At 46.9% G+C, this 144,179-nt stretch overlaps 1 protein-coding gene across 1 annotated transcript in view; it reads right to left on the reverse strand.

Moving 5' to 3' along the window:
- Positions 1 to 143,994: 143,994 nt before the first annotated feature.
- The window catches only part of LOC119455551 (homeotic protein antennapedia-like), a 312,907-nt gene continuing 312,722 nt past the window's right edge, over positions 143,995 to 144,179 (reverse strand). Inside the window, exon 7 of the mRNA XM_049668865.1 lies at positions 143,995 to 144,179. This exon is cut by the window's right edge and continues 4,993 nt beyond it. The gene's annotated coding sequence lies outside the window, so the exon portion shown is untranslated.

The raw sequence follows: 144,179 nt of genomic DNA on the forward strand, positions 1-144,179 counted from the left end.
GACAGTGTAAGGCAGCGCGTCGTGCCGTCTTCCCCGACAGGCCAGCATCGACCACCAGAGCGTGTTGTTTCGTCTCACCAGAAAAGGAGTGGCGCGTATGTATATTCAGACGAGAGGACATGTTTTTCGGCTATTCGAGTGGCCCCCCGAACGCAGTTACACGGCGCGGAACGCCGGCCAGATCCGTTTCTCTGGCCGACCGCGTGGTAGCGCCGTCAACGCTCGGCCTTTCTCTCCCGGCCCTCCTGCGGACGCACGGCGCATCCCTCGCAGACCCAGCCGGCGCCGATGTTTTCTTTCCGTGTTCTGCCAGCACCGAACAAGCTCTCGGCGCTGCTTCGCCCCGGTGCACCGAAAGAGAGAGAGAGAGAGGGCGAGGCGCAGGAATGGGAAAGGAGAGAGAGAGAGTGAAAAGATAATTAAAGATGAGGAGACCGCGGCGGCGGCGGCGGCGGCAGGCGGCGTTGCCCGGCGGCTCTGCGGCGGCGCGGAGACCTCAGCCCTCCGGGACAAGACCACGCCCACTTGCGAGTTCGATGTGCGCAGACGTCAGCCGACCAATGGCGGTCGCCGGTGCCCGGCAAAAGGCGCCCTGCCGCGAGGCTAGAAAATGGCGATGGAGAGGGTGAACGTGTCTTTCTCTCCCCTTCACATGGAAGGGTAGAAAGAAATCAAAGAGGGAGAGGAAAAAAAAAAAAAAACGAAGATTCTTGGAGGGAGCCGGAGGACTGCTCGGAGGGACGGAGGAGAAGCGTCGTAAAGAAATAAGTAAAAAGAAAAGTCGGCATGCACAGACACACACACAAAACGCACCACCGCGCAGAAGATGGAAGAGTGGGCAGGAAAAATGGCTCTTTCCCCTCGCTAAGCCTAGGCGAGACGCGTGAGAAGAGGGAGGAAAAGAGAAGAGAAAGAAGCGCGCATCGAGCGCAGAAACAAAAGAAATGCGAGCCGGCCGATGAGAAGTAAGAAAAAGATTGAGGAAGAAACTTTCGTCTTTCCCTCACGTTCGCCGTGTGCCTTGCACTTAAAGCAGGCTATTTGTTACTACTCGGGAAAGCCGGGCCAAAGTCTTCTCGACGGCCACTTTTTTTTTTTTTTTTCGCTTCTTTCACTCTTCAAGTCTTGCGTGCGATTTTTATTTCTTTATATTGGCTTGCCTATAGCTGCCGACTTTATTTACTTATTTATTCCCTCGGTATTCCTCAGGGCTATCGACTTCTTTTCCGCGCTGTGCACCAGTCGCTCGCTCTTCGAATTTCTTTCTTCCAACTTGGTTCGTAGCGAAGGCCTTCTGTCGTTCGCAACTCTTTCTTTATCGGTGCCTCCAGAATCCTCCAGCTCCCAAGTTTCCATTCACCCCCCCCCCCCCCCTCCCCTTCTATTTTCACGTTGTTCGTCAGGGTTCGTTCGGCTTCTGCGCATGTTGTTTCCCGGCCCTGCCTGGTGGTGAAGTGAACTTTACCTCTTTTCAAGCTGCAAGTCATGCCCTTTTTTCTTTCCTCTCAACTTCTTCTGCCGACGCACTGCTTTCGATTGGGACTTGGAACAGCTAGTGTCGTTATTTTCGCTTAGTTCCATCTTAGTCAACACTCCCCCACCACCTCCCTTTCCTTTGATTCGGCGCTGCCGTTATTCGGTCTGCTTATCCTATCCACGAAGTTTCCTCTCATCAGTCCTAGCTTCACAAAAGGTGGAGAAAGAAAAAAAAAGAAAGAAAGAAAGAAAGCGCCGGAATGACCTTTACGCGCCCCCAAGGCGGCAGGGCGGGCGCCAAGAACAAGAAACAAACGCAATGAATGCCCGCCATAGCAAGAGTATATTGCGAACGACGATGAATGAATCTCGGAGACAGCGAATAAAAGCGGTGTTGTGTGCGGTGCGGAATCCAGATTCGAAATCGCGTCGTGTGGATACGGCGCCGACGGGGTTCATTAATTGTTCGAGGCGTGTCAATTATTTCCGACGTCCAATATATTGGCCGTTTTCATCGCCTCAGACAGCCTGCCTGAAAAGAGACCCCCCCCCTTTGGTAGGAAAGGCAGAAAAGAGTTGCAAGAAACGCAAAACATCCGCACAGAGTGTCGAGGTTACACTCTGCGTTGGTTAAGAAAGATGCCCGGATTATATAATAGACTCGAAGAGAACGCGAGTAATGCCAAAAGGATCGTGTCATCGCCTACCTATAGTTGGAAATAAATAGTGTCTCTCTTGCATTAGTTGATGCCAAGGTACAAGTAATAAACAGGAGCAAAACGAAGTTCCCTTTATCTCACGATGACGTATGTCTAAGACATGACTTATTCCTGTTCGTTGCAGAGTATGGGTGTTTGAGGAGTCATGAGCAAAGCACCTTCTCTATTAATATGGTAGTGAAGAGGACGAAAAGGTCATGTTATGCTGGAAAGCTATTATTCTGTGTAAACTATATGCATTAAAACAAAATTGAATTCAGGGTTTTTGCGTGCCAAGAACACGATCTGATTGTGAGGCACGCCGTAGTGGGAGACTCCGGATTAATTTAGACAACCTGGGCTTCTTTAACGTGCACCCAATACACGGTACATGGGCGTTTTTGCATCTCACCCCCATCGAATGAAAACAGCATACAGACATCTAACTGACAATAAAGGGTTGATTATTAACAACCGTTTAGAGGCAAACCTTCCCTATATCGAATTAAGCTCGTAAACAATTAAACAGCGCCAGTGACGTCAACGTGACGCTACAGATTTACGGGACCCCGGCCAGACACCGTGAAAATCCATGACGTCAGACGGAGCTGCAGATGTGGGTATCTGAAGGCAGCTTCCCCGTCTGTCTTACACACCCTGGCTAGCCGCACTTGCCCTCCCGCTGAGGGTGATCTATCTGATATTACATAACAGAAGGATTGTAACCTGATTTTCTTCACACTTATCTACGAAAATACTTGGGAACAGTCTGCCCTCGTGTTGTGTAATCTTGATTCTATGAACGGCGCGAAAACATGGGACGGGAAGAAGGCAAAGATGCGCCCAACTTTCCATACTGTTGTCTAATCTTGTACCGTCTCTTCGCGCTGTCCACAAGTATTCTTGTAATACAGACCTTTAATCTACCATTACGGCTTATATCTATTCAGTGTCCCTTTGAACAGCGGTGTATAGACGCGTACGGTTACGTGAAGCATAGCTGATGTGTATATATAGTCTATAGTGTCCACATGGAGTCTCGTCTCTTCTTCCACCTGTGTGTGTGTTGGCTACTGTAACGGTGGCGTTATTTGTAGTAGTTTGTGGTAACGTTGTCATGTCGTGGGCCATTACTGCGAGGAATACACGGTGGACTGGCTATAGGATGCTGTTCGCTGGTGTTTAGTGCTTTCTTGCAAAGTTTTGCGAGTGTTTGCCACCGCTCCATACCATGCATGTTATGCCACATCGGCAGCGCGTTTGTCATGGCTATGTGTGCGATACGGCTGTCTAAAATAGTATCGTCCTGTCCTGGATACACCAAGATTATACACACTCCGCTTAAGTATTCACCCTACCACAAAACCCCCACCCCCCTAGCCCACTGCCCCTTTTATTTATATTTTCACCACCGATTATGCGCAATGCGATGCAGGTTGTTTAGGTTCAAAGCTATCAAACAGCTATAGGATTAGTTGTCTGATAAAGAAGGCTCGAAGTTCATGAGTCCAAAGTCTTTTCAAAGATAACAAAAGGCTATTGAAGACGACTAAATTAGTGCTCGACGCCACCGCTCTCATTTATTCAAAATCTGTAAAAAAAAAGACTAATCTCCATAATCCTAACCAGGCTGAATCAAATCAATCAACTTATTTTCTCTGCCACTACGGACGGAGTATTCCGTTTCGCATGTCCCTTCCACACATCTTCATGTTATCGGTACTGTAAAAGAAAATTGTCCGTTCTGCTCGACACAACCTGTTTCTGAATTTGAAGTCTCAGTGAACATCGTCATGACCCATATTCCAACACTAATAGACGACGATGTAAAGACAAAGGGGATGCTTACATATTAGTGTTTGAATATGTGTTATGGCATATTCATGAATATGTGTCTTGCCTGCGTTGTCGCCGAACATTGTCATTACATCCAATGCGCGACGCGCATAGTGTTGTACTTTCTGGAAGGTATGTGAGCATCAGTGATTACGCTGGAACATTCGACGCGTCACGTATAAAGGTCGACGCGCTTCACGGCTGATCACATTTCGACGATCGACGAGTGTGCTCGGCGCAGTCCTTGTACTGAGTGTTATTTGTTTTGCTGGACACAGGTTCACCCAGTAAACAGTTTAGTAGCTTGCGTTGTGTCCATCTGGTTGCTCACTGCTACTACAACGCGACAATATGTAAAGGAGCCAGTAGTGGGGGATGAGAAAAGTGTCAGCTTAAATACCGTTATATGCTAACGTTCTATAAGATACGGTATATGGCAGCATTAAATGCCGTCGGCGCCTGTAAAGTTCCCAATTGCACATATCGATTCCTGAATTTGGGCGATATCCCAGAGGTCGGTACTTCACATATTCTCGGCTACGCATTGCTCGCTGCCTGGCCAGACTTAGTACTCCGCAGCCACCGGAGTACAAATAATCTTGTATTCGGTTATTTCGAAAAGATGATAATGATGCCTTGGGTTGGATTCTCAATGGCTTTCGCTGAATAAGTAGGCTTTGAGAAGCGAAGTGAGGGCTTTGCTTGTGATTAAACGTTCTCCTTCTCTTTCAAATGGTTGTCATGGGATGCTTTGAGTGTATTTATATGTCAGTTAATTTGGCTACCGAGAACTATACTTACAAATATACGTGGAAGTGCGTGCGTGCATGGGCGTGTGTGTGTGTGTAAGGGAGGAGGGGGGCGGACATCTTGCGTCTAAATATACCAGCACGCAAAGTCACCCATGCAGTTAGTTGATCTGGGAGCTCAGAAAGACATACACCGGGGAGAACAGCGCGCTGAGAGCTGCACTCTCGTGCCCAGTGCACGACGAGTTAAACAACTCCTCGGTAGCGCTAACGAAATATATCGCCAGGCCACGAGTATACTCCTGGCATGTCGGCCGCGTTTATAATCCGCAGTCATAAAACCCGCACGTCTACGTCTCAACCCTCCGCCGGGTGCGCACGTATTTTTCACCGCTCCCCCACGTCCGGACGCTACGACCGAGACAGCGAGTCCCACCCGACCTGCCAGCCCGCCCAGGCGCCACGCGATCGAGTCGCCGAAAGCGGAAACCGAGCGTCCAGTTCCAAACGCGCGCGGCATTCAATTTGGCCACCCTATTTCTCAATGCCCCGCGTATCGCGAAAACTTTTTTTGAGGCATTCGTTTTCACCTCTCTCTCACTCTGTCCGTCTCGCCCTGGCGTGTTCTCTTTCAACGCAGGCGCTGCTGTGAAATCTCCCTTCTCCGTGGACGGCATCTTAGCTGCGGGCCATTATCGTACGTTTCCGCCCGAGGCGGCCAAGGCAGCGGCGGCCAGCAGTGGGCGACCGGGATTCGTTTTCACCACATCTCTCAGCCGTCGCGAAGGGCTGAAGGAAAATTCCCTCGCGAAACTTGAAGAAGCCGGTCGCGCCGGGCTGGCAAACGACCACACCAGGGGCGCGACCAGGCCTTCCACTGCAGCGAAGCGGCGCCGTGGAGCGCGGGGCTGGCGGGGCAAGATCAAGAAGCCGAACCGAGAGGGGCATCAACAAGGCCCGTAGACCGGGCCTGTCGTGAGGAAAGGTGGCTGCCTGTCTTGCTCGCTGGACAGCTCTCGGGGTGGTGCGGGAGAGGGGCTGTTGTGCGTTCGTGTGTGTGTGTCCGCAGAGGTTGCCACGCGTGGACGTCTCGCGAACCGGCACAGAAGAGCAAAATAAAAATAATAAGGAGTAAGACGTGTCAGCTGCAGCGGTAGCAGTGGCAGCAGCGGCAGCAAGCGGGGAGCTATATATATTTATAAAAGCCCACGCCAACCGAACACCGCCGCCCCGACGGAGGAGTTCATTTTTCAGAGCGAACACGAACGCACGCACGCGTATAGTAAGGTGTAAAGAAGGACGCACGGTCGTCATGCGGCGGTATAAGCTGTGTGCGTGCTTCGCCTGTCGGCCCAGCCGAGGCGCACGTCCCCCACCCGCAGCGCTGTCGCGGCCGGCGATCGCGTCGGCCGCAGGAAATGGCGGGATCAAGTAGCGCGTTGACACTCAAGTGGAAGTAAATAGAGCGGCCCACGCGAGGCGCGCCTCCTTGCCTTGGAGAGAAAATGAACGGCACCAGAAAGGAAATAAAACGCAGTTATAAACAAAAGAAACGACGCGCGCGCGCGCGAGCGCGCGTCACCGCTTATGGATAAATCGCGCGAGGAAATCGCAATTTTCTCGCGCGCAATCATTTCTCCGCGCGGTTCCGCCTTCGCTCCCGCCTGAAGACACTCCCCCTCCTTTCTTTCTTTATGTTGTTTATTTTTTCTTCCTTTCTTTCTTATCTTTCACCTCCACCCTTCGCTTTCTCGGACTTTCGCTGCAACAGTGCAGTGCCAAGAATTTTTCTTCTTCTTCTTCTTCTTCTTCTACCGTTACTTTGATTTCGAGAGTCAGCACATCTTTCTCCCGGCCCTCACCCTCTCAGTCGCGCGTCTACACAGCACTGCATGGGCTTGCGTGAGTGTGCAGAGCCGGCAGTATTTCTCTTAGTGAGGCCCCGGGAGCTGCAGTACTCTTGATTGCGCCGCCTCTGTTTGCGGCGCGTTTGTTTTGCGCCCCATGAGCGGCGAGAGAAGTCGGCGCCGCTTTTCCGAACCATCTTTCGTCGTTGCCTGCGGTCCCCGTTGCTTGCCGAGCCAACCCACCCGAGGTTGCGCTTCGCCGCATAACTCACCCGGCCCAAGACGAAGCGAGAATGTCGAGCTGAGCGCGAAGCTCAACAGGGTCTTTGAATGGTATCGAAGGGTCGCGGTTATTTGCCGTCGAGGCCAATGCGTCGCGGCATAACTCAGTCGCGGTGCTCGCATTCAACGAAAGGCCGGCTCAGTGTATACAGCGATGCCAAGGATGACGGTAAACATCATTTTTTAAACCGACTCTCTTGCGCACGGCCTTACAGAAACGTGTACCGCGTGACGTTCTAGTGCTGCGTGGTAGACGTGCTGCATCCCTCGATGTGTTGCAAGGAATCAGGTCTCAAGAAACGAAACACATTCAAGTAGGCGTAGTAAGAAAAAAAAAACATTAACGGAAAACGCAGCTCGCGGTTCACGGAGTGAAATATTAGTTACGACTAGCATGGTTACGCCCTTAAAAGGCAGCTCAGAAAGCTTTAACGTTTTTAAGTCCCTTAACGCTTCTCTTTGATGAAGAGTGTTGAAATAATGTTGCGCAGCCCCGAGATCCATTACGGTCTCATGCTGCGTTAGAGACGAACGACACGGCCAATCTTTCTTACTGTTATAGTCAGACTAGCAGAAGAAACTTTGTGGATCGAGGCGTGCTGGAAATATCGCACCCAGAAAACGTCTATGCGTGGTCTCGTTCTACAGCGGGGTAGCGGTGTCTATAGATCTGCATTTCCTGCAATGTTACGCTTGAGCACTGATGTGAGTACGTTGACTAAGGAACTGCATCCGTGTGAAGTCGGAACCCGCACCTGTCCAGGTTGATTTGGCAGTTGCCTTGTAGAGCTCCTGCAATTTATTTGGAACCGTGCATTGGAAATACAGTAAAGCTTCGCTATAACGATTTCGCTTTATTCAAGATATCACTTCCGATTCGCTAGTTTTCCGTGGTCAATGATGTACCGCAGTGTTTGCATTTAGTACCATTTTCCCATAGCAAAAGTCACTGCGAAGGCCATTCTGCAACGTGGCGGCAGCACTTTGGAACGAGCTGAACCACGTGATGACAAATGACAGGCGAGGAAACTATTCATAGGTGTCAGCGGAATTTCGACACTGCACGTGGCTACTGACGAGCCCGGCTTTGTTAAAATATAGATATTAAAAGCTCCCGTGCTGTGGGAGTGTACATGCCACGTTACTATATGATTCTTTTATAGACCCTGCGCCTTCGACAATACATGCCCCTCATTATGAGGTGAATTTTCTGCCCCAATCACAGTGTTATAACAAGGGTCTGCTGCATATTCGGTCTGGATACGAGTACACTTTATTGTGATCTGATTAATTTGGTTATAGTGTTAGCTAATTTGGCATTGTGGGTGTAATGAAAACTTTTGTCTCTATGTGAATGATTCGTATTCGAGAAAAAACACCATAGTTTTTATCTTTGTGGCCTCAATAGCGTTACAAGTTCCGAAAACACAAATCAAACACACTGGAACAGGCGTTCGTCGTGCAGTGGACATAAATAGGCGGCGGCGCTGTTGCTGCTGATTGTCATGAGAAGCTTGAATGGAAATGTTACAAAGCACATGAAAGATTTACTTCGACACCACTACACCATGTTAAAACGTTCAGCCCGTTGACTGCTTTTTGAGAAACTCCAAAGCAGCACGTCACTTGGACGAAGTGGCGCTGGTGTCATTTTGGAGGATGCAGCGAGATATTGCCGTTACCGCTGCGTTATGTGAGCGAACCAGTCCATCGGCGTTATTGAAGTAATCACGATTCATTCTAAGCGCATAAGCTTTCTCAATTGGAAAACAAAAGATATTTGGGAAGTTTTCTGCCAGAGGTTATCATTTAGAAGGCGGATGAAATGCAAGGAGTCAGCGTAAATACCTGATCGCCGAGCTTAAACGGTGCTAGTACACTATTCATGCTGAATGAGCCTGTCGGCAGGCATCACTCAACCACTAACTAACCAACTTCTTCTTCTTTCTGGGGTTTTACATGCCAAAACCAGTTCTGATTATGAGGCAAACTAACTAATTAACTCACTCACTCAGCTGAGTAAATAACTAATTAATTAACCTACTCCCTCAGCTGACTAACTGACTAATTAATTAACTAAATAACTCGCTCACTCACTCAACTTACTAACTCACTCACTCACTAACTCATCTTTGACCACAATGTGTGCGTGTTTCTCAACACCCTATGAGTGTGCTGCACGCAATAACATTGCGTTTTCTTCTGAGCTGCTGAAATGTCAGCAACATTTTCATTCTTCACGTTAAGTAATAGCTTAAAGCTGCCGTAGTTGGTACGTGCAAGGCGGTAGACGTAGTTGTTGCGGTAATTTTTTAGCAAGCATCGCATCATACCGCAGCACAAGCTAGGCCGGGTTAACGTACCAATTCTACTCCTATACCGTTTCTTTCCGCGCTTGGTCAATGGTTTGAGAGTGGGTCCGCCTACCTTGTCACCAGAATCGGCCAGTCATGAGAAGTGGATGAGAACGGAATAGAATAGAGTGAAATGAATCGTTAGATTGCACCAGCCATAGTTGTTTGCTGCAGACGTGTTGCCTCATTGTAGCAAAGTCGAATCCACGTGTACTGGACCCAGCCATCAACCAAGAACCACCTGTGTTTCCCGTTTGATTGTCTGCCTTCCTATGGTATCTGACCATGCCTTGTGTGCTTACATTGTATTATACGCTGCTGTGCACGACTTGTGCGCCTCTACCGGCTCATTTCACAGTACAGTTATCTTTTGTTTCTGTTTATTCGCAGGCAGCAACAAGCTTATTGAAAGTGGCATCAGCAACACACGAGTTTAATAGATACATTAAGCTATATTAGGCAGCCGAACATATCATCACGAATACAATTTCGCCAGAACGCTACCGTGGTGCGCTGATTTTTACCTATCATGGCACCACAAGAAGCTCTGGGAACACAATATCAATAAAAGTGATGGCCCGTGGTCTTCAGGTGTATGCCAGAACCCTAAGTGATTATTTGCAGGCAAGATTAAGTTTTGCTCAGCAATCTTTAGTCAAGTCAACATTTATTTATATTTTCGAATTCTTTATTCTTCTTCCGATAAAGGCATAGCTTATGGTAAGAACTGTCTTGAAGTTACCATTCCCGATTCTAGTCATTCGGAACAAACGCTAAAGAACAGTGCGAGCCCGTAGCTGATCTCTAAAGAAGATAAGTACGCCAATGTCATTAATCAAACTTGAAAGTCCGAACTCTGAAGCCCAGACTTACCCTGCAGCTTGTAACCAGTCAGCAAGCACATATCTCAAAAGATTGAGATTCATGTAGGCTTGACCAATATGCAAATACTATGTACCCTTTAAGTTGGGCTTCTTTATTTGCGAGAACGTTCAGTGGCGGTGCACCCTTTACAGAAAGGAGAAAATACATCAAAAGAAAAAGGAACGGGGTGAAGAAAAGTACACTTCTCAGGCTAGGAAATAAAGATATTTGTGAAGCGAAAAAAAAAATGTCCTCTTTAAACTAAAAAATTGTTGCCGTTCTGGTTCACAACCTCCTTCACAGTGAAACATCAGTCGACTTCTAGCATCTCTTATTTTAGCGGGTGCTTTATTGGATAGTATGAATTAGCGATAATATGCAATCGCATTTGTTTTCTTTTCAACACGAATTCTACAAAAATTAAAAATAGTTCAGTTCGAACGAAAAGTTCCCATTGCGCTGTGCCTCGCTTTCTTGCAGGCTCAACAGGCGTGGCAACATACACTCCACATAGAGTTCCACCCTCTTCCGTTCTGCCACTTGTTTTTCTACTCCGCAGGCCATATAACACGCCGGCGACAAAGGAAGGGGCGCATTTACTTTCAATAAAGGCCTCATAAAACCTAATGCAACTGAGTCCACCATCCACTACTTGCAGCAGCAACGCTCGAGCTCGGGGGGCGCATGGAGCGATATATTAGCGGCCTATAATCCTAATGGTACTTCCGAGCGGACAGAACGACAAGAGGCAATGGAAAAAGAGGACAGAGACCAGGGGTGCTGGGGGGCGGGGGGCTGTACGGGAGGGGGGGGGGAGGAGGGGAGCGTTGAGGGTATAAAGTGCAACAGGGGGCGACGAACACAGAGAGTGTGAAAGAAAGATTCGAAAGAGTAGCGTACCCTCTTTGCCTTCTCCCAGCGTCTGTCCGTCCGTCCTCCACACTTTGCAGCCGAGAAGAGAGAGTGGAACGCTGAAACGTAGCAAACTGAGAAGAGAGAAGAGAGGGTCTTCCTCAAAAGCGCCGCCATAAACGGTTGCCAGACAGACCATTTCGACAATGACGCGGCGGCCAAGGACGCCGTTTCTCGCCTGGCGATGATGACAGTTTTATGACCAATTTGGCCATTCGCGGTTTCCTGGTGTACGGCAAACCGCTACCGAGGGCTGCGCCCCCCTCCCGGAGGTGTCTCTTCCATCAACCACCCCTCTTCGTCGTCTCCTTCTCACCCCTTCTGAAGCCCCGAAGCACAGACCACGGCACGCGGTTAGCGCGTAGCAAACGCTGATTCCGATGGCTATAGCCCTGAATCTGGAATGATCCGAAAACGGTCCGGCAGTGATGTCTAGTTTAGAGACAAAGAGGACCGGCTCTCCGGGCAATACTTGTAGAGACGCGTATCGAAATGCGGATACGCCCTCTCCCGTCTTTATTCCCCGTCCCGCCTGGCCATTTTCGTAAGAGCTCGCATTCTGAGCACCCGGATGTCATTGGCCAAATTGATACAGCCTTTGTAGGCACCGTGATTGCACATTTGAAACGGGGGCTCGCAAACTGTTCGATTCTGATGCCGGGGCACCGTCGATATGCCGTAAAGGGCATCGCACTTTGGAGTGTTTAGATGACAGTGGTTTGTTACCTATGGGGAATGGAGAGACAAGAGGGGGAGATGTTGAAACGCAATTCACGCGTCAAGTGCAGGTGTTTGTCAGCAGGCGGCGCTTGTCTGTTGAGGGAAACGAGGCCGTCCGCACAAACAAAATGTAGTCTGGATCTTCCGGATCACGAAAAAGCTTGTTACCTAATTGCTGAAATTACTGGCCTTCGATTTATTCACGCAGATGAGAAATTTGAGAGCGCAATGCGATAAGCGTTCGACTTGAACCATGAACCTATAAAACATGTTATTTCATCAGGTCCGAAAATCAAATCGCAACCAAAAGAAGAAAGGAGAATTCGTTAAATCACCTCTGTAACCGAAGGCCACCATGTCTTATCACACCTCAAACTCCAACTTTATCGCAGTGATATCGCCAAAATCTCCTAGCCATCGAGCAACTTTCTTGACAGTTGTGCATGTGGTGGCCACGCTCGTGTCATGCAATGCAAGCAACTTTCGGTTACATTGGGTACATGAGAAATATCAAACATAGCCAATAATTTTACTGGTGATGACATGGATGCGGCATCACATGTCTCTGGTTACTGGCAATGCAATCGCAGTACCGTCATGTCGCGCCTCCAGCAGGACACTGATTGCATATCTTTAGTTTGGATGTAAGAAGACGATCTCGTAGAGCGATTTCTAAAGCATCTCTATAACACGAAAAAAAAAAATACTTTGGCTCTGCCGGTTTAAAGGTTGAATTCCGTCAGAACTCATCTCAGGACGACTGTCGAAGTTAACGCGATTAGCATTGAAGCAACGTAGTGACACACCATATTTCCAGCACCCGACGGCGTCATATATGAGATGCGTATTCAACCGGCTCCTCTAGTGCTTCTCTCTGGACGCGCTGCTCCATCTAGCGGTGCCACCGCGATGTCCACGCGTGGTGCGTGTGTGAATATATATTCAGAAAAGGTTGTCTCAGCTATATGACGAGGAATTGATTCCAACCGTTACCAGATTAATTTTAAAGTTTCCCGCTTTTTTATTATTTTAGTCATGGAAGAGCGGCCCATACCCAGTGACTCAAATTGGCGTGAAAGATGTTGATTGAAAGAGACAGAGAGAAGTCATAAGGGAAAGGCAGGGAGGTTAACCAGGCTGAGCCCGGTAGGCTACCCTGCAGTGTGGAAGGGGGAAAGAGGATTGAAAGAGGAGAAGGAAGAGAGAGGTTAACACGCTTCATAGTTGTACAGTCGAGCGTTCATTGCTGAGGTAGTCACAGATGGTCATACAGGCTTGTGCATTTCAAAAAAAAAAAAAAAAAAAAAAACGCTGCAGCGCCTTTGTAGCCTAGAACATAGAAGACGCACGGACCCAGTATCTTCTTTCCTGTAAAATGTTTGTCGTCTAAGTGCCCCAAAGCTGTCCGAAGGGTACTCCTCTCATCTTCGTATCTAGGGCAGTCACATAAGAGATGTTTGATGGTTTCCTCAGCACCACATGTATTGCAATTGGCACAGTCCGCCATTCCAATTAGGAATCAATAGGCGTTTTTAAAAGAAAATCCTATTCGTAGGCTGGCACAGTAGTGTTTCTTTCCGTGGTTAAAACCCGCTAAAAGTTGTAATTGCATGTGTCGGTCCATGGCATATGGGCGCCTGTTGGTAAACTCCTATGTATTCCATTTTCGTAGAGTTATAATATGGGACAAGACCACTGAGGTGCCGCGCTTCATCCATTCTGGACAATGGTATCGAGATTATTTCACATTCGTCATGTGCCTCACGGCCAGCTTTGTCGGCACGTTCATTGCCAGTGATGTTGCAGTGCCCAGGTAGCCACTGAAATACAATGTCGTGGCCTCTGTCCACCGCTTGATGGTAGCCTAATCGTATCTCTGCTACCAATTGGTCATGTGGGCTGCGGTGCAAAGCAGATAAGAGCGACTGTAGGGCTGCCTTACAGTCACAGAATTTAGCCCATTGATTTGGTGACTGTTGGTGCACATAAAGCACTGCGCTACGGAAGGCGGCAAGTTCAGACCCTGTCGATGTTGTGACGTGGCTGATGTTGAGCTTCTTGCAGAATGATGTCGATGGAATAACTACCGCAGCAGTAGAACAGGTTAGAGTCGAAGAGCCATCTGTATAAATGTGAATTTGATCGGAGTAGGAATCGTGCAGTAGAGGTATAGACCGACTTGATTCAGGGCACAAGTAGGCAAGCTGGATTCCTTTGCAACTCCTGGAATAGAAAGCCGCATTGTGGTTACCGGAGACACAACAAAGAACAAGGTGATTTTGCGGCAGGCGTGAAGTCCGATGGAAGGGAGGATGGGTAGGAGGCAAAAATGCCAGCAAAGGTTGCATCTGGTCTACTTTCAGAGAGAGAAGTAAGGCGTTGAGACTGCAGTCGGGAAATGTGTCGAAGATGATTTCGAAGGGTGTCTTTGGCGACATACGTACTTATGGGTTATTCCCTGGCAATTGGAATTGTGGCGGCTGTTGAAGCGCATCGCGGTAGTCCAAGACAGGTTTAAGCGCTTAAGGTGGCGGTCCCACTCCGGCGGCACGAGCCCTCCGTTTTCAGTACTTTTGGAGCAACCGCAGGGGCTCTTCTACTTGGGATACAAAGTATTGGTATATACCATGAAAAAGCCTAATTCTTGCAGATTTCATCTATATATTATATAAAGAAATTTATGAATGTGATCTAGAAATAAATGTTCAAGAACAAGCATGAAATACATGGTTTTTGCGAACTGTGTCTCAGTTGTGACCATATTAAGGAGGAACTACCGCATGTACTGCATTGCGGCTTGCACTGTAGCTTTAGGAGACATTTATCTATTTCCTAGACGCAGAAAAAGAAGTTTGAATTTTTACTTTTTGGATAATTTGCTTTTGAAGATTGCCAAATATTGCAAACTTCTGTTGTAAACAGCCCGATAACTACACGCTCAAGGAAGCTAAATTTTGGATAAATTAGAGTTCAAGGAATGTCCATTTAGGACGCAAAATTTCATTCATATACCTTCATTAGTTTTAAACCGCAGCTTCGTAGCTTTAGTACCTTCCCGCAAAAATTCCAAATATTGCTTAATTTCGGCCGCATCATCCGAAAAACTAATAAAGGTACATAAATGGACACCTTGCATCCTTTCTCATCGCTCCTGACAAAGGGATGCAAGGTGTCACGTTATTCTATACAGATTTATTATGATAATACAAAAATCAGCCAGGTTTCTTCTCAAAAATTTCTCGGCGTGTGGTTTAATAAAAATCTTTCTTGGTCTGTACATATCTCAAAACTTGCTTCCGAACTGAGTAAAATTGTTGGTCTGCTTTTTAGGATTTCTAAACTCTTGCCTGTTTGGTTAAAGGTGTCAATGTATAACGCACTGTACTTTTCAAAACTATCATATTGTAATCTTGTATGGGGTACGACTACGTCTTCAAACTACCATAAACTACTACTGCTACAAAAAAGAGCCTTGCGGGCTGTTGAGGGCTATTCCGGTCCACCACAAAATTTACGTACACAATCCTTGTTTGTTAAACATCGCATACTACAAGCTGACCAAGTGTACCAAATGGCTACAAGCTGACCAAATGGCTGTTGCAATACATTCATCGAAACCGCTTGTGCTCTGTTACTGACAGGATCATAAATTACAACTTTCGTGAGGTAAACCTACGAGTTCCGCGAACACGCACGTATTATGGTAGACAAAAGCTAAATTTTCAAGTACCCAAAGCCCTCAACAAGTTTCCCTTTACTGATGATTTCTTTTTATCTGAAAATGTGTTTAAGAAAAACACGAAACGACGTTTGATTGAAGGCCAAATTAAAATGTAAAAAAAATGTAATCCACCGTTTTCTTATATGTACGTTTTTCTCTATCTATCTTTGTTGCGGACAAGTACTGCAGTCGCATATTTCGTGTCTTAATTCACCAGTCATGTATGCGTTGTATTTGTACGTGTATGACTTTGTATGCTTGAGTATTACCTTGCACATGATTATCTTTTCCCTAATTAAATTTCACTGTGTGCATTGTAGCATTGTTTTTGACATATTTGTGGCACCTTCTATGTACATTTTCTTTTTTTTTATTACTGCCAACTGTATGGGTACCGGGGCCTCGTCAGGCCTTACCGCCTTTTGTCCCGGTCCCCTCTTTTCTCTAAAAAGAAGAATAAACTTTACTTCACTTCACTTCACACGTGACTGAAGCATAAGGTCAAGTTTAACCATGAAAAGCTCGCGCATATAGGATTCGTTATAGCTTGCTTTCAGTATTGTATAAAATATTCACGAAGATAATTTCCAATAGAAGCAGGGCAACACTTGAATTCAGTCAATCAAGAGAACAGGCTGGCTTCAGGAAGGGATATTCTACGATGGATTATATCCATGTCATCAATCAGGTAATCGAGAACTCTGTGTAGTACAATCAACCTCTCTATATGGCTTTCATAGATTATGAAAAGGCATTTGATTCAGTAGAGATACCAGCAGTCATAGAGGCATTGCGTAATCAGGAAGTACAGGAGGCATACGTGAATATCTTGGCATACATCTACGAGGATTCCACAGCAACCTTGGTTCTCCACAAGAAAAGTAGATAGTTACCTATCAAGAAAGGGGTCTGGCAAGGACACACAATCTCTCCAATGCTATTCACTGCATGTTTAGAAGAATTATTCAAGCTCTTAGACTGGGAAGGCTTAGGAGTGAGGATCAATGGCGATTATCTCAGCAACCTTCAGTTTGCAGATGACTATGTCCTATTCAGCAACAATGGGGACGAATTACAATAAATGATCGAGGACATTACCGAGAAAGTCCTAAGAGTGGGGTTGAAAATTAATATGCAGACGGCAAAGATAATGTTCAATAGCTTGGCAAGCGAACAAGAATTCAGGATCGCCTGTCAACCTCTAGAGTCTGCAAAGGAGTACGTTTACCTAAGCCAATTACTCACGGAGGACCCTGATCACGAGAAGGAACTTTACAGAAGAATAAAATTGAGTTGGAGTGCATACGGCAGGCATTACCAATTCCTGCCTGGGAGCTTACCACTGTCGTTGAAAAGGAAAGTGTACAATCGTTGCATTCTACCGGTGCTAACATATGGGACAGAAACTTGCAGGTTAACAAAGAAGCTCGAGAACAAGTTAAGGACCGTAAAAAGAGCGATGGAACGAACAATGTTATGCCTATAACGTTAAGACAGGAAGAGAGCGGTGTGGATCAGAGAACAAACGGAGATGGCCGATATTTTAGTTGACATTAAGCGGAAGAAATGGAGCTGGCCAGGCCATGTAATGCGTAGGATGGATAACCGGTGGACCATTAGGGTTACAGAATGGATACCAAGAGTAGGGAAGCGCAGTCGGGGACGGCAGAAAACGAGGTGGAGTGATGAAGTTAGGAAATTAGCAGGCGCAAGTTGGAATCAGCTAGCGCAATACAAGGGTAATTGGAGATCGCAGGGAGAGGCCTTCGTCCTGCATTGGACATTAATATAGGCTGATGATGATGATGACAGGATTCATTAATGAGTGATTAAATATTAAAGCCAACCTTTTTCTTCGCGAACCATCCCAGATTTTCGTGACCGTGGCTGCTGGTTTCTGCTACTGTCTTACCGAACAGCTCACGCTTAAAAAAAAAACGAAAATTGAATTACGTGCATCATGATGAGATCGACCACCAGTCCCCCAGCACAGCTGCTCGATGCTCTAGCCATCAGGCCACTATGTTTTCTCTTTATTACCGGTTTCGACAAAACAAAACAGAGTTCTATGGTTAAAAGTTGACTGTACTGATGAAAATTTAATCCTGGCATGTCAGCAAACATTAGGCCACAATCACGCGTATATTTGTATCGTATCCACGCCCACTAGCTAATTTTATATCATTGCCGCGTGTTTCATCTTGCGTAGCACAAGTGCGCGATACCACACACACGCGTGTCAGTTTCCTTTGCGCCAAAGACGCAAGAATGAAATGGCCAAATATATAGGATTTGATTAAACGCTTCACGAAAGGTTCGCTTCACATAGATTGGTGCGTTGGATCCGCATAACTTTTTATGAAACCAATTTGGCGCGTCCGAGCGCTGATGCACGAGTGAGGGGGGCATATACGCCGGCGTATATGCTGCCCGAAGCAAGGCCAATGCGAGGCAATGGCAGTGCTCAAAAGATACCGATTTCTCTGCAACAAAACGGTGGCGCCATCAGATATCGGGCACCAATCTAAAGAAGAGCACCGAGATAACGCCCGAACTTTGCTGCCGAGGTGAGGTAAAGAGTATGGAGAGTCTGCAACATCGCTCACTTCTCGTGAAAAGGGTAAACCTGAAGCTGGCCAGGTGCCTGCATGTCAGGAGATGAAGTAATTTCTGTTGCGTCCGGAAGTCTACGGTAGACCTCGACAGAAACCGCTTCCGCGGTAAAAAGAAAAAAAAAAACTTCTCGTGGGACACGCATTACTGTCACAGCAATCCTGGCACGTTCGTTGACCGCAGTAAGCGAAATGTTCTAGCTGTCTTTATTCCAGACGTTCATTGCGGCGGCTGCAGGTCCTGATATATTTTGTTCTGACAGTGACCTCCGGCTAGCGTAGTGCAGAACATTTGCCTTTTCGTGCTGTACGTACCCTGAACAAATACACAAAACGCTAACGTTTTCCAAGCTATTCAGCCAAAAAAAAAAAAAAGACTGAGGAACATGGCGCCAGATACGATTTTAAGATCTACGGACTTCGGTGGTCGGACCTCTGACGAATGCACATTGTATTTTTTATTATTGTAGCTTGCACCTGTTTTTTAGTTTGTTTGTGTCTTTCGTTGAACAGTTTGGCTAACGTTAGCTGGGACACAATGTATAGTAAACGCGACGCCATGATGTACGTTTATAGTGCAAACATGTCCATTGAGCACGCTACTCTTGAACAAGCAATAAGGTCAGTTTGCCGAGAAACTGAATTCGTCGAAATAAATTGCTGGACCAGGGCTCATATAAGGAACGCACGTTTGAGTTCTGCTTGGTGCATAGTTTAAATGAATTTTAGCGTAACGGCAAGCGATCGCAACACAGACATAGATACACGATGCATCGATTAACCCGTGTCTACGCCTATCATGTGATCGTTTGCTTCATGCTAAGCTCTACGTAGAGGATAAGGGCGCAATAATTAAATGCCACATTTGTTTTAAGCTCTCCTATATAGTTGCATGGATATCCGTCTATAAACCAGCGATTCTCGGCCATCCGTGACTTGTCCCCGGAGGAAGGTGCCAAGTTGGAACCGAAATGTCGGCTAACGCTTTCTTGGTTGTAAACGTATCTTTTAAGTGATTATTTGAACAAGACAGACAATGATATTAAAATGCTTGGCTTCCAGTTTTTCTTTGAATGAAACATGACAACGCCGTGAAACGGCGATTTCTTTCAATAAAACTTCGGGAGGTTAGTTTTTCTGCTATGTCATTTACAAAAGTAGATATATGCCGCAATGAAAACAAGTTAGAAACTCACTGAACGCTCTGAAGTCGCTAGAATCGGCGAAGGCTCTGGAAAAGCACAAAAAGAAAATCTCATGGGAGAGTGATCATTCGTGCAATGCCTTTAATCATAGTCCTGCCGCTACACGCTGCAACGCTATACCCTGCAGTCACTTTTGGAACTTTGCTTTTTAGGGTTATTTCGTGTAATGATTCTAGCTTGAGGCCAGTAAGAAACTTTCGCGCGCACGCCGGAATAAAAGTAACCGAAATCGATAGAAACAGACCCGCACGGGACTGAACAGTGGCTGCACTACCAGCCACTCCCAAATGTGCTTCGAGCCAGGAGAGCCCAGATCATAGCGATAAATAATTCAATTAGGGAGGTTATCAGAATGCTCTCCCACTCTAAATGGGCCGGCCCTTGCCAGCACACTGCTTTATAACTGAGCCCTGGAAGTTGCGAGGCCCACGACGCCCTGAGGTATACAACAGTACGAACGCACGCGGTGTATAGTTAATTGCGAGCGCCACAGCTCTTGGAAGCGCGAGTTGAGCACTGCAGCGCAGGAACCGTGATTAGGACGCCTTGGGACGAAGAAATAAAATGCCCGCACTGAGTTCTCTCCACAAAAAAAAAAAAAAAAAAAAAAAAAACATAAGGCATACATAGCTACCGCGGGATAGCAAAAGAGGCTCGTTTATGCGATTTGCGCGAAAGATTAAAGAAACAGCGATTGCGGCGCGCGCCAGCCGCAAACGTTCCCAGCTGAGAAGCGAGCTTTGAAACGCAGGATGCGGCGGATACCACAGCTCGAAGCTCACGAAACTGCGCGCGCGTTTTGCGCTAGTCTGTTCGCGCACGGCGGCTTCTGCATGCATTCTTAGCAAGCGAGAAAGCAAACAAGAGACCCGTAACGTAATCGTCGAGCGTTCTTCCGCTTATTTACAGTTTGATCAAAACAAAAGCAACCTAGAACACAGGCTGCGTGCGCCGCCTCTAATTGGTCATCAGGGGTAAGGAAAGTTGGTTCTCGAGAAACGGTATCATTTGTGCCAAGTAGCGCGAGCGTTGTGTGGTTGCTCGCTAACAGCGTGTGAAGCTGCAGATTAAAGTGGCCGGTGCGACGAGGCGTTTCGCCATGGAATCGCTCGCGCGTGCCGCGTTGTGCAAGGCCTTTAACACATCCCGTATACCACGGAGAAGTCATTCCGCTAAATTAAACTTTCACTGTTGCGCGGCGCGTCTCGGTGCTGGATTGCTATGCATCCGGCACGCCGTCATATTGAAAAGAGTATATATCTATATAAGTCGCAGCGTCAACTCGAAGACGTCATTTCCCAAGGAATGCCCATCACTTGAAAAGCACGCTCGTCTCTCTGAATTCGGGGCGTGTATCACCCAAGGTGCTATTACCTGTATATCGTCATTCCGAATAATACATGTAACACCAACGTCAGTGAAAGGGTATACGATATGCTCGAGGATATTATATTTTAAAAGGGCTATACGAGCGGGACATTTATTCTCGTTTTGATTCTAACACATTCTAACGCAAAATCTGAGAGAATATTGTTTGTAAGGGCATGTGGTGTAACGTACTGAAATGTTCATATGTAGCTTCCCTGCACCATACGATGATACGCCGCGACCGATGTTATGCCCTGCAATGAAGCGAAATATTTGTCTGAATGCTGCATTTATGCGCTGTCACCGAAAATTAAAAAAAATGTGCTTCAAAGTATCACGTGGGCACAGCTGCCGCGAATAAAGCAGCATACATTTTTGGTTGTTTGCCCTGAGCACACATCTTTTGTGGGATACATACGCACTTTCTTTATGATTATTTACATTTGGACCCAACACATGATGAACAGCAAGCAAGGCACAGCAGAGACTTGGAAGCATGCAATGCAGTGTTTTTAGATCGCAGTGACTTTTTCAGAGACTTTGCTTCTGGCGATTTAGCCGGCTTCAGGAAATTGTTTGAATAAGCTTGCTCGAAGCAAGTAGCCCTCTGTTTAGCTTCTTGAATTGCCCCCCAAAAGACAGCGCAGATACCTTCCCAATTTCTTCAGTATATGTACTTTTTTTCTTCAAGTGTTGCTCGCCCCATCCATCAACGCCTTTAACACATTTTTGCGAACAGAATCCACGTTTCTTAAAAGTTGACGCAGCACGCATAGAATCGAACAATGAGCCCAAATTTGTAAACATTACGACAAATTCGTGAGCGTCAGCAGGTAAGTCAATGCATTCAACATCTCAGCCGTCCGGCCCCGCGCAAGAAAAAAAAAGTTAATAATACAAAATAAGGTTTCCTGCTGTTCCCCTGGTTGCAGTGATTGATAGCGTTTCAGAACGTTATTGGAAAGTATAAAAAGGTCTCCCCTACTTGCTGCCTTCCTAATCCTGCTCAGAATACCGCACGAGCCTTCCAAGTCGCAGTAAATAGGGGATATGCAAAATATTCAAAATAAGCTTTTTGACACTATTAGGTAGCCCTACACAAGATGGCGGAACGCTCGCAGCACCAGTGAGTATGACGGTGTACGCTTGGAAATAGCGATGAAGTAGTCAGGAAAACATTGTGGCAAAGATATATCGGCAACAGCTCGTGCGCTGCTGCCTTAGTTGCACTTTTCTGCACATGACGTCCGCCATCATGTCCAAGTCAAACGAGTTGTGTGGGGAAGTGCACTTTGAGAATTTCTCGCATGTCCTATTGCTCAACTTCTTACAGCACGTAACGAGGAACAGCACCGTAGTCCTGAAATGTGTGCGTAGTTAAGTTTCTCGAATGTTTAGTCAGAAGCCGAAACTCGAGAAGCCACAACGAAGTCCCAATGTTTAGTCCACAAGAAGTTTAAATCGACACTTTGGCAAGTCTATTGAGAACCGTACATTCCACATGCTGTGGGTGCTCTTCACTCTCCGACATTGCACTTGCCGCAGCATTTGCCGCAGCAGTCGCATTCTTGAATGCGGCGATGGCATTCCAAGGCCTAAGATATCAGCTGCACATCATTTTGTCGATTTCTCTGATGCGGCTACAGAGAAAATGGCCTGTCTTAAAATTGCAACATAGATGGTTGGGAACAAAAGGAAAAAGAAAGGGAAAAGAACGAAAGCGGAAAGAAAACAACCCGCTCTGCGTGAATGTTTTTACTTTAATCTTTCATGCTTTAACCCCACCGAAGTGTCACTGAAAACTTTCTCATGTCTTCTATTATCTATATGAAAGGCAAAATGTGCGCCAGGACGTAAGCACGAAGCAGCATAGTTTAACGAGTATTTTGAATAACCCGTGCAAAATGTTGGCATATAACGAACAAACACACTAGGGTCAGAATGGCTATAATATTCTTTTTGCGACTGGTTTACCTCTGTAGATCTGCTTCTAATGCATCACCTTCAAACACTGTCATAAATAGAGCGCTTTGCTTCGTGACCTATACAGCCTTTATGAAATTTTTCATGACTAAATCAAAATTTACTGTAGGAAGTGCTTACGATCACTAGATTCCGATGAACGCGCACGCCAACAGTATCTGTCTAGTGCAGACATTTATTTATTTATATCATTTGTTAAGCCCTGTGCTACCATTATCATGAGGCATCAGTGAGTGTACGTGGGTATCGCGCATTACTGGGTATCGCGCATAACAATGCATGCAGTGGCCCACAAACTGAGTGCACGCGTCAAACTATACTAGACAGTGAACATGCACATTGGGAATGCACGCTATGCCTAAGTGCCCAAAGTGCTTACCCAAAATGCATTGCTTTACCTGATAATCCTGCATGCCTCTTCTCCTCCATCGCACTTAGGTCCGGTTACATAGTTTAGCACGTTAAGAAAGTGTTGCCTTCATGTAGAATGCCAGAATGAGCGAAGGCAGAGAGAAAATGGCACACTCATTACGCGCTCGTAAGTGCTCGGTGTACTCACGCGCTCGACACGGTGACTTACGGCTGGCTGGGATAAGAGGGGGGAGTCCTCGCTAATGCACCAAGCGATTGCTGTGTCACTGCGCGGGCTTGCAGAACTTTCTTGACCAAGGAAGTTGAGATTTTGTTAGAAAGAGCGTGGCAAAGAAGAAAGACTGCAGTGTGCAGAGAAGCTTTCCCAGCAGTCAATCCAGCAATTGGTGCTTAGGAAGCACAAAGAGAGAGTCAGAAGAACGCATCATCTCGTATTCCTGTGTGCTAATGCACCTCTGGATATATCCACCACTCGATGTTGTTCAGATTTTATTAAACTTCATTATTAGCATCAGAGACTGCGCAGCAGGTACCAACAACAAATATGAGAACCATACCTGTAAGACCGGCGACTTCTACTTCATCATCATCATCAGCCTATATTTACGTCCACTGCAGGACAAAGGCCTCTCCCTGCGATCTCCAATTACCCCTGTCTTGCGCTAGCTGGTTCCAACTTGCGCCTGCGAATTTCCTAACTTCATCACTCCACCTAGTTTTCTGCGGTCCTCGACTACGCTTCCCTTCCCTTGGTATCCATTCTGTAACCCTAATGATCCACCGGTTATCCATGCTACGTATTACATGGCCTGCCCAGCTCCACTTTTTCCGCTTAATGTCAACTAGAATATCGGCTAACCCCGTTTGTTCTCTGATCCACACCGCTCTCTTCCTGTATCTTAACGTTAGGCCTAATATTTTTCGTTACATCGCTCTCTTTACGGTCCTTAACTTGTTCTCGAGCTTCGTTGTTAACCTCCAAGTTTCTGCCCCATATGCTAGCACCGGTAGAATGCAATGATTGCACACTTTTCTTTTCAACAACAGTGATAATTTCAAGATTTGGTAATACCTGCCGTATGCACTCCAACTCAATTTTATTCTTCTGTAAATTTCCTACTCATTATCAGGGTCCCCTGTGAGTAATTGACTTAGATAAACGTACTCCTTTGTAAACTATAGAGGCTGACAGGTGATCCTGAATTCTTGTTCACTTGCCAGGCTATTGAACATTATCTTTGTCTTCTCCACAATAATCTTCAACCCCACTCTTACACTTTCTCCGGTTAAGGTCCTCAATCATTTGCTGTAATTCGTCCCCATTGTTGCTGAATGCAACAATGGGGACGAATGCCATCTGCAAACCGATGGTTGCTGAGATATTCGCTGTTGATTCTCACTCCTAAGCCTTTCCAGTCTATGAGCTCGAATATTTTTTCTAAGCTTGCATTGGAGAGATTGTGGCTCCTTGCCTGGCCCCTTTCTTGATAGGTATCCTTTCTACTTTTCTTGTGGAGAACCAAGGTTGCTGTGCAATACTTATAGATATTTGCCAATATATTCTCGTACGCATCCTGTACTCCTTGGTTGCGTAATGCCTCGATGACTGCTGGTATCTCTACTGAATCAAATGCTTTGTCATAATCTATGAAAGCCACATAGAGAGGTTTATTGTACTCCGCAGATTTCTCGATTACCTGGTTGATGACATGTATATGATCCATCGTAGAATATCCCTTCCTGAAGCCAGCCTGTTCTCTTGGTTGGCTGGAGTGTTGCCCTGATTCAATTTGAAATTACCTATTTGAAGTTACTTATGCGCAAGTAAATGTACAGTGAGTGGTGGCAATCATTAGCTTAAAAGAGATAAAAAGTCCTGATTAGCGAAATATGTGTGAGTAACCACTTTGTGACTTTGCAGTGCCTAGGGCTTTGTTTTAGAAACGTAAACGACGCCGAAAACGAGTCCCTACTAAAGCGAAGCTGTTTAGGCGAATATAGGCGAACCCTCCTTGATTTTGCAGATCGTGGCTGCTGTTGCAGCTGTATTGTCGTATCGGTCATGCACGGCACAGGATAACACTCACAAAACAAATCGATTTACACATAGCCCCATGTGCTCTACGCTTAACGATGTGCCCGTGACCAGCTCTGGTCTCTACGCAATCTCGCAGTCAAACAACAAGCGACGGTACTTAAATATTCTCGGTGCCACAAATATACGTCTTTTTTTTTTCAAGCGCCTGTAATTACTTTATTAAGTGGAAGCTGAAGCTTTCCATGCCTTCTTTCCCGTGGTTTGGCCAGCCTGCTCAGTCGTCTTCTTGCTGAGTAAGGTGGACCGGTAGTGGAGATAGTGAAATATAGTCGGCTGATCCCGCGAATGGCGCGAGGAAAAGTGGGCCGATACCGAAGATCGTGTCACCCGCCGTCGCGTGGATGTAGGGGGTCCGATTTTCCACCACTTGCTGATTTTCGGGGCGGGAACGTAATCACTATTTGCTGCAAAACCAGTTGCAGAATCTATGGGAAACGAAGCTTCACGTAAATTACAACGGGAAAGTTCCTTTATAGAAAGGTAGAGAGGTCGCCCTCAGCGTATGCGCTCTGACCAGCTACTCTGCGCTTGGGTATAGAAAATGGTAACGAAATAAGAATGGAGAACTATGATGAGAAAAATAGGGGTGCAGTGAATGCTGGTTAACACAGCAGCACATTTGTATCACAATCTTGAGTCCATTCATGCGCACGCAAGAGAGAGAAAATTAGAAATGAATGGAGTAGGCTTTCACCTTGCACTGGATATAATTTCGGCAAATGGCATTGGATAGGAAGACAACGGCACAGGTATCCGTGCTGCCAGCCATTTTTCCCAAAAAAGGCCCTCTGCAGCCGGAAAAAGAAACCGTATAGTTTGACCCTACGCACAAATTTTCGTCCATATACTTGGCTAATTGACTTCAAATACGGGCAACGGTTTACAATCAATAACAACCGGTAAAAATAAACGACCGAAAACGTAACATGCTTGTCTTAGATCTACGTTTGTTAATTATTGAAATTTTCTACAACTTACATCACGTGCTTTTGCCTATCAGTCCTTTATGGCTAAGAATTGGGCCTTGCGAAAACCCTCTTAGGTTTTTCGTATCAGGGAGATAACTCGAAGCTCAACCTCTGTAACAACAACTGATGGAATGTTCAACGATTGCACTGAAAGCTACGGACGATTACTTCCTACCTTAGTAACAAAGCACAAGACCCAATAAGTGATTATTAGGTAGCTTTTTCGAAAAAGATACTTTATTGCAGGTTCTTACGGACAGATCCCGAAAGCAGAAATATCTGCTAACGCGGTGCTCAATTTCCAGCAAATGAATCTCTTTTCTTGCCTTTCGAAGGACTTTGATGTGCTACGTTTATATTGACATATTTCTTGTCAGTCGCTGAATTTCAAGTCTATATATATATATATATATATAGCGCTTTATTGTTTTGACATCATTCATGCTGGATTTTTTTAACCGCAGCGTTAGAATGCAGTAAAAAATATTAGCAGGGGCAAGACAGACATAGTATTTCTGGACACTTGCGTGACCATCGGAGATTTAATTATCTCCGACCCCGACAGCACTTGCAGACTTCACCCACGTAAACAAATACGAATATATGCAAAACTGGTGCATTCGTATAGATCAACGTCACTGATATCCGTCGCACTTGGTGGCCGAAGTTCTGGAAGAACACTGTATGTCACCATTCTCAAGGGGATTCCTGAATATACGAAAAAAAAATAGGGAAGCTTCACACTAGTGGTGCGAAGACTGGGCAAGCAGCGAAGCTGGCGACCCCACCTAACTTTATCTCGGTTCGGCCAAGTTTTTGCGAGGTTATGCTTCGAGACTCGGCCACGTTTTGCGCAAGATCACCCCGGAATCATCGACAGCCCAATGAGCAACGAAGACTCGGTCATTAAAGTATCTGGACGCTCAAACGCTTCCTGCTCGGTTTCGCGGGCTCGTAACTCCAGGATCTTCTGCGAATCGCCGACTTTTCGCCGCCGCTTCGGCGGCGCGATACTCGGGATCGGGCCGAAGTCGTCCCACTTGTTCTCGAGTAGCTGCGCGGCGGCTTTCGCGCCGCGCTTCCTCTTCTTCGGCAGCCCCATCTTCGCGGCGATGTGCTCGGCGCGGAGACGGCGGGACCTTTGTGTCGCCTGCGGCCGGCGACGCGGAGCTATATATCCCGTGGGTCGGCGCAGTGACGTCAAGGCTTAGCTCCGCATCTGCGCAGCCGCGGCAACCACCCCGCACGGCGCGGTGGCGTCATGGCTCGGCAAAGCTAAGGCGAAGCGATGCGGCGCGCGCGATGACGTCACGGCTCACGCAGCTGTGGCGTGGCTCGGCGCGGTCGGCGGAGCTGAGGCGAAGCGTTGCTAGGCGACGCATGGTGACGTCATCGCCAGGCGGAGGTTTTGCGACGTACACTTGACGGACCATCTTCGAGTTTAAACAGCTTTTAAACAGCAGTTTAAACAGGGGTATGTGCCATTGCGCTTGGACCCTTTCTGCACTACGACCACGATCGGCCCACATTTCGGCGTTACATCTGACAACAAACGCCCAGGTTAAACAGCTTCGCTGTTAATAAAAGAAATATTATTCATTTGAGCTTATCGTATCTTTAGCTTCAACGTGTACGACTGGACAGACTACATTTTTTCAACGTGTACGACTGGACAGACTACAATTTTTATATAAAGTTTTCCCATGGCTTTATTCCGAGTTTTTTCTTTAATGCTACAAATGCAAAAATTGTCAGTTTCCCCGAAAGTGTGAATCACTGACAGCCACATCGAGGTACAGCGTAGCGCTCGAGCCCTTTCGACAGCGTTTTAACAATACGCGGTGGAAATGTAGGCGCGACATTACAAGTATTGGCAACTATTGACGACTATTGCTGCGAAGCGGGAACAGTGCTCTGGCAACTACCAGGCATGCCACAACGCGGCCGTGATGAGGATCGCGGCCAGCGACGTTACAAGAGCCGCAACGATGTTGTGATCGTGCGTCGTGCCTGCAGCCCCAGCTGCTGATGCCCGTCACGGGGCTTCAATTTTGCAGCCTCTCTATGGGACGCACACTGTCACGTTTGGCGCATTAGCCGTACGTAGAGCGGATGCCGGCGTCATTAAAATGATGACATGAACAACATTCTACTGAGCCGACGTGAGCACTTGAAAAGCTGACAAATTCGGCTGTCCTGCAAAAGGTTGCACCTTTGTTCTATCCAAGCGACTTGCCCATGAGGTCACTGTGAAGCCGTCTTTGAAGGCACGTATTGTTCAAGGCGTGGGCTAATTACCGAGAAATTGGTGCGTGTGTGTCGAGAAAAGTGGACCAAGCCTAGCGCTCCGAAAGGTAGCTACAATTAGCAACTCCAACTGCTGTACGTCATGCCAACCCATGAAGCCATTCAGGAAGTCGTGGGTCATTTTGGGAAGCGGCATTCCCTTGGGCGAAATGGTTGCGTCTATTTTTCTTTTGTCGTCACTGGAACAATGTGGCTTGTGTGTCCAGTGTGTGTGTCCCTCTCCACGTTCTTGCTCAGTGACGTTGCGTGTGCTTTGGGCTAATTTTCCCTCCTCAAAGGAAGAGTGCTTCAGGCCCCAGGATTGCCCGAAAGTGACATCAGCCGTCCTCCTAGCGTCTAATAAGCCGAAGATGATGTACCTATATCACCTGTCTATTATATTAGTATTAGTATTACACTCCTGGCATCGGACTGGAGGAAGATGACGTGTGCGGGAAGATGGAAGGGAGATAAAACGAGACGGTCGCTTTATTGAGAGATCGGCAGCTTGAGCTCTAACTGAACTTCTTCTCATCGTCATTCCTATGTTCTTGCAAATAATGTAAATATAGAAATGTTGTGTAGTTATTAATGTTTAGGAAAATAACAGCGCCAGATATAGACAAGGACACAAAGAAGAACACGACACTGGCGCTGTTCTCCTTTGTGTCCTTGTCTATATCCAGCGCTGTTATTTTCCTAAACATGAATTCCCACCAACTCGCCCACGTTTCTCTTCTACTGTAGTTGTGTAGTTAAAAAGTCCTGGACGTTAGGCCAAGGCCCAGGATCTCGACTGCATCATAGTGCATGAACTTCCTCCTCTTCGGACCCGCGGTCGCAACAATGAAATGAGACCAATGGCAAAACATCGACGGTTGTCAACTCCCGATGAAAAGATCCCATAGTTTTAGCAGAATCGTTTAATAACTTTTAAAGGTCCTTTCCATGGTGTCATATTTAGTGTGAGTCCTTCTCAAACCAACGCATGCACCCGACTGCTCAGTATAGGAACTGTAATGTGCGTGCGCACAGAGGTATCGCATGCTATATGTAAGGTAGAACGCTGCCCTGGTTCCGTTGCCGAGCCGATTGAGCGTAGCTCAACGATGCGTCGACTTGATTTCGTCGTTTTTAAACCCACTGCGCGTCGCTCATGTCTCTAAATACCTAACCTGCGCGCATGGACCGCACATGCGCCGTCGATTCCCCGACAGCAGTACAGCGGACAACAGCGGTGGCGGCGGTCATGGCGGTGACGATGACATGAACGTTGCTTGAGTGTTCGTATAATTGATATCGCAATAAAACTGCTTTACACTTTATCAAAGCTTACCGGCTTCCGCTTTCCAGAATGTTCTTAGAAGCGATATTAGGTCATTTTTTTACCTTGACCCTTTTTGGAGGACAGACAGCCACATTCACAAAACTGTACCGTTGTAACCAATCTAGTAAACACTGGTAATAACTACGTACTGTTTTAATAAACAACGAACAACAAAAAAAACTGACGTAGGATCAACATCACTGATATCCGTGGCACTTGGTGGCCGAATCCCGAATCTGCCTATCTGATCAAGCTGCACTACCACAACATGCGAAGTAAGTACTGTTAGTAACCTCACTAGTAACCTACGCTTTTTTATATGCAAACATTGCCCAAAAGCAAACTGGCTTTGACTTTGTTAAAGCTCACGGCTTTCACATGGCAGAATGTTATTGGATATGTGAATGTTTACCGTGACCCTCTTGCGCAATCTGGTTATATGGCATCGGACGTAAGCACTGTTAATACCATCCGTAGTAACCTGGGTACTATTTTGCCTAAACATCAGCAGAGCTTACAGATTTTCACTTCGCAGAATGTTATCAGATGCGATTTGATGTCATTGTTTACTTCGACTCTCATTCTGGAATCTACCTACCTGCTCTCGGAGCTTCACCGACTTACGGTACGTAATCAGGCCAGTTGTGGGTCGAAAACACTGCATTTGTTTTAAATGAATTTTTGGATTTTGATTGTAGTGTTACACTTCAGCATTCCATTTTCAAGTATCAAAAAATCAAGGCACTTTCCTTATCAAAAGACGCCGAAAGAATCTTGAACAAGCAATGGGAGCTGTATGGGCTATTCAATCTTGGTTAGCTAATGAGGCTCAACACTACAAGTTTTGCGCAGATGGTCCGCTTACCTGGCGTAACAACAAGCGAGCACCCACTCTGGCTAAGTCCGCACCAGCTCATTCGCCGCTTTCCACCACTGCTCAGGCGGAGGCTATGCTTCCAACTTATGAGACGCTGACAAGCGAAAAGCTCTTTTCGCTGTATTTCGGGCAAACACCGAAATGCTGCTGAGCCTCTCAACCGCAAGATTTGGTTCAATAACTGTTGTAGAGATGACCACTTCTATGGCGCAAAGGCCGCAATGTTTTGGAGGAAGTTCTACCAAAGATGGTTGTCTTTCCAACTCCGCAGTTGATCACTCTGAGCAACCAGAAAGACCAGAGAAAACCAGAAAAGCATCAAAAGAACCTCTGGAACCCAGACAGCTGAATCTGAATCGTGTGCGTATGAAAGAAACCCCGGCTGGAGGGAGAAGTTCGCAAGCGTTCTTACGGTACCGCCTACAGTGCAGGATAATTTCGAAATATTACACTTTTAAAAATACACCTTTACATTTTGCTGAAATTTTATGCACATTGATTATCTGCAATAGTAACACGCATGTTCAGAAACTTTCAACTTGATTGCTTTCTTTTTCTCATTCTCAAAGTTACGCAGCCTTTACTCCTGCACAAAAGTTATTGCTTTACTCCTTGTGCCCAAAAGTTTACACAATCTCGGCAAATTTTGCATGCACATGCACAGGCATGTGTAGAATGCAACTATGTAGGCTGCATTGTAATTTGCAGCAATTTTGTGGATATACACTTTAAAAAGCCAATCATCAATGTTGTGAGTAACTACAGTCAAGATTGAATGTTTTTTGTTTGTTTAAATTAAGAAGCTAAAAGAAAATAATTTTTGAGCTTGATGGCAATTATTGGTTTATAAGGAGCAATACAGTCTTTTTATAACACTCTCCTATATCTGGTATGAAGCCCGAATCATGCTCAAGTGAGCCTATTTTTACAGTTCCAGCATTCACACAAGAATTCCCAGAGAACATATTGAGAACCTAAATTAATATTAAAAAATAAGCGAATAATCTTCATATTGTGCGTGCATTCCATCCATTTATCTTTATTATTAGGGGAAAATAGATCTCAGAATCTCATTTATTCTTAAGCACTAGTAGTAACTTCCGCAGTAATCAACGTCGTTCATTATGTAAACATCGCCCAGCAAGCTGGTAATCTCATTATGAGAGCTTACGGCTTTCGATATGTATAATGTTGTTATATGGGACGTTATGTCAGTGTTTACCTAGAACATCATAACTGAACCTGGCAATTTGGCCTCATAAGTGCACCGACGTAACCTACATGTAAGGTCATAGCAGCGGCAACTAAAGCATATACACAAGGAAAGAGACACATGGGGACAAGCGCTAACTATATAGAAATTTTACTTAGCAAGGTGAAAGCTTAGGCCAGTTGATTTTGCATCGAAGTCATGTTTTCAAGATCGTTTTTAACAAAAAAACTTACCCATGCTTCTACATTCGAAATAAGCATTTCGTGCTCAGTGATGCTGCCGCAGTTCAAGCGTGTGCTAATAAGGAGAAAGAAGTGCACGCGAATATGAACCAATGCACCACCATTGCCATTTTTATTCCCACTGCCGCCCGATTCATGGCCAATCCCCCCCCCCCCCGTAGTGGGTTGTGCTATTTCTATAGGCACCAAACCGGACCAAACCAATTGCCAAGTCGGCGCAGATTTGTAATCCAGGAGTGTTTTAAAAAGGGGAAGAATACTGATTTTTAACATTCTACGCTTCGCAACTTATCTCCATCGTAAACAAAAAACCTCCACTTTCAAGAACAAAACCTCTTTAATTGCGTGTCGGCTCCTGCTAATAAGCACATACTGGTGTCTTGAGTACTCATACACTGGGAACGTTCACGACGGAAGCGAATGCGGCACGTCGGGAATAGCATTTGAACCCTCGCGTGCTGTGCGCCGCCAACGCCCTATGAGGCAGGCAGGACTGCCCGTGACGGCTGGCACAGATTGCTCTATCACACGAGACGTTCTTCGTATTGAACGGGTGAATAAATGAAGCCGAGTCACGACCGAGCTCACCGCGTTTTAGCCGTAGATAGCCAGGGCTCTGGCACGAAAATTTCTGGACATTTTTTATATTGAAGTGAAAATAAAAGCAAGAAGCAAGGGACGACGACTATATTTCGCAAGGCAGAAATATATATATATATATATATGGGGAAGGCGACTACATTTCGCAAGGCAGAAATATATATATATATATATATATATATATATATATATATATATATATATATATGCGATAAGCAGGTAAACAGATGAACAGATCAGGAATACACACTGATGAAATAATACACGCATGGAGATATGCCAGTCAACAGTGAGTTTCAGCCCAGAATACAAAATAGTATAACACATGATATACAAACGCTTATAAATAAAAATAACGGAAGCAAGTTGTAGTTACATTGTGTGACTATTCAGTGTGGTATCTAGTATTAGGTGAAGATGCCTGTGTCTTCGACAAAATAATTAAAGCGCGTTCAATGCGTTACGCTGTGTTATTTTCGATGGCCAAGGGCCGAGCAATTTTGCGAGTGAGAACGGTCGGTGAGCACCAGTGGAGTGTAGATCTTGTTCTAGCTGCCGTCTATGCATCGCGTGTCTGGGGCATTCGATGAGTAGATAACGAACATCCTCATAATGGATGCCACAGAAGCAAGGCGGGGATGAAGCCCGCCTTATGCGATATAAAAAATTATTTGCGTATGATGTCCCAAGGTGCAGTCGATGAATTAGTGTCTCAGCCCTTTTCGAACGTTCTACACGAAGCTGGTATTTGCGTTGGTCGTCAACTTCGTAAAGGATCGATTCCTTAGCATTTTCGTTAAAGCAGGTTGATATGCACAATTCCTTCTTTCAGACTTTTATTATGCGTCACGTATTCATTGTTAATAAAGGGATCAGTTGAATTTTTCTATCTTTATGGGCCAATTTTGCCAACGCATCCGCTAATTCGTTGCCTGCTGTGCAGTGTGTCCCGAGAGCCAGTGCACTTCATATTTTCTTTCAGTAGCTTGACTTAAATTGTTAAGTACTGCGTACGCAATTCGTGCGTATGGTTGGTTGTCATACATATTTTCAAGACGCTAAAGCCTTAAGAAGTGCGTACAAATTACCCATTTTTTTGGTGTCTCATGTATTTTTATAAAGTATGTGGCTTGGAGAATTGCCACTAATTCAACTATTGTAGGTGACGACGTGCGTCCTACGCGACAAGCGTATTCCAGTTGTAAGGATGGTATAACATAAGCTGTCGCCGCAATTTCTTTGTTAACATAACCGTCTTCGTAGACGTGAATATAATCCTGATATTCGTCAAATAGCTGATCTAACGCTAACGTTTTTCGCTGCTAGTGTGAAAACGTCGCTTTTCCTATTTTTTGGTGGCTGTAGAAGCCATGGTGGGTACAAGAGGTCTGAGTGGCAAAAAATCGATCGTGGAAGTCATTATTTATGCTCTTGAAACATGGCGTGTATCTCTGCTCCCAGACGGTTCACTATCATTGAAATAAGTGGGTGCTCAGAATGGTGATTGGAAAGTCTCAAGAGATGCCGACACGTTTGCAGTCTGCGAATTACGATGGGGCGGAAAAACCGCATTTCGGTGCATATTTATTACTATAATTTCAACACATGACATCAATCTGTATGTGACAGCATTAAACAGATTTCGCTCTGAGCAGAGGTCTCAGACAAAGGCATAGAATCATACACACTTTTGCATAGACACTGGCATGCAGTGGTCGAGAGAGCTGGTCCATTGCAGACTTTATTTTGCCGTAAGCCCAGCGTGTATTCACGGCGCGGTATCGCAGCATGCAAACTGTGAGTGACGCCCAAAATCTCAAACTTATGGTGATGCGTCTTCTGGGTAGTGGAAAACGGACTCGCTGTTCACGCAAGAATGTTGAGGAGTTTCTCCGGAAGCAGCGTCGTGACAAACAACGTCCTATCTTGAAGGTGATGCTCCCTGCGTCACTACCATATTAAAGGTCCCTCGGAGCGGCGAATTTGGCATTATCCAACATCCCTCTACAGCCACTTAGCATGTTATTAAAACAACAGTATAAGCTGCCTAGCGTAGCTGGACCTTCAGCACAACTATTTAATACAGGCAGAAGCAAAAGAACACAGGACCAGCGTATGTCCTGCGTTATTTTGCTTCTGCCTGTATTAAGTGGTACTGTTGAAGATGAATCGTTACAAACTTGCTCAATTTGCAATACTACTAGTGTTTCTGATCTTATCGATACTCGCCAACGCTTATAACACCGTTTTTTCTTTATTCACAATTGTTTCATGGGCGGTACATGTGACCGCAGCTCACGCCTCAGTCTTAAATTTTAAGTCTGTGCACCTGTCGGCCACTAAATGAACTTCACCGAATAGGAAGAATCAAACAGGGATCAAACGTACTATTTTGACGGAAACTATCCCAAAAGAAGCTAAATTTTCCTGTCTCCTTAAGCTGGAAAGAACCACCAACCTTACACGCTGCGAAGGCAGACACAAAGAACAAATAAAAGAAAACAAGCAGCCGCGTAAAATTTGCAAAAAAGAAAATCATGAATGTTCGGGAAAAAAACGTAAAAAGTAGGCCAACAACGAAGACAGCAGACTCGTAGCTATGGAGCAGCCACTTACCTGCAATATGAGGAAGCAATTGAGATGTTTGCAATCGTAAGCAATATTTGCAGGATTAGGAAAATCTTAAGCTGTTTAACAGGTGAGCATATGCTTTGCAAATAGAGAGTAAGCAATGGAGGAGTAGTTTGCTCCTTTGATAATTGTGCGCCAGAACAGATTTGCTGGAATGTTCTTTGTTGCCATTCTGCCTCTCAAGTTTTGCACACGACGTAGGCTCTCTTATCAAGTGAATGGTCTGTATACTAGTGCTTGCTCTATATTACTACTTGCTGTAGAGGTATCTCCGTCACATATGAAGGAAAGAAAGCTTGCTACGCCGAAGTTAGCGGCTTACAAAAGTAAATTTAAATGATACGAATAGTGGGTGGCATTGAAGAGAAATGACGATTAGCTAAATAATATTACTGCTCAGATTTACATCTCCCACAGTAATTTTCGCCATCATTACGAATGTCTAGAATCGTGTCCCCCCAGTCAAATGCCGCAGTGTGATGCGATGATGTTGCTGATAATATTTGTGCATAATATGACTCATATGTATTCACGCCTTAACTATGAACTTTTCGGCAGTTTATCTGAAGTGATTCGCACGCCAGCTTATGTAAACAATACACCAGTCACCTAACTGACGAAAAGGAATGTTCATTGAGCAGACTGAGTTATGTGATTACGCATAAGAAAAAGACAGAAAAAAAAACCCAACAACATTGGAATAGGCACGTCAATAGAGAGAGAGAAAGAATGCATAGAACGGCCGGGAGGTTAACCAGATGTAGTTCCGGTTGGCTACCCTGCACGGGGGGAGGGGGATAAAAAGAGAAGAGAGTGGAAGGGGAGAGAGAGAAAGAGAGACGAGCACAAACAAACTGCGTACGCTATAGAGCGGTAGGGGGCGGCGTTCTTAAAGTCTATCGTGAAGGCCGGTAGACCGCAGGAACCTTAGTAACGCGAGCAAGGCCTTCAGCGCGGATGTTCTGTCGGAAGCACTGGCCTAAAGCTTTTAGTTCCGTTAGTGAACGATTGTCCTATTGGTCCAACATCTGCACATCACTTGTCTTTCGGCATTATAGCTCGGGCAGACACAGATAGTGTGTACGAGCGTCTCATCACTGTTGCACATGTCGCACGCGGGTCAATAGAGGTTTCCTCTCAGCTAGTCGGCGCACGACCACTCCAACGTATGGGGTGATGTGGACAAAACACAAAGCCCTAAGGTAACAAAACAAATGGCTGTCAACTTGCGTCTTCCCGCATGCAATCTCGCTTCCCTAACCGTGCGAGACTTTGGTTAACCTCCATGTCTTTTCTTCTTGCCTTTTTCTATCTATCTTACTATCGTGAGCGCAGTTTTATAGTGTGTGCACATTTCATAGGCATAAAGTTATGTCGAATGCATTGCGTTTAGCTGAGTTAGAACGACGATAAGCTGCCAAGCCATCGGTTAGCAGCCGCTTATTTCTGCAAGCTATGTGACAAAGGCACTGTTAATGTAGCGCACAGACATTGTCGTGGAGAAGCAGGGGAAAAAAAAAAAGGGGGGGGGGTCGAAATCGACCTGAACCATCTGAATGCAAAAACAAATTTATATAAATGTGCTGCGAAGACCGATGTATGTATCTGCTACAGCAATAGCGGTTTCCTAAACTCGGTATGGACCAACTCGTGGCAATATGCGACCCTGGAGAAGTCCCGTATACACTGCTCTCTGGGCCCCTCCACAAAAGAGGGCGCGATTACGTTAGGTCGTCGTACTACCAGTACACCCTGCTTATAGACACTTGATGACCAAAGTTCGCTGACCATTCTATGATGTCGTATAAAAAAGAAATAACTAATGCCGGCGTCTCTTCCACTGAATTACCATTGTACACGCAGATGCCCTCGGTACTGTAGGTTATTATCCTTCGGTTGTGAACCGCCTTTTTTTGCCGAAAAAGAAAATACGGCTCTAAATCTGGAACACCTTAGAAACGAATAATACTACAGCAGTGCTTAGTCGTGATGCCGTATCAAGTTAGATTGTGTTTTCATTACCGTGAGCGCACGATCGCACGAACGGACCCAGCCACCGCTTTAGAGGCCGCACTCAAAGCGAGCCGTCGAAACATCGGCGCCACGTGGTACTCGTGGCGCCATCTGGCAATGAGTTGGCTAACTTCCGTTCCGCCGCTGATGAGGGAGAAGCGCTTGCACGAAAACCCGCAGAAGAACGCGGGTGCTCAAAGTTAGAAGAATAGCAAAGACATAAATGAGTACAGGAGAAAAGCATGGAAGAGTCGTATCGAAGTGCTGCGGAAGCAGTACTACAGTCAGACCCACTTATAATCATACGAGGGAGAACTCACTCGTCTAAGTCTGAGATATGAGTGAGCCTGAATAACTTGACTTCTTGTGGGTTAGCTTGACTGAGTGGAGGTGAGTCCACGTTGGCGCTAGTCATGTATGAGTGAGTCGAGCTTAGCGAAGTGTGTGGGGAAATCAGACGTCTGGGTTAATTGTAGTGATTGGGTGTTTCTGTAAGTATGAGTTTGTTCAAATAAGTGTGAGTCCCGTGTTATTGAACTGTTTTTGAGTCCAGCGAAAGCGCAAGTGAGGCTGAGTTCATATGATCCCGAATGATTATGACTGTGTTAACGAATCGGGCCAAGCGGGACGCATAAACCTGAGCGACGACATGGCAACAAAAGACTCGCATCCATTAAATAAAATTTTACAGATGTAAAGTCCAGAGTTGTGGCAAATTGCATAAGCCCTTTGACGTGTAGAGGCCGTGGCACACATTTACAAAAATATACACTGAAACATGTGTTATTTACAGTATTTAACAGCACGCGCTATCCACCGTTTACAACCACCAATCAGCCCACTCACTCACTCTCTCTCTCTCTCTCACACACACAAAGAGATAGAGAAGTGGGAGAGACAACCACACTTACAGCTGGGGTTTGACGTAGATAATTTAAACCAGATTAATGGTCAACATCGGATCGGCTAACCGGAAGCACATAATTATGTGCGCAATGTGTGAAATCAGGAACCAAATAACCTACCCACTGTACACTGTGATCGTGCTATGCGGTCAGCAGAGTGCAAGAAGCTCAAATCGACAGTTTTTATGACGGTTGTGGTAACGAAGTTGTGGTAACATCGGAATATTTGTTTGTGAACAGAGCCTATTTTCTTCTCTGTTGAGAAATTAACGACCACCCCATACAGTAGTGATCAAAAAAAATATTTCGCATTTGAGCCGTGGGAGGTAAACTACTCGGAATGTTGGTGCTGCGTTATGCCAAACCGTTATGCCACTGACCTCCGCCGTCGTGGACATGACATTGTTCACGTCGATCGCCTTAAGCACTACCGTGAGCCGCTCGTGGTCACTACTACATGTTTGAGTCGCCAGGATCGCTGCTTTTTCTCCCGGGGGTGATTGTGATGAAGAAGACGTACACCGTACTCTGAAGATGATGCACACTACCATAGCAGCATCATGATCGCTCCACGAAAGACGACGCCGAAGTTACGGTTCAGAGTGCTGCCCGACGTAGCTGTTTTGGCCACCCGTTCCGTGCCAGTATATCCGAAGGATCTACATCTACGCCTGTTCCAATAAACCTCATTTCAGCACTAATATATTCCCGATAACCGCCAGCCTAGGGCAATAGTCTCGTGAACCAGCACTGGCATCGTACTTTATTCACACCGCATAGCCCAGTCACTATGTACACAATTACAGTATTCCAAAAATGCACCACAAAAAAACTATAATATCAACCAGTAATAAATATAGCTGCGCGCTCCGGGTGAGATAAATTTTCGTGATAAGTGGGAAGTTTAGCGGAACAAAAGGCCTGGAATGATAATAATGTTTAACATATAACAAGAGATGAAAGGAAGAGATGAAGGAAAAAGAACTCACACGCATCATCTACTCGCACAGAAACTCGGAAAGGGGCAGCAGAGAGCACCATGAAATGAATGAAGTGGAAAGTCGAGCTTTAATTACGGCAGCGCCAATAACAAAAATGTTATCCGTTTCTGTGGTGCAGCCAAAAGGACAGGGAGGGATAACATTTTGTTTATTGGTGGTACCATAAAGCTGTTGGCGGCGCCAATATTCTGAGCTACTGCTCAGAATATTGTATCACAGAATGCAAACACAAAATATCATACATTTTTTTTTCGTTCCACTACTGTACATATGACGTTCTATACCAACTAGACACCGTTTAAAACCTCCCCTTAGCTTCTTGTACGTATATCAAGCAAAATGCAAAGGTTTACGTCTACAATGAAAAGGAATTGAATCGCTAGCGTTTGCTGGGCAGATATATGTGTCGGTTGTGTTCCTTTTACAACTACATTCAGAACACATATAGCATATGAGTGAGAGCATCTGCCGCGATATCATAGAACAAAACCATTCCTTTTTTTTTTTTTTTTTTTTTACTGACAAGTGGTTCTATACGTTAAATAGTCTAGAGCTGAAACAGCGGGTGGCGTTAATGACGTAATTGTTTGCACAGTGTCTCCGCAGATTAGGGCTTCCTCTTCGTAAAAGAACTTCTGGAACGTTGCCAGATTTATATTTCTTGTTTTCTAGAGCGACGGATCTAGTATATCTTAAGAAAGAAATAAGTATAGCTGTGACCGGTCGTTTCTGCAGAGTGTAATATCACAGAAAAGTTCTTTGGCAATCGGAAGGTATGGTCGTTATCGGTCTATCAGTTTTCCGCCTTTTATTAGCAGAACGAACTCTTACGAGTCTGCACAGATCACCTACTGTTGCTTAACCAAGCCATATCGGGCAATAATGAAATCTTTTAGCTGCGGTTTAGATTTCGTACAGTAATAGGAAAAATTCAGAACAAATTTAGTAACAGCCATGCGCTGAAACGCAGAAGAAAACTAAATAAACTGCAGCGACTGATGTGCACGTGTGCATCTGCGTGCGTCTATGTTTGTGCGCGTATACGTGACTGTGCCAGTGTGTTTGATTTGGAGGTATTCGCTGGCTTCTTAGGTTTCTTACTCCGCGGAGAACTAAGTAATGCACACGACACATGATTTATTAAGCCTTCTTTGTCGTGGATGCATCGCTGCAGTGTTCCTTCGTTATCGCTTCCATGCTTCCGGGAATACTCGCCGAAGCGGCCCCGTCGTTAATCAGATGTTATCACGGGTGCATGACAGAAAGGATTTCCATGTGAACGGGCAGGCATACCGGCGCTAGGCGCGAATGCAGATACGAGCCCGAGAGCGGACACTGATCGATGGCGTTTCGATGTCTTCCCGTATACGCTCTCCTCCGCCGCTCAGACTCGTCTTCCGCCGTCCTAATGGCCGATGTGCTCCAATTCCACTAGATTAACGAACGCTCACTGCAAGTTTTACGGTTGCGTAGCTCAGACTACATAGCTATGTAAACGTGTAATCGTGAATATATTGCATATAATTATTTGTCATTTTAGACGTCTGATTACTCTGCTTTAGAACACAATGCTTCAAACTTCAGCATTATAATATAATACTGTGACGCGGTCGAAAATACATCGGGCAAACTGTACTATGCACGATCATTGCACGCAGAGAGCGTCGCAAAAATTGGCAGCAGAAAAATCTGTGGGATTTTTCCCCCCACCCGGGAGATGCAAAACACGTGAGTATGTGTGTCCGCGTACGTCAGTATTCTAAAATGCCAGGGCAAGGACCCATGTGTGTAGAAGATAAAATCCAAGTGACTTATTGTCGAGACATTTGAAATGTTATCAACAGGTGAAGCTCAATGCACAAGCCAACCATTACACCTAACGTGAAGGAAATAAAGGTAAGGTCCCGTACTGAAAAAAAAAGAAAAAAAAAACAATATTGAAATGGGTGCTTGATGTCGTGCGAAGGGTTTCGCTTTGATATGCAGGCGTGTATAGATGTAATCACTGTTTTCCTAAACATCAGGATTAAACATTTATAATATACAAGCAAGTGGCCGCAGTCGCAGTGCTGCTAGAAATAATACTAAGCTGATCTAATGAGCTAAAAACTTGCAAAGTTCTTAGCCATGTCACTTTCTCATGAAAAAAAGTATATGAGATTTGCAGTTGTTTACATCAATAATCACTGAAAGTCCCAAACTAACGAAAGAAGTACGAACACCATGCAGAAAGTATGAACTTCGTCTCGACGGTGAATTACGACGGGCTCTTGCGCCGTCGAAATTGAATTAAATTTTTTCAAGAAAACAAAACAAGCTTCAACATCACTAGTAATTTACCAGGACTGTGTCATACTGCTAAAAAATTCCAGGAATAAATGACTAAATTCATTCCAGATTTGGCAATCGTACAAAATTGGTCAATTTTTCTACAATTATTTGCCAAATCACTGCAATTAACAAGGCCTAACCTCAAGCCATGCTTTCGAAAAGTAGACCACAAATACACTTCGCTGAGAACGAAATCATCGTGAACTGCTACGGTTACCGCGTTCGCGGGACAACGCACATTCTGGCATCATCGCATTATTTGTAATTAAGTATAGCGCACATCACAGGTGCGTAACTTTGCAGTCTCGGGACATGGCAACATTTTGGGCGTTACCATATTACAGCCAGAAGGCAAAGTGCTAATTGCAGCCAAGCAACTGCACTGCCACGCGTTGCGATTAGGGGGAACTTTAATTAAATTAAATTATGGGGTTTTACGTGCCAAAACCACGATCTGATTATGAGACACGCCGTAGTGGGGGACTCCTGAAATTTGGTTAACCTGGGGTTCTTTAACGTGCACCTAAATCTAAGTACACGGGTGCCCCCATCGAAATGCAGCCGCCGTGGTCGGGATTCGATCCCGCGACCTCATGCGCAGCAGCCCAACACCATAGCCACTGAGCACGGGTTAGGGGGAACTTTTCGGTCCCATAAACCACGTAATTGCGACGGAATAGAGGACAAAGAAGAGCTCAGCTAAGTGTTATGCACTAAAGAAATTTCAGACTACTTCGCGCCCCCGTGCCATATAATGAACAGGCGATGGCGAACAGCTTCTATAATATCCCGCGCGCGAGAGAGAGATAGAGTAAATCGAAGAAAATGAAGAGAGGTAAACCAGACGCACGTCTGGTATGCTACCATAGACAGGCAAAAGGGCGTTAAGTGAAGAAAGAAAGAAAGGAAGAAAGAGAGAAAGAAAGAGAGAGAGAGAGAAAGCAGAGAAAATACTGAAGGTGTCGTTTTGTCCGGAGGTACACATCAAAAGTGCCGTAGCTCACTAAAGCTCCCATTCGGCTTTAAATGTGTCTAGATAATTGACCATTTTGATTGTTTTCTAAATGTCCGAGCTTTGATTTTGTGCTCGTACATATTTCTGGACTCATTTGCGCAATACCGCATGCGCTCTATGTGTGCTCAAACGTTATTTTATTGCGACAGCAATAATATGGACACTCCAAGCGGATTTCTGCCATCAGCGTGGTCGTCGCCGTTGCCGTGAGGTTCCGTATGAAGTCCAACGGCGATGAAATCGTCCCCGCGCGCCGTATGCTGTATGTGCGAGTGAAAGAGCGCGAGGGACGCGCGCTTTCACGGGGAGCGAACGCACGGCGGAGAGCAATCGCAACTTCTTCCGTCGCGCGAAAGGCCGTGGGGGGACGGGAGGGAGGGAGGGGAGGCGACGTTTAGCTGCGGCACCAAATACGTATTTATATAAAAACGTTGCGAGGCGAGAAGGTGGTAAAGACTGTCGACGCTGCTCGACGAGTGTCCCGTTCTGATCTCGTCGAAAACCTCCGAGCCGCCGTCAGAGGCACCATCAAGAGTCACCAACGCCACGCGCGTTCGGTGCGAACGCGGGCAAAACGCCGACGGCATCGACAACAGTTCTGCGCGTTGCTGGTGCTGCTGCATGTCCAAGTTAATTTATACAGCTGATAAGACTACTATCCTTACTCCGTATAGCTCTCTACTAATTTGCTATCGCAATTGATGCTTCGCCTTTCGGGTGAACCTGCGACATTTTTTCCCGTTGACCTCAACTTGTCATTCAACGTCGTCGCTGGTGCGCGTGGTACAAAAGACGTCAGGGTTGAGCGTATACGACATGCCCACATCACGGGGCACGCTAACGCATTATTGTTCTTGAAGGATGCAGGTGCGCGATGTCGTGATTGGGCAATCGAATGCGGGTCAACTTCGGTCCCCGCTGACGTTTGTTTATTTTTTCAGAATTGTACTTACCCCTTAATGCTATCATGCGAACGCTTTCGGTTACGCACAGACGTAAGTGCTTCGAAATGTGCAGCCGTTACGTGAATATCAATGGCATTGGCAGGTAGTGTGCTTCTCCTCACAAAGAGTCGTGCTATTGTGAAGCCAGCTTTCAAGGCGTCTGTACGTGTGTAGCAGGAACCTTGAAAGCTGGCTTTTAAACACTAAGGCTCCTGGTGTGGAGAAGCCCGCAGCTCGAAGGACTCAGTGGTATTTGTACAGACATATTCGGAACGTTTCTCGTGGTTCGCATATGCAGACTTTCACGTACAACAAGCAAAAAATGTCCTGTATTTGACAATGCTGCATTTTACTGAACTCGGCGATCATTATTCGCAATTTCCAGCTGTTCTTTACTAAAAGCCTGGTGAACAAGCAGCTAAAGGAGCGAAGGATGGAATCAGAAATCGTGTTCTCAGGCTGCTTCCTTTGTCTAAAGTTTGTGCTTAAAAGCAGGCTGCGTGGCAAAACAAAACAGAGTGCTGCTGTCAAAGAACATATCGCAATCGTAATTATTGGAATGTTGTTAAACAGCAGGGACAGTCTATAGCTATACAAGTCCTTAGAGCTGAAACATCTTTACGAGGAAAGTAAGTGTAATGTTTCAACTTATTTAGCAGCTGGGGTATTTTGTGACAGCTGCGGTATTGATTAGATTGTAGCTACAAATGTGGGCCTATCAGCAGTAGTAGTAATTTCCACATATTAGCTATCTATTACGTGGAATGTCTATACAAGTCTTATCGGACTACCCGCATTTGACGACACAGCTTTCCGGCTCAATAATACAAACGGACATTTTATGAAGAACAAAGGAGAAATCAGAAGGGTCGTATTAATTGGCGACCATTTCCTGCAGAAATGTTTTCACGTTTACAGCCGCAAAGCTCACGAGCCACCACCCTTACTTTCGTGATGATTTCTTGAAATCATGTTATAATTTCTCAATACAGGGATCAAGATTGAAACTGGACAATTTCAATGTTCAGAGCTATATGGCAAATGGTTTATCACTGCTGAAACGGGAAAGAAAAGTTGACGAAAATTCCAGGAATATTGACAGTTTGTCACTAAACTCTCGTTTCTTTCTTCAAATGGTTCTACAATCATAGCGAGGTGTCAATTCAGATTCCGCGGCACACAACGTGCTCAAGCAATAATGTTTAATCGTTTAATGGATTAAATAGTCATTCAGAACTTTGAAATAATGAATAGCCCTCAGGGCATAGGACGTTTTATTAAACCACGCCTTCAGACTCACATCTGCAAGCTTGTTTTGTAACTACCAACATTTCTAGATTTTGTTCAAAATAAGTTAGTTCCTTGCACCTCTAGAACAGTTGGGTGAAACTCTTCGTGCGGTAACTTTGCTTATTTCGTTTCACTTTTTTTCTTGTTGTTTCTTTACTGCGTCGATTGGTTCTATTGATTTTTCACTTAACATGTTTCTGCTATTTATTTTCACCTAACAGATGTGAGGGCTACTGGAACAGACCATTGTGATTTTTGAAAGTATCCAGTGTGATCTATTAGAATGTATTCTGCGTTCAGTGTATGTAGACTGTTTTACGGTGTACATGAATTAAGTCTCGTAAATAGTTTTACGCCTCTTCGGACAGTCAAGCTATTCGTGTAGCTTTCATCCTAAAATTACCATTCAGTGTTTTACTGGAAAACAAGACTTGATTTCATTTGTTTTTCTTTGTTATAAATTTCTTTTTATATAATGGGGCTCAATTACAACACTTCCGCTGGAGAAGGCTATCCCTAAGTGTTTCTTTCACCTGGCAGAAACCCAAAATAAATCATGTAGTCAAAAGTGAAATTGAGAGTGTAGCGGAATCCCGTCGGGTCAGGGTGGAACATGAAGTAAAACAAAACACCGACCACAAAAAGTTAGTAAGGCTAACGTTTCGGCTGGCACACGTGAGTCTTGTTCACAAATAAGGGAGCCTTGTTATCAAATCCAGTAGTCATGCACTCCAAGAAATATCTGCACCGTGCACAGATTCTGGTTGTCAACAGTAAGGTTTGCAATACAACACATTATCCTTAAATATATGCGTGGAGTGCTTCATGAAGAAGCTGCACATGTGGCCTGTCGAACTAATCGTCCATAATTAACTTTTCATAGTCTGTGGGCTAGTCTATACGTATCCCGGTATCTCCATGCATTTCCTTTGTTGTGGCCTTTGTACTTGGACACAGCCGCAGCAGATGTCACGCATCCGCTGCAGACGCGGGAGCCGATCACTTTGGGGATTTCGCAGGACCTTCAAGTCGTGGGCCCTAAAGCCAGGCTACGGAAGGGGTCGCCTCAGCCCGAAGTTTTCACTGCGAGACTTCCTCTACCCAAGGTAAATGTAGAGGCAAGGAGCAGACACGCAGAGCGATTAGAGCACGCCCAACTTGCTTATAGGTACTTATAGAGTATAAATATTTAACTTCAATGGCGCTATTGATCTGTCAGTGGTTAAAGTTCTTCCTGCAGAAATATACGTATGCGGTAGAGAAGATTTCATGGTAGGCATCCGCCCTACTTCGCGTTCTTCCGGGGCGATTATATGAATTTAATCGAAATTAGTAGCTTGTTTAGCTGGTGTTTGAAGAAGCATATATATACCAGAGTTGGTTGAAAAGTTTAGCGCACGCACGCACGCAATGCAGGCTGTAACAGAGGCAAGCGGCTAATGTAGGAATGAGTTTCGAAAGGGCAAGTGGTCTTTCTATCCTTTTATTACAGTTTACCGTAAGGCTCCACTACATCCCAGTACGTCAGCCTTAAAGTGTGTAATAAAGAAACTATTCCCCTACTTAGATTTTAAACCACAAAAACCGAGCATTCATACCCCTTCAGCCTTTTTCATACGGGCAATATTGCGAATATATTTCTTAAGCTTGCCCCGTGGGTGCTAATTTTCCTTCGCCACAGAAGTAGTCTGCATCGTAAGAAAGCATCACGCAACGCACAACTGCATGAATGTGAGGACTCCGCACAAAATGGCGGGATAAGTGTTGGACAGAATAGGTTTCTCATGTAAAGGGTTCTTCCCACCGCGCAATCTCCCATAGTCGCCTCACCATCATAAAAGAGGGAAGTAAATTTAGGCTCCTGGAGGCAGGGGGGAGAGGGGGGTCGGGGGAGGACATGGATATAGTCAACAACCCGAGTGGGTATTCTGAACAAGGTTTAGGTGAGATATTTCCCTGACCTGCTATCTGAAATACATGTTCGCCAACACCTCCTGTGAGTGCAGCACCGCCAAGAAGAGATGCACCGCCACAGGCCGAATGGTCCCATTGATCCCTTCACGTATACGGGTACCAGTCGCAGTCAAGACAAGCTACATCCGCAGGGTTAGATCTTCTAGAACAAGGATGCGTGGTGAAGGTGGTGATGCGTGGTGAAGATGACGCATGGTGAAGGTGTGGACAGAGATTCAGAGGGCAGGGATGGAGAGTGAGAATACTATGAGGTGATTTGCCGGTGCATGTGCACTTGTTCCCTTAAAGGGGCATTTGCTGCTTCATTCTTCACCTGTCACTCACTACAGTGGAATGAGTGAGAGCAATACGGACAACCGAGTGTCTGACTGCCATGGAGGCCTTCAGTGACGTGGCTCATTCTCCCGGGGCTGAAAATGTAAAAAAAAAAAAAATGACGGCAGGATGGCCACCGTGGCAGATTATTGATGAAGCACCGTAAGCATAATGCAGAGCTTATGGGTTCAGCTTCCACCTGCGGCAAGTTGTCTTTTCCTCCATTTTAATATCCCTTTTCATTGTTATCTCCTCGTTTCATTTCAAATGAATAATTCCGCTACCCCTGTACATTGCAATAGACCCTTCTTATAATTCGCAGAGGACGGCAGAAAACCAGATGGGATGATGAAGTTAGGAAATTTGCAGGCGCAAGTTAGAATACGCTAGCGCAAGACAGGGGTAATTGGAGATCGCAGGGAGAGGCCTTCGTCCTGCAGTGGACATAAAATAGGCTGCTGCTGCTGCTGCTGCTGCTGCTGCTGCTGCTGCTGATGATGATGATGATAATTCGCAAGTGAGCTTCTCCACACTGTATATTTGCCAAACCGTTCATCTTTCAACTGAACACAAAGTGTTAGCTGCACATGATTTCGTTATTAGAGTCACGTCTACATTTTCCGTGTCATAATGCAAGCGAACTGTGCTAAAACCTGCTGCTTGCCTAAATGACTACACCGCCATCAGTTGGGCAAATTGCCTCGCAGAATAGCTAGCTTTACAATTATCAAAATGGTCTGTTCTAAAAAATTGGTTCAATGCATAGAGTTTCATACATTAATTACCATACAATAACTACCGTATATGGCAGCTGCAAGCAGGGCGGTTCACCCAGCATGGAAATGATGGTTAGTACATGGATTTGCCTAAACTTCGTCCTTCTGGCTTCAAACGGATTCGGGACTTCGGAAACTAGTCATTTTCAACAAAGTACTGCGTAATAATTAATTAAATAAACATCATTAGAATCGTCCGACGGCAGGACTCGAACACAGTGCCTCGAGCAGAGAAGCTCGATATTGAAACTATTACGCCACGGATGCATGCACAAGCGGCATAGAACGCCTATATGAATTTCTCGCGAGCAAGCCAGCACGTTCAGACGCTTGGCGCGTTTCAGTTCGGGCCCCTCGACAGACGTTGCAATTAGTAGCGATTGTGTGCGTTCGCAGTCTTCTGCCCTTAGAAAAGTATAACTGAATTGTTGGATAATGAAAGCAGATAAAGCGTAATAAAGACGCCTGAATCCACAAGCACGAAGATCAGACCAATCCATGTATTACCCAAGATTCCCATGGTGGCTGGACGACGGCAGTGCCGGAGTTGCCTCTAGTAGTTATTGTAGAAAACTCTATGGTTCAAAGAGTTCAAAGAAGCACGTGGCCTTGAGGGATTTTCGAGTCTAACATTTTCAACACCTTAATCTTCAAAAAAACTTAGCCGTTCAACTGCGGAATAGAATAGTCGGCGAGACCATAAAGTATTCCGTGCTAATGGTCTAAAGCGACTGTGCCGTGCTCTCCCGTGATGTTGCAGGAAATACCTAACCTCCAACTCGCAGATGGGAGGATAAGTTAGCAATATAGGCGTTAAGTTGACGCGGAGGTTAACAAAACAAGAAATGCACTGCGTACAAAAATACAAATAAATATAAAGAAAAAAAGCGGGGGAACGCTGACTAACCAAGATGGACGTCGAGACTGCCAGAAACGAGTTGCTCCAGCAGCTGTGCTCCATAGTACGCTCAGCGTAGGAGGAGGAGGAAAAGGCGGGGGGGGGGGGGGGGAGATGAAGTCGCGGCAGTTTTCATCGGCAGCCAAAACTCGAGACGGAGAGAGAGAGAGAACCGAGCGACGCAGAGCGCAACGTGCCGAGCCATTTAGCCCATTTCTCACCGGGACACGCGTGTTTATTACGCGAAGACGCAAATGAGAGGGGAATTTGGCCGGGAAAAGCGAGGAATAAGACACCGCGGCCCGCGCGCGCCGGGGCCGAGCCCGAAGGCTGTTGCAGCAGGGGGGGCCCACACGGAGGAGTTGCACGGACGGCGTCGGCAGCCGCGGAGCAAAAGTGCGCTCGGCCGTGCAGCCAGCCCTGCAGGGTACGAAGGCCCGCGCGAGCGAGCGCCGAGGCCGACGACTCGGAGAAGCAAGGGTAGGCGAGGCCTCGCCTTGGCGCACGGGGCGCCTCCGAGTCCCTAATGCGCCTGCGGCCAGGGAACCTGAAGCCTGATTACACATACGCAATTACCCCGACAGCGAAAGGGTATATGCAGAGAGGCTGAAGAAGGAATAGGGAATGAAGCAAGACTTCGGTGTAAGCGAGAAGGTGGAGGCGAGAGTCCCGTGTAGTCTCTCTCGTGTTTGCGCACGAACTCCGCCTGGAAGAAGAAGAAAAATTCAGAAAGAAAACGAAATAGACCGTCCAAAAGAGAGAGACTATAGTCCGGAGGGAGAGCTCTGGTGCAGGAACCGACTAGTCGGTGTGGGGCTGTTAGGCTCGTGCCGAGCGACGCTCCATTTCACCTCGCGGCTTGCAGAATTACTTTTGCCAAGTTTCACACGCACGCGCGCGCGCTCACTCGCTTGCTCGCTCTCCTCGGCTGGAGACGACGACGAAGCCGCTGCAAGCGAAGGACGTCGGTCCCTCCGGAGACCTGCAGGCCTGATGTGGAACCGCGAGTGTGCATGCGAGAACGGGAGAAAAAAGAGAGAGGGCACAGTTTTCTTCTTGTTGCCTTCTTCGACAAAGTGGGCCCTGTGTAGCAAGCAGAGCGGGCTCCGGGTGTTCCTTGGAGGAAACACGAGCGATTACTTCCCTTCAATTAGTCCGCGAATCCATCCTTCTTTCTTCTTTTCTGCATTTCTCCCCCAGGCAGGACTCACTTATGCGAAAACACCGCGGCGGCTGCGAACGTCTTTCGTACAGCGAGTCGGCCCGATCGCACGTTCGAATGCCTATAGCGCAAGAAACGGTTCCGATAGTAAGCCGCACCGACACCTCGGATATACGGCGCAAACGCGCGGAAGAAAGCAAATAAGCGAGAAAATGCTGCTCGCCAAACGACACGCGTGCTACACGGTATACCGCTCTTACACGTGTACGGCGTAATGGCTGACGTCCGAAGGCAGCCGTCGGGGCCACCTCCGCGTGTACCGAGGCGCATTATGCGCCGCTATAGAGGCGCGCCCGGGGCTAAATCACGGAATTATTCGGAATTCCCGATGAGCAGAATCGGTGGGCATAAATTTCTCACTTTCTCCGCGCTAAGTTTCTAATCCGCTTCAGCGAGGTCACGCACCGCCGTCTGAGTGAACGGACGCATCCAATGAGGCAAACGCGGTGCGTGCCTGGGATGTATGCAGAGTAATTCCTCGGCGTAATGATCATCGTTTAAATCTATCAGGCCGTTATCCACGGGCTTCGCGTAGTTGCTGCCTGTTGTGCCCTGATATATATAATAAAAAGAAGCAGATAAATTCTTCGCATTTGCATGTCTCGCAAGTTAAATGCAATTCGGTAGTATTAAAGCGTATACTGCAAACTTTTACTTGAGTTCGTTGAAGAAACTTTGGTTGTTTCCAACTTTCTGGCGCTTGATGACCTCTGAACGTATTGCTTTCCTGTTAGGACTATATGTACAACAAGGCAGGCAAAAACGATAAACTGTGGATCAGTGTACCGGCAATTCACTCAATCAGAAACGCATCACTGCTCAACAATTCACACGTCCTCCTCCATGCGTATAAAATGCGGACCCGCAAACATCTCTTATTACGATTATTATTCCGGTGGAACATCATTATAACGAATCCATCTACCAAACAAACAAAATTTATTTCACCAGCATCTTCACTATAACCGTTGTTTTCCATTTTGCCCATTTTGGACTTCGTACAAATCTGTCTATGCACAGTTAATCGATTCCTGTCTAAGAAAACAGGAATGATCTCTGTATGCATTTTTTTTGTTGTGTTACGATCCTTTTTAATACAACTACCTATCTGCCCCATATGAAGGAAAAATACATGGGTGCTTATAAGCCGTAACTTCACCACATGTCGGTTTCCTATAACATGGCTGAATTGTATTTGGTTTGCAGCTGTCACAACAATCACAGACAAGAAAACCAGGGAAGGAGCTTGCCGGCAAAAAGCGTGAGGCCAACGTCACTTGTCTCCTTTTGGAGTGAGAGACAGAGAAAAAGAAGGGAAGGACTAAGCAAAATGAATAGACAAACCGAAGAAGAAAAACGCTTAGTAAGTAGTGTATTCACAAAACTGAATACACTACACGTACTGTATGCAACAACAAGAGATATATATTTTGGGGTAGTGTAGATTGCGTGATAATAATTATCAGCACCGGAATAAATTTTGTGTAAAACTGCAAGTAAATAGACAGCACAACAGCGCGGTACTCATGTCACAAGAGGAGAAGAAATGGGAGGAAAGGTAAGGAGGTCAACCAGACCGGCGAAGCACTGGCAATGCGAACAATCATATCTGCAATTGGTCACTGATGATCTCAATCAAAAGCAGTAATCTGAAGCATACCGATTTCAGAAGCTCCAGTAAAGAAGAGCGCGTGGTGCGCGAAACTAGCGGCAGTCAAAAGTTCACTAGCGAACTGAGATATACAGTCACAACAACTGCCTCGACGCGATGCTCCTTTTCGACTCCTCCAAGTGGATCGATCATCCACTTCTGAAAATCTTAACTGAAGTAGTCATGAGATGCGCTTTCACAATGCTACTTAGTGATTGTTGTACTTTAACTTACATTTACTGGGCCTTTCCCGAGGTTATTCGAAGGGCAACGAATGGGAGCGGTGTTTGATAAATAGTCCAAGAGCGTCACTTAAGCGGTGTGACAAATCCATCGTATAGGAATCCTGTCTTTCTCTTGGCAGAGCCCAGGATGACGTCTGTCAAGAGAGAGCTATGAACTTGTGGTTGGGCACACAGGACGGACTTGGTTGCTGTAAGCGCTGAGTAAACAATACACACATGCAGCCCAAGTCATCGTCGTCAGTGCAATCATCATGAACAACTTCTTTTTTATTTGCGTAACAATACGTAAACCCTGCATACGTAAACCTTGCATCAGCAAAGTCTACAGCGCGTCTGCAAATTTTCTTGCCATTCCATTCAGTTCTCTCTGCACCTTAATTCAACCGCGCTTCCTTCCCTTTGTACCCTATCTATGGCTCTAATTGGTGATAATAAATAGGTAATAGGTGATAAGCGCACTCCGGGCGCAAGCTAGCCACATATCCAGAATTCCTGACCACCATCGTCTCACTCGCCTTCCAGAGAAAAGACCCAAGGCAGTCTTTTCTATATCAGTTGCGGCTAACCTGAACTCATTGTCACTGAGATACTAGGCTGAAACTAGAGTGGTACCTGAAAAAGCTTCTTGTGCACCTTGCCCTTCCAGGAATTGCGAAGAAGGCTTGCCTGTCATCCGCGGCTCTCAAGCAGATCACATTGGAGCTTTTAGATACGTCATACGCTAACGCAATCCATGTTTGCACGGACTCTTCGGTCTCGGAAAGTTCGACGGGAGCCACTGTTATACCATCTCGAGCGGTCGTCACCAAGTTGAAGACGACAATACACAACGTGCAAAAGTGTGATCAAGACTTGTGTGTTCTTTATTTATTTCACTCTCCCAATCCCCTCGCCACGCGTAGGGTAGCAAACTGGAAGAAGTCTAGTTAACCTCCCTGACTTTCCTTCTTTCGTTCTCTCTCTCCCTACGACCATGCCTTATTTGCTCAGTCCATTTGCTTACGTTGCGAACGCATTGCGACTGAGTTACTATAGCTGCTCTCTCTCTCTTATCAATAACACAAATACACTTTAGAAAGTGCAGTTCATTAGAAAGCGTCAATCATATGCGGCCTTCATTTCAAGATAAGTGAGAAGCAAGACGATTTAATTGTTTGGTTGCCGTGTTCGTGATGCTTGCGCATAAGGGGGGATAACGTCTGGGAACGAATTTCGTGCACAGCTGGAAACTTCCCATCTGGGCAAATACCCAGGAGGTGGGTGAGTACCTGAAGGCGACACACTTGAGTGCCCGACTTTAGATATGGTGCATCTGGCTAAGTACGTGCAAAAGTGTGATCAAGACTTGTGTGTTCTTTATTTATTTCACTCTCCCATTCCCCTCGCCACGCGTAGGGTAGCAAACTGGAAGAAGTCTAGTTAACCTCCCTGACTTTCCTTCTTTCGTTCTCTCTCTCCCTCTGTAATAGGTGTTATCCAAAACATGGCGTTTCTGACGTGTTTCCGGCTCAGCAAACACTTCCGGCACATTCAATCAGAAAAAGCGTGGCCTTCGAGATTTGTTTCTGTAATTTGAATGGAGCCGTCGCTAGGGTCGGTTAATCGTTGTACGCATGGCGACTACCACTTTTTCTTCTGGAAATAGTAGTAGCATGACAATTTGGAATTGCCATTTTCTTGCGTTAAATGAACGACTTAATCATCTAAAGGCTAGAATAATTACTGGCAAGTGTCCGACAATGTTGAATACTTCACTATATGACCTGTGGCTCTACAAGCCAGTTTCAGTGTATATATATATATACCCAGGAGGTGGGTGAGTGATGACGTCATTATATGTGGTCCCGTGTAATAATTGCGCTGACCAAGTGCAATCTATCCACAAGTCACCAGCTGACTACCGCCTCCTGGGAAATCTGGAAATTGCTTCATTTAGTAAGCAATAGAATAATGAAAAAACGTGTTTTGAATATAAACTGGATTGGTGTCCTTGTCCACAGGACGACACAAAACAAAGCGACGGTGAGGGAATGAAAGAATGGACGCACACAAATTCCAGGTTCAAATCTTTCACGCTTGGGGCATGTCTCATTTTCCTGCACAGGCTTCCTTTATTTAAGTGATAGGACCACAGTTATCGCTTGTATCCAGCAATAGAAAATACTTGCGTGGTAAGAGTGGGAAGCGTATAGCTTCAGAGGATAAAGTCAGGAAACAGGATAGCCAACGCATATATAATACGTACAAGGAAGCTTTGTGTTGAATGCACACTTTAGTGCCTTTTTTCTTTTCGTCGCATTACCTACTCAAACACAAACGAAAAAAATTTTTTTAAATACACTTAAGTCACGATTGGCTCGTTCTGTTCCTGCGATAGTAGATGCCACACGTGAGCGCAGCTAGGACAAACGCTCGCAGCACCCTTGCTTATTATATTAGCAACACACGCACAGCTAGACTAATTGCTACGTGATGTCAGCAAATTTTCATCTGGCGTAATGACGTCGCGACCATGTACATGACGCCAGCTCGCGCATTCCTAGACAACTTCAGTATCAAATTCAAATATCTCATCCTCGCCACCGAACTTTCACACTAGCTGGGTGGGATCATTTTACAAGCGGGAAGCACGTGGTTCAATCTCAAGAACTTAGAAAATATGTGTCGGTACTGTTGTACCCAACGTTCTTAGACATGCTTATGTCTAAGAACGTTGACTGTTCCGTGTCTCCGCGTGTTTGTTCTCTAAACTAACCCTCACTGCCGCTTTTTTGTCTCTTAACCGTTAGTTTATATTCGAAGAGCCTAAGACATTAGTGCGAGTGATAAAATTTACGCTGGAACACGCCCAATGACATCGCAATAACGTGCGACGAAGTCATTCGTCAGAATGCGCGCGTTCAGATCCATTGGAGTCACAGAGGGTCACAGAGGGGGTATCAGCAGCGTCACTGCACCCGTAAAAGAAGTTAATTAAAACGCACCACGTATTTACACTCGGTCAAAGTGAGCGCACATCAAGCTTTATTGTTTCTCCAGCACAGGAATAAGGACTCCGTGGCCGCAAACCGAGCAAACAATCTCGGTCCTCACTAGCTGAAGGCGGTACTCTAATAAAATTGCAAGCATTAAAATTACTGAGTTATCTTGATTCACTCGGTGCTCCAATGAGCTTCCGCGTACTGCCAACGCATGCATAATCGCTCTTTGTTCATATACTTAACATGACCTGCCATTTGAGTTTCTATATCCCAGGTTTGTATATTCTATGTAAATTAAGAGTTACGCTTCTTCTTTAATATCGTCGTTATATTACATAGGAAATTCAGTGTGCGTCTACTGCAGGGATACAGATAGTTTAGGCAAACTTATTAATTGCATTGGTCGAACCTCATGCCACGCCTTAAAACTGCATTATGTATGCGCTTATTGCTTACCGGTTCCCGCCCATTCTGCTCCATATTTTTCCTTGGCCAGTGTCTGGTTATTTTACTTCGCAAACGATTTGATGGTGTCCGAAAAGCCGCATTACTAAGGCAGCCGCAAATCAGTTTGATAGAATTCACTGTACGCCTAAAAGAGGCTCGTAAGGTTTTTTTTTCTTAGGAACGCAAAACTATACTAAAAAAATTGTTACAATTTCCGTGATCTATACTTGACATATTTTACCGGACGGCTACTGCATGTTAAAGGACCATGTCTTGTTCAGCACACGCTGAGAGGTGCTCCACCAGCCTTCGCATTGTGCTTTGGAAAGCGAAGGGAATAAGCTGCTCTGAGAAGCACGCCCACTTCGCTCGTTCTGCTTGCAAAATACGACCATGCCTTATTTGCTCAGTCGATTTGCTTACGTTGCGAACGCATTGCGACTGAGTTACTATAGCTGCTCTCTCTCTCTTATCAATAACACAAATACACTTTAGAAAGAGCAGTTCATTAGAAAGCGTCAATCAAAAGCGGCCTTCATTTCAAGATAAGTGAGAAGAAAGACGATTTAATTGTTTCGTTGCCGTGTTCGTGATGCTTGCGCATAAGGGGGAATAACGTCTGGGAACGAATTTCGTGCACAGCTGGAAACTTCCCATCTGGGGCAAGGAATGTTTACGTTATCACTAGATAGTACAATATAGAAACAGTAAACAAAAACTGATGTGATATGAAGGCTAAAAAGGCGTTTCCACGTGCTTTGTGAGGAGCACAACGAAGGTTAGAGAACAGACGAAGGTTAAGTACAGACGAAGTGCAGACGAAGGTTAAGAGAACAGACGTTTAAATCGAAGGCACACTTCATGTTGCAACAATACCAACGAGACACTTTCTATGTCCATGATAAAAGCACGTTCTCGCAACGAGAGATTGCTCCGGCGGTTTTCAAGCAGCAGTATGTCGCTTTCTAGTCGAGCACAACCCAGTGGACACGAAAGACATTAAAGAAAGCACTTGGCAGCTCGCGTTCGCGATGCCATTACGAGATGGCGCCACCACCCACAGTACGGGCAACTCCCTAAGTGCCCTTTCGAAGCGGGGGATCACACGCTGCAGGGACTGAGGTTGGGGAACCGCCGGGTCTGCGTTGGAAACGTGCCATACGGGGCTGGCGGCACTTCCCGTCGCAAGCTACCCCGCAAGCTCCCCGATGTCGCCCCGTTCCCTGTATGCGAGAGTTTATACCGCGCTTGAAAGACCATCGGCCCAGCTCGCCGACGCAAATAACTCGGCTGCTGAAGACTTGGGGATGTCTGAGCGGAGTCGCTTCGCCTTTGGGGAAAAAATCGTTCGCCTCTCTCGGCGTAGTTTATAAGGAGCACGACACTGAACGTTGGGTTGAGAACTGGAACGGGCAAGTATAGAGAGCTAAATGAGCCGCGTCTGTCTCGCTAACCACCGCGCCGACTATAGCGAGATGCAACCAGACAGCCTCACGCGTGGCTGCCGGCGTGACTACACTTTTCCAACTATATATACCACCGCCAGACGATCAGTGTGCACGCTCGGCCCACCACTCGTGTTATCATAGTTTGAATGGCATCAAAGAAGACATTAGCAGCGCTGTGGCCGTGAACGAACATGAATATCATGGGGGATAGACAGCCCCGTATGGCGCGTTTCCAATGCAGACCCGGCGGTTCCCCGACCTCAGTCCCTGCCGTGCGACTTGTAATAAATAGAAATTTACAAATAGCTTAAGATAGAGCGAATGCTCAATAATGATTCTTTAGATACAAGCCAAAGGATTGGACAGCTTTGTTGGTATTCAGCTCTTCTGGGTGGAAAGTGAGTTTAGCTTTGTAACAATAAAGCTATTATGAAACATACGGTATATTCTGCTTTAAAATAATTAGGATAAGATACAATGGGATATACAGCTTAGTTTACACGCTGAATCCATGCAGCTGATTGATCAGCTGCATGCAATCACTAGTTCTAGGCTGCGGCCGGCTTTAAGCTTCTTATGTGCTGATCTTCGAGATATTGGCTGGCTTGAAAAAGCTTCAGGAAATGCTATTTATATACATTATAATGGCCGAATTTCATTTTCCCATCACTTTCGCTTTGAATGAAACACCGCGAACATCATTTTACACGTAAATACGAATTCTACCCTTTTCACACCTTCTTTTCTTCCACTCTCTCTCTCTCTCTCAGAGCCTTTCAATCTCTCATCGCTCGCCCGATGCAGAGTAGCATGTAGGCAACTTTACACATGTTCGCAGAATTATGCGTTTCATTAGAGAGCTTTCTCTCGCTCTCTCTCTCCCACTTCATGTGATATTCAGCAGTCCTATACACGTTTAAATAGGTGGTATAGATAAGCTTTCTCAGGTTCCATGCAAATGCACGCAGTTCGTCGAGAGACTTGCGTCGTAGACGTTTGTAATCAAGAAGTCGAGAGTATAATTATTAAGCTGTTTAATTTTTGCTGCAGGAGCAACCTGATTTTGGCAAGTTGATTCTTGGTGAAGGTATATTTATGTCTTGTTGCCTTGTAGGTCTTGTTGCGTATATTTTCTGCTCTCGTCCTATCGGTCTGCTTGAATATACATCCTACATTCTGTTCTCCTTTCATCGATAATGTTCGACACACACATACACACAAAAAAAAAGGTGGCGGGGATGGTGACCTAAGTTCCCAGTGCTGCCATAATTAGCCACGGCATCGCCAGATGTTGTATAAGACCTACAAGAACCAAGTCAAGCCCACCCTTCAACCAGCTTCTAGCACCCTAGGAGAAAGCGTGGCCAGCAGCGGCCGTCTTCGTCGTCTATAAGAGGCGAGAAAACTTGCGCTAAGACTGTAGGGAACAATGAATGTAACAGACATAAGCGTCGTTCGTGCACGCCCTAGCGCTGGTAACGTGTCGACCTGTCTCTCGCAGTACGTGGAGAAAACGCATTTGCTGGTTCCCGGGTTTCCCTTTTTCGAGCTCGCAGCGTAGCACCGCGCCGCCGGGGGCTGTCGAGCCTCGAGGCTCTTACATATCTGGGCAGTACTCGGTCTCAGAGCCACCGAAGCTCTCTCTCTCCTCTTCCGCGTCTTTAATGTGCGTCGAGGAAATATTGAACGCCTCGGGAGCGGAAAACTCGCCGGCCCAAAACAGCAAGGCTGTGGAGGCAGGGGGTTGGGGGAGGAAGGTGGGAGGCAAAGAACCCGGGGAGTGGTTCGGCTGCGTGCAGAGCAGGGCGTGTAGCCGGAGAAGGCTTCGAAGGAAGGGAGGGTGACGGGCGCTGAGGCCGCTGCCACAGCTTGAGCGATCCGTCATTGGCGCAGGTGTTTCGTAGTTAAGTTTGATTGCGATACCCCGAGTTTGTACGAGTTTCCAGAAGGAGGCTGATGATTGGGGGAGGGTCGACGGCGAGGCCCCGGTGCACTGCGCGGCCGGGCCGGCACCCGTCGGGGCGAACAAGAAGAACGACCGATCGGGAAAAGGAAATACCGGCACGCTGTCAGCTTGCGCGGGAGAAGGAGAACGGGGTGGAAAGGGGACGCATTACCCGCGCTGCTGAAACAAGGCGCTCGTAGCTCGCGACCTGCTGCTGCTGCCGCCGCCTGGCAGTGCGAACACCCCTCCCTCTTTCCGCCCACTCCTCCTTTATACCTTCACTGCCTCCCACTCAGAGCACCCTGCGCGGAAACATTGGTGTTGCTGTATTTCCCTCGGGGGTCCAGCTCGCAACGTCTTGGTTCAGAGTCGCCTGCCACCTCTTCGTCTCCCACGCACCCCCGCGACGTCTGTGCCTCCCCCCCCCCCCCCTCCTCCACCCCCGCCCTTGCCTCCCACGCCACTTTCCGTTCCTCAAATCAAAGCCTGAGGAAACAGCGGCGCCTGAGGGATTGAGGCCCGGAGCTGGGCTCAGTGGCTGCGCCAGGACTGCTTGAGCCGCCAGCTGACTGCAAGCCTTCGCTTCTCCAGCTCCCAACGCTGCTGCTTCTTTTGCTTCTGGCGCGCGCCGCGTTGCTTTCGGGACGTCTTCTCTCATTGCTTGCTGGCGTCGATGTCGATATGAAATATGGCGTCCCCGGCTGGCTGGCTCTAGGACGAGTGCAGCAGAAAAGTTTTGGCAGTTTTCCCGAGTCTGGAAACGAGGAAGAAGGCCGGCTGGCTGCCCCGAAGAACGGCGCAGGAAACGGGAGGAGGGTTGTGAACGAGGGTGGAAGGCGAACGCAGAAAAAAAGGACACTGCAGGCCAGGAAAAGCTGTCGCGATCGATTGCCTCTTGCGTCTGCAAGGCGCGTATAGCTTTTGCAGAAAGACGCGCGTCATTTTCTTTTGCTCCTTGGGCCGGAAAGATCTCCCAGGCATTTGTCTTGAAACCAGGGTTGAAGGATTGCCAGAGGGACTATATATATGTGTTTGGGAAAAGGTTTGGTCGCGTTCGGGAAGTGTTCGCGCTGGTTTATTCCGCCAAGTTGAGAAATTGTGTTTGGAAGGGAGAGCTGTTCTTTTTGGGATAACAAATGCAGCAAGCTTTGACCTCTGACGCATTACTCGTTTCGCGTGTGTGAACTCAAACAAACCTCTGCAGAAACTGCGATCTTTTCGCGAGGCGACGCGAGCGATAGCGCTTCGGCAGTGAATACACGAGTACGTGTAATGCCTGGCATGGCTTGTGCGAGCGAAATATATGGTCATGCGCTAGGGCATGTGTGTGATTCGATTACGTTGATAACCATGCAGTTAAACTCGCAGATGATTTGTCGAAAGGATCTGTAAAACATAACGGAGCCTTTTAGAAGGTAAACGGTGGTGTTCTCGTTCTGAACACTGACTTCATACTCCTTTCTTATCATATTAGTTGTGCTGTTTACATTATAAATGTTATATCCTCCTGAGACTCCTTATACAATACATTGCATATTGCTTTCAACGTTTTTTCGTAATTCACTCAAGAAGTGATTACGCCAAATATTAATTCTGGGTATGAAGTACGGTGCATGTGTAACAGTATAAAGAAGTGGTTTACTCCTTTTCTTGTCATCCTCTCTCGAGGAACTTGACACTGAATCAATCTAGACCTCCGTGACGTACCAGACGGCCGAAAGCAACCTTGAGGTGTGTTTGAAAATCACTGAGGTTGAGTGAAAATACCCCACGCGACAGCAGCATGGCAATGTACTACACGTAGTTCCATTTTCATGTCTGCCTTTAAACAATGAAACGTAGTTTTTACCATAGCAAACATGAGGCGATGATTATAATATAATAAATATTATAACAACGATTTAAAGGACCCATCCTGTTTCATCCACCTCATTATATTTCTTCAAGGACCGATCATCGCTTCAAGGTTGGTCTACCGTCTTGTCGCACAAAATTGTGTAATGACTCTTTTGTTCCTAGGACAAGCGTCGCATGGAACCACCTTCCATCCATAATCGCAAGCATAACTGATGATCACGAGTTCAAGATCGCTTTACAAAATGCCTTGTATTATTTTTGTTAGTTGCACGTCTTGTCATTTTTTCCCCACTCCTTTCTGTAGTGCCTTCGGGCCCTGAAATTATGTTCAATAAATAAATAAATAAATAGATGGAGATAGTTATTATTTTTCACTTCTTCTTTTGGGGTTTTACATGCAAAAACCAGTCCTGATTATGAGGCACGCCGTAGTGGAGGGCTCCGGATTAATTTTGCCCACCTGGGGTTCTTTAACGTGCACGACAACGCAAGCACACGGGCGTGTTTTTTTTTTTTTTTTTTTTTTTTTTGCATTTTGCCTGCATCGAAATGCGACCGCGGCGGCCGAGTTTTTTGTTGCCGTACATGGAGACACAGCACATATATGTATATCACTTTTCTTCAATAGGAAATAAACAGGAATTGTCAACACCCGGTACTATTGGCGCATATTACTGGCACCCGTGTACTTGCGTTGTAGAGCACGTTAAAGAACCCCAGGTGGTCCAAAATTAATCGGGCGCCCTCCACTACGGCGTGCCTCATAATCGAAACTGGTTTTGGCACGTAAAACCCCAGAAATAAGAAGAAGAAGGTTAAAACTACACAGAATCAAAACGACCGCCAAAGATGCAGTTGGCATTCGTTTCCCGTTTGCAGACGAAAAGGTTTTATGTAATCATCCCGCAAAAGTAAAGAATGTAATAATAGTCCATGAAACATGAGGATCGCTATCAAAAGATTCTCTAACAAGTGTAGAAAGGTTCCTGTGTTTCGTCGTCTCGGCCTCTCTGTTTGATAAGGCGCAATAACGTTTGCGCCAATTCTTAGCAGCAAAGGGAAACGGAGTGACGGACGCATGCAAACCGATTACTAGGGCAAATACATTGAATGCAAATAAGTTGCTCCATTGCGAACGTTTTTTTTTCGAGCCAAACTGCACCCTCTTCCTGCTTCGAAATTCACGAACCCTCTCTTCCCTCTCTCTCTCTCTCTCTTTCTCTCTCTCTCGAGCATTTCTGCTCAAACTCCTTTGAACCATCAGATATTGCGACACGGGTCACGTAGCCACGAATAACACGCCCAACAACGCGTCGACGACAAAAAAAAAAAAAAAAAAAGGCAGGGATCTCTGTCGCGGCCGACCATAACGCTCTGGTTTCCTCCTCGCCTGTAGAAAAACAGCGCGACTTGGTGAGCGAGGGCGTACAATTGGCACGCACACGCGCACAGTCCAAAGCAGCACTCGGAGGCGAGAACTGGGGCGCGAGAGTTGGGGGTGGTGGTGGTGGTGGTGGTGTCGCTGCTACTATAGCGTAGCAAAAGGGGGAATCCCGGAATCCTCCCCGACGAGGTTGGCGCGCCATCAGCCGCAGATGCGACACTTGCCTCTCAGAATAACCCCGTTACATTATTCCTCCATAGATGTATAATGCGGGGCGCCTCCCACGTGACAAAAGCTCCCGCAGCGTCGAAGCACGCGCGCTCTCTAGACAACGACATCTTGCGATTATCATAAAAGGGCGCCCCCACCACCGCCACCACCCCGGCGTCTTAAGTCAGCGCCAAACGCGTCCCTCTTGCTGTTCTTCTTCGTCCTTGCCCAAAGCTTTGCCCTGTGCGGGCTCCGGATAGCGTCCGTACACACATACAAGCGTACATACACGCGCTAGCGAGCAAAAGGATTGCATCCAAACGGCCGGCCCATTCTTCTTGGTTACAATCTCGGCCTCCACTCGAGCCACGGCGGAAGAGAGGACAGATTTGCTGCGGTGACAGCGGCGCTGCCCGAAAGCCCCCGGCGTGCCTTGCGTGAGTCGCATGAAACTGCGCGGTATTTGCATCAATGCCCCGGGACAGGCAGGGTCAGCGGCTCTCCTCTCGCTTGGAACGCGCGCTGTTCGGACCGCGCTGACGGGCAAGCGGCCTAGTCTTCTCTCGAGTGACCGCCACCCCTCCCCACCAGCAGCTGTCCTTGATGAGTTTTGCCTGTCGCCGGCTTGGCGTCCTTGTTCGACTTATGTTGCATCGCGAAGTGTAGTGCAGCGGGAAGAAACAAATGGGCTTGTGCCAACTCGCCTCGCTACTGTTTAGGTCTTCTCTTTTGCTTTAAATGAGGGATGAGATCGAGGTGGAGCATCGAACAAGGGGGGGGGGGGGGGGGGGAAGAAACCGCAATGCTATTGTCTAGCATGAAAACACCCCCCCCCCTCCCCCCCTCGTACAGCGTAAAGGTGGGCGCTTCGATTTGAATGACCGGTAAACTACAAGTTAGGACTTGTCATTATACTTCGGCGAAATTGTTCGCTAAGAGAACCTTAGCAGGATTCGAGGTGCACGAGATTAAGAAAGGGTGGGGGGGGGGGGGGGGGGCGAATAATCGCAACTACAAATACTAATCCAATAGTTACGACATTTGATTCCTATTCAATTGCAGACTTCGCTACTTGAGACTTTCAACTATTCGGCCTTTAGCCATGCAGCCTATGCGGATTTGCTCATTCGATTAGGTGGTGAATAATTTTGCTCTGTTTGGCCAATCTCCCCACGTTTGCATCCCTTTAAATCGATGTGCGGAGCTGAAGCATACCACTACACTCACCGATCACAACACTGCTTGCATCTCGTGATAATCTGTTCGTTTGCTTAATTACTGTTATTGTCATGGTGCATCAGACATTATAACCTTTCGTTTGCTTTTCATTTATAAGTTTATCGATTGGCCGGGCGTCCATTTGTCAAATAGATTACATGTATCAAATAATGTAAGCGACCCGTGGTATCGCAGTGTAAATAAAACGTGACGTTTGATAATAAGCTGCAGTTGGTGTTTTCCGACCAAGACGAGGTTTATTATGACTATCTTTTTAGCAATGCGTTAACATTAGGAGTGTGCATTAGCCTTAGTCGCTGTTGGAGATATTGCAACAGCGACGCATGTAAACAAGTTTATGTCAAGAATGATATAATGTGAAGCTTTGCGCTATGCCATTTTCTTCAGTTGTGTGGAGTATTAGCTTTGATAAAGCGCATCGCGCATCTTCGCTCGAGGGCAGCAAAGCTCCTAACAAGATGTCAGTAAATAATTAAATCATCAAGCTAATGACTGAGTGATGAAGGGATTCATTGACGTGCAGATGGAGTGAAAAGCTGCATGAGCCAACGAATATAAGCGAATGATCGATTAACTATAAGGCACTTAGTGATAAAGGGAGTTAAACAGTGGGTGACTGAATGATTGACAATGTCAGTGACCGAGCTACTAAGTTGGTATTAGTGTCAGAGACTGCACGAGTGGGACGGACAGTCAGCAATATAGGGACAGACTAGCCGTATAAGTGAGGGACACAAATGAGAGAGCTTTAGTGAGTAAGGTAATATAGTGAACGGTTGAGAAAGGGAAGGACTAGGCGAGTGTTTTATTTAGTGGGTGAGACAATCGAAACCTGAACGACTGAGCGAACCACTGGTTGAGTTACCGACTGATGAAGTGAGCAGTTGACTCATTGGATAAGTGCAGTGAAAAACTGAGTGAGGGACCAAAAAAGTGAAAACGTTAAGTCTACGAAATGAGTGACAAATTGAGCGGTTAAGGAAGCGAGTGAAGAATTGCGTGAACAAATAGTTTCGTGACAGAGAAAATCTCAGAGTGAATGAGTGAGAGAGTGAGTGAGTGAGAGAGTGAGTGAGTGAGAGAGTGAGTGAGTGAGTGAGTGAGTGAGGGAAAAAAATGTATAAAGTGCAGAAACCATTTGCTAATTTCACAACGAAGCCTATCTGCCGTACTGTGTTCCCAGCTTCCAGGGAATGAGTGCAAACAGCAAAACTTGTCGGATACTTCATCTGCTACGGACGCAATCCGTGACTTGGGCGTTGCTTTGGGTTCCCTACAGCTTTTCCCGGCCAAGGGAGACAGTGTTTGCGCGAAGGCTCCGCCATGAAGGGCCGAAATAAGAAGCGATGTTCTCGACTTGGATTGGGAGTCACGTCACGAGTACAGCACTGTCGGTGCCGTTTGGCTCCAACAAAACGTCGCCAGCACGTCGCCTCAAGTCCGTGCTTTATCAGCGCCCCTACAGCTCGGCACCGTTGTCGCTAGCGCAACAGGCCTGCCACAAAAGTAATTCGCGGTAGGCGGCGACAAACGTGGCGGTTACACTGCAGCCACGGACAAGCACTTGTACCCCGACATCTTCTAACGGCCGCGCTTTTCGCGAACACAGTCCAGCAATTAGTCGTACCGAGTCTTTCATATCACGCACAGCGCAAACACCATTGTCGAAAATAGGCCTTAACTCAAAGGGAGAAAGGGGCCGCACTTTCACTACGGTACACGCAGCACATCAATACCAAGGGTAAGAGTTCAAAGGTGGCGGGAAGTGTATAGATCAAGGATGGCAAAACGTCACAAGGAAAAGCAATACAGCGAACGGTATACGACACAGCTGCAAAAGAAAACGTACCACCCTATATGTCCATGATTTTGTGACTTACGTTTAGCGAGTCGCAGCTTAAAACTTGAAGCCTATCAGGAACTTCCGATTAAAGTGTTGATGAAACATCAGCACTGCGGACCCATTAAGAAACTGTAAATCAAGAAGTACAAGAACACGCAGAGAGCGTTTCCTTCATGATACGGACGTTTCATAGAAATATTTGTCTTGAAGAACGATTGAGGGTATTCTAAAGAAAAACTTAATCCCGATCAGACTGTTTATTGATTTCTACATAAAAATGATTACGCATATCAGAAAACTATATAAAACAACCCAGTAAGTATTACGCAAACATCCTGGGCAACTAAATCGGAATGTATCGGCCACTTGTACGGGCTCGCAGAGATAGTAAAGTTTGATCAATTTCAAACCGATTCGGCTATCTTTGCAATACTTCAACTGAACAATGCATGTGATGCGAAGACCATAAAAAATTGCCGTATCGTGCGAAATGTCACAGCCCAGTCTGCTTATAGCGCGTTTTTTTTTTTTTTTTTTTTTGCTATCTCCGTCTCAATTTTTAAAGTAGCTCAAACAAAGTGCAGCGGTGCCCTCAGGCTTCAAAGGTCGAGCACGGAGCAAATACATGCTAGGTCAGTGAAAGCGTCCTTTTTCTTGGCAGTGTGCCTTTTATAGAAGCGCGTCTATAGCATGTGCGGCTAGCAAGAACGGTTCACAAACCAGTATTGTTAAGTAGTCAGCTCAGGCATGTTCGTGAAGGACATTATCTGCGCTCTTTACGCGTCGGCTTTGTTTGAAGAGCGTGGAATGAAGAGAGAAATTAAAACAAGAAGTACGATCGACCGTTAGAATGGGCCACACTGCAGCTTCTATTGAACCCAAGTGCCGAGAAAAAAAAAACGAGCATGTACATACGCGGAAGGCGAGAATCGAAGGAGGCGTGCGAAATGTTCTACGGAGAACAAAAGACCGTCAACGACTGAGGGAACAAAAGGCCTGGTCGTGCCCAGGAACAAAGCGAGCCACATTCATCCGCTTTGGGCGCAGGGCCAGACAGAGCGCTTTCACGTGCTCTGCTTCCGAGATTGTTCCAATCTCGGTAGAGAATAAAACAAAAGAATGCTTGCGAATTCGTGAGTAAGAAGAAAAACTCAAGCTACACATTGAACAGGTCGATTTAATCACCAGACTTTCCGCGGAAACGGGAAGTCTTCACATCGTGACCCATATGAGCGGAACACTTTTTTTTCACCGACTCAGCGCTATGCACTTTCCGAAGCAAAGACGGTGCAGCCAAATAAACGGGACCAGATGAACTGCTGACTATATCAGCTCGTGTTGATTGTTCGATTCTTCAGAATATTTATATGAAGTAATCAAAATAAGAAAGAAATGACATCCGAAAATGCTTGTTTGACGCCGAACCGCGGAAATCAAGCTGTGTCTCTCTCTCTCTCTCTTGACAGTGAAACGGAAGTCACACTGGTGCACATACCAGAATGAGAGTTGATCAATAAACATCAGGTGGCAGCCAGCGCTGTCTCGTTTCGCCTACTCGGTTGTCCTGTCCTTGCAAGGAAATGCAGCACTAAGTCAAACAAACTTGCTCAGCAGTGCATTAACTCTTCAACTGTACGCGATGCGCACTGAATCAACATATAGGCCTTGGTCACAACGGGTCACATGCACGTTCACATGCCTAAGAAAAGGTACAAGAAAAAAAAATAAACATTGCATTCCATTGTAATGTTTATAAGATACGCAAAAATACATTACAATGACACTTTTTGTTTCCTTCCACGTTTTCACAGGCATGTCCACGTGCTTGTCAATCGTTCTGACGATAGTGATAAGTGTGCAGCTGCTTTACGAAAATAAAATCTTAGAAGTTAGCGCCGTGTGCGTATTTGGAGCCTTCTTGTGTCCAGAATACCTTAACGACGTCATCCCAACAAGCCCACATTGCAACTCTCGTATATTGGCGTTCAGTACGGGGTATCGCGTTTTCTGGCATTAGAGTTGTCTAATCACGCGATAATTATCACCTATCCCCTATACCACACGCACGAGCGTCGATATATAAGGAGTAATTGGCATAAGCAGTGCATGTGTCAGCGCTAATGTTGCCACCTGACTTGTGAACCGTATACAGCAATGAAGAATGCTCATGGAATTAGATTTCCGAAAAAAAAAGTATTCCGTACGGCAGGACAATAAGCGCTGCTGAGGTTAATTAGTTCGACAGTAGATCGCAATTTTATTTCACGTGGTGCTCTAACTCACACATCTGTGTTACGCAGGTGTATACACCCAGGTCTACTCGTTGGTGCGTCTCGTCTCTCCCTTCCATCCTAGAACCTCCACTCTTCATCAGCGGCACGCACCAGTGGCGTTAGGGAGGCTCTTCATCTCAGCAAATAGCTAGCCTCTTCTTTCTTGTTTTACTCCCAACACGCAGCGCGATCGTTTTTCAAGCCTGGGGAAAAAAAAATACGCCGAGTGCGGCCTGTCCGCGGGGACGATGAGTTGTGCTCGAGGAATTTCTTTTGCATAGCCCACCTTTACAGCGTCGAGGCGAAAGAAGAAGAAGAGAGAAACTTGGGAGGGCTTATACAAGAAGGGTCGTCCCTATTTCAATATCCGAGTGCCGAAGTAATCATGCTTCTTCGCCTTCTACTATATATACGCCGGTGCATGCGAAGACCTTCTTCCTCCTTGGCGGTCTCGCCTGCAATTTTGTTTTTCGTAGAGCGTTCGCTCGAGCTTTCTGGAAAATCAAGAAAGAGGGTGAGAAGGAAAGGGTCGTATATATATCTCTCGAGCAGCCGACAGCAGCAGCAAGCAGAGGGAACGCCGCGTGGTGAAAGCCGAAGCCGGTCGTGGCGGCGGGGGCACCAATGAAGACAGGTGCGCATCGCAGTTATAAATTTCACCCGCATGCATCGGGAGATGCGCCCCGAGGACATATTCGGCGAGACGGCGCGGCGCAGGGGTGATGAGAGATAGAAACTGCCCAGAAGCCTTAGAAGAGAGAGAGAGAGAGGGGGGAGGGAGCCAGGTTGGTGTGGGCTGGTCTCGATACGCGAGCGGCTGTTTACGTGGGGAGGAAGGAAAAAAAAAAAGTATGTTCGCAACTCATGAAACTTCTTCGACGAGGGACGGAGGCTGCAGGAGGGGCGTGTTTATACGATCCCAGCATTGCTGATGAGGTCGGCGCGCATTGCGATGCGTGCATACATATCCTACACATACGTGCGCTGATTAAATGCGCGCGGGAGCTATAGATATGGTCCCGTCCGCTAACGTAAGACGGATAGCGGTGCGATAGCGAGGACATTTGTCTTTGACCGCTGATGTGCGATACATCGCGGCGGACAGGCATGGCGCTCCTGCTAGGTGGTTTTATGTTTCGTTTCGTAATTGCCGTCTCGGTGCGTCGGCATGGCGACATGCCGGCGTGGCCGTCGGTCAGTATTGCGTGACGCTTGCGGCCGGCTTATCGCCAGCTCCTTGCAGTTGTTGTTTGTTGCGCAACGAGGAGCCTGTATAGTCACCGTAGTTTGGCGACAGTAATTAGAGAGCCTGCTGCTGTGTAAAATATACTCGAACTGCAAACAGTTTTTCCTTTTTTTTTCTGTTATGCTGACGGTGTCTGCTTGCAGCTGGATTGCTGGAAGGAGGTTGTCTTATAAATGTGACCAATACCGGCTGACAGTGCGTTAACCTTTAGAAAGAGCAGGTTTGAAACATCAAACCAAGCTCATTTCTGACGGTAAGCTTATTCAACGGAAAGTTGACAAAGCTGGCACTAATGGTAAAGTAATAGCGGACTCGGAAGAGGTTAAGGCGTGGCTTTTAGCGCACGTCGAGAACCCACCTGCTAGTCTTCTATAAAACACGAATAGGACGAAATTGTAGGGCATTTGTACATACCAGAGCAAGCAAAGCATTTATTAAAATAATTCTGCCTTAATGTTGAAACTATTCTTGTAATGAAAATGTTTATAGTTATACCTGCCAAGAACTACAAGACTTCTTCCGATTTTGGGACTCATAGCATAGCCAAGCGCAATATAACAGAACATTCTTCACTGCTATTTGGCATCCGAATTAAGTTAAGTGAGTGCAGTCACTGTAGAATGTGAGGTTTCTGAGAATTCATTGCCATTGCTTCATTGCACCGAGCTTGAAGAACACGATGATGCAATGCCATGCATGCTGCAACATCGTTTTCGTACCATCTGTTTGATGGTGGTGGTGTTGACGGTGTTTCAACAGCCGGGATTAGTACAGCAGAGCTGACGGACAATTGTTCAGCCCGAGCGTCTCTTTCCGCGTCAAATATATCAGCATGAGTCAATCAGCACACTGACTTGCTGAAATGTTAGAAAAATGTGCGACACTTCCTTGCGCACTATCCACACTCCTCCCGAGAAAAACTGGGCCTGTGTTCACAAAATTCTCTGGGTCTTGTTCCACACGTTCGGGAAGAAACCCTCCTCTTCTCATGCTGTCCAGAAACCTCCTCCTTTCAAGAAATAAAGCATATAAATAGTGCAGACATATAGCACCTAAAGTTATCTGTATGAAGCAGTCTCTATATGAAGTCTTTTGAAGTCTTATGAAGTCTGTATGAAGAAGTCTTTATATGAAGTGGTCTATATAAGGTGACGATACAGAGCACATAAAGTGCTCTATACCACCATTTCATTGTACTCATTGCAGGATAAAGAAGCAGCACCGTTGACTTTGAACATCCATACAGGAGGGTAAATTGATATTGTTCTGACTGTGCATAGGAGGGTGGCTTCCGTGAGGCCAAGTCCCTTAAATTTACAATGCAAGGCTGATGTCAGGGGCATAGCCAGGGGGCGGGGGGCGGAGAGAAGGCACAACGGACAAGTGATTGTTAACGCCTTGCTTGTTTCAAAATGTCTCTAATAAGCTATATCGCAGGCAGTGCCGCTCATGACTTTTCGTTCTCCCACGGAAAATAGTGGGGAAGGTGGAGTGGGGCGTGTAAGGCAAAGGCTTACACGTGAAACGGGATGTTGGATGCCTACGTGGACAAATAAGGGTAGTGCAGGAGTGAAGGTAATCCGCTGTTCACCTTATGGTGATGCGGTCAGGCTCCCTGGTCTGCGTGAAATGGTAGAAGGACAGCTATACGGGGAACCTCGCATCCTGGATTCAAGTAACCATGGGTTTCTTGGGGAGTTAAGTCGGAGGACGATTCTCTTACCCGTGTGCTACCAGCAAGTTCTGCCATTGCAGTTCAAGAATTACTCATTCCTTTAATAAACGCTGTGCAGTTTGTGATGATGTACTTTGTCTAGACTTCAGACATGGACACTACTCCATAATGAAATTTAAGAAGGAAAACAAATTTTCCCGACATTCATTTCTTCACCAGCAGCAGCAACTTCTGACGGGTCTTTAGGGAGCATACATAAACAAGTCTGAAAGTTAAGCGATGTACACTTCATGCACATGCTCGGACCAGCATAGATACAAGCGCCGATATCGTGCGTCGACGCTGCGATACGCATTCACGTATCCATGAGTGTGACATTACAAACTTGCTGGTCGTCGCTGCCCCAGCTCGTGTTTCGTATATATGAAGCGGGCGCCCATGACTGCCTAAGCCATATGGTTCATCCCATCGCGTCCTCTACCTCCCTCAAGAGGAAAAAAGACTGCACATTGGAAACACAAACATAAAAAAAGATGTTCACATCATCACAGGCCTTCTTCTTTTTTTAATTCTACACTACACTTAACTTCTCCGTGGCCTCGCTTTCTTCTCTTTCGCGTCAGGCGTGTCGAGATAGCGCCTGGATTAACCCCACGCCGCTCGCACCACGGATCTTCGCTCGGGTGCAAGCGCAATGCACAGGGTTGCTTGCTTGCAAAGCACAGGCAGGCAGGCAGGCTTGCATGCGCGCGCCTGCGCAACCAGGCGCTACGTATAGGCCCGTACTGCGCTTCTCCAGAGGCCAGGCGTGTTATATACGCAGACGCCCTGAAAATAGATTACGCGTAGGTACGCGCGCCTCCGAGCTCGTCTTGCGAGCGAGCGCGCGTTCCTTTTGTATAAACGAGCGGGTTTCAAATTTATGTCCCACCTAAGCCCAGCCCCGCAGCCTACCTTTTCTCTTGTGCCGGTCTTATGCCCCACTTTTGTTTTTTCTTTCATTTTTTTTTTCGCTTAGTTTCCGAGCCCGCGTTTCGCGCGCTACTGCTGCTGGAACCTCGCGAGAGCAAGCCGCTTCCGCGCGCTAACTGATTACCCCTCGGAGAAGCAGGCGCGAGGCCACGAGTTTTAATTAAAATTTTACGGTTTTCCAGAAACGCAGGCGCGCGCTGGCCCTGCCAGCAGTACGCAGCAGATGCGCCAAATGAAATCTACAAAACGCGCGCGCATATATGCAGCCCGTAACAGTTCGCATAGCGCGCTAAGAAGCCTGGCTTTGTGTTGTCTTGCGTACCATCTTCGTATCTTTTTTCTCTTATGCGCTGTCTTTCAATTTTCATTCTCTTGCTTTCGTTTCGTGCGGACGCATGCGTGCTTGCACAGAAACAAACAGAAAGAGAGAAAAAGAAATGAAAAAAAAAATGACAGACGAAATAAAACCGGCAGCAGGCAGATTCGCTCGGAAGCTCACACGGGCATAATTTAGAGGGGCAGATATAAATTCTCATTTTTGCTTCCCCCCTTCCCCCCTCTTCGCTCAGAGACTCGGGAACACTAATACGTTTTAACTCCACGGGCCTGCGGCAGAATACATCCTCGTCGCTCGCGATCCCGGCCTGCGAGCAGCATCAAAACACGACATAAAGCACGAAACGGAGCTAAAGGTATATACGGCGAAGAACAATGGATGAAGTATATATACGGAGGGCGAAAGAGAGAGAGAGAGAGAGAACCAAGGGAGGAGGCCGGGCACAGGCAGCGCGCTACCGACACGCGCCGGCGCAGGAAGGGCCGGCAGCAGCGGTGAAATATGTGCGGGGCCTTTGAATTATGCAAAGACGGCGAGATTAATTCATCTCGGGGTCGGCTCACCTCACCTCTAGAGGCCTCCAACCCCCTCTCATCTCTTTGTTTCTCTTCCTGGCTTCCGTAGCGTCTTCCGACAGCTCTGGCCTGCTTGGGCGAGTGGACGCGTTTGCAGTAGCGCATGAGCAGCCTCAGCGTAAAAATTTTATGCTCCACGACCTGCCTTACCGCCCCCCCCCCCCCCCCCCCCCCCGCCTCCCCTGCCCCACGCCCAGCGATTCCACCTCGTTGCCCTCCGACGCCAGTTTCACCTGCACGACGTCTCCGTCATGCAGTGAAGACCGACGAGAAGAAAGCCTGCCGAAAATAACGAGTCTTTGTTTCAACATGTCATCGTCTTTGTATTCATGCTTTGTGCGCATCTGGACAGTGTTCTGCCATCCCTTCCTTCTCTTTCTTGTTTTTTCACTCTATTTCGTAGTGGTTGTTTGCGAAGCTATACTGCAGAATGTGATCCGTATTCTCCGCGAGAAACATATCATAGCTTGCGACCTTCAACTAAGGGGCAGCACCGCACGCGTGCAGTCGTTTCATAGGTAAATGTGGGAGCGTAATTTCCAGGACTTTTGCTGCTTCGCCTGCCCGGCCTGGTTGTTTGCTTTTGTAATCGTGGAATAAGGCTTAGTGCTTGAAACGTAAACCATGACAATAGCGGCACCCACGCGTTGGCAGCAAATAATATCTGTGACGTACGTGTGCGTAAGTAAAGGTTTACGCAGAAGGGCCGCAGCTGTGAACTAAAAGCTCATTAAACTGCGTGTATTGTGTACTTTCTTTAAGAGATGTACTTAAAGAGATAAGTGAGAACATCCTAGCTGGGTGACAAAAGGAGATAATGCAATCGCCTTGCTTTATTTTGCACAAAAATGAAAGGAATGAAGAGGTCTGACGCAACATTACTCGCTGATATTCATGTAGATCAAGCAGATCAAAAGTATGATGGTGTTTTACGCTGTTACGTGAGCTTTCCAACGACGTAACAACTGAAACGTAATAGGCATTCTGTTCACTCTGAAGAGAAATTTGAAAGGCATAGCAGCAGATGAATGTTTTTTGATCAGACGCAACTGAAGTCACGAGCTAACGAAACAGTTAAACAAGCAAGGTTAAGAAAAGCTGCCGCGATCAATAGTGGTCTTTGTCTCCCTTTCTTGTGTTTGTGTTCTTTGATAGCGCTAATTTACCTGTTCAATAGAGGTCACATTAGCCTTCATGAAAATGCAATTAAAAACATAAATCATTCTTCATTGTATATTTGTTAATGCGATACAAAGCGATTCTATGTTCTAGGCTAAACTCGCGTAAAAGTGAGTGCAAGCACTCAGCACTGACAGTCGAAAAGTCGATTGAGTGAAACTACGTCGAGTTGAAACAGACAGACAAAAAATTTACGCCATTTATGCTTCGGTACTCTAGTCCAGTACGCAAAAATACATGGTCGAACGGTTTCTGCATTGTCCAGGTCTACCACATCTTCAAGAAACTATAATCACAGAAAAAAGAACAACTATCAAGGTCAGAACTCCGGCGCGGCACTTCCAAACACCATGCCGCTACTGGCAGCTTGCATGTAAGAAACGTACGCGAAAATACGTTACATTTGTTAGCACTTCCTTTCCCTTACGCAACACGTATCCAATTTCACGGTCAGTCCCGTTTATCCCAGCGCAACAATTTTGAAACCTGAGAATTCTACGTAAGCATTCACAGTGTTCCGTGGTCACCGCATTCGCATGGGCAGCCTAGCACGCCTGCGAAATAACATTTTAAAAAAGAAGAAAAAGAAGAAGAAGGAGCACAGGCGAAGTTTCCAAGTAGCAGCTGGCGCATGGAAGCCTCAAAAGTCCGGCAAGGCGACAACATTGCCTATCCGCATGTATTCATCTATACGTACGCACGGTGGAGAAACATGCAACCTGCTCGCTTGCACCCGTTTCCTCTCTGGTTGTGTTCATCACCGTTCACTGCCCCCCAAAACCTCCTCCTCTCTTAGTTGCGTGTGGATAGCGTCAATTATTTTTCTTCTTTTTTTTTTTCGCCCAGCAAGGCATCACTTCTCACGGTCCGAAGTCCTTGGCAGAGTTCACTCTGGCTTCAAGAGCTCGACACCTTGCAATCGCACGAGGCTTCGCTGCTGGGCAAAAATAAGCAACGCGGCGGATGGGAGACACGAACAAGCGCGACCTTCCACGCCACGCGGGAACAGAGGAACAACGTCTGGCGAGTCACATCCGTTCTCCGAGACGGCGCCGCCGAATAAGACGTATTCCCCGAGGCACACGGGTGAATAATAACGCATCTGTAAGATGCATTTCCTTCGCAGACCTTATACTGCATGTCGCGCACAGCCACGCAGGTACCGCGCTCCTGTAGCGCGCACAGCTCGCAGTTCCGGTGCTACCAGACCGATTCCGAACAGCCAGTGTGAGTTCGCGTGCGAGCGAGCCTCGAGATGCGAACACAAAGGCACTCGCGCGACCAAGCGGTGTGGCAAAGCGCGCAAGTACTTTCACTTTCAGACCCCGTGTGTCTGTCCGTGTCTGTCTGTCTCTCTCTGTATATGTGGCTGCGTATACGCGCAAAAGGCGTGGGACAAATGAAATGAAAAATCGCGTTTCGATTGTTGCGCGCTCTCGAGAGACAGACGGCGTCGCGCGGCATTGAACGAGACCTCGCCCAGGTCCTGGTCCGGGATGATGTCTTTATTTTGCCTCTTCGCAGGTCGTCGTCGACGGCGGCGGTATGCTTTTGCAGCCTGCGCCAGTCGCGCAGGGTGCAGAGAATCGAAACTCTATTATGCACGCTTAGGGAGACCGAAAATTGGCCCGACTTTCTCAAGCAGGCCGAAATGAGGGCAGCGCGACGCGCTGGGTCTCCTCCCTTGCTGCGCGAGTAGGAGTCCCGGTCTTCCACACTGAGCTTTTCTGTAAAAAAAAGAAAAGAAAGGAAAGGAAAAGAAACCGAGCGCAAAAGAAACTTTGCGATTGTTGAAGGTACCACCCCTCTGCATCGGTCTCTCTTTTTTTTTTTTATGCGTCTCCATCTTGCTATGCACCCCACGGTTTCAATACACCATTTTTTTTCCCTCCTTCCGAGCAAGTAGCCACAGAGGTGCCTCTCACGTGGTCGAATCGAACCTGAACTTGACTTTTTGATTATGCTGACTTTAACAGAAAAAAAGAAATCAGATGCATATGTCAAAAATCGCCAGAAATGAAAAAGAAGTGCAGAAAGTCACGCGGTCCCGACTCTGCGTGGCTTCAGAAATAAAATAAAACTGCTTTAAGAAATGAATAGCTCGCGCAAGAACGGCGCAGGCTGCCGCCACCTAGCGGTATAGACGTGTTTTCAAACCCCACCGCCCATTCAAACCCGTATCCAGTCACTCACTATAGTGGGGTGCAGCAAGAGTCCGAAAATAAGAAATGCGACTGCGTAAGGATATCGGCGCAAAAGCCGAGTCGCTGTATATATATGTTATTTTCTACTCTTGATGTTGCGACGTTGTTTGTTTGTTTGTTTCTTTACTATGCTGCGTTCAGGAACGGCATGAGCGTGGGCAACTCTCAGAGTCGACGCAAGGTATTTCTTCGACTGCTTTTTTTTTCCCCATTGCATAGTAAGATCAGTGGAAAACATATGCAAATCATCAAGAAGAAAGTTATCTAGAGGTAAAAAAAAAGCGCTGTTGGCCTGCCTATACGTCGCTTGGAGAGAGAGGGCTGGCTGCGGCGTAGGTCTGGTCGAACGCCACCTGTCCTAGGTCCCCGGTCCCGAAGGAGGGCAGCCTGTCCCCGACGTTCAACCAAAGACGGCAAGGCCCCAAAAAAAATGTTTATAAAAAATGCGACAAGGAAACCAATCGCCCCACGACGCACAATAGATGGAACCCCACCGTAGGTCTCCTCCTGACTGGCCGACGGGGGTCAGGGGTGGGAAAGCTTTCGACTCATGGAGGCGCGCTTCGTAAGGAAAGCCCGAGCCCGCCAGGGGGGCATGGCCTCTATTTGAAGAACACCACGAGACATGTCGGGCTTGGCCGACGCGGCTGGATGCCCGCATACGTTTGTGCGCACCACTGGGCCCGCGGCAATGCCATTGCCGTGCGGACCGAAGGACTGCCCCTTTTATTTCTGCCATTCGAAACCGCTGTGGCGGAAACAATGTGGAGGACCAGAGGGGAACACGAAAGTGGATCGCTATACGCTTTAAGGACTGGCTGTCGCTGGTCGAGAGGGTCTTGTCTTTTTGGGCGGCTCGCTATAATACGCCTGTTGCCTCGCGATTCTCCCACCATCTTTTGCTTATCTCTATACGTGTATTTCTACTTGCGCCCTTGCTTTTCCTTTTTTTTTAGGTGTCGTCATTCCTAGCACTCGAATGGACAAAGCGACTGAAGCTTTTAGCACTGAAGATCTTTCGCATGAGAGCACGCTTTCTGGGGCAACACAAGCGCTCCTCGTCGCGTCGGCCCGAAGACCGAAGAGAATTAAGGGATGCTTGCTGCTGCCACTGCTTCAGCTTTCTCCTTCATCAGGGTCGTGTGCATTTTATCGCATTATTTTGAAGAAGATGGTGCCTTCAAATGGCGCTGGCTAACACTATTCACTTAATTGAAGTAAAAGAGCTCTACGCAAGAGCACTAACAGTTCAATAATACGCTCAGAGACCTAACAGCTCCACAGACAAAGAACGCATCAATTATGGAAGCGCTGTGATGCCATCTTACGGCTGTCCAACAGAATCAGTTCTCAACATCCTCTTCTACTCGCCCTTGCATAGCTCAGTCAGTGGCTATAAGGCGTTCTTGCTGCTTAGCACAAGGTCGCGGGTGCGAATTCCGCCTGCAGCGGCCGCATTCACGTGGTTCTCGTGCTAGCTGGCTTCTCATAGCTAGCTTCGCGGGGTCTGGCCAAACACCACGGGGGCTTACTACATGTCCGAGAAACTTTAGCTCCTGAAAGCCAAAATGACAATACGGTTTATACTGTGCTTTCGGTGGACGTGAATGAACCCCAAATGCCAGGAAATAATTCGGGATCTCCTGCACGTTTACGGTGTCTCTCATGGCTCATGTGTTGGTGTCTACCTTCATATGGGACACTAAACTTTGTAATTTAACATCGTCTCTGTATGTGCATGGCTGTATAGCGAGCACGCGAGAGCTTGTTCGGCAAAGCGCCTAAGCAAGCGCCCTCAATTGATCATTCTCGCTTGCAAGCATCGCGCCTAATTCCACATTTCGCGCGTTGTAGTAGTAGGAGAGCCACGAGCATCGACGGTGTTTTCTAGCTGAACAATTTCTGTACCCACTGGAAAGAAACGAGCACTATAAAAATGCACAAGCGAACAAGGGGAGCACAGTTTTGTTTACCCGAATGGAAAATTACCGTCCGCAGCAACAGCCAAACTGAACGAAAGGATGAGAGCGCGCAGAACCCATCTGCATGCGAACGCCCACTGAATAAATGCTGCAGTAAAATGCCACCAACAGGGAACAAAACATGCGTGAAGTGAATGAAGCTCGACCTTAATCACATCTTGGCTCCGCAGAGATGGCTGTCCGACTTTCGCTTCCATCTTTAGAAAGTGTGCGCTCGCTGTACAGACTTCTCTTCTACCTACTCCTTTGTCTCTGCGCTTTAATCCATTTCAAGACACTAAACGTGCCATCTGTCTCTCTAAATGGCTGCAAACACCGAGGGTCTCGGTCCACCGCCGAGGCGACCACTGCACGGGCGCTCCCGTGAATACATCATTTGCGCGGCAACTGGGTGGGAACGGAAGTCGCACGCTCAGCGTCACCGTTTCATTCGCGCTGCGCGCGCCGCTGCGTTTTGTTCGGAGGGACCGGCGGTTCGTTCCGCCGAATTTGCGTTGGCAGCGCTTCCACAGGTAAAACCGCGGCAAGAGCTACGCAGCGCGCAGCGGACGGATTATACAAAGTACAAGGGACAAACGAGAGAGGAAGGTAGCAGGCTTTATAAGCACGGCCTACATACTATATACTCTTATAGAGGGTGAGCTAAGGCGAACAGCGCTTGGTTTAAGTGGAAGAATAAGACGCTGCGGGGGTTGGGGGAAGCAGAGCCCACCCACGGCGCCGCGAAGACCACGGCGTCGTCGCCTCATCGCGGTGTAACCTGGCAAGATTGCCGGTTTCGGCCATCCGTCGGCGTCTCCCGGCACGGCCAGCGTCGGCTTATTGTCGAGAGGACGCTTATTAAGCCTCGCCTTCGGCGTCGCTGCTTGCTGTTATGCTATACCATAGCTGCCAGCTCTCGTGGGACGGACAATGTCGCCCATTAGTTGGGATGTCTCCCTCTCTTCCGCGGCTGCGGTGACTGAGAAATACTGACGGGTTCCCTAGCGATCGCGGCCTCGCGCCTCTGTATACTCATGCCCGCACGCGGTGTTTACGAGGACAGACCGCTCGAAGATGCTTCGTCCGGAGGCGACGGTAGGGGAGCGGGCTTTGCTAAGAGCATCTCTGCGGCAAGAGCAGCCACAAAGCGACTGGTGAATAACCTATACAAAAAAAAAAAGGAAAAAGAAACGTGCAGCGTTTTTAGAAATATTGGCATGAGTCAATGGAGAGCCACAGTTGAAAAGCATGCCGGGACTCTACCTTCGTGATTGGCTAAACCTCTGGCTACCATCTTTCTCTGTATCGTTGGAGCTTATCAGGCGGTGCTGACTCATCACGTGAAACTTTGGGTAACAGCGCAAACAGACGACCACAAGAAGGGAGACACGTACACACAAGCGCTGTGTGTACGTGTCTCCCTTCTTGTGGTCGTCTGTTTGCGCTGTTACCCAAAGTTTCAAGATGCACCAACTCGCCCAAAAAGAAGTATCGATGAAGACTCATCCAGTGTCGACATTGCAAGAGAAAACGTTCGTTAAGTTCTTCATTAACCATCCCAGTCCCCCGCATCTTTCCTTGGAAAGTTCTTTATTGGAGAGGTAAACAACTGATTCCAGGAAAGCATTTTGTGTTTATACACTATTCTGCCACACGGGCGTAGAGGACTCCTGTTCAATCGCAATATTATGTGGATTTCTAACATAAACTCTACCGTTCTTGTAAATGAACTGCACAGAGCGGCAATTTTCCCACAGACCACTCTAATCCGAACTAATTGCCTCGATATATGGCACATTGTTTTATGTAAGTGTTCCCTCGCCCAGTCTCCTTGTGGGTGCAAATTGAGTAGAAATATCAACGGGATATAAGCAAGATCCAGTTTCTCATGTTGGAAATATGAGCAGCTGTGGGCCCGTCGAACTGTGGACTTTAAAAACAGTTTTCGGTGCACCTCCCATCGCACGTGGACATCGAAGACATCGAGAACCGAATGAAACCACACCAGCTGCCGAAGCCGCAGATATGACTGGCTGTCGACAGCTCCAACCTACAAGGCACTGCATACATTTACTGAAACGGAACGCTGGAAACGATTCACTGACTCGGGTGACGGGATCATTGGCCTGCAGCTTTCTTGCGGTCAATCATAATTTACAAGATGGTTTCACGTGATGACACTCTTAGCACTTCTTGGTGCTCGCCGACGGGAATGCAGTTGCGAAATTGTTTAAGCATAGTAGGCGCCGGCATCATTCGACAGAAAATGACGGGTGCTTATCCGTTTAGCTGCAGCCGCTGCTAAGAACTTCCATACCTATGTCGACTGATGTACTGATGGCCCCAAACAGTCTTGTAGTCTAAAGGTATGCCTTCGGGGAAAGGCTGTGATGCAACATACCGAAATTGCGGATAAAAGAACGTAACAGTGTTTCCCTATGGGTGCTACGCGTGTTGTTCAAATCGAATGGCGTAAGTTTAAGTACGTATGGTGGCCTGGCTCATAACGATCCCCACCATAGTACTTCACGACGAATAAGCCGTGGGGAAGTGGCTACAGGAGAGCTCTGCTAACAATTACGAAGGAGACGTAGTGAAATTATTTTCTTCTTTGCATTGCCAAGATATTGGCGGCTACAATATATCCCGCGGCAGGCCAATGAAAATTACTAGATTAGCAGGCCCTGACACCGGCCTACCTGTAGCTCAGAGGGATAATTCATTTTACTTCTACACCATTATGCATGGTTGAAGTGTGCGATAACATGGTTTCGTTTAGCTGCATTGAACAGAAAGATTAAGACCATTGGCATTTCGAGAATGGCGACGCTTGGAAGACACTGCGAGGCATTAGTGAAACTCAGGCTCGACAGCGAACTTTCGCATCGGTCACCTTTTGCAGCTTGCATGCGGTAAATTATTAGAGTGATGTTATTATTCAGCACAAGGAAATGTCTCGCCACGGTGCCTCGAGGGTTATGGCGTCCCATACACAGTTCAGAAAACCTAGAGTAAGAACCAACAGTTTGAAGTCAAACAGCGACCTATTTGTAAACTCACACGCGCGGCTTCGAGCAGCGGAAGCCGTAAGGCGATCGGTATGGAAATTAATTCTAAAATGCCCCATAGAGAAAATTTAAATGCCCCATAGAGAAAATTCGTAGCGTTCTCTTAGTACGGCATCTGTCACAGTCGTCGTATATACATACACATTCGCAAAAATACTTTGTTTTTAAAGTAGCATCTACGTGAGAGCATTGTGTTTAATCGTAAAAAAATGACCATAAATTGCTTAATTAATGAACACTGTATACCAGATAATAAATTAAAGTTCTGATGAAAGAAAGAGACAGAAAGCGAAGGAAAGACGGGGAGGTTAACCGGTGTATAAGTACCGGCTGGCTGCTCTAGCTGGCTGAAGAACGGGGTAACATGAATAGAAGGTAATAGAAGAAACAAATAATAAAGTAAGAAAAATGTTTTTGGTAACACTATACTTCTTCCCGTCCGCAAATCTGCAGCCTTGCATATCGATGTGTCAGTAGTGCTTGCACATGCGTTCTAGACTTCAAGAAGGGCGACTGCTTTTCGAATGTGAGAACCTCGTCAGATAATTCGATGATTTATCGCGCGCTTCTTTGAATTATGCTGGTCCATTTAGGGTGCACTCTCCGAGGACGTAGCTTAATATGTGAAATATTTTCGTCATTTAACAACCTACCCATAATTTCACTATCCTAAAGAGAAAGAATGGCTCATCATTTATTACGAAGGAAATAGAGATAGACTGAGGGCATTAGCGGCGTAATCAAGCTGCCCGCGGAGCTAATTTATGCTCGGTGCTTGAAATTATGAGGCCGCTCGGGCCGCAGCTGGAGGACCTCTGCAGCTTTCTCACGCTAAGTGAAAGGAGGTTATTCCACTCTCTCCAGCACGCGCAAAAACCGGCGGCACAACTGAAGAATGCGCGGGAAAAAAAGAAAGAAAGCGCGACGAAATACGGAGATTTCAGGTAATCGGCTGACGACGGCATTAGTCATTTGCGCAGCAATCTGTTAGCTGCCAACGCTGCACGCACGATACATGCGCGCCGCGTATTACGAGGCATGCGCAGGGAAGAGGAAGAAAGGCAGTGCGCTTCCACTGTTTCGTGCTGCGTTCTCGTTACGAACGGTACAATCTTTCTTCGAGCGCTTCGCGTGAACCTTTCGAAGAAAGATTTTTTTTTCTGCGCTGTCCGAGCAACTATAAAGCACATGGTCATCCCAAGTGCGTTATTGCCTAGTTCAGTGTTTACGCCCACGACTCGAAGCAATTACTTATGTGCTAGCCGCAAACGACTCTCGGTCACGCTTGCAACTTCCGCAAATGAAATCTCTGTTGCTCTGAGAGATTCTGGTACAATTGCTCCATGCGTTCATGGGTATGCAAGCAAGCAACCACTGACATGCGCTGTCTCTGAAAACAAGCGCGCCTAAGCAGTGTTAGGGATGTATTGAGGAAGATAACACGAAAATCTGGTATATATTGATCGAATCACTCCTCCAACCTACAAATCTGCCCACCTTGTGCACTTGTACTCATCCATCCATCCATCTCATCTCTGCATGTATCCATATATATATATATATATATATATATATATATATATATATAACAAATCACGCATAAGTACGTCCGCATGTGCCAACCTACCATTAAATCTGATCCATCCGTACGTTCAGCCATTCATTGGACTTCATTTTATCCTTTTCATGCAAACATCCAAGCGTACGTTCCATCCTATCTGCTCATTCCTCCCATTCAGTCCACCCCATCCGATCCGTCCATCAGTCCGTCCACCGACACCAACCCCTGTCACCTGACAACCCCATCCTTCCTCGCACACACCATCATCCCACTCTTCACAGCCATTGCACCCCATGCTATCCGTCCATTAGTCCATACATCTGTTCATCGATCCATCCGTTAACATTTCAATCCATTCCATCTCTTCTTTCTGGGGTTTTACGTGCCAAAACCAGTTCTGATTATGAGGCAGGCCGTAGTGGAGGGCTCCGGATTTATTTTGACAACCTGGGGTTCTTTAACGTGCACTACAACGCAAGCACACGGGCGTTTTTGCATTTCGCCTCCATCGAAATACGGCCGCCGCGGCCGAATTCATTCTATCTCTTGCAAATCTCTTCTAATGTCTGCGCTTATATTCATCCATGACACGCAGGTGTGGTTTGGGGACTGTAATGTTCTCCTTCTGACCACGAGGTTTAACGCACTGAACAATGTATCGTTCCTGGAGAAGCTGGCAACACAATAGTTGCCAACATTATCAATTTATGGAAAGAAATTGAAAAAAAGGAAAAGAAAGTATGGAAAGAAGTTTATCCACTCACTTATTCAGACATACAAACAGTTTATATACGGTGGTTGTGTGGGAAGGGGTCGCAACAAGGAAACTAAATCAAGTCAAGGCAAACAAGCTGTGGCGAAATCATACAGATGGAATGCGAAACTGATAACTGAACATGCATTGAGAATGAAGTGCACGACGGAGATTTTCATTTGCTAAAAATAATCCGGAGTTCTCATTTACAACATTCCCCCCGAAATTGAGGTGCTAAGCCTTTAACAACGACATCTATCTGTCTGCATGCTTGCCTGTCAGATTACCATGTATGCCACAGACTTGAGCTACGCGGTTTGCACACGGCCTGTAGACAGCGGTTTTTGGACCCTTGGTCCAAGCGGAATGTAGCGCAACATGTTAGTAACAGCATATAGAAACGTGTTTTATCTGGCCTGGCCTGTTTGTCAATAAACCTTGTTTTCCCTTCTGCATCAGAACACAAGCTGGATTTCGTCGAGAATAGCTGGATTTCAACCGGCTATAACAACGAGATGAGACCTATATTGGCTACTTTAATTCGCACGTGACACTCACTCCCTCACGATAACGAGCAATATCAGGGTGGCATACTAGCCTTGATACATTCTGTAATTTTATAGTGCAGCCATCGATTAATTTTCAGGATGCTTGCACGTTCGCACGGTTTTTTACGTAGACTTCCTGCGATATCATGTAGTACCCACAAACGTGCCAGGCATCCTCTGGTTCTGAAATACCATAAGGCGCTATACGTCCAAGCAATTGGATGAAACACGTCGCCTGCTGTTATATTAGCTCCAATCTATGCCGCTGTCAACGACAACTCAGGTTCAAATGGAGAAAATGATGGCTGGTATCTTATCTCAGCCTCATGTCAGAGCGTCAGTACTAGTTTCCCTGCTTTTAACTGATTGTCGAATTACGTTCTGGGTGTCGCTAAGCAAGGCTGATTTCTGAGGTTGATCAAAGTTTCCGTGCGATGGTATGTCATATGACACTGAACAATTGGCACGACGTGTGGTACAAGTGGCTATAAAGGACGCAGAAGAGTGAAATTGCGCCTTCTTCATGCCACGTGCCATTCCATGGTGCCTTTCGTCGCTGGATTATATTTCTCGGCTCGAAATAGATGGTGTTTCTGGTGAGGATTCTATGTCCTTTAGTCTGCGGCGATTGGAAGCTGCTTTGAATATCCAACGCAATTCCTGAAGCCGCTCTGAAACATTCGCAGCATTTTTTGCGGACGCAGAGGCAGGCTGTTTCGACAGATATCGGCCAAAGTGGAAGGCAACCGGATATTTTTCTCTTTTTGTTTTCCTTTCCCAGCACGGGTAACGGAACTTTCAATTTCGGCTGGGCCACGCCAGACGTGTCAAAGAAGCCCGAAATTAAAGGAAAGGCTTACAAGAACCCAAAGCGCGTACCCAAGCTGCTTCAGCGCTATATACCGCAGTCGAAGCGAAATGTGCCGGCGCATGCCCTGTGCCGAGGAGAAACTATCCAGGTCGATTTATTTCTGGGCTTTTCTGCATTCTGTTCTGCTGTCTCGCTGGCGAGCAATAAAACACGAGACCTCTGCGGAACTCGGTAGACACCCGATGATTTACGACGAGCCAGCTCTTGCGAGCGGAAGAGAAGCCAAGTTCCGAGCTGCGCAGTGCGCCTGTCTTCGGAAGGCTTATATACGCTCCGTACCCGACTTCTACACGACGACAGGGCACGTAGCAAACCAGCAACGATCGCAGAAGAACGAAGAAAAGAGCACGAAAACGAAGCACCCGACCCGCGCCCCTTGGCGAGGTATAGGAAGGGGAATGTGTGAGAAGGACACGCTGTATATTTCTCTCAGCTCGCACGCGCTGGCGGCCCGTCGGAAGACACGGGTACCTCGCAGTGTTACACAGACTGTCCCGACGGCGTAGATTGCTCTTTGGTGGCGGCCGCAGAGAGGAACGTTGCATGTCGCGCATTCCGAGTCTTCTGTTCTGGTGGCCCGGGCCACGCATACCAGTGTCCCCGAGGTGTCGGGGGCGCACGGAAGATCGACTACCGTAATAAGTGGCGAAGAGGCAGCGTGAGGAGCCGATGCTGCAGTGGAAGAGCGGTCCCGTTTGTGAGGGCTGTGTGTGTCTGTGCGTATACGTGCGCACAAGAGCTGCTCCGCCAACTCGTTGTTTCGGTAAAAACTTCCCAAGAATTTCGCTGGCCCCGTTTTCTTTGCTGGCCCCGCCTCTTTCGTGCGGCCTGCGCGCGACGTAGTACACGGGCAGTTTTCTTTCGACGCTCGAGGGCCGCGCATGTGTCTCCGGTCGCCTCTTTCTCGCGCACAATAGCGCACCCCGCCTCCACACCACCGAAAACGTCGAGCAGGTCGCTGAAGAAAAGAAATACGTGGCGCGACTTGCCGCGGACTCCGACGTCACGAGCACGCACGAGGCTTGCGACGCTTCCCTCGAAGTTATATCGACTTTTCACGGGCCTTCCGGAGGCCCAATAGCGTAAACGACCGGTGCTTGTTTGCGGTTCGGCAAGAGACACGTATGTGCCACGATAAAAATTTAGGGTGGGGGCCAGTGCAAGCGTGAACAAAGCAGGAAAAGTCGAACACTGAATCACGAAACAGCTGTTAGTCCGAAGTGTCACCATTTAAGAAGTATCATGGTTGGGGTTGAATACGACTAAGGGTCTTATTGACGTGACAACTCTGCTATGCGCCCGATGTGGGTCGCCAGCAGCGGCCACTGTTTCGGGCTGAGTAGTCAAACGCAAAGAACGTCAAACGCAAAGTGAGAGAGGCTGAGACAATGTCATGGGTGGCGGCAATGGAAAAGAAACCTGCAATGACTAACTACCTCAAAGGAAAAAACGAAATCAGGAAAGAAACAACTGATGATAACTCAAAGGGAAGCTCCTTACTTTTCGAAGCGAGATCAGGATGCCTTAGAACGCGTAGTTATAAAGCGAGGTACACCAAATAAGAAGACGCATGTGCTTGCTGCGGTAAAGCTAGGGAAACGATGGAACATGTTTTATTGGAATGTGAAGAAATCTATCCAGCTGCCAGTCTAGGCTCCTCTGACCTCCTTGAAGCCCTTGGGTTCAGGGATAGCAGTGGTAAAGTAAACATGTTCGTTATAGAGCTTAGTAAGAGGCGATTTTAGGTTTGGTGGCAGAAAAGTAGGGAGACCACAAAGAACGGAGGCATACAAAAACAGTTCCCAGTAATGGTTCAAAAAAGTTTGATGCTGGGAATTCCTTGTATCTGGGTGTTTTCTCAAAAATACAGGTAGGACATTAGGCAAAACAATAAGAAGAGCTTGTGGCGAAAAAAAAAAAAAACATTTCCAAGGGGACGCTCATAGCATCCATGCATCCATCCTGTTGGGGTAAAGTGATCTAGCCCTCCCATTTATGCTGCTTTTTCAAATAACTTTTTTTTTTCTGTGAGCAAAAGTCTACAATAAACACTCGTAGAAAGAAAGCCTGTAGTGGTGTACAGCAACCTAATCGCATGGGGGAAGTACTGGGGTCTAAACCTATACCGAAGAGGGCCAACTGCTTTTTCGTGGCTTGGTGCTCATTTCACTGAACAAAAGCTTTGCCACGGCTCAACCAGACAAATTTGAGGACATTTGCTTTTTGCTCACTTACAGCAGCACCGGATGATTTTGTTTGTAATCATGCGTTCTGGCCTTTGAAATAAACCATTCATTCGTACTGGCACCAGACAATGCGAATAATTTTTGCCTTTATATATAGATAACACGTGTGCCATCGGTATTGCATGACATGGATCAAGATCTTCAGCAATGCCCGTCGACGCGCCACTGAGATTATTAAAAATACTGGCGAGCTGTACAAATATCAAACCAGGTGCAAATCAATGCGCAACAAAAGGTACACAGGACTACGATATATCGTATTGCTTACCTGCAGCAGGCGGAAACTTGAGCCTTGGTGCTTAGCCCGCTGCCGCTAAAATTAACGGTGAGCCAAGCTGACAGCCGCCTAATGTGAGCAGCTCTTATGATCCCTGGCCGCAGAAAGCCCACGGCGAAGACGCAAGCAGTAGCAATCAGGTTCCTTGGTGTGAAGCTCGCCAGTTCACGGCGCTCATTGCAATGAACAGCTACTGCAATAAAGCAGATAAGTTATACTTGGTATACCCATGCCTTGCGCACAGCCGGCAAACTTTAGCACGCCTAGCAAGGGCATTGCGGCTTAAGCTAAAGCAAAGATATATCCGCTGTATCACGGTGACGCGCTGTTACACGTTTTACGCAGTATAGCATAAAAGTATACGAAGACGCCCGGGAACAAAAATACTAAGTCAGTTTGCTTTCACAACAAAGATGCGGCAAGACAGTGTACGAAATCCGGCACTCAACCGAAGCGTTAGCACCAGTGTATGAGCATGTGACGAAAAAAGGGCTATTGCCCCCTTCTTTTTCAAGTGCAGCGTAATCGGGAAAAATGCAGCCGCTGCTACGGGACACAAGCCAAGCACAGCGAGTCGTCTGCCACAAAGCGGCAAGATTACATAAGGTGCCAGGTGCATCCCCTCTGGCCTTTTCATCGGCACCCAATAATGTGCATTCAATCGTAAGGCAATAAAAGCGTGCAACAGAACAGTCCGCCAGCTATACTCGATGCAATAAACTCAGCCTACTAGCGCTATTTTTCATTCATCACGCTTATGTATATAGCCCCCTACAGGCCATCCCGGCGAATTTCGCCTAGGTTTCTACCACGGCAGTGAACACAGGATGCTAAGATCGAACATACCCACTGAAGGAAGAATCCATCGCCAATTACTTCCTGTTCCCGCTGTGAAAGATGCAGCGAGCACATTCTGCGATATTGTCGTTGACCACTCGGTTCTCTGAATGTACCAGACAAATCCAACGTGAAGTTTAGACGCGACGAAGAATGGTAAGCAGCGCCTTGCGCGGGGCACAACCTGGTCCTGCCATTTGCCGGCGGATAACGACCATGTTAAGAATGAAGGTATTATGCATTTTGTGAACATATGAGAAGGAGTTCAGCGCTCTCTTTTCATTACCTTCTTCGAGCGTCGATTTCACGCTGGCTGTGGGCTTGCCTTTACCCATGGTGAAACGCGGACATTCTCTCCGTTTTGACGGACAGACCTGTGCTAGCATTCGTTATTTAGAGTAGATGTCCCATTTGCTCGATGAAACAATCGCTTCCTGTTTCTTTTATGTTCTTCTTCTCCTTCTACTTGTTTTTTTTTTCTTCTAATTTGCAGGAGTGTTGATTCACAAGAAACTTTCTCTGCGATATCTTACAACATGTTATTGATGATTTGTGTATTTATAGGTATTTATAGGTTACAACGTATGTGATGGCCCTGAAATAGAGCCCTCGAGATTCGCAGCTCACACGAGTGACCATCTTCCGACTCTTCCTCTAACTGTACATCAAAACGTTACAAGAAATGGACCCGTATTAATTGCGCACGGATACAAGTGATAAGAAAGGGACACGGTAAATATGTAATACCACGTCAGAAGTCATTGGTAAATCAAGCTTAAAATGTACCATCGACCAAAAAAAGTTTACGGACCAAGGGATCTGACAAAAATCTGAATATCTGTGCAGCCTCAAAACGCAGCCTGGTATTCCTATTTCCAGCCTCTACTGGTAAATGCGAACAGCATTGTGATGTACGATATTACTGGCTACTTTTAGAAGTTGCTCGGGTATTTAGCGTTTTTCTGAGATCCCGTGGTCAGTAAACTTTTTTTGGTCGATAGTAGATCTCAATTCAATCTAAGCATACTACTTTGTAGTTACTTACGTATTCGCCTTTTTCATTGTGGGCCTGAGATACATATATGCGCGTTAGATTTTACCGAAGGCAAATTACGGAAATTAATGGTTTTAATGCCATGATAACATTTCGATAAACAGCAGTTCAATAAAGATCCTGACTTCAGAACAAAGTTCACTGGCAGGTCGGCCAATTATAGGACCCTCGGAAAAGTTGATTGTCCTGAGATGAAACATTTTGACAGCGAAATTATTTCCGCTGCAACCTAAGTGAGATTAAATACAGATCCTCAAAAGTGGCCCAGCCGTAAAATTTACTGCATGGTAACTGTTGGGAATTATTTCAATCGTATTCACATCTGCCTGCAAGGGGCTGTTTTGTTTCTCAGAGTGGCGCATCCTTAGTTCACTGGCAGGTCGGCCAATTATAGGACCCTCGGAAAAGTTGATTGTCCTGAGATGAAACATTTTGACAGCGAAATTATTTCCGCTGCAACCTAAGTGAGATTAAATACAGATCCTCAAAAGTGGCCCAGCCGTAAAATTTTACTGCATGGTAACTGTTGGGAATTATTTCAATGGTATTCACATCTGCCTGCAAGGGGCTGTTTTGTTTCTCAGAGTGGCGCATCCTTGTTGTAACTAAAATTATCCTAGCAGGGAAGCTGTCTTACTCATTTATCAGTGTATCTGTATTTGCGCGGCGTATATATATATATATATATATATATATATATATATATATATACTCGGTCGGTCCAAAACTAACGGTCGGTCCAAAAAGCTGGTGCCTAATAAACGCCTTTACAATATATATATATATATATATATATATACATATATATATATATATATATATATATATATATATATATATATATATAGGTATGACCATATACTGTGCACTCGTTCACCCTAAACTTCATATCGTAGAGCAGATGTAAGCAGTATTTAAAATCTTCTTATCAGCATGACAGGTCGAAAAAGAAGCTACGGGCTGTGAACTGCCGCGAAATCTACTTGGGGTTTGGAGTGGAGGACGTGAAAGGGCCTTTGTGCAAGAATTCGATATCGACACCTTTTCATTCGATGAATTTTCCAAAGCAGAGATAATGTTTCTAACCTTTCGCTTTGAGTGTTATCGCGCTGGGATGGAGGTGATCCGTACATCGTGACACTCGTTTAAAGCGCTTGCTTGAAACACGTGTTTCGAATACTGCGCCACTGATAACTAGAGCCGATTTGAATATAAAATTGACACTTACCCCAAAACGCCAGTTTGGCGAAGACCTAGCATGACAGAATGAGCAGTCGAACAATAGCCGCAAAATCAAATGCTGTAAGATGATTGGTCGTAAATTGGTCGGTTGCGAGATAATGTTTTTAAAGAAGTGGGCGGCAGCCCCTCAGCTTTATAGCGCATGTGCAGTCGAGCTTTACTGACCTAGACCGAGAGCTCTGAAACTTATATATTGAATGAAACGCCCATTGCAAAAACGGATGAAATGATCTCTCAAGGGCAATTTATAAGAGGGCGACAGGCTCCAATTTGCCTCAACATTGTAAATGAAACGACGTTTATTAGAGGTTTCCTTTATAAACCAAGTGAGGCTTAAAGACAACGTCGACAGCTTTTCAGAACTGAATACATTATCGTAATAGTAGACCATCTTAAGTCATGCACGCAGAAGCGCAAGAGGAATATTTAGCGCCACAATGCCAGGTGCCAGCATGCCAATTGAGTCTCGGAGCAATGCTTGGATGACTGAGTTGTAAGTAGTTAGGTTGTCGCTGCGATACGCTTCTGTATTGTAGGGGACGTAAATAAACTGGTGATGACGTGGACAAGAGAGAATAGTGCAACTGCTGTGGCAGTATACGTGTTTCATTTAGTATGCGTGCAAGCGATACTCTGCGCACTACCGACAATCTGAATTATCCTTCGCATATAGCGAGGAGGGCCGTCTCTTCTGCAACACAAGATTTCCACTAATGCAAGTCCTAACAGGACAGTTTCAGGTATTAGAGAGTTTTAGCATGTCCGATATTCGATTAAACGCAAGCGGACTGGGCGTTTAACCTAATGACGGACACTCTCTATTACCGCAACGTTGCTGCAGTAGGAGTTGTGGGTTTTCCTGCAAGTATATCTGCATTGTGGCAAGACACACACCATGTATTACGAAAACCTCTCTTTTTCCAAGGGATTGAAATACGAATGAAATTATGAGTTACATAGGGCACAGCATCAATTTCCTTACAGTACCTTTAAAGGCCATCGACTGAGGGTGAGGGGGCGGCTGGAGGAGGGGGGGGGGATAGCGAATACAGTATTATAGTTCAAAATGCAGTCATCATCATCATCATCATAATCATCATCATCATCATCATCAAGCTATATTTATGTCCACTGCAGGATGAAGGCTTTTCCCTGTGATCTCCAATTAGCCCTTTCTTGCGCTAGCTGATTCCAACTTGTGCCTGCTAATTTCCTAACTTCATCCCCCCACCTAGTTTTCTGCCATCCTCGGCTGCGCTTTCCTTCTCTTATTATCCATTCTGTGACTCTAATGGTGCACCGGTTATCCAATGGTGCACCGGTTAGGCATTACATGGCCTGCTCAGCTCCATTTTTCCCTCTTAATGTCAACTAGAATATCGGCTAACCCCGTTTGCTCTCTGATCCACATCACTCTGTTCCTGTCTCTTAAAGTTAGGCCTAACATTTTATTGCGATAGCAATTATATGGACACTCAAAAGCAGATTTCTGCCGTCGGCGTCGCCGTCGCCGTCGCCGTCGCCGTGAGGTTCCGTATGACGTCATTTGGAGAAGAAATCGTCGCCGCGCGCCGAACGCTGTATGTGCGAGTGAAAGGGCGCGAGGGGCGCGTCTTTCACGGGGAGTGAACGCACGGCGGAGAACAAACGCGCGTTCTGCGCCGTGCTCGCTTAAGGGCTGCAGAAGTAGGCGTCTCTGTTCTCCTTTACAATCACCATGTATGTAGAGCAAACGCGCCTTCTTCCGACACGCGAGAGGTCGTGGGGAGGGGGAGGGAAGGGAGGCGACGTTTAGCTGCGGCACGCAGTGCCTATTTATATCAGAGGCTCCGGCCGCACGCATTTTGAGCGAACGCGGGCAAAACGCCGATGGCGTCGACAATAGTTCTGCGTGTTGCCGATGCTGCTGCATGTCCAAGTTTATACAGCTGATAAAGCTAATATCATTACTCCGTATAGCTCTCTACAAGTTTGCTATCGCAATTGATGCTTCGCCTTTCAGGTGAAACTGCGACAACTTTTTTTCGTTCCATCGCTCTTTGTGCGGTCCTTAACTTGTTCTCGAGCTTTTTTGTTAACCTCCATATTTCTTCCCCCTATGTTAGCCCCGGTAGAATGCAATGATTGTACACTTTTCTTTTCAACGACAGTGGTAAGCTCCCAGTCAGGATTTGGCAATGCATGCCGTGTGCACTCCAACCCAATTTTATTCTTCTATAAATTTCTTTCTAATGATCAAGGTCCCCTGTGAGTAATTGACCTAAATAAACGTACTTCTTTGCAGACTCTAGAGGCTGACTGGCGATCCTGAATTCTTGTTCCCTCGCCAGGCTATTGAACATTATCTTTGTCTTCTGCATATTCATCTTCAACCCAATTCTTACACTTTCTCGGTTAAGGTCCTCAATCAATTGCTGCAATTCGTCCCCATTGTTTCTGAATAGGACAATGTAATCTGCAAACCGAAGGTTGCTGACATATTTGCCGTTGAACCTGTCCTAAGCCTTCCCAGCCTAAGAGATTGAATGCTTCTAAGCATGCAGTGAATAGCATTGGAAAGATTGTCTCCTTGCCAGACCCCTTTCTTGATAGGTAACTTTCTGCTTTCCTTGGGGAGAACCAAGGTTGCTGTGCAATCTTTGTCGATATTTGCCAAGATATTCACGTATGCCTCATGTGCTCCTTGATTACGCAATGCCTCTATGACTGCTGGTATCTCTACTGAACCAAATGCTGTTTCATAATCTATGAAAGCCATATAGAGAGGTTCAATTCAATTCAATTCATTTTTATTGATAAGTAAATTAGTACATAGACTAGTATACAGGAAGGGGTCCCAAAGTAAAAACTGCAGGCGGGACCCCTTCAGAAGCACCCCTTTGATTGTACCCCTTTGATTGTACTCCGCAGATTTCTCAATTACCTGATTGATGACATCGATATGATCCATCGTAGAATATCCCTTCCTGAAGCCAGCCTGTTCTCTTGGTTGGCTGAAGTCAAGTGTTGCCCTGATTCTATTGGAAATTATGTTGGTGAATGTTTTATACAATACTGAAAGCAAGCTAATGGGTCTATAATTGTCACAATTCTTTAACGTCTCCCTTCTTATGGATGAGTATAATGTTGGTGTTCTTCCGGGTTTCTGGTACACTTTACGGCGTGAGGCATTGCGTATAAAGGGCCGCAAGCTTTTCAAGCATGATATATCCTCCATCTTTAATTAAATCGACTGTTATATTCCATCTTCTACAGCAGCTTTTGCCCCGGTCATGTTTTTCAAGGCCCTTCTAACTTCATCGCTAGTTATAGAAGGGGCCTCTGTATCCGGTTCACCACTACTTCGAATGAAAGTAGCATGGCTGCTTTGGGCACTGTACAGGTCAGTATATAATTCTTCCCCTGCTTTTACTATGTCATCGAAATTGCTGATGATATTACCCTATTTATCTTTCAGTGCATACAATTTGCCTTGTCCTATGCCAAGTTTTCTTCTCACTGATTTCATGCTGCGTCCATATTTTACTGCTTCCTCAATCTTTTCCACGTTATAATTTCGGATATTCCTTACTTTCTTCTTATTGATCAGTTTCGGCAGTTCAGCGAATTCTATCTGATCTCTCGAGTTTGACACTTTCATGTTTTGCCATTTCTTTATTAGGTCCTTTGTTACTTGGGCGAGCTTACCTATATATGCTGGTTTTCCTTCGTGCCTTAGCTCCCACTTCAATTGCTGCTTCTGAGGTGAGCCTAGTTACGGTTTCATTCATTACCTCTATGTCGTCTTCATCTTCCTGTTCTAAAGCTGTATATTTGTTTGCGAGCACCAGCCTGAATTGGTCTGCTTTTACCCTTACTGCGTCTAGGTTGGCCTGTTTCTTCTTGACTAATTTTATTCTTTCTCTCTTCAAATTGAGAGAAATTCTAGACCTCACTAACCTATGGTCACTTCACTTCACCCTATCTAACACTTCTACATCCTGCACTATGCTGGGATCGGCGGAGAGTATGAAATCTATTTCATTCCTTGTTTCTCCATTAGGGCTTTTCCATGCAGGTCCACTTCGTGTTGCTGCGCTTCCTGAAGAAGGTATTAATTATTCGGAGCCAATTCCTTTCCGCGAATTCTACCAACATCTCTCCTCTAGTGTTCCTAGAATCGTTGCCGTAGTTGCCAGCCTGCTTTTTCCCCACTTTTGCATTGAAGTCACCCATGACTACAGTATACTGATTCTGCACCTTTCTCATTGCTAATTCAACAGCTTCATAAAACTGTTCTATTTATTCATAATCGTGACTGGAGATTGGGGCTTAGGCTTGTACTACCTTCCTTCTATATCTCCTATTCAGCTTTATTACGACGACTAGAAAAATGGAAAAAGATCCAAGGCGACCTTTTTTCGACAACACTTCAAACTTCCGTGATCCCTTATGACTGTACGTCAGTAACGAAGGGAACAGCCTACTATAAAAATAGGTGTGTTAACACATGTGTTAAGGCCAGTAAAGATATCATCCACAGTAAAGTGTGGATAATTTCGTATACGACGTGTAAGGTTTTCAGAGCACGTGGCTAGTCTTCCTTTAGTAAATTCGAATCCAGCGATCACAAAGCAAGCGAATAATCAATAAATCCGGATTTCACATCTACACTGGAAAGAAGGTGGCGCATGTTGTCGGCGTCATTATTGAGTAATTTTGATAAAAGGATACAGCCTGTTGCTTGCTTTCTTTCTTTGTTTCTTTCTTTTTGTAAGCAGACTCTCTATGGCTTACGAGTATCATGAACTCCGATGTTGTGCGTGTTTTTTTTGGTTTTTTTTTTTGCATGCGTATTCTTGCATGCGAAAGGCCACAAGAGCCCTTCTGTACTTCTTGAAGGCGACTGGGCTGAGATATAGGATTCGCGATTAAGATAAGTATTAGAAAAAATGTCACAGTTTTGCCCTAAGGGCGAAGCAATGAATGCGACAGCAACACAGCAATGTCATACGAAGTAAGGTGAGCGGCTTTGGTAGCAATAGGAATTGTAGTAAACATGAGCTGATTAAGTAAGCAGGTGTGCTGCGGCGTAAGTAGACCTAGATGAAGAGAGACTCGATGACCACGAGAAGGTGCGTGTGAAACGGTGGTGTTGATGAGAAGCGCTTCCCGTGAGCAGCGCGTGTGAAGGGACACACCTGTAGCGCTGCACTGCCGATCCGGGCAGCATTGCATGTGTAGCGTGCGTTGTAAAATGTGGCCCGACTATTACTAACTGAATGAACAAGCGTGGTGTGAGCGCGCACAAACAAACATGAATAGATCACACTGAATGACTGCAGACAACAACTGCCAAAACGCTGGCAGCAAGCGCATACGCCGCAGCGGGCGAAGGTACGTGCGGTCTATCGCTTCAACGGAAACTGAGCGGCGAATGCACAGCTCATACAAAGGTCAGAGCCGTGTGGAGATAAGAGACGGTGCGGGCGAGCGACGAGCGCGGCTGTTGGCAGAGTAGAAGTGCGCACCCCCCCCCCCCCTCGCTCCCTCCGGCGCTGGCTTCCCGCTTGTTGGCAGAGTAGAAGTGCCCCCCCCCCGCTCCCTCCGGTGCTGGCTTCCCGCTTCCTTGCTTGCGCGTGGAAGATTGAGTGCGTTCGCTCTCCGTGAGAGCGCGCGTCCCCGCACGCTTCCGCTCGGATGCATACGGCGCGCGGCGAAGATTTCATCTATACGGAGCCTCACGGCGACGCCGACGGCAGAAATCCGGTTGAAGTGTCCACATAATTGCTATCGCAATAAAAAGCTTGTGAGATAAGAACAGCCTTGCTATATGAGGACAAGACAATAGAAACAATGAGTGGGGGTGAACCTCCAGAGTTGAAATGTTGATGGCATATTGCTACGTGACACTCGAAGATAGCAGCCGCGGAACTGAAGGTGACGACGTGCCTTTCTATATATATATATATATATATATATATATATATATATATATATATATATATATATATATATACTGGCTTCCATATTGGCCAGTGGTTGCTGATTCCAGATTTATAAGTGCACCATGTAATACCATGTACCATGTAGTTTCCCGCTTACTTTACTGCCACGTATTATGAAGGATCAATGAATCGAACAGCACAATTTCGGATGACGTTACGGTCATTAACAAGGTGAAATTCATGGGGGTCTCATACAGCAGACGCCGCCAGTTAAGTTGATTGTCTATTGGGTATTTATGGTGCAAGGGCCAGTTCTGGCCATGGACCGCCATCGCCAGTTAAGTGACTTATAAGCCATCTTATGTATATGAGGTATAATGATGTGGGGCGAAAATGTCGCTATAAGAATGAAATAGTAGGGTTTCCGGATGAGACAATGTTGGCCAGATGCGCCCGCCAAGATAAGCCGTTGTAGATGGTGACAAGATACTTAAAAGATAAGATTAAAACTTCCGGCACGTTAGTGATTGTGGCTAGGAAAAATAAATAAATGAATCCGCATAATGCATATGTACACAAAGGGGTATCAGAGATGATGAGGTTCCACAATATATGATCATGTACGCCCCCTTTTAACGGGCAGCCGCACTCACACTGCAGCAGCACGTGCGAAAATAAACTGGTCTCCTCGTAGGTTTTGGCATTCTCAATCGGGTAGAATTAATAAGGGTCTGCGACAGGTTTCAAAGAACAATCTCTTTCTCGTATCCCCAGTACTCTATTTTTTGCAGGCGGTTGCCATGCGAAGAAGAGACGTGCACCGTATATGGTGCGAGCTCATGGCATCATTTTGACTAGCAGGACCAGCAGCAACTCGCCGTGATAGCGGAGTCCACTATAGGTTATCGCGTGAGCGCGTAGGGCAATACTTGACGGCTGGAAGACGTCGGCAATAAGGAGCTGTGCAGGCTTTCATTACTAGCCTGTTTTTTTTTTTTTTTTTGCACTAATGGAAAAAAACCAAAGAAAGAGAAGAAGTAGAAGACAGCGAGAGAGAGAGAGACGTCGCAGTATCCATTTCTTAAGCCGTCCTATTTGTCAGAAGACACTAAAAAATCGCTTCGAATTCGCAAGAGACGTTCCTGATACTTCCGCTCGGTGCCCTCTATATCAGCCGCGTCTCAAAAGTATACGCCGCACCGTGAAATCGAAGCAAGTCGGCAAGCACAAGTGAAAAAGAGAGAGAGAGAGAAAGCCCAGGCAGAAGTGAAGGACCGTAGACGCACGGTAGAATTACGTGAAAAATAGAAGCCAGTACTAAAAGGCATTCGCCCGCGGTACACCAGAGTGAGGACCTCATCCCCATCGCGGCAGGGCGGCTACCATCCGCTGAAGCTTGCGTCATATCTCAAGGGGGCTTAAAAAGTTCCACGTGCCGCTGCTGCGCTTTCGCTTTTCGTGTATACCCTCTCAGTGCGGTATATATATATATATATATATATATATATATATATATATATATATATTTCAATACTTTCATCCCCTATATCTAGATGGATACAGATAGCGAGCGAGATGTATTATATATCTTAAGTCTCCGATTACGACGGGACCGCGGTATAGGCCTGCAGCGAAAGACCCGAAAGAGAGAAGAGGGAGCAGAAGGAAGGCTCGCGCTGCCGACCTCCCAGAATTCGAGAAACCCCGGAGGATTTAAGGGAAGCGAATGAGGTGAGCGCAGGCGTCAGCGTGTTGCGAAGAGCAAGCACGTCAGCGAAAAGGAAAAGAAAATGAGATAGAGAGGAAAAGAGGGAACTGTGGAGATCCTACAATTCCGTTGGACAAAAATGATAAAGTATTTTTGCGCTGAAGAACGAAGAAACAAACAGAAAAAAAAGGGTGGTCTTGGTTGATAGAAAGTCAACGCAAAGAAGCGTAGTGTACTGCAAGCTAACACGCATGACCGTACACAGACGAAGCGGCGCAGGGAAGAAGGCGGCGAAGGAGGGGCGGGAGAAACACCACCGCAAAATAAAAGGAGGGTTCCCGAAACCGGGATATCCACCATGGCGTCCAGGATTGGTTTCGCGCTCGCGTTCGCACGGGGTCCCCGTGAGATCTTAATCAATCAAGGGGTTTCCTGCGTCGTCTTGGCCCCCGCTTTGCAGCACCAGTAGCAGAAGCAGCGCTTCGACGCTCGAGCCCGGGCCAGAGGCAGAGAGGGCAGGGCATGCCGCCACCCACACAGTTGCACCGTAGGCCTCCCTCGCACGCGGGGGAGGCCTTCGGCGGCGCCGCCGAGAAAGATCTATCTCCACTAGCGAAATTACCGCTAACTTTCTCGGCGCCAGAAGCAGCAGCAGCAGCAGCTCCAAGGTGGTTCCCTGCGTCGGTGCAACTCAATGCGGGCGAGCGCGCGCTTGCACGCAGGAACGCACACACGCGAGTACACGTACTCACAAACGTACGCGTACTTCTCGGCGGGAATCGCAGTTGGAGGGACGCGAGGAGGAAAAGTAGGAAGTAGAAGGAGAACGCCGCGCGGTATCGAGAGGGCACGGTAGAACAGCGGCGGGAAGATGAGGAAAAGGGGGTCCGTTGGGAAGACGGAAGTGTGGAGGCTGTGGGAGGGGGCGGGGGAGGGGAGTAGCTGTACAGCGGTGTTACCTAGGAGACGGAAATGCGTCAGGACGCGAAAACAAACTACGAAACTAGACGAGAACGAACAAAACAAATGGTACAGCAGCACTGCCAGCAGAGGTCTCCCCGCCTGACTGGCCGTGCTAACTTATCCTGAAGGAGTAATCGGAACGGGATACCTTAATTAGGTTCCGCAGATGGCGCGCGGCCAACCCTTCTTTCATTTCGCTCGGGCCCCGGGCTTTGGCGTTGGCTGCCTTCGTTTGCCGGGCGGCGTAGCTTTATCTTCGGCGCCGGGCGGCGCGCGGCACATCTGCGCCGGCGACGCCTCGCTTCCGCCTCGCATCAACGCCAAGAAGCTTTAGGGCCGAGACTTGTTCACTTTGCATGGAAGGCGCGGGACAGGCCGGCCGGCGGCTGACCGGCTGCGCGGTGATTGCCTGCTCCCGGCGGCGGCGGCGGCGGCCAGTACGCGCCCGGAATTACACTGCGGACTTACCGGCATAGGAGAAAAGTTGGATGCGAGGGTATAGCGTAAAACAGCAGGTGCGAAGCCGCTTTAGCGACTAATTACGTCCGAGCAGCGCAGTGGGTGGTCCCGATGGCAAAGGAAGTGCGTGATGGAAATGCAACGCTTTTGTAAACAATGTACGCAGCTGTCGCCGCTCTGGTAGAGCTCTTATAGACATATACTATAGCGACCTTACAGTGGATAAAGAGTGGAAACACTTAGAATACCAAATAAGGTCTAACCTGCACACCACGTGATGTTTGTCGCACAAAAATTACAATGTAAATGAAGTCGAGGGGCGTGAAATGTAAAGCACATCCCGCAAGCTTGTAAATATAATCGTGTAGAGAAGGTAAACACATTTTTAGTCTAAAGTCCAACTTTGCATTGTTCACAGTTCATATATCATGTGGCTACGTCGAACATGACTACACTGATGGCAATCGCTTTTGCGTCATGTACACAGCATGGTTTCTTGCTTACCTATTGATTTTTGTAGTTATTTGCTTATTTATTTCTCTGACCACCTGCTGCGAGCTCCCTCTCTTCTCTTTGGAATAAACAGCTGGTCTAGCCATGTACCTGGCTTATATATAGTCGATTTTACAGATTTCAAAATTTGTTTCGGACATAGGACAAGCCTTAGAGCTACATGGACTAACCTTTGAGGGTTCTGCTTAGTAAGCACTCTATTTTATCGAACTAACGTTTGCAGTCGGCATACATGCTACCTTTTTGTAATACTATACTTAATTGGCGAGAAACAGGAACCATTTACGTATTTTGCGGTGTAGCACTTGCCTATCTGTCATAATCAAGAACACTGTGGATACTTGATGGGAAAAATTAATTACGTTTTTTTTTCTTTCAAGCCGCAGCAGTCAGTTATGCATTTAACTTGGACTATACTAGTCAATGAAAGACAGCATTTTATCTCCCGTAGTTTGTAAGATATACAGCATAAAACGTTTGGGTTCAGATTATCCGATCTACAGCAACGCGGAGCACCGCCGACCTTCGCTATTCTATATTTTCTTTTAAAGGACCCGAGTATACACGAGCCTTCATGCAGTCGTTTCTTCATAAATGGTTCTTTTAGTAGTAAAATTTGACAACTTCCACAGGCTCGTGTGTACACATTGCAAGCGCCTGAACGAAAAATTCGGTCTCCAGAACATGCGCGGTTAAATCGCTTTAGATTGGTAGAATATTATTTCAGGACTGTGGCGCCGGTTATTTTGAACGGGGGAAATGCGGTTGTTTACTAGAGTAGAACATGAAGGCGGAAGCTAAATTTCGAAGCCCGACTAGCAACGTTGGTACGTCGGTGTGACCTCATGAATTCCAGTGTATATTTCCGCGTGTCTGCTTCATTCGGATTTGTATATAGGAATTGCTCAGAACTAGCTAGGTTGGGTCTGCAGTTCTTTTTTTTTTAAAGTGGTCAGTTTCCCACGAAGCGCAAAGCTTTGAAAGCGATAGCCACGGCTACGCTCGAACGCAGCATCGACTTCGTTGCTGCTGCGTTCATGCGCGGCCGTGCGATAGATATAGGCTTAGCGTTGTGCTGAAGCTACTGAGGTATACTGTTTTAAGAATACGTGGGCGCGACCCGTTGGCGCGACAAAACACGCGAGGCAACTGCCGCTACGCAGCAAGAACATCACCCTGCCAGCGATCAGGCGTCTCACAACGTTGATTGGATGAGGAGCGCCGCCACCGGAGTTTCAGACATCGCATTTCAAACGTGTAAGAAATGAAAATGAAGGAAAACCGCCAGCTTTTGTAGCTTGAGGTATGCTGTATGTTTCACTCAGATCACAGAATTCACAACGGAGCAGTATGCACGCAGCTGTCCGGCAGGAACGCTATAGCGTTTTTGTGCACAACGCTGATATGCGAGCAGCGGAAGGCACAACACTGGCCTGGCTCCGCTGCAGTGCCGTGTAAGCAGAAATCGAAGGTACATGCACTTGGATTCGTCGTTCTTGCATGCAGCGCGTCTCTTAACCCTCGACGCGCGTGCGATGTGCTGAGCAGCCACAAGATATCTCACGCAATCACATTCCATTCTGGCATCGCCAACAAGCTGATGAGCAGAGTAATCCAACATTGGTGTAATGAGCTCGGCTATCACAATATAATCCACGCGATGGTATTGCATTCTTGCATCGACAATAAGCTGCATGACGGACACATCAATTCTACACTGGTGCGATGTGCCGGGTTTCCACTATACTTATCACACCAGCGTAACAATTAAAACAAAGTCGGCATGAAATCGGTAGCTAAGAATATCGGCTCCTTGATAATGATGATTTGGATATTTTACAGGAAGGACAGTTTAATTGCCTCTCTGCCAGAAATGAACGTTAGGATACTTTCGCCTATCCCTTTATAGGCCTTGAGCCATGTCTGGCGACTCCTGCCAACATTCGGACTACATCCTAAAAAACCAATCAACAGCACACTGATCGACTCTAAGCGTATGCTGCCGAGTATGGCGCTACATTTCGATTCGTTCGCTCGGAACATCATTTCCACACAGCCACTTTTCAGCAGTGGGATCTTGGCCACCATGTGCTCGTAGGTCTCAGCAGCACTGTAATGTTGAATAAAGAAATGTGTGGAGAAACATATAATGATGGCGATGTAAAAATTAAAGCAGTGAATGCTTGAGTCCATACTTCCGCGTCGGCCAACATGCATGCGTCCTTATTTATATTTATTATTGCGATAGCAATTATATGGACACTCCAAGCGGATTTCTGCCGTCGGCGTCACCGTCGCCGTGGGTTCCGTATGACGTCAAACGGCGATGAAATCGTCGCCGCGCGCCGTATGCTGTATGTGCGAGTGAACGCGCGCTTTCACGGGGAGCGAACGCACGGCGGAGAACAAACGCGCGTTCTGCGCCGTGCTCCCTGAAGGGCTGCAGAATTAAGCGTCTCTTTCCTCCTTTACAATCACCACATATATATAGAGCAAACACGACTTCTTCCGTCACGCGAAAGGCCGTGGGGGACGGGAGGGAGGGAGGGGAGGCGACGTTTAGCTGTAGCACCAAATGCGTATTTATATAAAAACATTGCGAGGCGAGAAGGTGGTAAACACTTCGGACGCTGCTCGACGAGTGTCCCGTTCTGATCTCGTCGAAAACCTCCGAGCTGCCCCCAGAAACACCGGCAACAGTCCCCAACGCCGCGCGCGTTTGGTGCGAACGCGGGCAAAACGCCGACGGCGTCGACAACAGTTCTGCGCGTTCCTGGTGCTGCTGCATGTCTAAGTTTATACAGCTGATAAAACTACTATCCTTACTCCGTATAGCTCTCTACTAATTTGGTATCGCAATTGATGCTTCGCCTTTCGGGTGAAACTGCGACATTTTATTTTTATTTCTTATGTAGGAACTGCGCCATGATCACACTACGTCACTGCCTGTGAAAATTGAAGCTAACAAACAACAAAACACCCGATATTGCAGTCCTTTGCACAAATAGTAAACTAGGAAGCAGATGTAGCTGAACTCGGTCTTTTATTTTCCTTTATAATTCCTGGCTCGCACTTTGACTCAAAACCGATGGCCGAGAAGTAGAACCACGACAGCAGGCGACTTCAGTGGAGTCAAAAGCTATAATTTCCCACCGGACCAAAAAAGCAGAGGGGCGTAAGGCGCGAAAAAAAAGAAGAAAGTGGGTGAGAGGGAGGTGGCGACGACCAAGAAGAAGCGACTCGAACAAAACGCAAGGGACGGCGTGGATAAAAGACTCGAGAATAAAGAGAGAGATTCTATCAGCACAGAGTGACGACGGCATTGCGCTGAGGCCGGCTCTTCCAAGTGCGCGGGAAGATATTGTTATGGCCGAAGGCCGTACGGGGCCTTTCACTCCGTCTGTGTGTTTGCGGTGCAGCCGTGGCGGGCCGCAGAGGCCGTTGCGCGCACATTTGTGTCACGCGTACGGGTCGTTGTTCTTATATATGGAAGCCGGGGAGGGCCAGGGGGGTCCTTCAGTGCGTCGTAAACTCGGCGAAAAGAGTGGCGATTTGCCCGAGTGACCTGTTGCACTCTATATTGGCTAGGAAGGCTTGAGGCTAGCAGTCGGCTGGATGGGCGCACGCACTGGGCAGCGAATAGGAGCAACGCTTATCTGCGATGCGCCTGGGAAAGCGAGGTTTATTACTGAAGAACGCGACTACTATCAAAACTGAGGCGACGACATAGTGCCGTTTTGAACGCTGTCATTCGTTTTGTATGTCGCTTCTATAACGCGTATGTCGCGTCATATTACCCCAGAAGAGCAACACGGTACTTTTAAGCAACGTTTATAGATACTTTTTTAAGTATTTATAAACGTTGCTTTTAACAGCGGAACGGTTTATGCCGAGCGTAATCTGTCTGTCGTCAACAGAAAATGTGGGCCGATCCTGGCGGCAGTACAGAAAAGGCCCAAGTGCAATGGCACATACACCTGTTAACTAACGAAGCTGAGCCTGGCTATGTCTACTTATAAGCATGGTTGGGACTACTAAAGCTTAGTCAGTCATTGATAGCCAATCGATAGCCAATCAATAGCTAATCGATCGATAATCGACAAATAGTCAACAAATTCTGGGAAATGCCGGGGATGACTTGGTAGTGCTTAGCCTGGCCCAAAAGCTTCGACTAGCTAGGTGCTCATCAGCTCCGCTTTCTCTTTAACATTGCGCCTCCGCTGCAAGCTACGCTAATTTTTTTTCTGCATCATATCAATTACTTGCTGAAAAATACCGCCCGGTTGTTCTTAATGTTGAGTACACAATGAATCAGAGCGCATAAAATGGAGCATAAAATTAATTTTGAAAGATATTCACGCAGGAACTCCACTGGAGTTGACGAAGAATGCGTAAGCATTGTGCAATTTGCTTATCTCCACGCATCCCGGTGTCGTTATCAATCTTATCAAACTTGGTCCGACCAGTATAAACACTTATCAACCCTTATCGGTCGTTATCAACCTTATCGGTCTAAATCCGACCCTTATCAACCCTTATCGGTTGTATCAACCTTATCGTACTCGATACGACCCTTTTCAGTCGTTATCAACCTAATGAAAATCTATCAGATCAGTACCAACACTTATATGTCCCTATCAACCTTATCGGAGATGATCCGACCCTTATCACCTATTATCGGTACTTGTCAACCTTATCGGACTCAAACCGACCCTTATCAACCCTCATAAATCTTTATCAACCTAATCAGAATGGCTCCGATAATTATTAGCCCTTATCGCTCTTTAGCAACTTATATCCATCCGCGTCAAACCATTATCAAACGTGATGAGACCCACATAATCCCTCATCACTCCTTACCATTCTTATCAACTCATTGGCTGCTTATCTGTCAGTGCTGCACGACGCCAAGCGCTTGATTCCTCAGAGATCGGTGGCATTTTGGTCGGTAAAGGAACGCCCAACGGAAGGCGCATCTCGCGACCACGAAACGCATCAGGGTCGTTCGATGTGTTTCGGAATATTAGCAGAGTCCTTTAATACTTCTTAAAAAGCATTAAAGCAATCTGATATTATGCAGTCCGTTCCTGTATTTATTTTTTCGTGATACAATATAGTCGGCTTCTGTCTTGGTCACATGATTACGTCGTAAACATTCACATTAGAACTTACTTCTATCTCTGAACTGCACATGCTGTTTTTGTATGTGGTCATGCTGAAACTGACAGTTGTTGAATATGCTTCCATGCTGTTGTATCCTTGGGGATGCATTTCGAATAGTTATCATCTGCTCATATTGACACGGGTATAGTTTATCTTTTTTCAGTGACCGCGATTTCACTTACTAACAACTGGTAAATTTATCACTCGCCGCAAGGCGCGCCCGAATGTATGAGAACATTCTCGAGTGTTGCCGCCGATTCATTCCATCCACGCCGAATCATCTATAAGTACCCGACGCCGCCTGACGCGTGGATCAGATTTCGGCGATGACGCATGTGTTCATCATGCGCTCGTCAGTGTGACTTCTTTCCGTGGTCGCAGGCTCGCCCATTAACCACTTACTTTTGTGATTCGCCGTTGTGGCACGGTCTAATTCTTCACCGTCACGACAACGTCATCACAATATTAATTTACAGCAGGTTATATGATCTGCCAACATGTGGTTTATTTTTGTAAGCCCCACCCCCAGTTTCCATATTGATAGGTGCTGCAGGTGCGCGATAAATAGAAAACGATATAACAGCGGACCGATATCTAGCTTTAAATCTGCTTGCAACCACGTTACGGAGTAAGTTGTACGTAGACTATTGATTACGATATATGCAAGTTCAGTCATTTTTATGCAGTATTTGGAGTGTTTAAACCCTAGCTGACTTGCATTAGCACTTCTCTAATAGTAGCCTTTAGCTCAAGCGAAATTACTGTTTCCATATTCAAAATGTATTTGAATCGTAAATATCAACAACACTACACATGTGCAAATCTTGCCACCATTGCCTAGCAGAACCTCTAAGTTTGAAAAATTTCACATGTTAAATTTTGTGTAAAATATTTTCCTCAGTCACTCGAGTTTTACAAATGCCTCATTTTCAACACGTCGAGAACCAATAAAGCTAATCATCATGAGTCAGTTTTAATCGCTTTTAACGTCACATATCGAGCGCAATTCAAGGAATTTTCTGACGCATGTATAAAGCTGTCCAATTTTTCCTTTTTTTCAATCTCGACACACTAGTCAACTTCATCGAAGTAGAGATAAACTAAAACCCACCTTGTAAGGATATCATATACATTTATTTTTGTTTCAATGTTATTAGTCCTTACTTAGGCCCTTCCGTTGTATATGAATTGTAAAACCGAAGTTTGGCTAGATGGTAAAACTTGCTGTTGACAGGAATTGTGGGCGCAGAACAGAACTGTCGCTTATATACTGATCCTGTCTTGCGATGCAAATCTTGCTTTTGTTCTGTCTGAGCTGAACGTTTCACGCTTCTGCATGTATGACTGCGCGCATGAACATTTCTTGACACTGGCTCGAGTGAATGAGGCTCGAGTGCACTGTAGACATATGGGTTTTAGCGTAGAACTTACTTGCATACAGACTCTTGTTTCGTCGATCAGAAACAAGTGAACAGCGTTTTTAATAGTATAATAGTATAATCTGTTGTTTATTTCAAATTTATTGCATCAATTGTTTTCCTGGAATAGCAACTAAATTGGTTCTTATCCTTGCGCTGCATCAGGGCTTATTGTCAATTACACCCAAAATGTTTTTTTTCTGTTTTTTTTTCGCTATTATAGGGGCTCCTATAGACTTCACTTTGTATATTGACCTCCTGCATAACTAAAGAAAGTAAAAAAATAAGACGAAGAAGCACAATTGGAGAAAGTGCCAATTCATCTCGGAACCAAGTGGCAGCCATAAAATTTAGGAAGAAAGAAAGAGATAGCGTATATATAGATGACAAAGGCATAGTGAAGTTCACCACATCTATCCCCAACGTGAGGCACAAGGAAACAAACAGAAGGCCTGAAGACAGACAGAGAGCAGAATCCGCTAGGTGTTGGTGCGTGAAATGACTCGAGGCACTCGGCTCGATTTGTAGAACGTTCGAGACTCATTGTGAGCGCTGGAGCGTGGACGTACTAAAAAAGAGCGGCACCTGATTGAGAGGCCCGGTGGCAGAAGAAGCTCCACAGGGATGCACTCTCAGGCAACGAAAAAAAAAAAAAAAAGTATCGCGACAGCGCCTGTCCTGTGCTGGCTGTGGCAAAAGTGTTTGCAAAAAAAAAAAATAAAGCAAGATGTATACTTCTATATCAATGAGGCCCGCATTTTGCGAAAGCATTCGGTACCACTCACAGCCTAATCGAAGAAAGCTGTGTCCAGCCGAATTCGCTACTGCGAAGAAGGGACGAATACGCGTGATGTTCGCTGTTCAATTGCCCGTGAAATAAAGGGAGACATTTCGGCTCGCTGTTGCTGCTTTGTGTGAGTGTTTTCAGCTCTGGGCCCAATAACACTACAAGTGGCATTGTGAGAGAACATGTCCCAGTGCTGTCGCTGTTGGGTGCGTTGCGAGTGCCTTGACAGAGGCTATAACTTTTCTTGGGCTCTTGTGTACGGGAAATTATACGCACACTGACAGTGTGAAAAATTGCGATGGAAAACACCAACTGAAACTACTTATTCTATAGGTATATTGGTGTAAATTCCAGCATAAGGAAGCGATCGCAATGATATGTGTGACATACATTCCAAAAACAGCTTCTCGGCCGTTATCGGTGCACCATTGGCTGCGCGATTCGACCAATTAAATTAACAAATGCACATTTTACAGCTAGCTTGTAGTTTATGATTATAAAAATTAAGCACGGCAACGTATTGATGTGTGCCCTCATACACCTCTTGTTAATCACTCATATTAAGTGTTAAATCATTCATATTATTCACTCAGTGCGGAAAGGTATGCGGAAAGGACACTGATATTATTAAACTAGCACACGATTTATGTCTTGCGTACACCGCTCAGTGACAGACACGTAAAGGAAAGCACAGTTCAGCCTAGTTGTAAATATACAAACAAGTATCCTGCGGGAACAAGTAACGGTCTCGTTAATCGTTCATACACCTCTTGAAGATAGGTGCACAAAAATGTGAATAAAGCAAGCAGAGGTTCCAGTTGGGTTGTCCCTGTTTCTCTGTCACAGTTCGCGTAATCGCCGCAAGAGTTTCACGACGCTACAAAAACGGCACCGAGAGTTGCGAAAATGTTCGCATGCTCATAGACTCTCCGTTGTACTTGGATGTATCATTAGTTTAAGTATACACTGCGTGAGTGGGATGAACAAAACTCTGAAATGATTTAACAACTTTGAATACTGGGTTTAGGTGAAGAACTAGGGCTCGTTTCCAAATTTAAAAAAATATGTCGTCATGATTGTTTATAACAGCACAAGCCAGCCAATCATGGCCCCGAACATATTCTAAGCCAAGGCCATCGGCCCATGTTAAGCAGCACTTACTAACCAAAAGGCTTGTGAAATCGTCCGCAGGGTTCGAATCCACAAAACTCCTCTTTCGTAAGTGGCGTACCCGATTCGCCCTCTCCAAGTTGATATTCTCGTCGCAAGGATCGCTATCATGAACAGCGGCGCCTGAACGCTGGCCGATTACGAACCGCTCTTACGTATATATGAATGCGGGCACAGAAGAGCTCGGGTATGACGAACACAGACGCCTGGAGATAGGGGGTTGCGCGCCGAGCCCTATACTTGTTCCCACAGGATTCCACCGGGTATCGATAGTACACCTCGCAGTAGACTTTTTCGCAGGTCAACGCTCAGAGAAGCGCGGCACTTTCAAAGGAACAACCCCTCCAGCCGTAGTTCAACGCCTGCGTTCACACCATATCCACTACGTTCCGCATAATCTTATAGATAACTAAAAAAAGTAAAGAAAGAGGGAAGTGGAATACATAACGAAAGGCAGGGACCACGCTCCGAAACTGGGTGGACTGGTCGCGAAACACGGGTGCATCGTGCTCAGCGGGGAGCAGCAAGAGACGCGCCTTATCGACACGCATCGAAAGGACAACGTATACCAACCGCACCACGAACCACGTTCACAGCTTACAAGTCGCTAGACATGGTGCCACCCTTTTCCTTTATTATTATTTTTGTTCCTCGTTCCACTTGGGTATGGGGCAGCCACGGCGGGGTGCCCTTCCTCTTGCCTGCCATGGGGTTGGCGGGTTGAGTCCAAGACAGCAAGCAGTTCGCTGCGCGCAATGTGAACGGTACACGCCCATCGCGTTTGGCGTCACGCGTCGTGTTCGCGGCATTGTTCGCAGCGCGCGCCGTCCGAGACAGCAACTGCGCAGAAATCGGGGGAGGGGTGCGTTGTGGGGAAGCGTGCATAACAGACAGGGACGAGCGATCGGACCCGCTGTGCCAGTGTTTGCACAGTCATGCTAATAAAGCGCGGCGCTTTACCCAACCCCGCCATTTTTCTTCGCACGGACTCCCACGTTTCCACACACACACACACACACACAGCGTTGAAGTCTCGGAAGCCACGATCGCGGTCTCGGACGCTTTCAGCGCTTTCAACTGAGCACACACTGGCTGTAGTGCCCGACACCTGATAGAATCTATACAGGAATACAACCGGCTGTTTTATGTAAGCAGCGCCGCCCAACGCCCCTGAACGCGTCCCATTCTTGGTGCGTAGTTGATATTGACTCTATAGAGGTCGACTGCCTGACAAATTGCGGATATCGGTTCTCATGGGCCCCTGTCAACTGGGATCAGTTGTATGCACACTGAGGGAGTGCAGCTCAGAGTACGTGGAATGTATTGGGGTGAAGAGACACACGACGGGCGTGGACAGGTTGCAAGTATATAGCGTGCGCGTGTGTCGTTGATTTGAAGTGGTCCATTTGCTCGATTGGCTTCGGACGTACACAATTTATTGGCCGGCATGCAGCTTTGCTTGTTTCCGTTTATTTCCTGAACATTTGCGCATCTTTCTCACCTAAATGTCGGCGAAATCCAGCCGTGAGAAACGATCTGAAGATTGGATGGTATGCGGTATTGTTACAGCGCCATTGTACTAATGAAGTTGTTTTATAGAGATGGCAGACTCTAGAGAATATATAGAAGCAACATATTTTCAAAAGTATATGGGTGATGAAGTTAGGAAATTTGCAATCGCAAGTTGGAATCCGAAGCGCAGGACAGGGCTAATTGGAGATCGCAGGGAGAGGCCTTTGTCCTGCAGTGGACATAAATATAGGCTGAAGAAGATGATTATGATATGGGTTAGTTGTATAGTTAAATTATCAGTAACATTTTCGCTTAAAAAGATCATATTACGCTGAAGAATAAGAAAGCGCCGTTAAACATGTTGCCACGTAATAGCTAATAAAAATACCTCTATGTGAAAAGGAGTAGCCGGCGCCAATTAAAGGCGTCAACATCTCCTAAATACCATATAATAAAAAAACGAGATTATTCACCGATAAGCTTTATTTGTGTTGACACAGCGCAGTTGTACATTGTATATTTAGCCGAAATAATGTGGTCCCGACAACTCTGAGATGCGTGAAGCTCGGTGAATCGATCACAGACGGCAATAATCATGAAGAATGTCATCTCTTTTTAATCGAGTTTGTGTCGCCGATAGCTATTTCGTCTGGCTTTGGCAAACGGACGATGAACTCGAGGAAACGTGTTATTAATTGATGTGCTTGGATGTTTACAAGCGTACAAGCACTAAGTAAATAACTATACCCGGGCCGTGTATAAAATCGTCAGTGTACGCACACCGAATAGAATATCCCATGACGAACTTTGTTATATCTTGCTCAGTTCTTCCAGTTCATTATTTATTTCTCATCGATATATTTCTTCGCTAAGTTACTTATAGGGCACGCGTAAAGGATTCATATTCGGGGAGAGCAATAAAAGAGGTTTGCCAGGCATACTTCGAACATTAGTGTTACACACTTTGACGTGCTTCTTAAGAAGCCGTCAGCTAGGGGGCCACATTCACAAAGCCTTTCGTTCGTAAGCAGTGGTAGTCATTGGCTAGTCGCGTTCGCTATTATTATGTCCAGTATCAGGATTCGCCAGAATTCGCTCTTACGAACAATTCTAGTGTAAGAGCTTTTGTGAATACAGGTCCAGTACTTTTTACAGCGTGGCAAACAGAAAAAGGACACGTACACCCAACCACGAAAGTTTACGGATCACGGGATCTTAGAAAACGTTCAATTCCCGAGCAACTTGTAGCAGTAGCCAGTAAAACTGTATACGAGAATGTTGTTAGCATAGTCTATATAGTCGAGGCCCGAAATGCAAATACAAGGCTGTGTTGTGAGGCTGCGGAGATATTCAGCTTTTTCTCAGATTTCATGGTCTCTAATATTTTGTGGTTGGGTGTACACGCCATCGAGACGGCGTCCGCGGAGACAAGGTCTTTCTCGTTGAAAAACTGCTGAAACCGTTCTATAGTTTCTTCAACGATAATCATTGCAACGTTATAAGAATAACCACACGTCGCAGATGCCACGGTTTTCTCACCGACAGCCACTTAACACTCACTCCGCTGATAAAGATAGCGTTTGTTCCTGACAATACAAGTTCTGCGCATTTCGAACTGAACATCTTGTGTGTTGTTGAAGTCGATAAAAAAGGCCTTATAATGTACTGGTACGGGAAAAAAACATCTTGGGCAACGCCATGTTCAAGTGAGCTTCATGTTCATTTTCGATAAAACGATGTCTATAAATTAAACTAAGAAATCGATAACACCCTCTATACGTTCATCTTAAATTGATGCTCAGTAGACTGGATGTGCCTATTCGGTACACCGAGCGAAAATGTGCTTCACAACCACTGTTATCTTTGGAAACATCATAAGGATTACGGTTAAGAACGAACAAAGCAAAACTGAAGCGAAAAGTGTATGATGTTCGCTGGTAAGTGCCGGAAGCACTTCACAGAAAAACCACCGGTATACATCTTAAATTCTGAACGGGCGCCGAACATCTTCGAACGCACATCTCCGCTCTAAATGTAGCCATCTGTATTCCTGTCGAATGCGCTTATCCACGCACACGGCGAAAAAAAAAAAAAAAGCTTTCCGCAAAAGTTTTACCCGTGACCGGAGAAGCGGCTCACCAAATCGGGGAACGTTGCGCATCTACAAATCCAAAAATAAGAAATATATATATATATATATATATATATATATATATATATATATATATATATATATAAAGAGCTTAAAAAAACGATGCCGTCTGTTCGCCCTGGGCCACGGCTGAGATCCACGTATCCGCCGCAGTGTTGGCGACGTACACACACACACCCGCAGCTACGTATATATAGCGCCGCTGCTAAAACTTAAAAGCAGGGCCCGCTCCGGGGCAGCTCGGGCAGCCTGCGGCTAAAGCATCGGGTTTGGCCTTGCGCAGGTTCCACTGCACTTCTACACGCCCAGAAAGCTAAGCGGATTGATGGGCGCTAGCCCTGGGCCCACGTCTATGTATACAAGGCCAGGAGGGTTGAGGAGGAGGAAGGGGAGAGGCAGGCCCGGAACCCCACCAAGAAAGCGAAACCCTTCGACTGGGCATTCGGCATCCACGTCACGCGCTTTCGCCGAGAGAGGGACACGAGTTGAATACATCTAGCGGAACCTCCTAAATGGATGGGATGGCCCGATGGATGCCCAAGAGTGCTGGACCACGGCGCTCTCGGCAGAAGCAAACGCAGGGTGGCCGCGGGAAACAAATATCAGGAATGGGATAAAAAAAAAAAAAAAACGTACGGCAGCCACCAGTTCGTCGGGGGAGGAGTGCGTAGGGTGGTTTGGACGCAGAGGTAGGAATTAGAGCCGGGAACTTTCGTGAGGCAGAAAACTGAGTGAAGCAGAAGAAGTAGACAAAAATTGAAGAAACCGCGGTTCTCTGGCCCATCACTGCGGTATTCAGGCCACACGTTTGGGCCAAAGCTTCTCCTGCGACACGCGTTGAAGGTATATATACTTCTCTTTTTTTCCTTTAGGGTTTTTTTTCCCCCCCCTTCAACTTTCCGTTCGCAGGAGGCACCCGCTGCGCACGGCACCTCTCCTTTTCTCACTCTCCTTCTCCTCGACGTGTGTTTTCTTCTCGTCTCACACCTTCTTGCGGTTTTACTGTAATGCCGTTCCTCCTCGTGTAGGCGTAGGCGAGGCTTTGTGAGTCGAACTCGTTCTTTTCTTCGCGCCACCGCAAAGTTTTTCACCGCCACCGTCGCCGTATCCTGCGCATCTTTCTTCGACTTTCTCTCTCTTTTCTCCTGTTCTCGCGAAGCCCTAAGCTCTAAACGATGTAGGTTTGGAAACCTCAAACTTTGTTCTCTTTTCGAGCACATCTATACGCGCCTTCACGTAAAGGAGGCCGAGACTCGAGCCGAAGCCGTGGTGCGCATTTTCTTTCTTTCTCCGCCTTCTTCCTTTTTTTTTCTGTCTCTTTTTTTATTTCTTTTGCTACACATTACTGCTGCGGCACCGCCTAGAGCCCTTCGTGAAGGAATTCTAAATTGGCGCTCCCTGGGAGGTATCAGGAAGCGCACGCAGCCGGCGTCGTCCCACATACTAATATGACAGTATACGCGCTTTCTTGACAGCCTTGGGAGAAACAAAAGAACGTCGAGATCCGCTTCATCCGGGGCCGAAAGAAGGAAACAAATGTTCGGTAGCTGCACGCGCAGTGACCGGGATGAAAAGAGAGAGATGTGGTAGGGGTGAGAGAGGAGAGGGAGGGGAGATGAAGAAGCGACAGTCATGCATGCATGCAGCCCCGAACGTGCCCATCTTGCCACTGTTTGCGCATAAAAATACATGGGCCGGGCGTATAATTTCCCACGCGCGCGAGGATTATCTATCTGTATGCGGGTTTAAAAGGGGGATCTCGGCTCGAAGTCGAAAGAAAGGAAAAAAAAGAAAGGGAACAAAGAATAGAGGCCCTGGCTCGTTCGCGCGCAGCTTCCTGCAAAAAAGTGCAGCGGAGGCGTTGGAAAGGCGCGCCGCCTCTTTTGTCCGCGCTGACGCGCTGTTTAGCGGATAAGACTGATTGATGACGCCGAGATGTGCCGGGGGGATATCGCAGGCCAATGACGATGCTCGCGCCCGAATCAGCGTCGGCCGCAGCGTCGCGAGGCATTTGCATAAACGCATTAATAGGGCAGCGGCGGCGGCGGCGTTGTGCCCGACGGCCCAGCGTATAAAATCGTCGCCCGAAGTGCTTTCTGTTTGCTTTTGAGCCGGTGCGTTGTCAAATATCGGCCACGTTATCGCTTTCCTTTTTTTTTTTCGCTACTGCTTTTCCGTTCTAGCAGCACGAGTTGTGCGATGCGCCACTCGACGATCGGAGCACTGTTCATTGCTGAACATTTGACGTGCGAGGATGCGGCCGGTTGAATCGCACTCAGAGGGATTTCGCGAAACCACGCATGTATGCGGCATGCACTGTCTGTGTTTATATATGCTGGCGAAAGCTTTTGTGCTGGCAGATTTGCCAACAGTCCCATATACGGAGAGCCCTGCCTCCTATGTTTGATATCCTGTAGGTATAAGCGGAAAAGCGTCTCCGGTGGATAAAAGCAGCATCTGCCACGCTTTCGAGTGGGTCCGCAAGACCTTGACGTTTTTCGGTCGCATATATGATTAATATCACAAAACAGGTCGGCTCGCACCTGCTCCACACAGCTCTGGATACAAATTATGGCTCAACAATGCACAAAAAAAAAAAAATGTTCGTACAGAACAACGGTTTGTTTGTGTAGCACCGAGCAACAGCCACTCGTTATGTGTGAACCAGAGGACACTGAGGAACTGACCTATGACAAGCAACACTTATCACCAAGCAGCAGCCTTGAACAGCCCATGAACTTGTCTGCAATATGGGGAATAATCGCAATATTTATCGCATTATAATTTTAGGGTATAAGAGTTGCGAAGAGAATACCATTCCTTATTTTTGAGTGAATGTAAATGAAAAGCAATGTCAAGATGACTGCCGTATGGTATCGGCAAGCATTTTCTGTTCGGCGCACATGTGTTAACACGGTGCCACATTATTATTTCCTGAATAAAGTCAAACTCTTGAAAATAACCCTTTCCCCCGCCACACACACACGCACGCAGTATCTTTTCTTTTATATAAATTCTCTTGAAATAGAATAGCCTTCAAGAAATTCAAATTATATTTTGTCGTTTTACGTGCCGTAACTATACCATCTGATTATGAGGCACGTCGCAGTGTGGAGACTCCGGATTAAAACTTTGACAACCTCGAGTTCTTCCACGGTACACAAGCATTTCGCCGCCATCGAAATGCGGCCGCCGACCAAGGATCGACCCCGCGATTGTAACTGAACAGGGCAATGATATAGCCGCTTTGTTATCGCGGCGAATAAGAGGACATTCCTCAGTATCCAGCAGGCCAATTAACCTCACGAGGTGGGCTGGATGGCTAAAGAGTACTTACTAAAGGCGCCGATGTGATCGAATCAAAACGGGTTCAAATATTTCAAAGGGTGGCGCATGCGCCTTATATATTGGACACATGTAGCGTAAAATTTTAAACAGCTGTTCATTAGGCTCAGGCAAGCAACGGTGTCATTTTTCATGAAAGGAGCTTCCAATATATTGTTATTATTATTAGTTATTAGTTCTATAGACCTCGGTGATTGGCCAGCTAACCTTATCATACATAGGTCGATTAAATATTTATCCGTTATCGAGTTTTGCGAACGTGTTATTGACAGAGATATAGCATGAAGCCTAAATGCTCCCTCAGAAAATTCTGCCCTCTTCAGACGGCAGCAAGCCTGCGCGCTATATACCTAATCCAGGTCATCCTAGCAATATATATCGTCCCTGTGGGCAGAGGAAAACCATGATCCCAATGTTCCATCAATAAGAGATATCAAAGAAAAATAAATGATATTCGTCAAGAATCTTTTCCTTTCACAATTGCCATCTTCTGCGGAGCTTTGATTCTGACACCGTAATGTCGGAAATGTGGCAGTAAAGAACCGTGTGTCCGATGCAGGTGCATAATTATGGTAGTCCAGACGTTACTATTACAGGCCAATCGATCAAATAATTCAACCGATTAAGGCTGAGCGGTTAAACGGGTTGACTATTTTACCGATACTCGACCCAAATTAGTTTACAATTAACGTAGAAACAACGTACAATAGAAAAGGTTAAAAGCAAACTATAGACCAGCTATATCGGCCCGAAACAGTCCTCATGCGCGCGCACCCGTCTGATATAAGCGACGATAATCATGAGAGTGAGCGGCGGATAAAAACGCACACTGCAGTGACAGCAGTATATTGAGGGAGCACTACTGATTATCATATTATAAGAGACTTTGAGGTGATATCACAACTTTGACAGCGGTTGCTTTGGCGTTCTGAAGCATCTTCCGCAGCAAAAGTGCGAGCAGAACATCACTCCTGCTTGAAGACACGACTCGAGGCATACAAACAACGAACCGGTACGAAACGGTGCACCAGACTCACGGAAAACGAATCTAAACTTCCCACGTGACACTTTCTTGAACACGAGAACTATACTCGAAGCGCACGAGAAACTCTCGTTTCAAATCGTATTCCTGCAATAATTCATGTTCTGAATATCGATCTTTTTTCATACTGGCACCCCCCAGTACACCGCATGTGAAGCCTACGTGAGACCGACATTATAAATGTAGGCATTGAATGCAGCCTCAGCGACAAATTAGGCCAGAGTGCGAACCTCTGTTTACCGTCACCACGCCCGGGAACACCGAAAACCTTTTTTTTTTTTTTTTTTGTATTTCCATGCACCGAGTAAAGCCGCCCGTCAAGTGACGTACGGCCACCGATGTAGTTCACACGTGGCGCGGCACGTAAGCACGTTAGCGGCCTGCCGTGCTCAAGAACAATGATACTCGGCAGCAGCGAGCTCGGGCACAACACGCCGGCCACTTTTTCACGGCGCCCGTGCCCGGAACTATCTTCCCCACCTGCTTCCCAACCCTTCCTGGCGAGCACCGCGGGTGCGTGCCCGAGCTCGCGCGAGAGAAAGATTTCGCAAACACGGACCGGTAAACAAATAATTAGCGGTTGTCATTAATCGCGACCGCCCGCTCCTCTTCTTCGGTGAACCCGGCGAGGAGGCCGCGCAGGGGCCATTCAAGAGCATCGGCGAAGGAGTGTGGGGCGAGGACCGACCGGTCGGCGGAACGCTGCAGTTTCCAACACGCACAAACGCACGCGGCTTGCTTTGTCGTTGTTAACGGCTCGCGAAACTCGTGTTTGAAGACAACACGTGTTCCACGCGCTATACATATGACGCTAAGGCCGGCTCCGGCGCGCGCCGTAAATAAAAACGCGAGCGTGCCGCATCGCGAGAAATGAAATGTGGGCGTTCGCGTAATGGGTTGAAAAAGTAAGCGCCCCGCCTGCGCGGTTGTTCTGCATGGCTCCCCCGTGGATTTTTCGAATGCTAGTAAGCAAGGGGGCTTGGAAGCGAGGCACTCGAGAATCGTTCACCGGCACTCGCGCTGTTTTCACGACTCGGTTTTTTTTTATTCTTATTTTTTTTTCCTACGTGAAACTTGGGTTGTCCGCGAGCGCGTGCGCTCAGAAGAGGGAACATTGCAGCGGTTGCTTACTTTGGGTCGTTAGAAAAGTTTTGGCCAGCCCTCGATTGCGCCATAATAGGTCCGCCAGCTGCCGGTGATTTCACCTGCAAGGCGGCGACTTGGTCTACTGTGGGAACGCGCGTTGCGGCGCTCGATGTTCCTTTGTGTACGGCGTTTCTTAGTCGGCAGTTCGCGGTGAGACAGAAGCATTTGTGCGTAGCAAGTTTTTCTCGCGAACTAACGACTTCAACTCGGGCGAGCCGCAATTGATGCGACGGCCGTGTAGCGCGTTATTGTTTTGTCACTTATACCAGCGGCTCCGCGCTCCTTTCTTCCCTAACTTCGCGAATAGTTGGGCCCTTCTTAAGCCCTTAGTGGGGTGAAAACTTGTACACACATAGCAATAGTACATTACCAGTTGTCGAAACTTGCCTGTGTTGATTCGTTCGCCTGGAAAGCTGATTGAAATTGAAATCTCTCTTTTGCAGAGCTCAGAGAAAAACTGCTTGCTTACTACTGCTCCTTAATCTGAAGCTCTGTGTTTACATTGTTCCGCAAGTTAAAAAAAAAACAGAAAGCTTGAATTGTTAATTCTACGGCTTCGTTAAGCTTTAAAAAAAGGGGGCCACTGCCCTCTTCCAGAAACACGACCAGTGTTCCCCGCTCGGCGGGTATAGGGTGTAGTCGCGCCTCGTGTGACAAGATTCATCGTCCCGGAAGGAAAGGCCCAGGTATATACGCGGAAAAGCATTTGCGCGCCAGCGCGTTGCACAACTGCACCCGCGAAACAAGAAAACAGAGGCGAGGAAAAAGAGAGAAACCAATGGCATTCGGGGGAAGAACGAATCGAACCGAGAGAAGGAACGACAGAAAGAAAGAGAAGATAAAAACACAAGTCAGCGCTCTGCCTTGCATGGTTCGCCTGCCGCGAAAGGGCATAAGGGCACGCAGCCGAAAAGGAACTTGGTTCAGGCATGGCTGCCTGTGTGCGGGCCTCCTCCGTTCTCCCTCGCGCCGGAGAAAGGATCGCCGGCCGAGCGAGCGACCCGAGCGCACACTGTCGGCTCGCAAGACAGCACCCGCGACACAGCGGCCCAGTCAGTGACGTGGGCGTCGCGAGAAGAAGCAAGCGGGTGGTCGCCGACGCCGCGCCAGCGTTCCTCCTCGACAGAGACGTACGGGCGCTTGGGCCAGCCAGCGGCGCGCACGCTCTCCAGCGCCGCTCAAGCAGCAGCAGCAGCAGCAAAGCCGGGCCCGGCACGCGCGTAGAGCACGGAGGGACGGCCCATTTGTCTGGCAACGGCGGCACTATCGGTCTCGGGTCCCGGCCGCGCGTCACTGAGGGCTGAGCGGGGCCTTCCTTCCTCCTTTGCCCAAGTGGCAAAAGAGAAGGCTGCCCAGCGCGCGGGAAAGCCGGCCCGAAAGGCGGCATTCGTCTCTGCCACGGACGCCGTGAACACAAAGAGCGCGAGCGAACTCGCACGGGCCGGGTAACGAAGCGGGCGAAGAAGCCTTCCAGCTCTTGCCGCCTCTGCTGCTGCTACGCCGTGGGCTCACCAGCGATGGCGGAGGAAACTGGCAGCCGCGACGCTCCTGGTCGCCCCCCTTCAACCCCCCCCCCCCCCCCCCCCCGCCCCCTGCATTCTTTGCTTCTCCTGGCTGCTTCACGCACACCGCTGTTTATCTCCGGGGCCGGCCCGGCATCCATGCAAGAGACGCGCCGGGGCCCCCGTCCTTTAAAGCCCGGCCGCGAGTAAAGGATGGCATTCAGTTTCTTCGGCGCGGCTGCGGGCCTGCACGCGACGGCGATGGATGGCGCAGGCAAAGGCTCGCTTCCTTCCCCGTTCCTCCTCCTCCGTCCACCCTTGCCTTTCGCGTTTACGCACGGCGTTATACTGCAGGCACAGAATCGGGCATGGTTCCGCTATGTTTGGTCCGTGATGGAGACGGATGGCGCGCGGCGAAATCTTTAATTTCCGGGTCGATTGGTCAGTCCACGTCGTTGCCGCTTCCCCCGTCTTGGTACAACATACATCACCTAGTTTTATTCGTGTTGGAAAAGTCGCGCTGGCTCTCTGTTTTGATCCACCAGCGCCCGGTTTGCCTCTTCCTCTCCATGTTTTTCTTTTTGATATAACGTCCAAAACATAATAAGTGAGTTGCGCCGGGATTCTTCCTCGTCGCCTGCTGTGCACTGTGATAGATTGCACAAAGGGTAACATGCAATTTGGGCTGGCGCACCCTCCCTGACGCCCATAACTATAACTGGTAACCATCTACCCTTCCTAAACAGATAGCTTGACCGGCTTTTTTTTTCTTTTTCTTTTTTTTTTACGTATAGAATACACGCACGAATGGCTTTGGGGTAGGCATTGCTTGCAGGCAACGTTATTCGCAATTCTCTCCAACTCTTAACTCCGGCTCTTGATTTTTAATTCGCTTCTTACCAAATTAGTTTATTTATTTATTCGCAGCGACACTGACTTATTCATTATTGTGTTCGTAAATCCGCCTTGCCCAACGAGCTCTTTTCCGTTCATACTTTGCTTTCCGGAAAGATTAACATGTTAGATAAATAAACGAATAGCATTGTTGCAGGCCGAACAACATGGCTGCCGGTCCCACGCATGAGCACGTGAACGGCTACGCTAGAGGCGCCTTCCAGTTTATTAGTTACGATGTACTTCCATTAATGCATCATCATTCCCGCCCACACAAATAAACGGTCCGGGACGTTATACACAATAGCACCTTGGAGCCATATACCATGGCTGCTTTCTTGCGAATTTTTAATGTGCTTTTTGTAGACTGCTTCTGCCCTAATACTGCTGTGTCACGGCACAGCAGGCTAACTGTCCCTGTTAGTCTTTGCCCCCCCCCCCCCCCCCCCCAGGCAATTTGCGCAATTGTCTGAAAGAAAATAAAAAGAAACAAACAGATGTGTCGAATGTACTGCTACGGAAACCAACCTATGGAATGTACTGCTACAGAGTTGCGTTGGTAAGACAGAAAAAGCTATTCCAGGGATTGACGATAAAACTTAATGAGGGACCTGTAGATCTGAGGCAAAACGGTCTGTAAAGGCTCACTTCCCTAAACGTGCTGGCAACTTAAATGCATTAGACATGATGGTCGTAACTGCGATCATTGCAACGTTTATGTTTCTTGATGACGACCTAAGCCACTTGCGTTGCGCTGTAGCACGGATGTTCACGAAAACATGGCTGCAGTTATTTAAATCGGCCCGCTTAAGTTTTTTTTTCTTTCTCCTTGAGATGAAAAATAAGCAGAAGCTTCTTCGTCGTTGTATTCTGCCAACGGCTATTCCTTTTTACTTTGTTATAAAGTAAACTGAAAACAAAAATAGTCCTCGTCGGCTTTCCAGAGTTTGCTGTAACTTTGACATGCATGTATTGTGTGGAAACAAGCCGAGACCACTGCATTTACAGGTTGCGATGGTTGTAGATGCATATCAAAAATGCTTTCCCGAGACATAACAACGTGGATGGTTTGAAAAACTGCTCCTTCAATTATGACTTGTAGACGTCCCAGAGCTGCAAAGCCCGCTTTAAACTTGCCTTTCATTTTATGGCGCGAAGCTAAACACGTGTATAGCCTATGCTTTCATCAGGAGAGTATGTGAAAATACGCGTCTGCGTTCCGAAATAAGGTTAGCAGAAGCTCTCAGTTGTGGGTACAAATCTCCACAACTTGTCTTGTTACCGCCATGGAATTCCTCGAGTTGTACGCACCTTCAACAAAGTAACGCCAATCAGCCGAATGAAGGAGACGCACACCAAAGGAGGGGGCAATAAAAGCTATAGAGGCAGAATGGCAAGTACAATTGGCCACAGCTCGAAGTAAGGCATTTACCGTATAGCGCTGCTTACGACGTTTCCTAAATGCATATTTAACTTGTTCAGGAAAACGCGCGTAAAAATGAATGTCTTATTGCGCTATTACGAACATTTTAGCTTAATATTCTCTTCGCGCAACTTCCCTTCTACTCGTGACCCGAAATAAGACGACAGATTCTAAGACACAAGTAAATATAAGTAACCGGACTGTGTTGTGAATTCAATGCCATGTTGTGGATTCATAAACGAAGCCTCCCTTCATGAGGAATACAAAGGTTTTCTTCAACAAATATTGTATTTCCTCCATTACCTGCTTATATACTATAAATAATGTTCAAATTCTGCTGCAGAAGTGATATAAAAAAGCACGATAAGGCTCTTATAATAGGTATTTAGAAACCGGAAGAGATGGCTTAAAGTGGAAGTTAAAGAGGGAAAAAGGACATCCAAGAGCGCAAGTGCCTTAATTCTGTTAACGCCCCGAGGCCCATTTTGTCGCTTGTCATGAACGACACTCTTTAACGCCAGTCCTTGCTGGCGTTAAAGACTGTCGCGCGACTGGCCGCTCGAGGCACTTTGCGTGCATTCGCGGTCTTCTTTCACGCTCGGAAAAAACACTTTTATGTAGCCCGTATTGAGCAACAGAAAGCTGTATCGGGAGGTTTTCATGTTGCTCTACAACTTTCTCATTGACACTTTGATAATTATAGGACAGTACTTCTCGGCTTAGATAATTAATTACAATTACCTAATTAAATCTCACTAACGAAAAAATTACTGGCGGCTACTCCACTGTACTGGAAACAATACGCACTAGGTTTGCTCCGCGTAACGCCGTTCCTCTTTTTTTAAATCGTGCTGCGTGATAGCTGGGACACCCTGTATAATGCTGCTTTTTATAGGAGGCATGCAGCACCGCCTATGCGACTATACCGAAGTGTTCTTAGTGCCGAACGCAAGGTCTATCCGCCAGTATGCAAACAGAAAGGTAGCAGGCCAAACGTACTGGCTAAAGCTCGTCAGTAAATGAGTTGGTAACAAAAATGAAAAATAAATGAAAATAAGAAACAAAAATGTTGCCGAGCTAAACACTTCATTGCAAAGTATAGAATGATGTTGACAAAGGCCGCATGAAGAGTACAGCTTACCCGCGGCGGTGTAATTATGCAGTATACCTGAGGCATTGAGTTAGTGAGTACGAGGTAGTACGTTCGATTCCTGGCAGTGTCTGAGGAATTCTAAGCAGCCGAAACACAAATACAACTACATCCGCGTACTGAGAACTCGACTCGCGATTAAAAAAAAAAAAAAAAGGCGCATGATCGAAGTCAGCACGAAAACCTCTGCTATACCATACACGTCATTTAATCTCAAGCTTTAAAGCTTTAAACGCAAGAGTTATCCTATAGCATATAATGCCGATTTGGGGATCAATAGGAAAAAGTAGGTCGTGTTCACAGACCCGCATTTCGAACTTGGTTGTAAGCACCGGCACGAAAATGTCATACTCTCGTGCACGTTCATGCGCCGATGTTCCTTTCAGTTTCGACTTACCTCTCACCTAAAACAATCGCACTTTATTCCGATGCTTAATATAAGCTTGAAGTTTTCCTGTTTGTGAGTCACGTTGCAGAGCCCAATGTTGTTATATGAAAAATGTGAGCTATATAAATGGGGATATAAGGTCGATCGCGCGTCTCGAACAGCGCTTGTCACGCACTTAATCAAACGTTTGAAGGCCATTCGCTCTTTTTGGGGAAATGAAGTCTATGAGTAGAACTTCGCGCCGTCTGGTATGATGTCGCTTTTTGGTTCGCGTATACGTCTGAGAAAAAGAAAAACGGACGCAACTCAGTCTCAAATTGTAGAAAGACATCGGGCATCGGAAAGACATAGAAAGACATCGGGAAAAACAACGGGCGTTGATCTTTCCGACATACTGACTCACTATCTGTTGATACAAAATTAGCACATTATACATTACATGGGGTGAAAAAAAAGTGGATAAAAGAGCTGTGTGCAAGGGGCATCGTTTGGTGTTCAGGCTTGCCGCTGCCGCCTGTTGATTCCCATAATTATCTTCGAGAAGTCGACACACTCGACAAAAAATATATATATATTAGATGCGACCCCCGTAAAGACGCGTACTCGTGATCCATCATTTGACGCGTTATCAATTCAAATATTCGCTTATAATGAATGGGCACCCTCGACGATCATCATTTTGCGTATAGGAGATGGCGAACTTCACATACAGACGTGTGCAGAGAAAGAAGAGGCTTCGGTCGCCGAGTGGCAGCACCGGTCGAGCACAGCTTTGCCTGCATGGCTGCAGCAGCTATGCAGACTGCAGCGCTGGCGATCAGCCAATCCGGACGGGCCCGGGAGAGAGGGGGAAATCCCGGACGCCCATGCAGGGCGCTCCACGCGGGAAGAAAGGGGACGTCTGTGCTGCGGAAGGCACGAAGGGTGAGGAAGAGATGCGGAAAGGGGGCGAGCGAACGTCGTCGGGCAGCACAGCAAAAGTTTTTTCCGCTCGCGAAGCGGCCGCTTTTTTTGGGCGCGCTTTCGACGCTGACTCGCTGCAGCGGGCTGGTATACAGGCGGCCAAGTTTTTTCAGACGGAAAATAACGCTCGGCTGAACCGAACGTCACCAGAATTAGCACGCTTCAGCAGTCGACAATACAGACAGCTTTCACGAGAGGAAACGCGCTTCGCTCGCTTGTTTGTATGTTTTGTTTGTACGACAGGCCTATACTCATGCATGAGTAGGGCCAGTCTGCGCACACACATGTCTCGACGCTTGTCTAGCCGGCGTACTTCAAGCGCTTCCTTGTTCTAAGCCACCCTGCTTTTGTTTTCTTTTGGAACACTTATTTAGATTGTCTGACAATCGCAAACTTTGAGAACAAGCGCGCTTTGACGTACGCGAATGTATGAGGGCTTGGTTTAAACAAAACATGTAATGAGCCAATGTGTATAGGTGGGATTAAAAGAATACGCAACGATCACTGTGTGTTAAAAAAAAGTATTCGGAAGAAAGTTGCTTGGCGTTCAGCACCGACCTGCCTCAGCGCGAAGAAAAGTGGTTTGTTTTTCACCTCGGTGAAGGGTATCCGAAACACCAGAGCGACATTCGCACTTACCTGACGATAGAACACCGGAGTAATGTACCTGCCGTTTCTTTGTTTTGAAAAGCTATGCACATGTATACGAAGCAGGAAAAATCGTTCCGTCCTTGTTTTCAGACGTAACCCCCGGTGCTTGAAAACAAGCTGACCGTTGACGAACGTTCCCTCTTGTCATGACTTCTTCCCTTTACCAACGTAGAGAACAATGTTTAAACCCGTTGAATGTCGCTTCCCCGCCGGTCTGTACGAATGAACTAAGCAAACAATACGCTCTTCTCAGAAGGTCAAAAAGTTTTGCAGACGCTTTTGCAGGTGGTGTTCCGGCCTCTGGGAACGTCTAAAGAATAACATCTCTCTCCGATATGCGACCGCAATAATTAAGATCGAGAGTTCCGTCTTGATCCACGCCCGAGAATGATAACAATAATCAAAATTCAAACGAACTCTGCGATTGTAGTGACAATAAAAGACGTCACTTGTAATACGTACACTGCGAAAGTGCAGCGACCATTGCTTACAACTACATTTCAGAGCCGAGTGGTGACGCAGTTTTCGTACAAAGCGGCAGAATTGCAATATATTTAGTTGAATGCTCGCCATATTGATTTCATTCAATACCCCAGCAGTATAGTGCACAGTGTGAAAACGAAAGTTTGTGGCTTCTATTTTTCTCAGAACATGATATCCGACAGGCTAAGCCATACGACAACCAGTTCGAATCAAGCTTGTTTTGATCAAGAACGAAATGTAAGTGTTATTGAAGATATTATAGGCTTATTCCCAATGTCCTACTCGATCATCTTCTGCGCAGAGAGATAGTGGCCAGACCTTTAGATAAGCTTCACTTTCATCTACAGTTGAGATAGCCTTCACCAACAGTTTAACGCCTGATGTCCACAGGTATCTTCCTCGCAGATTCTGCGGGAGTGCTGAGCGCTACGTCAGAGTCCTGACGTCCGCATGGGGTGGCTATGCGCTTCGTTGGCTTTCGACTTGGAGCAACGGTCCATTCCTGTACCAAGAGATCGCGAGCCGTATACAAGAATCAACCTTGTGAATCAGCAGCCCCTGCATGCCCGGTCACAACCGCGAGGCGGCTGTATAAGCGATGCGGCTGTATAAGCGAGGTGCACATTAATTGCTGCTCTGAATAATTATCTCGGATAATTACCGTGCTCAGCCCGCATGCAGCATCTGGGCTGTCCGATGCGATCAACATATTATGCTAATCATTCCGCGAAAATGGGCTAACCCTTCGCTCTTGTCCGGCGTGGCGCAATACCACTTTAGCTATTGCATTATGCGATACCGAACTGCGCCAGTTCACACTCGTGTCATATTTTAAAATCCTTATGCCAAGACAATACAGATGGCTGTAGCTGCGTACATGATGCATCGAAACCGAAAGCCCCGGCGCCGTCAACAACCGGCGGCTAACGATGCCAACACGGGACACAACAGTGAAAGCGCGTGTCTCGCGTGCCTATTCGATTATGCACGGTATTCCATAACCTCTTTTCTGCGAAAGCAACTGCGAAAGCCTTTCAGCGGGACATTCAAACGTTCGTGCCAGGGCGCTGGCCGAAACAACAGTCACGTAAAAAGACGTGCGCGCGCGCGAGAAATATGAGAAAGCAGCCCGAACAAGAGGAGCCACTCGGAAAACACTTTGGGGACGCTGTTGAATCAGCAGAGAACAAGCCAATTAGAAGGCGCAAATGGCCAGTCCCTTCCCGGCGGCGCGCATAATTTATCGAGGCAACACACGGCCGCGCGCGCGCGCGAGCCGGCCGCTACACGCGATGCATGGCGGCGACGTCGCGCGTTTCCAGGACGCGTCCCCGGCTTATGCCTGTAGTTGGAGAGTCCTCCCCCTCCCCCACTTTCCACCCGCTCAGCTCCTCAACCCCTTTGCTCTACACGCGTGGTAGCTACGTTTAACTTTCTTTTCTTTTTTTTTTTCCTTCGCGAGCGCGAGCCAAAGTTTGCTGCCGAAGGCGCTTGCCACCGCAAACACGGCGGGCGAGTTCCTGGGCGGCGAGCTGCCCCGCGCTGCCGCTGTGCAGTGCGCGCCAGCCGCCTGCCCGAGGAAACCTCGTCTATACTTCATTTTCCGCTGCAGCGCGCGCAGGAAAAATGGCCTCTCCCCGCGCCGGCGGTGGCGTCGCGCCCGTTCACGCGCACCTTAGAAAAATCCTGCCGCTGACAGGAGCTTAATAACTGCGCCGCATGCCGCGTAGAAGAGCCATAGCGCATAGCCCTGCCGCGGGTACCGACCGGCGGGCACCGCCGCCGCTCGAAGCCCCGAGCTTCGTGCTGCTCCATTAGCGCTGCAGCCCGGCTAGCTATGGCGTCCTGCACTCGCACACCTGAGCCATTAGCTCCTCCGCGTAGTGTTGTAGGTGCTGTCTGTCTTTTTCGCCTATCATTTTTTTTTTACCGCGGAGAAGGATAGAGGGGTGAGGGAGGGGGGAGGGAGGGGGGGGGGATAGCGCGACGCCTTCAGCGTTCTCCAGTCGTGCGAGACCACAGCCTGTCGCACAAACACACACACACACACACTCACACATGCAGGAAAATTCGAGCGCTATGTGTACACGCCAGTCTCGGCTCGTAGGGTAGGTCGGCCTTGTTGCATAGCAGCCGTGTACAACGGCGAAGCATGCCGACTGCACTTTGCGCGCGGCCGCGTGAGTGAGTGAGTGGGCGCGTGCGCGTCGCTGCCGCTTGTGTGTGCGTGTGAGCCCGAATGCCTGTACCGTCGTGTCTGTACACGAAGCCAGCGGTATATTCATGAGCTTGCAGTCACATGAGCTTGCAGTACCTACAGAGCGTTTCCCCTCTCTGTCTCCGCCGACTCCTACCGAGAACTTGTGACGAATGGGGCTCGTGTTATGCGTTGTGCCCGCAGGCGCAATATGCGACACGCCTAGACTCGGTGGGACTCGAGTTAGTTATGCCAAACAAACTCGGGCGGTGCTGATGGCACTGAAGTGGCTCTGTTCTTCATCCGCGGCTGTAGCTGTGGAGCTGAAAAGTGCGTGCATATAGGGTTAGTTGTACGGTGCTATATACGACGGTATCAAAAAGGAACAAGTAAACTTTGAACTGGCGGAAAAACAGTAAATGAAATCGAAGTGGAAAGGATAACTAAAGTTCGGGCATGTTACGTAATGCGTATGGAGCAGATAACCACTTCTCTGATCAAGTAGCAGAATTAGCACCAACGGGATTGATAAGCTTTCCGTGCGACAGACGATTAGATGTTGTTACAATATCAAGAAATTTGCAGGCATGCACTGAGAACACGGTAACTTTTGTAAAGGCGGATATTTTCCCATCTTTTTTTATAGGTAACCGGCTCTCCTCGCCCTGTCAAACGATAAATCCTCTTAAAAATGCTAATAACGGACTACAATAATATTAAGGGTCAACAATATGCAACAATACTTAAAAAAATAATAATATCCGGTCTACTTTACCTGTCATCCGGTCTTAGGATATTTTGATGCAACATCTTAGTCTTAACGCTCGTTTCAGTCTTGTTATGGCCATATTTCAGATCGGCCTCACATTACGCTGCCTGCATACATCCATAGCAATGCCTCACTCAGTATACATTGGCCGAAAAAAAAATTTACAAATCACTGCGAGAGCGGTTTATTGCGCGCCAGTTTCAGCAAGCAGGTCTATTTGAAGATGCGCCATAGATTTGCCCGGCGACAGCAGTTTGCTGAACACACCTAATTAAGCAGCATTAGGTTCCTGCATTTTAGCTCGTGCGCCGGCGAGTGATAACTTTGTGGAAAACATTTGCGTAAAATGCTTCTTAGTAAAACTTCGTGGAAACTTCGGGGAATGATAGCGAGAAGCCAAAAAAGCTCCTAAACATTTCTGGAAGTCAAAGGCGCGGGTGACTCCAATAATGTGAAGCAAGCAGAACTGAACGTTTTCAATTTGTACGATCCGATTGTTTATTGCACTGATAACTGTGGTCATAGTCACTCTGTGTAGTTTGTCTAAACAGGAGCCCAAGATTACGTAGGAATTACACGCTGACACACACTGTTTACGCGTGAAAGGACAGCTCTCACGACCATGTGCCATGCGTTCCCCAAATAAATAGGAGTTCCAGAAAGTGCGGATATAGGCTGCTGGAAATCACAGCTTTGAACAGAGTAAAACGACATCTTTAATCAAAGTAATGAGTGCGAACGGAAAAGCAAGTTTGCCCCAGCGAAAGGCTTTCACGGGAAACCGACCGAAAACAGGGGTTTTACACTTTCTGGAATGAAAGTTGGAGATTGTGGACAGAAAGTATCCTCGCATTCCATGATTAAGAATCACTAGATTATTAAAGCACACGGGATCTCCAAATGAGCCTGCGAGCCCGCTGTGAGCGCCAAGTAAAACGAAGGCATTCCATAGCACGGTGAGCGTGTAGCTACAAGGTTCGCCGTATATTTGCCTCCTGCAGGGCACAGCTAACAGGGGTAAAGGAAAATAATATTATCAACAAAAGAACGAACACCAATGAAGGCACGTAGGCAGGCTACTGTACCCTGTGCCGGCAAGCCTACCTGGGTGAATAAGCAAGGAGCTAAATAAGTAACGCAGGCAGGTACACAACGTGAGCCCCTGGAACTCTCTGGCGTTCTCCATTCCTAATGAGACAAACACGGGGACCCAGGTAAGCTCCTCGGCGAACGCGTTGCACGCCGGGTTCGGAACCCGGAGCGGCATCCCCCCCCCCCCCCCCCATCCCCCTCTTGCTCGCGCGCACACACACACACCTTCCGGCCACGCTTGGCGGTGGTGGTGGCGCAAACTTTCCTCGAGTGACACCGCAAACGGTAATTTATGGAGGTCTCAGATTAATCTTGATAAGGCTGATTATAAGAAGAAGACTTCGAGCATGGCAGCGGCCACCTTTCTCCAGGGATACATATATAAATGTAGGCGTGCGGGGGAGCCGGGGGAGCGGGCACCGAGAAAGTAGAAGGGGGAGCGGGTCGAAGGGGGGCGAGTGTTGGCTGAGGAAGGAAGGACTGGAGGAGAGGAGCGGGCCCGATACGGGGCTGGCAGCCGTGAATGTAAGAAGGAGCGGGGAAGAAGAAAGGTGAGCAGGCTCCAAGACCCGGCTGCTGCCTCAGAAGGCGCCGAACAAGTCTCAAGAAAAGAAGACCCCGCTGCTGCGGAAAGAGAGCGAGAGTGTGCTGCAAAGGGAGCAAGGCGAAGGAGAAAGAGAGAGAGAAAAAGGAAGGGAGGGGGCTTCGCGCATGCTGCTTCACCAGCAGCCTGCTCGCTATTCAGTGATGCCGTCGGGGCGAGAGCGGACGGCGGTGGCGGGGAGTACGTCGAGAGCTGCCGGTCCTGATTGGTCGATAAGAAGCACCCCCCCCCCCCTCGCCTTCAATCCCGCATCACGCGGAGCGTCGCGCATGCGCTCTGGAGCAGCCGGCGAGCTGGGGACTCCGTAATGGCGAACGCGGCCCCGGCCGATGCGTGAGCGAAGAAAGTATTGAGCCAAGTTTTTCTTCGGCGCTGTACTCGCTCGAGCTATAGCATGTTTCTTCGCTGCTTAAACTCCCGACCTATTCGTTCCCTACGCTGCTCACTGACACCGATGCCAGGGGCGGTCGATGGAAAGGGGGCACGAAGCTTGGAAGTAAAGGAATCGCAAGCCGCGTAACCTTTCCTGACCTGCCATTTTTCTGCTTGTTTCTTCGTACCACTTGGCAGTTTACACGTATCTGGTGATTGCCCCGGACACTGATGAAACACGGAGAATGAAGACATAAGGAAAACGGCGAGCGAGTGAGAGGGCGGTGGGCGGAGGAAGAGGAAATGGAGAGTCTGTGCATTCATTATTCACGCTTTTACCTCTCAGGAAGTTGTCTTAATGAGAAGCCAGCCTGGGCCGGAAACAAAAATCATAAATAAACGGTGACCCAGGAGCACGGAACCAACGACGGTAGGTTTAACTCGTAGTTTGAACGGATGAACAAAGTGCATCCGCTTGTCGAAGCAATTATGCGACGCTTGGCATTTGTATTCATTTTTTTTAACAAAAACGTGCCATGCCGTTCCACGCAGCAGCCAGCGACGGATGTGCGTTCTTATCGGAAAAAAGGAACGAACTTGATATAGTAAACTGTCTCATGTTACATAGAATCGAAGACTGCGAATTATGGTGTTTTTAGCACACCGGAAAACTAAGCTAGTGACAGAAACGGAGCTATTTCTCCTCTTTTTAGGGCATGACAGCTGCTCCTAATATTACAGATACGGTGTTCGAGTGCCTGTACCTCTAGAGGTAGCGTAAACATTGTTATGCGCAGAATCCAACATTCTCTAATGTGGCAATTTACTTTTGGATTAACAAACGATTTCCGGCTCGCCGGTGTGATAAATCTTATCTGTCGGCTCGCATCTCGGAGTCCGACCCCATCTTGACCGCTGTGACGTAAACGGGTGCAATACAAGACGTGAGCGTTGCGCATAATGAGCAACTCTAAGAGCACGTAACAAAGCAATACCTGCTTGTTGCCGTCTCTGAGCAAAGCAGCACATTTCTCTATACAAAGAATGTGCAGCGTTTGAGTTAATTACAGGCAATGTGTACACAGATCGCACATATAGTGTGATCGCCAACGGATAAAGAAGGTTGCAACTTGAGCAGCTTCACTTGTCTCACCTCCATAATCAGGGAACAACAAATTTATAAATGATATAATTGCTGCACAAAGACCTATGGATATGTACAGGCTAATTCCTTGGCTGCTATTCCTGGAGACGACATACTGGAGGCACGAATATATATATATATATATATATATATATATATATATATATATATATATATATATAGTCAATAACGGGGACCTTGCGTCGGCGAACGCATGCGCCTATCATTAGGGTTCACGAGCTATGGAGAATATAAATAATATTAATAAAAAGAGACAGAGGTGGTGAGGTAAGAGTGCGGGAGAGGGCGATGTAGCCGTGTAGCTTACATCAAAATTACACCGTCCAAAATGCGCCATTAATCTCTTCTGTCCCTCCCACCTCAGAAAAGAAAAACACAGCGGGCCTGCACGATTGCCCCGAAGAGCACACGGCGCATAAATAGCAATCGAAGAAATGGTGCACTTGAAAATTCCTATCTCGAGGTCACAGGGCACGATCTTCACCGTCACACGGAGGGCGAAAAGTTGCGCAAGGTTTTTTTTTAGGGCGTCTCTTCGAAGCGTGAGTAAAAAGCTATTGCATGGCAGCGTGGCGGCCACGCAGAACAACGAGTCGTTACGCAACCACAATCTTCGGGACAAGCGCAGTCTATAGAATAGTTCGACCTCCATAAATCGCGACTGCCTTCTAAACCACGTCCTGCCAAACTGTTCGCCCGCAGTGAAGCCATGCACTTCCGCGTTGCTGGCAATCCGTTACGCAATTCCATTCGCTCGAACAAAAAGCGGGGCGACACACGAAAATATCCGTAATGTGGCGCACTGGAACCGGTCCGTGGGTTTAAATTGTCAGCTGTTGCATTCTTTCTGGAATCTACAGGCTCAATTTACTTCGCGAATGTGACAAAAGACCGTCGGAACAAATTTTGTGCCGCATGGTTAAGAGTTCCTTCTCACGTGATCGAGAACCAAACGAAGATTGTCCCATTCACACGGCTGCACAAAGAAGTTAAGCTATTATTTATACGTGTGTGCTATGAAAAGTGGGTTCCTGTAATTTATATGGAATATTTTGTTTGTTATTTCTGGGGTGTACAAACACAGCTACATGCATGAAAACTTACACAGCGTTCAACGCAAAAAAAAAAAATAAAATAAAGAAGTTGGGACTGCGGACTCGACCAGTGATCCGCACAAGAAGCCACGAGAGCCGTACAGCACACTTTTTTTAAAGACAACTGCGATCTGCGACCTCCTTTGGACGCATGGCCAACGCTTCTGCGCGTGCGCACGCATTGATTCTTATTGTTTTCCTTCTCCTTTAACAATTCACTTGCGCTCCCCAGCGTAGGGTAGCAAACCAGGTGCAATCTGGTTAACTTTCGTGCCTTTCCTTCTCATTATCTATGTCTCTCTACAGAGCCTGACCTAAAAAACATGGCGCTACAGGGCGAACCTACACAAGATCATATCTTCACATCTGAAATTACAGCGCAAACCGTGCAGCTATGCAGAGATAGTGGTATACTCGTCCTCAGAGTGTATACGAGTCGAGTTCACCAGAGACGAGAACAAGCTGCGGAGAAAGATAAATGGCGAGCCAAGTCGGATTGGAACCGAGCGCGCTTGTCCGATCGCATAAGTCACGCCGAGTCGAGCGCACTCTATCGGTGCGGTGGCTCTCACGCACGCACGAACATTGCATGCCCGAAGGGCGGAGTGCGGAGAATGCACGGACCCTGCGAGCAACGCGTACGACGACGCCGACGACGACGCAATCAAGCTAATGCAGAGCCACAATCAGTGCCGATCACTCGAGCCATCCAATTTCGAAGGGCTCTCCCCCCTTTTGTATTCGGTCGCCGAAGCAATTCCTATTAATCGGTAGGGGTGGGGAGAAGGCAACTGCATTATTCCCCTCCTCCCGCAAGGGCGTCGTGCCATCAACTTTCGCCGCAGCGATACTCTTGTGCACGACCAAGGCAGACTGAAGTGTCTCGAAGAAATGGAAGTGGAACGCGACCGCCCCTTACCCACAGGCTCGGAAATATAGCTGTGCCCTGCAGTGAAGCGACAGCGGGAAAAGAAGCATTGAAGGCGCGCCTCGCACGCACTGTGATCGTGTTAGCGAGTTGTTCGAGTCGATTTGGACGACTCGCGAGTTTGTCTAAATACTTGAACCGAGGGTTTTATTTGTTCGTCACGGCGCCCAAATTGCGTCGTCCAGCGACCTGTAAGAGAGCTCCAATATCGCATCGACGACGTCGTAAAATAATAATAGTAATAGAATAACGTACGCCGGTGCCTGTACTTTGCGTACATCCTCGCGCGACCTCCCAAGCAGCCGTTGTTCTGCAGTTTTTTTTTTCCTTCTTTTTTTGCGGTGAACACGATCAAGCTGTCGTGATGGTGATTCAGACGATGATAAACATACCGAATCGTCCGCACCTACTTTGTCTCATCCCATAATTTCGTACGTTGTTGGTGGTGCTAACAGTGAATGAAATCATTAATATCAACGCTGTCAGCTGGCTACAAGCTGCTGGCGTTCGTAGGAAGTATTCGCTGATTAACTTCCGAAAGGGTTTGTTCCAAACAAAGAAGAGGTCTTGCTAGAGCGTCAAGCCGGCAGGAGTTTTGTCGAGCCGTATACGTATAGTTCTACGCGATTAATTTCCACAATCTCTCCCATTTCAAGAAAATGATAGATACGAACAACACGTGTCGACATGTACTCATACGTCTTATATACAGTATAGGGCTGACACCGAGCGATCAATTGCGTAAAAACCGCTCGTGGAAACCGGTGAGGTGCCACGCCCGCCTCCGAGGGCGCCCTTCGTAAGGCCGTAATTAATTTCATCCAAGACTGCTCGCACGCGCTGCATCGAGCAATTTAACGGAGGCCGCGCGTAGTTACAGGAACTGGAAGACCTTTCCGCTCGGCGTACCCGCAAAAAAAAAAAAAAAAATAGAGTCTGTATAAGTTATACACCCACACAAATAAAATATAGGCGCTTCACAGGGCCGAGAAATGAGAATCGCGCTCGCCTCGACACCGAGCCGCTCGGAGGCGTATAGCGAAAGCATCGGCCTCCGCCGTCGGCGGCACAGCAGGGCGCAAGCAAATTCACACGCGCGCTCGCGCGCAATCTCGGTTGTGTCACGCGTCCCTGCGTGCGTGTGTGTGCGGCGCGACTCGGCCGCAGTAAACAAGCGAGCCTCGGAACAGCGGCGGCTGCGACCCGGCCATCCATTACGCGGGGCCCGACATCGGCATTTATAATATCTGGACGCTCGGCACGCCGGGGAGAAGGCGAGGCCAGAGGAGGACAACCGAGGCCCACCGTCACCACCACGACGCACCGCAGCATGCGGCTAGGCAGGGAGGAAAAACGCTTTGCCGCCGCGCTATAGCACGGGCGTTATAGTGTTTATACATATACGTTTATATATACACACGTGGAGGCCCACGTCATGGAAACCAGCAGCGAGCTGCATTCGCCGTCTCCTCGGAGGATAAGAGCAGGACGCTCGCCTGCCTGCCTGCCTGCTTGCCTGCTTGCCTCCACAGCAGCCGCGAGCCGTTCGGTTGCGCGAGCCGCACATTCTTGGGAACCTTATTGCGAGAGGCGCACGCAGAGGGAGTCTCGTAACACGCTTTGGAACGCCACGGCGGATTGCGTATCCTCCTCCCCCAGCTGCTTCCCCTTGTTTCTTATTCGGGTCTACTGCGCCCGGCTCCGCGTAATACATCATTCCACAGCACTTAAAATTTTATTTTTCTTTCTTGGCGAGACCTTAAAGTATTATAATGAAAGGGAGAGAGAAAGAAGAAAAAGGCATGAAAAGCCGAGGACACCGGACAAAGAAGAACCAAGAGCAGCAGCAGCAGCTGATGCCGCAGCCCGCAGCTGTAGAGGTCCGCCCGCGGCAGCAGAAATGCGAAGTAGGCGCGCGACAGCTTCGCAGTCGAACCCGAGGAGGCAGGTAGAAAAATGGCGATACGTGGAACGCCGCTGTTGTGCTAGCTGCTGGGTAGAGGTGGAGCCGAACTTGCGGCGACGGCGGCTGTGGCGGCGCATGAAATTGAAAAAAAAAAAAAAAAGAAAGAAAAGAAGGCAGGCAGGAAGTCAGCTCTCCCGCCGAGCGGGGCTGCAGTCGAGTCAGCGAGCCGGTCGAAGAGAAGCAGCGCGGCATAGTGATAAGTGGCTCCGGAGCTCAGCGGTCGTAGGTCATCCTTGGCTCGATATTCTGTTCGTTTGTCTCTGCGCCGCAGAGAGTTTCGCGACGCGAGCAGCGCAGATAAGCGCGCGAGCGACGTGTTTACGCGCAAACTCCCCGAGGACAAGTCGGCGACTCCCGCGCAAAGACGCGCGCCGCAGCCTTTATCGATCCTCCGACGCAAAAGCCACATTTCATTCCGGCCTGCGCTGCCTTACCTTTTTTGCTCGGTTTGTCTTAAGTGTACATCATATGCGGAGGAATGGACTTGTCGATGTGCCGTCGATAAGAGTTTTGAGACGGCCGGCGAAGAGGCTGAGCGCCTGTGCGAGCGAGAGATTCCCGCTATCTCGACCGTCGTCCGAATGCCTCTGGTTGGGACGCGAACGGCGGCGGAATCGAGATAAGAGGTGCGCAAGATATGGAGTGAGAACGTTAACACCGGAGAGGGAAAACAGTAACCCGAAATAGAGTGCAAAGAGTTCTATGGAATGCAAAGGCATGCCGAACGTTACCAACACGGCCTACATTCGGGGAAACACATTTCAGTGGAATGTACCCCCTGCGGTCTGCCTTGAATCAAATCTTTGTGCATCCTTTATTTTTTTTTCAAAATTTTTTAGGCTTACGTTATACTTATTTCGCCTTGAGAACCCGCAGGGTTTGTGTAAAAGCTCAAGTGTGCGCGGATCCTAACGCAACGCAAATGTTGTGACCTGTCGGATGAAGCTGCAGTACTGAAATCGGATAAAAAGGTGGTTGCAATATGCACAATGTGGATTTCAATCGAGTAGTTCTTAGTATATTACCAATCGAGTAGTTCTCCGCATATTCTACCAAAGCAGTTCAAAACATATTGTTTGTGAAGTAGAAAGAAACTGAAACCAGTCATAAATTGAATGGACTGGTACACACTCACCAAAAACGAAAAAGCTCTTCACAACAGATTGTGCAAGCGTCAACAATACGATACGTGGCTACCACACGCAGAAAAAAGAAATATCAATGAAATTACGAACAATATATAAACATACGCTGAACAGGTTGCCAAAGTACTGCCGCGTTAAATATAAATATAATCAGTTAAGAAAAAGAACACTGTTTAGAGCTTGCTGACCAATCATTTTTCGTAGCAGCGATGCAATATCGAAATCAATTTGTTCTACTGCTATTCTACCTTGCCTGGTCTGAGTCAAAAGAGCAAGGCATGTACAGAAAGAAAGTAGTGGAAACGGACGTCATCCGAAGCAGTGATATATATGAGCACTCGATTCTATCAGGTATATAGAGCTGATCCCGTCCTAATGCCTTGACATCTCAGAGCTAATTGCCCGGTTTTTGGCATTCCCTTGTTTACAACTGCATGCTGGTTTATCGAAAAAAAAGTAATTTACGTTACGTTGGGTTATCGTTGGTTCGAGCACGATTCTTCGGTTCGTAATGCAAGGAAATTCCACAATTCAGTGACCAACTCGACCATTCTGAAGCGCAATATGGCTTCATTTCGAGCACTCCTCAAAATCCCCCCAGTGTCGGCGACTGGAGTCATTAAGACGAATTCGGACCACAATACACTGCCGTTACTTTATTAACAGACTACTTCAATCAAGCCCACCACATACCTTACGACTGCCAGCGGGTACAGTGCTCAGATCGCGAAGAAGAAAGTATAGGTAAACCTGTTTACATCCAGTTTCCAAAGAAGACTTGCCGCGACCATTTAGTGTAAGCGGCGAGGCTTACGAGGCACGCGCTCTCTCGGATATTCATTCACTCTTATGTAGACATTCCCATAACCATCAGAAATTGCCACCTGCGACAAGTATGCACAAAGCCCCCCCCCCACCCACAGCAGATGAAAAGAAAATCCTACCACACGTCGATAAAAACGCAGCCGCACACGAGCGTACAGAAACACTGCCCCGATGTTGAATGCTGCGAGGCTGCCGAAAGGCCTCCGTAAACGCTTGCGTATACTGCATGCCGGCCGACCAGGCTCTCGAGGAGAGGCTGAACAAGGGCACTTAACGCCACGCCGCAACGACGTCCTAAACTTTTACGACGCGGAGGGGATAGCCTGCGCCACCGCCTGGCGTTGAACTTGAGGCGCGGCCGTTGTATATGTACGCGGGGAGGGCGACGTTTTTACGACCCCGACGACGACTCTTTCGCGCGCTTGCACGTCTAGGTCACGTGTTCTGTATAGCGACTTGAATCTCGGCGGGCCACTACGCTGAGCTTCTTCCCTTCCTCCGTCGCATAAACACCGTCATGCTTTCCCCGCACTGTCGCTCCCATTGCACGCGTGAAGTGACCAATATTGCCGCACGGAACCGCCTACTCTTTAAGCGCAGCCAGCGTTCTGCGAGCGCAATTGTTGCGGGCGATTGAAACGGGATTGTCGTTGTAGTACAGGTGAATCGTTCCTGCCTTTTTTTTTTTTTAATCTCTCCCTCTCATATGCGAAGAGTTGCTATACTATACGACGTGGGTTAATCACCCTAACCAAACCGCAATCTGCAGAAGTCGTCATTCGCATTTTAACTATTTCGCGTTAGTGTTCACCCTCTCTACGAGACTAATCATGTAGCTAGTTGTTTCTTCTGGTAGGCGATGATACTTGTTGCCGTGCTGTACAAGAGAACACTAGCAAGAGTATATAATGTTTGCAGAGGGGCTGACGGGGGAAGTCAATTGCCATTCTCCAATATTCATAATTTATTATGTGCAACTTGTTCTTCATATAAATTAGCACAATTCTACGCCAGGCAATGAGACTGTGGCCGATACTCGCAAGCATTACACGCCAAACAAAAAAGAATTGGCCACACGCAACAAGAGAATAATGTGCACTAATCATGCTCTACTAGATTGTTCTTATAGACAGAGTTTAGAAATTCAATATCGACCGTATCGGATAGAAATTATCCGGTATCATAATAGCATAGCATAATAATGTCAAAACGGGGGCGTTTTCTCCGTCCTCTAACCTTTACCAAGACTACCAACCGGCCGCCATGCATACTCTCCCATATAAATGTGCGCCGCACCCAAGCACAATTCATTTCTCGTTAAAAATACAGCGAAGCTTCTTGTGGTGTTTTCATTTCTCTGCCAAAGGTATAGTTTGAGGTTAACGTAGAGAAGCCCTAATGCTCGCTGCTTGAAGCCCTAAGCTTTGCATTTATGGCTGCAGCTGTTCTGTTCTTTCCGTCTTCTAACTGCTCGTATAAATACTCATGGCGAATAGATGGTTGGTTATGTTGCTGTTTCTTTTCTTGTTCTTTATAGTCGATTAATCTGCGTTTACCGCGTAAGCCAAGTAGAGGAAAAAAATCGATATATGCAGGGAAGCAATGAAAAGCTCATATACACAGCACGACGTAGACTCCATGCTCTCTGCAAATAGCGATAGAAACAACGCAAAACTACGTATATGCCATTCTTCGCGGTATCTATAGTCTCAGCCGCTACGTACCGCTAGAGTAACAAAACACGTTGCATATGAGGGAATACGTGAGTAAGAAAAGCTCACTCTAATGCCGTATAAGGCGCAAAACATGACCGTGAGCTATAGATTGAACATTTAGCTGCCGATTTTACAAAGGATAATCTTCATTTATAGCCGGAGGCCGCGACTTATGCAGGAGTTGGCACCACGAATTGGCTCATGCGATTGAATGCATTGTCACGAGCATGATTTCGATAATAAAAACTAACCTGTCCACCAAATTATCTCGTCGGTGCAAAATATTGCTTTGAAAGTAATTTTCACACTGTCATCTGCTTTGTTTATATTTTAGTTTATCTGCAGTGTATCTGCAACGCCCACTGTGTCACCATTACTTCAATACCTATGCATTGTTAATTAAGTGAAAGCTATTAGGGTTGAAAGCTGTGTAAGTACGAGACATCCAAGTGTTAGTCTGCCGTTCTTTGTTGACGTTTTGGGGCGTTGTTTTAACCAGCGATGCAAATCCAAACAGGCCGTATCGCCGCTTGGTGACGTTCCTCATATGGAAGGAAAAATGGTAATTTTTTATGTTAGCCAACACCTGGGAATGTTAATTCCAGCTCCCACCACTTAAAACGAAAAGAAATTAAAAATAAATTTGCAAAAGTTCAAAGCTTCGTGCCAGAAAACAGCTGCAATCAGCCAGGTTTCTTGCAGGTTATACTGAGACCCAAACACAGCTCAGGGACATAATAGCTTTTCAAGTCTGGCCTTATACTGCCTAATAGCACGTTACGAATGTGAAAAAGGCAATTCTTTTTAATACTAAAGTTAGACTCCAAAAATTCCAAAAACAGCATTTCAGGGTAGGTAAAGATAAAGAAACCAACCGTCTCTCCTTATTTATTATAGTAAAAACTAATTTTCTTTGCATTAACACCGAGACGAAGCTGCAACATCCCAAGGTGAGGGGTCATGCTGATGCCTGCAACCTGTAATTTTACGTTAACTCGCAATATTCGAGACGGGCGTCGCGGTTGTTTTTGGTAGTCTGTGACGACACAACAGTCTCGATCAAAACAGTGTCAATCTTCTAAAAAAATAACGCCAAGAATATGGCGAGACCACTTACATGCTTTTCCACATGCATCTCGCTTCACTATCCGCATTTAATATTTACGTAAGAGCTTCCGAGTTAATAGCGAAAATAATTGAAGGCAACCTGCAATATTATAATGTACAAGAGTGTCTTAGCCGTTACATTTGCTCTGAAAGTGCACCCATGCATTTAGCGAAAGTGCACAAAACCGGACACATCACGGTTAATCATGCGCGTTCGAAGTTGAACAAAAATACGAGCGTTTTTAGAGCTTAGTTACATGAGCTTCAGTGCGTGACACAGACAGTCAGTCAAAAGTAAACAATCTGTGACTGTGTAGCATAAGGTTTATTGAGAAGTGTTCTTGTACCTTTAGTTATCGGGCACATGTTTCAAACCATTGCAAACGACAATAATTATTAAGATGGTTCCGAATTATTGAGAATTTCCCATTCGTAAGTAGGAAAATACAAATTAAAGCAGAAACAAGAGCTACTACCGTAATTCACAGCATATGCACGCACGCTACCATTCCATACTTCAGTGTAACATGTGACACATGCTGATTAAGTAACATCGACGGCAAAGTAACATTGGCATGACTTCTCATCTATTAAAAAAGTACGACGTACTATGCAAATTTTATTCAGGGAAATGTGAAAGTTTGGCGAAAAATTTAGCAGCAGTTTCCTACGTTATTACAAGGCTTGTTTGACAAGAAACCATGCTTCTTGTGGCCGGATCAATTTTTTGCGAAGAAAGACTGAAAAGAAAATTCGTATGTGCGGCAATGCTGCATTACGCTGGCGACGACTTCTTTCCTGCACGCGAGGCAGTACAATTAATATAAATACAAGGCGTTCAGTATGAACACCAATTAAGGGGTTTACTACAGACAAAAATCAACTACGCAAGCGCAACCATTACAGTGCCTTTACCGCAGGGTGAGAGTTAAAAATAGCTCTGTTTACAATTTCTACACATCCTCTGGACGTGCATAATTGTTTCCTTTGCGAGAGAAACTTCGTGGCGTGTAATAGAGTCCCAACTTAATGTTACTGGTCAACAAAGTGACTACGTATAACACAGGAGAAAATAATATGTTCTGATCTTGCTGTGAGATCATCAGTAAGCTGTAAAGGTCACGTGATTGAGTAGCTGCTCAGAAATGTCCCGCAAACAAATATTGAGTTCATTGTGCATGGTAACCATCCATTGATCAAGCTCAGAATGTTTATGAGCAAGAGTTCGCAGATGAACTGTCTCGCGCGATATTATTTTTTTTTCTATTATCTATTTTATGCAAGCATCATTCTCCAATAGTGGGACAAGACGGCCTCGCTTCTACTGTTACCGTAGTTACCGCTTCTACTGTCACAACGCGGGCATGCATCCACATCGACTCGTCCAGCAAAAATTTGTTATCGCTGCTACGGCATCTGTAAAACGACGGCTGTACAGACAAACATCTGCCTGATGGGTTAGTCATATACTCCAGCGAAACAGACAAAAAGCGTAAGCCGAGTAGTTTCAAATCTGCATTAATACAATATACGCATAAATACCAAACATCATCGCCTTTCAGATCTTGGGCGCCTCTTTTTCTTTTTTACGTTACGCCTCGCGTCATCCGTAGCATTCCATACGTGAAAAACAAGGTTCGTAGCTGCCCCGGCGCAATTACAACGTAGCCGCGCGTTCTCTGTGTACCTATGCGAGTCCGGCGACATCAGCGTTACCTACGACTTCCAAGGCATCAGCGTTCACGACTCACCGTTTCGCAATACTTCCCAATCTTCCTCGTCCAACGACGCAGCGAGCTCGCCGGCCGCCGAAGATCGGGAGCGGAGCTCGGCGCCGGCGGCAGCGGCGGTGTTTCGCAAACATGGCGGCTTCCCGACGCCTCCGTTGCCGGCCGTGTCGATGCAGTGCGCCGAACAGGGATCGCCGGCGCTCGCTGGTTGCCGTGCGCCTAGCGTTCGCGTAGTTGCACTCTGATGACGAACGTCGAGAACGGGATGTTTTTGCGCTGGCGACGAGACCTTGAGGACGGACGATGAGCGCCGAGACGTTTCGGATACTTCCTCGCGGGATGCGGTGCCGTGTCGGGAAAAAGCGGCGCGTCGCCGGATAATGTGGCACAACACGCGGATCGGTCGAGAGCGGGAGGCGGGAGACGTTTCGGCGCCCGGCCGAAACGTCTTTCTTTCGTGAAAATTTCGAAGAAGCGATGCACAGGGGGTGAAAACTTCGAAGAATGCGGGCAATTTCTTTCCCTAACATTTCTATTTAGCTCGCGGTACAATCGAGTAAGCGATTAATATCAAAGGAAACAATTGAACTGCTTTAAAAGAACTGTAGCGGCTACGCGCACATACTGCAGATAAAAATTATCAAACTAAATGTCGATACAGCAAGCCACTTGTTACATATTATACCATTTTCAATTTTCCACATCACAAGTAATTGTTTCTTTAAAATCAATTCGCTCTTTTTTGTTTCTTACATTGCTCACGATTATACAAGCAGAATGAACGAATGCGCAGTATATTTTTGAGGTAATGCAAAAAAAAAAAGTTGTCGACCACTGGTATCAGTTATCTAGCAGTCGTGAAGAATATAGCTTTGCTCTGCTACGATTCATCTGTTTAAATGGCAAATCCCGTGCTTTATCACGTGTTGGCAATCCCGTGTTTTAAATGGCATATTTATGTCACCATGTGTATGTGTATGTATCACATCTGTGTGCAGACTGGGAGCGAAGCACTCAGTTTGGTCATGTACGTATTACATTGTAATATTCACGCAATAATCCCACATTTAATCACTATACACGTTAGAAAACTGTTCTTGGTGAAAAAAAAATTAAAATAGTGCATACGAAAGCTTGTCATAGAAGTTCCCTAGAATGTAGAGAGAAACAATGCCCACTGGGTGTCCCAGTGCCACCTTTCTTATGCTTTCTCTGATTAACACATTCAAGAAACTTTACAATACCAGTTGTTTTAATACGACAACCGAAATATGTGTTTATGATAAACTTGATTCTAAATGTGGTTAGCAGCGAATACAAAAATGGTCTGCGTTATTGGTTACATTTCGCATACTACGCCAAGTAATATAATTATCTAATTAAGTGCTAAGCTGCACACAGCAATCTATGCTTCTGCAGTTAGCGAAACAAGTATTGTTTCGATAACTTTTTACTCCGTAAAAATGTAAGTGCTATCACATATGCGACATGGTTGGTTAGTATACTGATAAGTGTTGTGCTGAACAGGGAAGAGATGACAAGGGAGGCGTATGCTTGAGATCTGTACACAAATTTTACTTGAGCGACATGGCTGCGAATAATCTCGGTTTACAATGTACAAGGTTGTAACAACAACATGCATTTTTTTCATGAGATTCAAAAGGCCAAAAAAGAAAAACACAACGATCTGATGAGTCACTTAGTGTGCGTTTCAGTAATGCTCGAACGGAATGCTTAATATTCGGGCCTCTGCCTTCAACCCTGTGAACACAGTAGGGAAAGCGTCCAATTTCTTTAACAAGCAAGAGGATGCACAGTTCTGCATTGAATAACTCTTAGAGGAACACTAAAAATACAAGGAACACTCTCACAGAGGTTTTCCTGGAAACTCAGCATGGTTTTTCGATAGCCATTAGTAATGTGCCAATGCAGTTTTCACCTGAAGAGAACGTATATATACAGGGTGCCCGAAATGTTTCTGCGCAGTGGGATTGGTGGTACTAAAATTTCAAGTTTGAAGTTCGAATTTGAAATTTGAATCTGCATGGTAGTGCAGTGGTCACTACAGGAGACGCTGAAACTACCGCCGGCTTGAAGACGTGTCTGCACACGACGACGCTGCATATTGTTAAGCACTCGATGCATGGTTGCTGGAGTTACCTGCTCAATCTTCTGTGTAATGGCTGTCTGTAGCTCCTGCAATGTCTGAAGATTGTTCTTGTACACCATTCCTTTGAGTGCACCACATAGAGGCTATGAAACAAACTACAGGTCTTGTGTTATTTTATCGAACTTGAAACTGAGATATTATTCAGCATTATCACCGCATTTTATTGTATATTTTCTCACTGCACAGTTACTTTTGGACACCCAATAAAGGTCACATCACAAAGTCCATTGAAAGCGAATTTCATTCCTGAAGGAATCTTGTTGCTAAGTCGCAAGCCAAAGCGAATGTGCCAAAAAAGAAAAATGCCAATGGGATAATTGTTGTTGACCTTTTGCTTCAGTTCAGCTTTAAAAGTACGTAGAAGTAGGAATGCAAGCTGGTAGTATTTCATTACGGAAAACTGATTACTCTTGCAATAGCACACGTTGAAGGTGCATTACGATGTTCATATTGCCGTTAACAAAGACCAAAGTAACACAGAGC

Source organism: Dermacentor silvarum, chromosome 6 (genome assembly GCF_013339745.2).
Source record: "Dermacentor silvarum isolate Dsil-2018 chromosome 6, BIME_Dsil_1.4, whole genome shotgun sequence".
Taxonomy (NCBI): Eukaryota; Metazoa; Arthropoda; class Arachnida; order Ixodida; family Ixodidae; genus Dermacentor; species Dermacentor silvarum.